Source organism: Macrobrachium nipponense, chromosome 36 (assembly GCF_015104395.2).
Source record: "Macrobrachium nipponense isolate FS-2020 chromosome 36, ASM1510439v2, whole genome shotgun sequence".
Taxonomy (NCBI): domain Eukaryota; kingdom Metazoa; phylum Arthropoda; class Malacostraca; order Decapoda; family Palaemonidae; genus Macrobrachium; species Macrobrachium nipponense.
Window position 1 is genome coordinate 51,205,030 of NC_087220.1, and position 144,179 is coordinate 51,349,208.

The 144,179-nt window shown below is 41.0% G+C and overlaps 5 protein-coding genes across 7 annotated transcripts; 2 read left to right on the forward strand and 3 right to left on the reverse strand.

Moving 5' to 3' along the window:
* Window positions 1-12,781: 12,781 nt before the first annotated feature.
* Window positions 12,782-13,627, reverse strand: LOC135203445 (protein piccolo-like). The gene has a single exon (XM_064233171.1). The coding sequence runs from the start codon at window positions 13,625-13,627 to the stop codon at window positions 12,782-12,784; it is 846 nt and encodes a 281-aa protein (XP_064089241.1).
* Window positions 13,628-19,337: 5,710 nt separating this feature from the next.
* On the forward strand, window positions 19,338-62,015 carry LOC135203645 (COP9 signalosome complex subunit 6-like). 2 transcript variants are annotated; one of them, XM_064233493.1, is made up of 8 exons: window positions 19,338-19,402; window positions 57,146-57,318; window positions 58,818-58,985; window positions 59,962-60,093; window positions 60,247-60,398; window positions 60,612-60,774; window positions 61,245-61,438; window positions 61,583-62,015. In XM_064233493.1, exons 2-8 carry the CDS (start codon window positions 57,153-57,155, stop codon window positions 61,721-61,723), a joined length of 1,116 nt encoding a protein of 371 aa, XP_064089563.1. In that variant the 5' UTR covers window positions 19,338-19,402; window positions 57,146-57,152; the 3' UTR covers window positions 61,724-62,015. The 2 variants fall into 2 exon arrangements, with proteins under 2 accessions (XP_064089563.1, XP_064089562.1); XM_064233492.1 differs by lacking the exon at window positions 19,338-19,402 and adding an exon at window positions 54,681-54,834.
* A 373-nt stretch (window positions 62,016-62,388) lies between these two features.
* On the reverse strand, window positions 62,389-76,477 carry LOC135203647 (DNA-directed RNA polymerase III subunit RPC9-like). The gene is made up of 4 exons (XM_064233495.1): window positions 76,007-76,477; window positions 66,152-66,284; window positions 65,434-65,586; window positions 62,389-64,131 (listed from the first exon to the last, which is right to left on the reverse strand). Exons 1-4 carry the CDS (start codon window positions 76,012-76,014, stop codon window positions 64,012-64,014), a joined length of 414 nt encoding a protein of 137 aa, XP_064089565.1. The 5' UTR covers window positions 76,015-76,477; the 3' UTR covers window positions 62,389-64,011.
* A 354-nt stretch (window positions 76,478-76,831) lies between these two features.
* LOC135203644 (TBC domain-containing protein kinase-like protein) lies at window positions 76,832-116,695 on the forward strand. Of its 2 annotated transcripts, none has more exons than XM_064233491.1 (19): window positions 76,832-77,115; window positions 88,870-89,108; window positions 96,025-96,131; window positions 96,256-96,413; window positions 96,638-96,793; window positions 98,017-98,122; window positions 98,411-98,605; window positions 98,866-98,978; window positions 107,814-107,954; window positions 108,504-108,653; window positions 108,970-109,078; window positions 110,439-110,600; window positions 110,772-110,949; window positions 111,226-111,432; window positions 111,609-111,770; window positions 112,464-112,615; window positions 113,534-113,679; window positions 114,412-114,577; window positions 115,169-116,695. In XM_064233491.1, exons 2-19 carry the CDS (start codon window positions 88,904-88,906, stop codon window positions 115,268-115,270), a joined length of 2,715 nt encoding a protein of 904 aa, XP_064089561.1. In that variant the 5' UTR covers window positions 76,832-77,115; window positions 88,870-88,903; the 3' UTR covers window positions 115,271-116,695. The 2 variants fall into 2 exon arrangements, with proteins under 2 accessions (XP_064089561.1, XP_064089560.1); XM_064233490.1 differs by having other exon boundaries at window positions 76,840-77,111.
* A 4,063-nt stretch (window positions 116,696-120,758) lies between these two features.
* On the reverse strand, window positions 120,759-138,154 carry LOC135203646 (vacuolar protein sorting-associated protein VTA1 homolog). The gene is made up of 8 exons (XM_064233494.1): window positions 137,996-138,154; window positions 128,930-129,033; window positions 128,475-128,593; window positions 126,566-126,738; window positions 125,855-126,093; window positions 125,236-125,305; window positions 122,405-122,573; window positions 120,759-122,067 (listed from the first exon to the last, which is right to left on the reverse strand). Exons 1-7 carry the CDS (start codon window positions 138,102-138,104, stop codon window positions 122,422-122,424), a joined length of 966 nt encoding a protein of 321 aa, XP_064089564.1. The 5' UTR covers window positions 138,105-138,154; the 3' UTR covers window positions 120,759-122,067; window positions 122,405-122,421.
* Between the last annotated feature and the right edge of the window lie 6,025 nt (window positions 138,155-144,179).

Consider the following 144,179-nt stretch of genomic DNA (forward strand, 5'->3'; position numbering starts at 1 on the left):
AGAGAGAGAGAGAGAGAGAGAGAGAGAGAGAGAGAGAAAGAGAAGGTCGCGAGCCGTTGGTTGCTTAGAGAGATTGTGTGTGCCTGACGCTCGGAGTTACACGTTTACCAAATGAATAATGAGGATTATATCCTCATTACAGGTGGTGGCAGCTTGTAAAAACCGGTATAAAAGGTTTTTTTTTATGCCTGGGAACGCCAATGAAGAGATAGGTGACCAGTTAAAAATAAAGGGGTTATGGCTTAGTGATAGTTTTCGAAGGACAAAGCCTTTGTGGGATTGTGGAAAATTGTTAAATTGTTAGTTTTCAGTTACTAAGTGAGAAAAAATGAGAAATATCCATCCGTGAGGGTGTAAGGCTGAGGAAAGAAAATGTATTAGAGTCATCAAATTTGCCCGTACCGAGATCCTCCAGGGCGTGAGAGTAACTCAGTCTGGTTTGTGAGTGAGTGTTTGTCAGGTGCCTTCTCGCCGAGCGCGTTTGCGTTGTGCCAACAAGATTCGCGTATTCTACGCAGATTCCGGGGTGGTTTTCTCTTATTTTGAACATGTAAGTGTTACTGTGTTTTTTAAATCCTGGGTTTTTTTTTTGAGAGGTTTAAGAGGTCAAAATTTTTTTTTTCTTTCTTTCCCCATTGTAGTAGCAAAGTGACGTGTTTTCTTTATTTGCGCGTGTTTATAATAGACGCATTCGTCTTTGTTTAACGTAAGGGTGTATAAAGATGTTTTTTTATGCATGCGAACTGTGCTTGGATAGCATATTTCGCTTGGAGACAAAGCGCCCACCATTTCCTACGGGCTCAGCAGATTTCTGCTAACCGGCGCAGGAAGGCATTGCATGGCGGGTACTGCATACCTAAGGGGGTACTGCAAGGAGATGGGTATTGGTGTATACCTTGGGGGGTTACTCAGACACCGTTCAAGGGAGGTGTTTTAACGGGAGGGCGAAACTTTTTTTTCTCAGTGTGGGTGAACTCCTCCTTCCTTTTTTTTTTCTTTGTCGGGCTGTTGGAAGACGAGTCTGGCCTTGACAATGAATGCTAGGATATCAGCTGATTGATTAGTTGATGAAGTGAAATGCCCGTTGTTCTTAACCCTCTAACGCCGGAGCGGTAAATAAAAAAATGACTCCCGTGTGCCGGAGGGGTTTGAGAGTGAGCGCGGAAGCGGAAAAAATATTTTTTTCAAAAAATCACAGCGCGCTTAGTTTTCAAGATTAAGAGTTCATATTTGGCTCCTTTTTTTTTTCATTGCTTGAAGTTTAGTATGCAACCATCAGAAATGAAAAAATTATCATTATCATATATAAATAATGCGATATATGATAGCGCAAAAACGAAATTTCATATATAATTGTATTCAAATCGCGCTGTGTGCAAAACGGTTAAAGGTAACAAGTTACTTTTTTTTCGTTGTGATGTGCACTAAATTTCGATCATTTTGGTATATAACACATTGTAAAACGATAAAAGCAACACAGAAAATATTATCACAAAATGATGCATGAATTCGTAGCGCGCGGACGTAAAAAAATAATTTTTTAAAAAATTCACCATAAATCGAAATATTGTTATAGAGACTTGCAATTTGTTTCAAAATGAAGGTAAATGATGGAATATTACGATACTGTAAGAGTTTTAGCTTACAAATGCAGTTTTCGACCATTTCGAACGAGTTAAAGTTGACCGAATGTCGAATTTTTGTTTAAAATTTTTTTTATATGCAAATATAAAAAAATGAGAAATGCTACAACCTTCCAATAAATTTTGAAATATTGTGCATGTTTTTGCGCACATTTTCATATATAAACTAAAAAAAGCGTAATATGAAAAGGCAAAAATATTAGGAGAATGTGACCTACGCGTTTCGGAGATTTTCGGCCGAGAATCGGCGCGCGGACGGAATAAAAATATTTTTTCAAATATTCACCATAAATCGAGATATTGTTCTAGAGACTTGCAATATGTTTTAAAGTGAAGATAAATGATTGAATATTACTAGACTGTAAGATTTTTATGTTACAAATGCGTTTTTCGACCATTTCGGTTGAGTCAAAGTTGACCGATCGTAGTTTTTTTCCTATTTATCGTACTTTATATGCAATATTTCAAAATGAGAAATGCGACAACCTTCCAATATTTTTTGTTATATTGTGCATGTTATTGCGCACATTTCCATATATAAACCTCTAAAAAAAGCGTAATATGAAAAGGCACAAATATTAGGAGAATGTGACCTACGCGTTTCGGAGATTTTCGGCCGAGAATCGGCGCGCGGAGGGAAAAAAAATATTTTTTTCAAAAATTTACCATAAATCGAGATATTGTTCTAGAGACTTGAAATTTGTTTTAAAATAAAGATAAATGATTGAATATTACTAGACTGTAAGATTTTTATGTTACAAATGCGTTTTTTGACCTTTTCGGTTGAGTCAAAGTTGACCGATCGTAGTTTTTTTCGTACTTATCGTACTTTATATGCAAATATTTCAAAAATGAGAAATGCTACAACCTTCCAATATTTTCTGTTATATTGTGCATGTTTTTGCGCACATTTCCATATATAAAACTCTAAAAAAAGCGTAATATGAAAAGGCACAAATATTAGGAGAATGTGACCTACGCGTTTCGGAGATTTTCGGCCGAGAATCGGCGCGCGTAGGGGAAAAAAATATTTTTTTCAAAAACTCACCATAAATCGAGATATTGTTATAGAGACTCGCAATATTTTTTAAGGTAAAGATAAAGGATTGAATATTACTAGATTGTAAGATTTTTATGTTACAAATGCGTTTTTTGACCATTTCGTTGAGTCAAAGTTGACCGATCGTAGTTTTTTTCGTACTTATCATAATTTATATGCAAATATTTCAAAAATGAAAAATGCTACAACCTTCCAATATTTTTTTTTTATATTTTGCATGCTTTTGCTCACATTTCCATATATAAAACTCTAAAATAAGCGTAATATGAAAAGGCACAAAAATATTAGGATAATGTGACCTACGCATTTCGGAGATTCGCTGTCGAGAATCGGCGCGCGGAGGGAATAAAAATATTTTTTCCAAATATTCACCATAAATCGAGATATTGTTCTAGAGACTTGCAATTTGTTTTAAAGTGAAGGTAAATGATTGAATATTACTAGACTGTAAGTAATTTGCTTACCCCACTATATATATATATTTATATATATATATATATATATATCTATATATATATATATATTATATTATATATATATATAATATGTATATATATAGATATAAGTATATATTATATATATATACTATAATTTTTTTTTTATACGTATAATATATATATTACATTCTTTGATTCTGGTACCAATACATAAAATAAAAGGAATGCAGGTGACACTTCTCTTTTCACATACAATGAAATGTCTTATTATTATTTTATCATGCACAGATTCGGATATATAAAAAATTGTAATAAATATAAAAATAAATATAAAATAAATGCAGAATACTCACTTCGTTCTATTCTTGTTTTCCTCCCTCCTCCATTGAAGAGTCTTGCATTTTTTTCCACTCGACATGACGAGGTACAGGTTGGAGGAGGGGAGACGCGCGGCCCTTAACTGCTGATGGACCCGGCGGGCCCCGTGGCGCCCTCCGCTGTCGGTTTAGGGGGCGCGCTCCAATACATGACCTTAGTGTGGTACTTTCGGTCACACTCCCCTATCCTGCAAAGAGCAACTTTGCAGAGACGAAAGAAGAACCGGGTCTCTCCTTCTGCCATTCATAATGGCAACCGCACGTTTCTGCCTTCGCCTTGTAAGGCCTCCAGTATGTGATCCCCTGGCTGCAGCCGACAGGGAACGCAGGGTCCACTACCCGACGAGAAGCGGTGATGGCGGGGCCGGCAGCAATAGGGGCGTCGTCAGCAAGGGGCGGCGGCAGCAGGGGCATCGTCAGCAGGGGCGGCGGCAGCAGGGGCGTCGTCAGCAGGGGCGGCGGCAGGTCAAGCGAAGTTGGCCCTCCTATCTGCCCTTTCCTCTAGGGGCAGATCTGCAGCTCGGGGCAGGGGGTCAGTTATGGAAGGCCACTCATCGGGATCGAAGTTGATGAGGGCATTCCCGGCTACCTCTAGGAACTGTATGTGGGACAACCTCAGAAGATTGTCACCGCGGTACCCACAGTACAGTATGTAGGCATTTTGGAGGGCCAACTGAAGGATGTATTTGAGGAGCTTCTGTGCCCACCTTCTGGTTCTCCTGGCGAAGGGATAATACTGGATGAGCTGATCAAAGAGATCAACTCCTCCCATGTGCCTGTTGTAGTGCCCAATGACGGTAGGCCGCTCGATACGAAACTCCTCAAACACAACTCGGCCCTGTCGACGTGTCTTCTTCTGCTGTACGATCTCTTCTTGGATGGGTTCATGACTCGTCGTAATCATGGGGACGAGTCGGACACCCTTCCAACAGATGACGAAGACAGCGCCCTTCCGCCGCCACTCTGTCTCTCCTCTTGCCAGTGTTGCGGATGACTAGCGAACCTCTTGAGGACATTCGGCGCCCCACGCACCAACCGAAGGGTACCACTGACGTGAACACCTGCTTCATACAGTTCCTGGGCCAGGGATACCGAGTTATAATAATTATCCATAAACAGGTGATATCCCTGTTTACGGAAACGTCCCACAAGATTGAATACAGTGTCATGCAGCGTGGAGAAGACCCCGGAATACACTGAAAAGTCCACAACGTATCCAGTGTTGGGCTCGGTAATAAGAAAGAATTTCACACCATATTTCTTTGGCTTCTTGGGGTTATACACTTTTATACTAAGACGTCCTTTGTAAGGCATCATCCCCTCATCCAAAGAAAGGTTCTTTCCAGGAATCACGAGATTACTACACCGCTCACGGATATAATCCAACACTGGGCGCACTAAAATGAGGCGATCACTGTTATTCCGGGGTATTATCACGGGACATAACGCCAGGCACATTAGGCATACATAAAAAATAATTTCTCCTCCAATATTGCCTGACGTCGGCAGCAGGTGTCATACCAAAATAAATGTGGAGCCCCAAAAATGCGCCATGTCAATGAGGTTTGGCGCAACCCCGCCAGTAATAAGACTAGGTCGTCCTCAGCTCATACCGGCAGTACCAAGCGTAGTCCACCGTCTCGTGTACCAGGTATTCCAGCAATTCCCGCGTCAGGAAAAGCTGGATGAACCCCAAAACAGTCAGGGGTACTGGTACGGTGATCCCAGGGGTTGCCGTGAAGGGGTGCATGTTAGGAGGGGTGGGGTCCTCCGTCCACCCCTCGTCACTCTCCGACGACCGACCTTCACCTTGGCTGGTGCGACGAGCCGACCTTCTACGTGCCCGCGCACGCGCACGGGTGCAGGCACGATATTGCACGCTACCCTCCCCCGTTGGCCCATCACCCTCACTTAGGCCTTCACTTTCTGTATCGTCCTCTGCGATAAAACTTGACCCTGTATCCTCATCCTCCCCCTCCTCAGATTCCCCCTCGTAAGCACTGAACCCACTGAATTCGAGCTCACTTTCGGGATGTGAGCCTCGAATGGACATTGGGGGCATATATTCATCCTCACTTTCATCGGGATTGATGTCCTCGTCACTCGATGACCATCCGCCATCAAAATGAGGACTTGCGACATGTTCCCGATCAAGCTCCGATAGATATTCATCTATGTCCCTTGGTTGGAGGCCTCCCAAATGCTTACGAATGCCCCTAAGGACGCCCACATGCTTCCTAGGGGTAACCAAAGGCATACGCTGTGTTCCTAAAACACTTTCAGCCACACGTGGCCGCAGAACGGCCTTGAGGCGCGGGGTCATGCTGGGTGCTTGGCCCCTCGCCAGCATCCAAGTCCAAAACTCGCCTTACACGATCCCTTCCGACGGGTAAAACGCGCCTTTCGCGGTCCACACGTCGTTGAGACATATCTAGGAATGTCCTGTAGCAACACAAATGCTGTAAGTCTCGCACAAGTCCAGAAAAACATGCTTCTGACGAAAGATCGCTCTCGGATGATGCGCTACTGATGCTGGCTGGAGCGAGAAGAAGGGATATCGCGCATGCGCACTTGGGTCACGCTTCAAAACAAAACAAGGCCTTGATCCGTGAACTCCCAGCATCTCCAAGGCGCGTGATTCAAAAGTTTTAGGCTGGTAGGCCTATAAGTATTTTTCCGCAAATTTAAAAAAAAACTTTTGTATGTCGACGTAAAATACGTCCAGTCAGCACCCGAGAGACAATTTATCTCGACGTAAAATACGTCCAGTCGGCGTTTAAGGGTTAATATATGACTAACAACATCCAAGAAGGGTTGAGAAAGGAAAGCCGGGTGGTGACGCCGCTGTTTCTAACTGTATTCTGTTTAAATTCTTACAACAAACGATGACAAGAAGTCATCGGAAAATCTTACAGGATCACAAAACAGTAACAATCACTTATCCTCAAATTTCTTACTCAACAATTACAAAGGCAAATCACTCAAATTAAAGCAATACAATACAATTAATAATAATGCAGTGTTTCAATAAACTTAGATTATTTAATAAAACTCATAATTCAAATGACAATAAAGAAAACGTTGAAACAGTAAATTAAAAGGCATACTCAACTAAATAAACAAGTAAAGCCTTTCACAAAGTTAATTCCAACATTCTCCCCACCATAGGAGTCATAACTCCTATCAAGAAAACAATAATGAACAAGGTACAGTCCAATAACATACAGTAAGTTACACTGGAATTTGTCTCAAATAGGAAGTTAAAATTTAACAGTAATTTCAATAGATTCTGTAGCAGTAACTCAAACTGATGTTTGCTAAGAGACAAAAATAAACAATAAATTAGGATAAATGTTATTCATAGCAAAATGGACTTACAAATCTTGAATAAACATGTGAATCTAGATACAAACCTATATGATCACAAATCTAGTTTCCTAGGGACCTTAGTTACCCGGCCCTATCGGGTGCGATTCTCAACAGAGTACTCAAGAGGGAATACAGACTTAGATTTCTCAAGAGGGGATTCATTTATGGTTTCTGTTATAGCTTCAGAGTCAAAACTTGAAATTTCCAGATAATGTAATCTTTGTATAGGCCTGGTAATTACCCCTTTGGAAGTTTTTACATTTACACTTCTAATCAGTTTTTCTTTTAGAAAAGAGATTTTCTTTCTCTTGGATGAAGAGAAAAGGAAATAAAAAGAGATTTTCTCTCTCGTGAATGAAGAGAAAATGGTAGTTAACATGCACGGGATGTGTTGTATGTTTTCCTTATGCCTTGGAAGACACAAATATAATGGGGATACACAGATTGTTATTATTTTTTTTATTGTGTTGGAGAAATTACTTTGAAAGTAGTGATTGGTGTTGTGTCTGTGTTGTGTGGCAATGGTGGTATATCATGGGGGTCAGCATTACTGGTGTGTGCTATTTGAATTTCACCCTTACTTGGGATCTTTGCAATAGATTTATTACTATAGAGAGTTATTATTGTTATTATTAATAATTATTATACTTGGGATGTGTCACAGGAGGGTTGCTTAAGTATGATTATCATTACTTGAGACTTCTTTTACGAGAGATTTGAGATATTTCATGGGAGATTATTTTATGATTATTACAGATAATTATTCATGGAGAATTATTACAATGAGTTATGGGAGAAATCTTGGGGTTAATTATTTGTTGAGTTTTTGTAACTTTGGAGAATATTTCGGTCATTCATGAGTGATGAGGTTTGCTGAATCTTGATGAATATGGCTGAATCTTGGTGAGTTGTGTTGAATCTTGCTGAACTTTTGCTGAATTTTGTGCTGAATTTTTTGGGTGAATGGACAAGCATTAACATTGGTGATGTTTTTTATACTGATACTAGTGATTTTGATGATAGCAATTTTTTTTTGTGATTTTGCTGATGATGATATTTCTGATACTGATTTTTTGTTCCTTTACACTAGGAAGATTGCTTAAGCGGCAGCTGGAACGGTCGTAAGCTTCGAACAAGGGGTAACGTAGTTAGCTGCTTGTCCGCCAGTGTGCGCGCCGCGCGACTGGGAGGCGAGGAATCACTTTTGCTTTCGGCCGTGTTGGGTGAAGACGTGTTCGTCGCGCTCTCTGCCCGCTGATCGTCGTTCGCTTTGAGTGTTTGTGTACCTTCTTCTGGTTTGTGTTTGAAAAAGTTTACTGTAAGTATACGGTATCTCTTTTTCATTATTTTGAAATGGATCTAGGTGATGATAATTCCCCGCGCCCTACCACTTCACGCAGAATTTGTCCTGGTGTGGATGGGCGCCGCTGTGGGGCTTTTCGATCATACTTAGAAGTGGACCCTCATGAATTATGTTCACGTTGCCAAGGGCATGATTGCTCTCGGTCCAATACTTGTGTTGTGTGTTCTGATTGGTCCGAGGCGCAGCGGGTGCTGTACGAGGGGAGGAGGAAGAGAAGGCCTGCCAGGGGGGCCAGGTCTTGGACAGAAACAAACAGCCATTTCTGCCTCCGAGCCGACAGTTGGCAGCGCTCCCACGAAGCGCCACCGATCTCCAGGAAGGGCAGGTACTGGAAAGACACAATCAGCAGTTTCTGCCTCCGAGCCAACGGTCGGCACTGCTCCCACCAAGCGCCACCAATTGCCAGGGACGCCAGGTACTAGAAAGAGACAATAAGCCGTTTCTGCCTTCCGCCATCGGTCGGCAGCGCTCCCACCAAGCGCCACCAATCGCCAGGGAGGCCAGGTGCTGGAACGATACAATCGGCCGTTTCTGCCTCCAAGCCGACGGTTGGCAGCGCTCTCACCAAGTGCCACCAATCGCCAGGGAGGCCAGGTACTGGAAAGAGACAATCGGCCATTTCAGGCCTCCGATCCGACAGTTGGCAGCGCTCCCACCAAGCGCCACTAATCGCCAGGGAGGCTAGGTACTGGAAAGAGACAATCGGACGTTTCTGCCTCCGAGCCGACGGTTGGCAGCGCTCCAACCAAGCGCCGCCCAGGTACTAGAAAGAGACAATCGGCCATTTCTGCCTTCGATCCGACAGTTGGCAGAGCTCCCACCAAGCGCCACCCATCGCCAGGGAGGCCAGGTACTGGAAAGGGACAATCTGCCGTTTCTGCCTCCGAGCCGATGGTTGGCAGTGCTCCCACCTAGCACCACCAATCGCCAGGGAGGCCAGGTACTGGAAAGAGACAATCGGCCGTTTCTGCCTCCGAGCCGATGGTCAGCAGCACTCCCACCAAGAGCCATCTATCGCCAGGGAGGCCACGTCCTGGAAGGAGACAATCGTCCGGTTTTTGCCTCCGAACCGAAGACTGATCACCAGGGAGGCCAGGTACTGGAAAGAGACAATTGGCCGTTTCTGCCTCCGAGCCGACGGTCGGCAGCGCTCCCACCAAGCGCCACCGATCGCCAAGGAGGACAGGTCCTGGAAGGAGACAATCGGCCATTTCTGCCTCCGAGCCGACGGTTCGCAGCGTTCCCACCAAGCGCTGCCAATCGCCAGGGAGGCCAGGTACTGGAAAGAGACAACCGGCTGTTTCTACCTACGAGCCGACGGTTGGCAGCTCTCCCAACAAGCGCCACCAATCGCCAGGGAGGCCAGGTACTGGAAATAGACAATCGGCTGTTTCTGCCTCTGAGTTATAGTCGACAGCACTCCTTCCAAGCGCCACCGATCGCCAGGGAGGCAACGTTTGGAAGGAGAAAATCAGCCATTTCTACCTCCGAGCCTATGGTCGGCAGCGCTCCCACCAATCGTCACCGAGCACATGTCCTGGAAGGAGACAATCAGCGGTTTCTGCCTCCAAGTCGACACTAGGCAGCGCTCCCTCCAAGAGCCACCGATTGCCAGGGAGGTCAGGTACTGGAAATAGACAATCGGCCGTTTCTGCCTCTGAGTTACAGCCGGCAACACTCCCTCCAAGTGCCACCGATCGCCAGGGAGGCCAGGTACATGAAAGAGACAATCGACTGTTTCTGCTTATGAATCGACGGTCGGCAGCGCTCCCACCAAGCGTCACCGATCGCCAGGGAGGCCACGTCCTGGAAATAGACAATCGGCCATTTCTGCCTCTGAGATTTGGTTGGCAGCGCTCCCACCAAGTGCCACTGATCGCCAGGGAGGCCAGGTACTGGAAAGAGACAAACGGCCGTTTCTGCCTCCGAGTCGATGGTTGGCAGCGCTCCCACCAAGCGCCACCGATCGCCAGGGAGGCCAGGTCCTGGATATGGACAATCGGCCATTTCTGCATCTTAGTTATGGTTGGAAGCACTCCCATCGCCAGGGAGGCCAGGTCCTGGAAAGAGATAATCGACCGTTTCTGCCTCTCAGCTGACGGTTGGCAGCACTTCCGCAAAGCGCCATCGATCGCCAGGGAGGCCAGGTCCTGGAAATAGAAAATTGGCCGTTTCTGCCTCAGAGTTACCGTCGGCAGCACTCCTTCCTAGCGCCACCGATTGCCAGGGACGCCAGGTACTGGAAAGAGACAATAGGCCGTTTCTGCCTCCGAGCCGGCGGTTGGCAGCACTCCCAAAAAGCGCCACCGATCGCCAGGGAGGCCAGGTACTGGAAAGAGACAATCTGCTCTTTCTGCCTCCGAGCCGACAGTCGCCAGTGCTCCCACCAAGCGCCACCAATCGCCAGGGAGGCCAGGTACTAGAAAGAGACAATCAGCCATGTCTGCCTTCGGGCCTTCGGATGGCAGTGCTCCCACCAAGCGCCACCAATCGCCAGGGAGGCCAGGTACTGGAAAGATACAATCGGCCATTTCTGCCTCCGAACCGACGGTTGGCAGCGCTCTCACCAAGTGCCACCAATCGCCAGGGAGGCCAGGTACTGGAAAGAGCCAATCGGACGTTTCTGCTTCCGAGCCGACGGTTGGCAGCGCTCCCACCAAGCGCCGCCAATCGCCAGGGAGGCCAGGTACTGGAAAGAGACAATCGCCCATTTCTGCCTCCGAGCCAATGGTTGGCAGCGCTCCCACCAAGCGCCACCAATCGCCAAGGAGGCCAGGTACTGGAAAGAGATAATCAGCCGTTTCTGCCTCCGATCCAATGGTAGGCAGCGCTCCCACCAAGCGCCACCAATCGCCAGGGAGGCCAGGTACTGGAAAGAGATAATCAGCCGTTTCTGCCTCCGATCCAATGGTAGGCAGCGCTCCCACCAAGTGCCACCGATCGCCAGGGAGGCCACGTCCTGGAAGGAGCCAATCGGCTGTTTCTGCCTCCGAACCGAAGACTGATCACCAGGGAGGCCAGGTACTGGAAAGAGACAATCGGCCGTTTTTGCCTCCGAGCCGACAGTCGGCAGCGCTCTCACCAAGCGCCACCAATCACCAAGGAGGCCAGGTCCTGGAAGGAGACAATCGGCCCTTTCTGCCTTTGAGCTGACGGTCGGCAGCGCTCCCACCAAGCGCCACTGATCGCCAGGGAGGCCAGGTACTGGAAAGAGACAATAGGCTGTTTCTGCCTCCGAGCCGACCGTTGGCAGCGCTCCCACCAAGTGCCACCAATCCCCAGGGAGGCCAGGTCTTGGACGGAGACAATCAGCCGTTCCTGCCTCCGAGCCGACAGTTGGCAGCGCTCCCACCAAGCGCCACCGATCGCAAGGGAGGCCAGGTACTGGAAAGATTTAATCGGCTGTTTCTGCCTCCGAGCCGACGGTCTGCATTGCCTATTATTATTATTATTATTATTATTATTATTATTATTATTATTATTATTATTATTATTATTATTATTTCAGAAGGAGACCCTCTCGCAGACATGTTTTGCTTCAGCACTATTAATCTTATAAAGAGTCTTCTCTATCTTTCTGATGACGGCTTTCTCGTTGTTGCTTAGACTGGCGAGCAACGCACCAAAGGGCATGGTAAAATTCGGTTGAGTCATTTGATTTAATTGCTTATACATTCTCTTCTGGTCCCTCTTATCTCTCCCTCTCCCTCACTCCTCTCTCTCGTCCTCCTCGCTCTCGATCGTCTCTCTCTCCTCTCTGCTCTCTCTCTAACGCGACGTTTCCTCCTGATCGACAGGACATTATCAAGTGATAACTGCTGAGGGACTGAATTCCAGTGTTGTTGTTGTTGTTGTTTAAGATTAAGCTGGCTTTATGCCAGCACGGGCTCTTGCTCACAGAGCAGCCCGTAGGTCATTTGAATTTTTTTTTTTTTTGGATGTAAAGGTGATTTTTTAAGGATATGAGGTGAGCCTTTATTTATGATTCTATGGGTTATGCATGTGAGATGGTATGATTTGAAAAAGGAAAGGAAAGGTGAACAGGCAAGGTTACAAACCCCTTTAAACCCTAAGGTACCCATTAGTAGGAGATAAAGATGATAGTAGCGAGTCCTGGCGAGTCAGAGATGGCCAGTGAGGAAATCGAAAAATTTATAGTCGTAGAAAAACGGAAAAAAAAGCACATTAATCTATGGAGTTCAAGTACCATATTTCACTTTACGATAATAGAAAAAAAAAAGCGCCGATCGTTTAGCAATAGGGAACGACGAGAGAAAAACGAAATGTTATCAGTTTTAGGAATAGCAAAACAAAATTAAACAAAAAGCTTAAGCGGTAGTTAGAGTGACAGTTGAAATATTCGGTCGTTAGACGTGAGGCGTCCGAAAAACGGAGGGGAAATGAGGATTGTTTAGTAATAGAAAAAGCAGTTAATGCTACAAACAGCACTTTTCACGAAGGAGGTCATCTGGAAGACTGATCTCTAGGTCCAACAGAACGTGGACGATCTCAGAGAACAGTTGATGATCGTTCTATTGCAGAATGGGTAATTGCCTTTGAGGAGTTCTGAATCGAAATTCAGATTGGAGGAAATCATCTGGGAGGGAGATCTCAAAGTTGGGGGCTTCCTGGAAGATCTCTGTAAACAGTCGTTCATTAAACGTGTAGTGTTTGTCGGCGAGAGCTCTATGTATGAAGGCATTAAATTCATCATAGGTCATTAGGAGCTTGTTTATTCCTTGTTCTCCTACGAATCGGAATTCACTTCCAGAGGCGACAGATTTGAGTTTTGCTTTGCAGGTCTGGATTTCCATGTCTTTCTTAGGTGTGAAATCCTCTATTTGCGTTCCAGCTTCGGCATACAAAACGGGAGCTTCAGTAGTTGTCTCGAACTGCATATCTTCAACTGGTGCTTGTTCTGTCTGAGTTCCTGCTTCGACACGAGCAGGAGTCGGCGTCGTCGGCGATGCGAAGGCTGGGGGAATAACCTGAGGGGTTGAGGAAATAAACTGAGGGGTTGAGGGAATAACCTTAGGGGTCGGGGAGGTTGGAAGGGGTTTGGGAATTGGAGGTTGGAGGGAAGGAAAGGATGAGGGGTTTGGGATATAATGACGTGGTTTTTGTTGGTTTAAAGAATGAGGTGTTTGTGGTGGAGGAGGTAGGTTGGTCCTGGGATCAATCCTTGGTTGGCTTGGAGGTCGTCTTGGAGGCGGCTGGCGGTCTTGAGGTCTTGCAGGTGGTGGAGCTATGCCCTTTATCCTCCAGATCTTCTCCAGTCTGACAGGGCATCCTCTGAACCATGCATGGTGCGACTGGTGACAGTTGGGGCATCGGGCAACAGTGTGGCCCTTTGCTTTAAATTTCAGTGGCGAGTTCATCTCCTTTTATCGTGGTGTTGCGAGCTCTTGGGTACGGTCAGAGCACCTCTCCGGCAGGACGGGTTTTCATTGGTTCCCGGGAAGGTGACTCATAAGGCGGGCGTTGACGAGTCTTGCAGACCTCAGGTGGGGGTATCACCGGGAGCCTCTTGATTGGCTTCTACCTGAGTGACGTCACCCCTGGTATTATTCTCATGTCCGGTGTTAGTTTCATGCGCGCTGGTACTTTCGTTAGGGGGGAGGGGTATGGTCCTCCTCACACACGTCGGTATCAGGAACGCTTCTTGGGTGGTATTAAGGGGAGGCTTTTCTTCGAGGATGAGCAGCGATTCTAGGAGACGCAGACGTCGTGGGTCAGGTGCTCTTCCGATGATCTTAATATTCCTGACGATGTCGTCTCTCGTGATGTTTCTGTGGTGTACTACAAGGGCGTGCTGCCTAATGGCGCCCTCCTGGGCGTGGCAGGAAATCCTCTTTGACAGGCGCATCGTCGTCATGCCGATGTAAATCCCTGGGCATCCTTAGGCGGGGCATACGTATCGGTAGACGACGTTGGACTGCTTCAGGGGGTCTCCTACCGGTTGGGAGGGGTTGTTCTTCATCAGGAGGTCTTTCGTACGCCGATTCTTGTAGTAAATAATGAGGGACACTCTCTTTCCTTTCTCCATGGGGCGGACGTGTTCCTCTATTATTTTCTTCATGGCTGCTTCTTCCTCCTTGTATTGGTGGTGCATGAAGGCTTTATAGAAAAGTTTGATATCCTCCGGGGGCGGAATGTTCCTTCTCTCTTCCTCCGTCATGTACCACTTGTCAAGGGCGGCTCGAGTTTCTCGGTTTACGAGTTTGTTCGAGTACCCATTGTTAATTAGCATCTGGGATGCTCGGTCGAGTTCGAGGTGTGTGTCCTGCCACGTCGAACAGTGCGAGAGGGCCCTCCTGACGAAGTCCCTGACGGTGGTGGTCTTGAACCGCGCAGGACACTCGCTATCACCATTCAGACAAAGTCCGAGGTTCGTAGCTTTGGTGTAAACTGTAGTCGCCAACTTCTGATTCGTCTTCGTGACAAGGACGTCGAGGAAGGAGAGCCGATCGTTGCTGCTGTACTCGACAGTGAAGTTGAGTGCGCTGTGCTGCAGGAACTGCTGCCGAAGGGCTTCTACCTCATCCTCGCAGTCGGCTTGCACGAAGATGTCATCGACGTAGCGTCCGTAAGTGCGGGGACATCTGTGTTGCGAGAAGACCCTTTCTTCCACTTCTCCCATGTAGAAGTTAGCGAAGAGGACTCCTAAGGGGGACCCCATCGCTACGCCGTCCTTTTGGCGGTACTACATGTGTCCTCGGTGGGTGGTGAAAGGGGCTCTCTTCGTACAGATATCCAGCAGGGTTCTTAAGGAGTCTTCTGGGATGTTAGAGGGTCTCATATCGGGATTCCTATATACCTCCCTCCCAGATGATTTCCTCCAATCTGAATTTCGATTCAGAACTCCTCAAAGGCAATTACCCATTCTGCAATAGAACGATCATCAACTGTTCTCTGAGCTCGTCCACGTTCTGTTGGACCTAGAGATCAGTTCCAGATGACCTCCTTCGTGAAAAGTGCTGTTTGTAGCATTAACTGCTTTTTCTTTTACTAAACAATCCTCCTTTCCCCTCCGTTTTTCGGCCGCCTCACGTCTAACGACCGAATATTTCAACTGTCACTCTAACTACCGCTTAAGCTGTTGTTTACTTTTGTTTTGCTTTCTCTAAAACTTATAATATTTCGTTTTTCTCTCGTCGAATCTCTCTTGAACTCCATAGAGTTGTGTGCTTTTTTTTCCCGTTTTTCTACGACTATAAATTTTTCGATTTCCTCACTGGCTATCTCTGACTCGCCAGGACTCGCTACTATCGATCTTTATCTCCTACTAATGGGTACCTTAGGGTTTAAAGGGGTTTGTAACCTTGCCTGTTCACCTTTCCTTTCTTTTTTCAAATCATACCATCTCACATGCATAACCCATAGAATCATAAATAAAGGCTCACCTCATATCCTTAAAAATCACCTTTACATCCAAAAAATTCAAATGACCTACGGGCTGCTCTGTGAGCAAGAGCCCGTGCTGGCATAAAGCCAGCTTAATCTTAAACAACAATCTTAAACAACACTGGAATTCATTCGCATACGGGCTGCTCTGTGAGCAAGAGCTCGTGCTGGCATAAAGCCAGCTCAATCTTCAACAACAACAACAACAACCACTGGAATTCATTCGCATACGGGCTGCTCTGTGAGCAAGAGCTCGTGCTGGCATAAAGCCAGCTCAATCTTCTCAACAACAACCACCCTGGAATTCATTCGTATACGGGCTGCTCTGTGAGCAAGAGCCCGTGCTGGCACAAGGCCAGCTTAATCTTAAACAACAACAACTGGAATTCAGTCCCTCAGCAGTTATCACTTGATAATGTCCTGTCGATCAGGAGGAAACGTCGCGTTAGAGAAAGAGAGAGAGAGAGAGAGAATTGTATAAGCAATAATAAATCAAATGACTCAACCGAATTTTACCATGCCCTTTGGTGCGTTGCTCGCCAGTCTAAGCAACAACGAGAAAGCCGTCATCAGAAAGATAGAAAAGACTCTTTAGAAGATTAATAGTGCTGAAGCAGCAGTCATTTTTAACAAAACATATTATTATTATTATTATTATTATTATTATTATTATTATTATTATTATTATTATTATTATTATTATTATTATTATTATTATTATTATTATTTGAATGAAACCCGCTTTCAAACAAGTATTATGGAAAGATATTGTTGCATCAGGTGCATTTAACTTGTAAATAGTCTTCTCTATTTTTCCAATAATTGCTTTCTCCCTGCTATTACAACTGGGGAGTTGTTATTATTATTATTATTATTATTATTATTATTATTATTATTATTATTATTATTATTATTATTATTATTATTATTATTATTATTATTATTATTATTATTATTATTATTATTATTATTATTATTATTATTATTATATTATTATTATTATTATTATTAATAGTAAAGTCAGGATACAGAGCAAAAGAAATGAGTGATTAGCCAGATAGTAACATACTACACACATTCAGAGAAAACTTGTCGTTGTTAAGCTTGCTGTAAAACACAGACAGACAGAATCAAAGTATTTTATTCTCCGTTCCACTTCCTAGGATTTTGTCCTCCTTTAATATCAGCGCCTAATAAATCTCCATCCTTTGCCCATAAAGAATCCTAAATCCCTTCCAAGGACGGCCGCAAATCCTTCCCCTTTATCCTATGATCTTTCTTCCTCGGTTGTCTCCGTTGTCTCAGCATTCATCTGAATCTCTCTCTCTCTCTCTCTCTCTCTCTCTCTCTCTCTCTCTCTCTCTCTCTCTCTCTCTCTCTCTCTCTCTGTATGTGTGTGTGTGTGTGTTGTGTGTGTGTGTACGAATAATAAACGTTGGAGAAGTAAGCATAAGTACATGCGTACTCAGGTACATATATCAATATTATTTTAAAAAGAACTCAGCCTCTCATGCATTAAGGATGAGCAGGATGGAAATGAGATCGTCCTTTGGAAATGGGGTGACTTTACGTGTGTATATTGTGGGCTTAATTCTTCAGGATATCTCTGAAGTCTGCCTATTCAGTTCTCTTGATATTGGAATCATTGCAGATTATACTGCATATTTATGTATGATGATATACATACATACATACATACATACATACATACATACATACATACATACATACATATACATACATACATACATACATGTATATGAAGGCATATTGCTCTATAAAAGAATATATCTTTTGTACTTCGAGTGAATGATTTAATACTAGAAGCTGGCGTTGCAAAAGTTTTGGTCACTGACGTCGTTATACGACATAGGCGACGGCAGCAGTTCTACGTATAAAGCAATAAGTATGTTGGGAACATTTTCAAAACATGTATATCATCCTTTTGTATCAATAAAAATATTATATATATATATATAATATATATATATATATATATATATATATAATATATATATATGATACCAAAAAGGAAATATATATATATATATATATATATATATATATATATATATATATAATTTCCACGCTTCTACGTATATGTCATAAGCCTACTGTCTTCATTGTGTAGTATTAATACTCTGATGTAAATGAATACGTTTTCATGTGTAAATGTAATTTTTTTTTTTTTTTTGCGTACTACCTCAAATAAATATCTCATGCAATATTTATACACTCAGGACTCTATACGGCCTTTAAGCATGCATGCATTTTATATTTGCATGTCTCAGAGGCATTATTATGCATCTGAAATGTATGGTGTATATACAAATATATGTATGCATGTACGTATATCCCGTTTACCAAAAAAAAGATGAGAATACATTCTCATTACTGCAGTGCTATTACCATATAGCGTGCTCTCCGCCCATAGGATATTAGTCCGAATATATTTGCACAGATTAATTCACTTATCTCGTATGCAAATGAAAAACCAGTGGCTACTCAACGAAATGTCTATGTCATCTGGTACTGCTTTTTTTTTTGCAGTATTTTGGTATCAAAATACTCAAGGATACAAATGCATGATCATCATCCACCCCTCGTCTGCAGCTTAGTCATTATCATAATCATATATCTAATTACCATTCTAGTTTGTATATAATACCTAAGAAAATACATAATTAGATTTGTGATAAGTTCCAGGAAGGGATCATTCCTTTCAACCTAAACAATTCCAAAAGGTCTGATAATCGATACCAAGCAGAGGAATAAGTAACTGGGACTTTGGAATCTAATTTGCATTTTCATTTTATATGACGAGGGTTACCACCGTTACTCTGTAGTCTACACGTTAAGATTTATGCATTGATATAGCTCGTGAAAATTCCACTTATCTTATCATGCCGTCATTTATTTTCAGTTCTCGCTCTTCTTTTCAATTGTCTCTAATGGTATCGTAGAGAGAGAGAGAGAAAGATAATAACATGCCATCATTATTCACACTTCGATGTTGATAGCAACTCCCAAACAAATTTTGATTTTTCTTTCTTGGAACTAAACAATTTCACCTTTTCCAATAACTCGTCTGTGTCTTTTTTATTCATTTCCTGGAGTTCATTTGCTTTGGATGCTCTTTCTTAGAAATGATGTAAATGTACTCCCATGATTAGAAAAGACGCCTTTCCAACCGCCCCCCCACACAACACACACACACACACGCGCGCGCACGCACGTACGCACGCACGCGCGCGCACGCACACACACACACACACACACACACACACACACACACACACATATATATATATATATATATATATATATATATATATATATATATATATATATATATATATATATATATATATTTATTAATCCTGACTGAGCAATTGGAGTGCACCGTTAAATTCCACGCTCTCCTTCCCTGACGTGTCCAGAAGTTAAAAACTTATTGGCTGGAAGAAGAAACTTCCCACGCTAAGAAAAGGTTAGGATAAATAAACTAAACCACGGGAATAGTATTTATTTTCTCCGTGCATTCTAACCGAAGTTTTGTTAGCTCTCGTCAATTAATTTCAAGTTTTATATTCAATGCATAGAGAATGGTATGTAAACGGTTTCTGGAAGGGAAAAGTTTTATATCAGTAAGTGTTAATTTTCTTTGGGGTTGCGCTCTAGTGACTCTTACATAATCTGTTTTGTTTACATATCGTTAGACTAAACTCAAACTATCAGTCGAAGCTTAGGTAATTTTACCTTTCCAGGTAGTATAATTTTTACAGATTTAGCTATAACAATTATGATAATGTAGTGATACTGCGGCAGCCCAACATTAGAATAAAGTAAGGCGACTTAAAGTTTCATAAATAGCTAAAGTTAAGGCAAGTACTACTAGGTACCTAGCTACCTACTAGGCTACTTAGTATAATGCATAGCCTACCTAGTACTAGTATACCTAGAATAGGCTATCGTGGCCATCGTTGACTACCAACTAGGTATACTACTACCTACTGTAGGATATAGGCCTAGTAGTCCAATTGACCAAGTTGTCAATTTAAGCTGACTGCAATTTTATGTAATACCTAAGTCCTACGACAGTATGGGGCATACCTAGCTATAGGGTAAAAAACCGTTGGGTACAGAGTGGACCATGTACGATCAGCGTGGACTATCCCAAAAAAAGTACATTATAACGCGTCCTGACATCAGAGATGGGCATCAGTCGCGACTTGTTGTTGGTGAGAAACGGAGCTAAAGACATCTACTCTTCTTTCGAAGTAAGTATTTTCTCCAAAGTTAGAATTTAAGGGCAAATTTTAAGATTTAAATAGAGGGTAGTGAAAACGGTGTCAAACGTAGTGCAAATCTCACCAAAACGCGTTCAACATTTTTACTTACAACTCGAAATATTTAGAAGATTGACGCCATCTCGATGTTTACGGAGTCACTTGTGTCTATAAACTAACCATTTCCTGTGATAAATCCGCACACCACTTGTACCCACAGACGCTGGGGCACTTTCATCACAACAATCGGAAAACTTTCCCTCACCGAGTAAACAACTGTTTTGTAGAAGAAGACGACGAAGAGTGCACGTCGTTAATTTTTTAAATAAATAGTTAAAGATCAATATTTTACATATTTATGATGATTAATTTGAAAATATTCGTTATTGAAAAAGTAACTTGATTCTGACTCAAATTTAAGTAATTATTTTTTGGAATTAGAACGTTCTTTTAAGTCCTGTATTATGACGTCACGACATCTTGACTTTCGTACCTATTGTAAATAATTGCTTTACTCAACTTTCTTGCAGAACAGTTTACCAGTTATTCATGCAGATTATCAACTCTTCATGTAATTGGTATACCTAATCATAATGCGCATATATATCTTTATTATTTACTTTTTGGATATATGAAGATGTTTTACTGCCGGATTATCGCCGTAGTGTGACGCAATCGTTTTCGGTCCCTGGGCCTCTGTTTTCGCACCATAAGAAAGAAATTATGGAGCCGAATTTGGGCAATGACCAGAAAGTCGTTGTTTAAAAGAGGAAAGTTAGCATTGAGGGGCAATATGTTGTTTTGGATTTGAGAAAAATACAAATTTATTCAATAGCTAACTTGTAAAAAATACTTTATTACAAAAAACTTGATTGACAACTAAGCAGCATAGCTACTATGGGTTTCAGCGACAGTGCAAGCACGTTTTTGGGCAATAACTATTTGTTCCGACACGAGATACAAACCTTTCGCTCCTTTTACAATAGGAAGGTTACTAGCGGCAGCTGGATAGGTCGTAAGCTTTCGAACAAGGGGTTCGGTAGTTAACTGCTTGTCCGACAGTGAGCGTGCTGCGCGACTGGGAGGTGAAGAATCACTTTTGCTTTCGGCCTGCTGGCGTGTAGACGTGTGTATCATCGCTCTCTGCCCGCTTCATCGTCGTTGCTTTCGCATGGTGAAAGTGGAATTGCAAGTACAGTATTCTTTTTCATTTTAATATATTAATTTTGATTGCATCATTACTCATTTTGGATCAGTTTCCGCTCTTACCCGGAAATTGACCCTTCCCCCTTTTATTTGTATGAAGTGAAATCGCAAGTGCAGTATTTTTTTTCATTTTCATATATTATTTTGATTGCATCATTTTCATCGGATCAATGTTTCCGCTCTTACCCGGGAATTGATCCTTCCCCCTTTTATCTTGTATGAAGTGAATCGCAAGCGCAGTATTCCTTTCATTTTCATATATGTTTTAATTGCATCAATTCATCGTGGATCAAGGTTTCCGCTCATAATCGGGATGGATCCTTTCCCCCTTGCGCTCGGTCCGAGGGCGCAAATGCGCTCGACCCGAGCCCTTTATTCATTGTGAAGTGAAATCGTAATGCAAGATTCTTTTTCATTTTTATATCCTTTTATTATTGATTGCATCAATATTCTTTTTGGATCAAGATTCCGCTCAGCCAGGAATTGATCCTTATGCTCTTGCACTCGGTGCCGAGGGCACGATTGCTCTCGGGCCCTGTAGTATTTTTGTTTTGGGTACATGGGTGCTGTGCAGGGGTGGGGAACAAGAATCCCCCCCCCCCCCCCCCCCTCCCCCCCCCCCCCCCCCCCCCCGCGCTCAGCTCCCACGGATGGCCCTTCCCCTTCGGGGGGAGGTTATCTGGGTCCTCCTCCTCGCCCGATCCGTCGAGCACGGGGGAGGGCGCTCGGTGCCCCAATGTACAATTGTATTCGGGGTCTTCCGCTCGTTCGGAGTGGGGCTCGCCCCCCCCCCCACTAATCACTCTACTGTTACTTCCGCAGGTGCTACTGCCACGAGGGTTGACCTTGGTAAGGTATGGGCGTCCTTTGGTCTGCAGGGCGTGCCTAGTGTCCAGGGGCTGCTGCTCTATCTGCCTTTGCCTGCTGCGGTCACCCATGGAGCGGTGACCACGACAACGATGTCGACTCCAGGTGACGCCGTCCCTTCTCACCTGGTGTACTCGCCTCACGTGGTGACAGTCTCGCCTACAGCCGCTGTGCAGGGCCGTTCGCCGTACCGAGGGGGGGCCGTGCCGCTGCCGCTCGTGGTTGCCGCGCTGCCGCGACCACACTCCCTGCCCTAGAGCTCGCCCCTGGACCTGCTGATGGTACCTGGATGTCCTGGATGTCGCTGGCTGCTGCTCCACCTCCTGTGTTACCGGTGCTGCCTGCCGTACCTGCCGATTCTGTGCTGGCTAGCACAGCAACCGTTGCTGCGCTGGCTGTCCCTGCCGATGCTGTGCTGGCTGTGCCTGCTGTTCCTGCCGTTCCTGAGATGCCCATACCTGCTGACGTCGTCCCTGTTCGTGGTGGTACTGCCCCAGACTTTGGTCTGTCTGTACAGGTGCGTCCGGGCCCTGTGGCTTCGGCTACAGCAGCCCCGGCTCCGCCCTGGATGGTAGATCTTACGTCTGTCCCGAGGAAGCTGACGAAGAAGAGGAGGAAGGTGTCGTCGTCGTCGTCTTCATCGTCGTCGGCTGCCGCCTCTTCCCCTTTGACTTCCAAGGCTTCACAGCCGAGGAAGAAGAAGGTTGCCTCCTCCCTCCTAAGAAGTCTCCCTCGGGAGCTTCTCGGGACCCGTCTCACCTCGGTGGGACAGGGGGGTTCTTCCGCTGGTCCTCCTGCTCCTTCGGGAGCGGGGCCCGTCTCTTCTTTCGCAAGGAAGAAGACTACGGGGACCAGAGGGGTACCGGCTAACACCGGTACTTCCTCGCCTGGTGTCAGGGGCTCTGCTACTACACCAGGTTCCGTCTCGGCCTCTCATCCGCGAGAGATACTGAGTGTACTGTCGCCTACCAATGACCGTGCAACCAAGAATCAGGCGCCAGAGCTCGCTCGGCGCCGGTTTCACGGCACAGAGCTGAAGGCTGGTGAGAGCCGCTCAGGCGCCTCCCACCAGGCCAGCCTCGCTCTCACGGCGACCAGCTGGCTACCCAGGCTGACGTGACGGTCTCTGACCGGCCACGTGCCGAGGCTGGGAAGAGGTCCCCCCGATCGCCGTTGCCAGCCACGGCTGGCACCAGCGGTGTGACGCGCCATGAGGACTAGCACCGGTCTCACCGTGACAGTGGTCTCTGCAGGTCGCCTGACCGTCGCTCCCACAGGGAGCGTGCGGGTACGGCAACCAGCAGCAGTTCCCCTGACATACGAGATTGGGGCCGCTGTTCTCGGTCCAGCCGTTTTCCCCGGGAGGAAACGACTCGACTAGGTCTGCAGCTCGATCCCCACCACGGGGGTTAGACGATCGCCTGCAGCCACCCTCCAAGCCCGCTGGTTCAGCCAGCGAGCGAAGGGGAGCGTCAGGTCTTCCTCTCCTGTGCCTTCAACTTCCTCGGTTTATACTGGGAAGAGCGAGGCACAGAGCGGTGATCGTGAGGGGCGCGCCCCGCACGATCCTGTCACGACGCCGTATGTACCAGGCATGATCTTCGGACCGACCAGGACATATGCGCAAGTGGCAGGAGGAGACCGGGAGGGCTGTCGCTGTTCCCCCTACTTAAGGGGGGGGTTCTCGGAAAATGCTCTTGTTCGAGGGGCTTGACGGTCCTACTCTGCAAGATGCTGTGACTTCCGAGATCCAGAGGAACTTTGTCGAGGTTATGGCGCTGATTCATCAGCATAACGACCTCGGGGAAGGATCGCCGCTCCCACCAGCAGAGCCCACGTCTCGGCTCGAGTCGTTTTGGGGCCCGAGAGGGAACCCAAACCGACGGTGGGTCTGCTGCGATCGGAGCTTGCCGATTCTGTCTTGAACCAGGTAGTCTCTCTCGTCTCCAGACAAGAAGGCTTTCTCAGATCTGGCCGGCCTCGAACAAGCTACTTCCAACCTCCTCTACTGCGACAGCGGCGTTTCTTTCTACGTGTCTTCGGACACCGTTTATTTGAATACCCCTTCAGTCCTCCTGAGAGATTTCGACCTCGACGAGGACTGGAATGAGTCGGAGGATGGTATCGGCTCTCTTCTGTCAGGTGTTGATCAGCCCCACCCAGACGACGTTCACAGTGGCGGCAGACCCTTACCTACAGTGCGAGTTCGTAGCCCTCCTCGGAAAACGTTTTCTCCTGACGATACATTTTCCCAAACTCTGAGAGGCCAGGCGATGGCTGCTCCTACTCTTCTCCAAGGGCTAGTTCCACTGGGAAGGCGAACGAGTATCCAATTCCTCCCCCATTCCCTCTCTCCTTACGGCTACGAGGGAAAGGGGAGGGATCCTACAGAGATTTCTCTGTAGGATCCCACGTTGGGGACTGCGCTACCGGGGGGACCTTCGGGTCCTACCTGACATAAGCCCCCGGTCGTTGAGGAGGGATCCTGCCCCATCCTCGATTTCTATGGGAATCGAGAGGACCACCAGCCGATATCGTTTGACGAATTCGGTGGGGGTTTCGCAGAGTGCTCAGAATTTTACGGAATTTCTAGCGCACTCAGAGTGTTCGAGTTTTTTACGATCTCCAAACACTTAGGCGAGACCACGGTTCAAAGTGAGCGAGACGAGAATCCCCGATAATTCTTACACGATGAATCGGGAACCTCGCCCTATGCTCGAACTTCCATGGAATTTCTAGCATTTGGAAGAAGACTGCTGCGGAAAGAAGAGTATCTCGACAGTAGCTACCAACTGGAATAGAGAAGAACGGACGGGAACATCCAGTTTGGCTTGAACTATCGTCTTCGGTATTCTGTTCACCATTGAAGCTTTCCTTCGGGGAAGACTTCTCTTTCACTCTCTTGACTAGAGAACGAAGGCGGTCGATCTCCAATCCTTATTCTCATTCCTCGAGGGGAAAAGAATTTAGGATGGAGGTCGTTGTACATAACACAAATACTACGTATATTACCCTCGCGACATGATTCTGTTAAGCAGTTGAATTGTCCGGGGGGGGTAGACGCATACCGTAGTTTTAACTCTATCGGATTATGACCAAGACGAATTGTTATCTTAATTGAACTGGGGGCCAACCTCTGGGCTTGCCTGCAAGCCTCCCAGCAGTTACCCAGTTTCAATTTTTCAATGATACTTGGTATCTTGTCACCGGCAACACCCAAATCACTTTTTGTATTTTACCGGGGGGGAAACTCCGTTTTTCGTTAAAATATAATTTGGATTGAGCGTATTTTTTTATGCTCGATGGTTCTAGAAGCCGAACGCATTCCTTCGTGGTAATGGGTATTACCCTGGTCAACTCAGGATGACGAGTCAAGCGAGATGCTACTGCGTATTGAACTGCCTTATAGCAGCTCAGTATCAGCTGGGTCTCCGAGATGCACGGTCCTGTTATGTCTCTCTCTCCCTGCTTTGATTGACTACCGAACCGTATCTCTGCCCAACAATCATGGACTTAGGTCTCTGATTAACGGGGATTCTCGCAAACATGAAGGACCATCTACTGCTGTGACGCTCGACTTCATCGCCTTCGACATTGCGAGAATTTTCAACAGAGATATCTCTTGGACTCTTTCATCTTTCTGTTTACTGCACGGTAACAGAAGTCTGTACTAGTCTCCCGCTGCATCGCAATGTGATAATACGAATGATTTTTTTGCAGACATCTGAGAGTGTCTTCAAATATCTCATATTTGTAGGTGTGCAATTGTTCATTGTTCACCCCGAATTAACAGATGTGTCAGAAGACATTGCCTACTGTCCAACCTGACATCTCTACTTCCAAATGTTCAGCCCATGAGAAGCAGTTCTTCAGGCAGTAATTCGCTGTGTCTTCATTACTGAAAAGCACTCCGCTTTCATTGCAACTACAACACTCACCGGACAGCAATGAAATAGCGGTTAGCGTTCTCAGTCTTTGTAAGCACAGGTTCAGAATCTTGAGAATCCTTCTCTCGATTCAGCTGTGAAGACGTAGGTTGCATTTTCCGTCCACCTTCGTCTTCAACGACACATAGTGTTGTTTCTCCTTAGCTGAGATTCAACTATACTATGAGACGTCTTGCCATCAGGGACCTCGGTCTCTAGAAGGCAATTGACTTTCGCCTGTTGGGCACATGCCTTAAGAGAATCATCACCTCGCCGTCTGCCATCGGTGACGAACAAATTAATTTGTTTAGTCTCTTGGCATAACCCTTTTAGGGCGAAGGTCACGTGACTTGCTCGGATGCTTGGACAACTTGCCTCCTACCGAACGCAGTCAGTCGGCAGCTGTCAGAGCGCCTGAGTCAGTTACGAACTTCGCTGTGGACTTAGTTCGGTTGTTCCAAATCAATCTTTTCTTTGTCCTAACGGCTTGTCCCAGTTCTCATACCATCGACACCCACCATGGAATGTCGGTGTCCTATCCACTACCGAGAAGAACTTCACTGCATGGGGATAGGAGAATGCGAGACACTTCGCTGCAGACAGATAGACCAGTATGGGTACTGGACATCACCGAAGTCGAGAAGAGGGATAGGTCATGCGACCATTCCCTTCTTTTCCTCTGAGGTAACTGCATGACTTTTCCTGCGAAGTCAAGCATCCAGGGGATGGGGATCCGTGACACTCAATTTCGTACCGAACTTCGTTGCGAAGACTCAGAACCCTTCGGTCCCTGACGATCGGTTAGAGTCCTTCACAATCCCCTCCCTAATGGACTTCACCGCCTTCGATGCGAAGGAGATGCTGCTTTGTCCTGTGAAGGCGCGACGGCGCTATCTGAAGAAACTCAACATCCCAAGCTGAGTGTTGAAGCCTCTTCGTCAGCACCAGGATGACCTAGAAGAAGTACACTCCCTCGAGTTCCGCAAGAACTTCTCCGTGGCGCAGGTACTGAAGGCAGGGGTCTGGTACAACCAGACCACTTGTACCTCCTCCTACCTTCAGGATATTGCCCACAGGTCCTTGGATCGTTTTCCTTGGGACCCGTGGTGGCTGCTCAACACGTTGTGTAGCTAACCCAGACCCTCGCAGGCTGAACAGCATCGAGTCTTGGTGTGACTGTAAGAATGGATGAGTGAATGAGAGAGTGACTGGCTCCTCTTCCCATCTTTTTCTTCCCCTCTACCTGTTGGTAGAGGAATACGGTCGTCACCTTGCTGGATAAGGACGAGATGCAGGTGAGCTACTCGACAGAGCCCCATCCTATCCCTTTCACTAAGGATGGGAGCGATTATCCATCACTTCCTCCTACAAGGGGGGGGAGAAGTGGATGCCAACAAGAGACAAACCCATAACTTTATGTTGCCTCTTGCAAACAGGAACTTGTTCTTGCTTGCTGGTACGAAGAGATACGCTTGCCTCTCTTAGTACTTGGTCCAGAGGTCTTGGCCATTGATCCTGCGGTGCACACCCCGATCAATCAGACAGAGGCTTGGATCCCTCCCTCGCTCTTACGACCAGGGAGGCATTCCAAGGTTGGGCGAACACCAGTCTGTTCACAAAAGACTCAGATTCCTCCCACCAAGAAGTGAGTCTTCCTATTGTAAAAGGACCGAAAGGTTTGTATCTCGTGTCGGAACAAATGACAATTTGTCCAAAATTGCATTTTTCCTAACTATACAAACCTGAGGTCCTTTTACACATAGCCCCACCTCATGCCACCCCTCACTCTGCAGTTTTTGCTTGGGCCTAAAGCAAAAGTGATTCTTCATCACCAGTTGCGCGGCGCTGCGCACTGTCGGACAAGCAGTTAACTACCGAACCCCTTGTTCGAAAGCTTACGACCTATCCAGCTGCCGCTAGTAACCTTCCTATTGTAAAAGGACCTCAGGTTTGTATAATTAGGAAAAATACAATTTTGGACAAATTGTCATTTCTGTAACGAACACTCGTATCAGAACGAGATTTTGCTATAGTGCATTACACCCAGTGCCTTAATTTATAAGAGTATCGTGAATCACTAATCATAAAGAATAATGACACTTGTCCTTGTACCAAGAGACAAAAACTCCATTATGCAGAAATGGATACGGACACGCGTAAAAAGCTCCACCTACCCTCTCCCCCCCTACCCCCCACCTCCACCCCTTTCCTTTGTTCCTTCGCCTTCCTTTCTCTCTCTCTCTCTCTGTTGCCATTCAGTATGTGTAGACCCTCCAAACTGGGTATAAGACTACACACAAAGCGTTGAAATTGGTGAAATTAGGCTATGTATTGGAAGTACTATATATACATAAATATTTAAGCAATTTTATCATTATTGCATTACTATGACAACTAGACTTCATGGAAACAGTTTATAATAATGAAACGGCGTATGTGTGAAGCCTTTACTAATGTGGCAACGATGATTTTGCCATTCTTAGCATGCAAACATTAAAGGTTACATTTATTTCTGGCATACGGTTATCAAAGAAATTCAAAATACTATATAGACTGGAAATCAATGAAAAGTGCTAGCAAAAAAAAAAAGCAAAAAAAAAAAAAAAAACATATTATCCATTTATCCGTAGTTGTTCCTCTATGGTTTTCGGCAGCCAGATGTACGAAAGGTTAGAAACATTGGATTGTATCTACTTTAGAAATAGCTGTAATTTTTCGGGGTAATTTGGTTGCAAAAAAGAGATTTTTATGCATGACACTTACCTGGCAGGTATATACGTATATAGCTTATCCTCTTGACGCACTGGCAGAATTTCAAAACTCGCGGCAACCGCTAGTACACTGGTAGTTCAGGTGATGGCCACCCCGCTCCCGTGGCGCTGGTACTTGGAACTATTCCCGTTTTCCTCAGATTTTCTCTGCCAGCCGAACCGGCAACATCGTTGTTGGTTCTCTGTTAGAATTTCCTGCTCGTTATCTGACTTTTGGATATTGGTATCGTATTCACGAAGTTAGAGTGGCAATCGCATTTTGTTTGGACCTTGTTTAGTATGTCTGATTCAGGAAGTATGTTTAGAGTTTGTGTGAAAGAAGGGTGTAAGGTGAGACTGCCGAAATCATCGGTAGATCCACATACTATTTGTAAGAAGTGTCGGGAGTTTGTATGTACGTGGGACAATAGGTGCAATGAATGTCAGTGTCTGAATGAGAAAGAGTGGAAGGCTTCTTATGAAGTATGTGGAGAGATTAGAAAAAGATCGGGGTTAGAAGATCTGTATCTAGAGTGAAAGATCGGGATCTTCGAGTAAACCTTTGGATGAATCTTTGCATGTGTCTTCTCCAGCTCATTCACATGTAGATGTAGCACCTTCCCCCCAGGTTTCTCCTGCTCCAGTTGCTGTATCTGTGAGGACTACTGATCCACAAATAGTGAAAGTGTTCGCTGACCCTTGCGTCCATGGGAGAACCAAATTAAACGATTAACAGACAAAGTGGAAGTGTTTGGTGACAGTGTTGTGGAGGGGGCAGCCTGATCGTCTCTCTCGTGCTCCTAGACCGAGACCTCTGTCAAGCTCCCAGACCCAAGGGAGAAGGCATGTCGACAGTCGAAGGGAGGCGAGAGGGGTTGACTTGCGATCAGTCGTCCCCCCTTCAGGCAGTCCTGTTGATAAGTCCCAGGCTGCTGCAGTACGCCATAGAAAAGGCGATACTGGGAAGTGCCGTTATTCTTCGGATAGTTCAGCCTCGGGAAGGAGTAGGCGGTTCGCGGAAGTATCGCGTCCTCTCAAGAGGTCATACTTTCCGTCCTCTTCACAGGAGGAAAGGGCTTTCGACCAAGAAGGGTGGAGTAGCCCTGAGATTTTTTCATCGGAGGATGAAGAGATGATCCCTATCAAAAGGAAGAGGATTTCACGTCAGTTGGAAGTTCGCTCGCCTCTTCGTGTTAGCCCGGTGCGTCCTCGATCTCCTCATCATCAAGAGTCTCGTAAGGAGGCGGGAACGAAGGAGGTGCTGCGGGACATGCAGCAGAAGATTGGCAGTGATTGTTCAATCATGGGAGAAGCTCCGAACAACCTTCGGTTAGACGTAAGGACTCGTCTCTCCCGGTTAAGTCCTCCAAGAGGACGCAGGACGTACAACGCGATCCAGGACGCAGTGCGTCCCTTAAGAAGGACGAAGTACAGGACGCAGGACGCAAGAGGAGGAGTGATGGACGCATGGTGGACGCATACGTTCAGGAGGACGCAGGACGCAGGCCGGCAGCAAGTCAAAACATTGTCTCGACAAGGAAGAGAGGAGTTTTATAGGGAGTCAGTGCCGCATTCCGCTTTTCTAAACAGGAGCTGCATAAGGACTCTGAATTGGAGAGTCAGCAGGATCATGGTTTTCAAGATATTTCTTCGCAGGAGGAAGAATTTGCGGAGAGTGCGGAAGAAGGACAAGAACGGAAGCCTCCTCTTCGGACTACAGGAGGCTAACAGAGTGCCCCTTTCCTTTCTTTGTTTGAAGGAGATTTTCAACCTTCAGGCCGCCATCGCCTTGTCGCAATTTTCGAAGGACGAAGACAGCCAAGAATCGTCGTTTTTGAAAATGACTTTGTCCATTTTCGGCCAAGAAAGCCCTTCAACGCGGTAAATGAGTGGTTTTTGAAGGAGAAGAAAGAGTCGGGGAAGACTTCTTTTGTATTTCCTCCGGCCAAGTTGGCTTCGAAGTCTGGTGTTTGGTATGCTACGGGGAAAGTCTTGGCCTGGGAGTGCCTGCCTCCTCCCAGGGAGACTTTTCCAACATAGTGGATAGCTCCCGTAGACATGCTTTGCATTCAGCCAAAGTGTGGTGGACTTCGTCGGTGAGTTCGACCATTTACTCAAAGGTATCTTTAGGACCTTTGAGGTGTTTAATTTTCTTGACTGGTCGTTGGGGGCCCTGGCTCGAACTTCGGAGATGGAAGAGTCGTCAGTATCCGAGTTGTCGAGAAGGTATTATGTCCTGTATGGATAAAGCCTTGAGAGATGGAGCTAATGAATTGGCTTCAATTTTTACAGCAGGCGTCTTGAAGAAAAGACATCTCTTATGCTCGTTCGCTGCTAAAGGAGTGTCGAACGCGCAAAAGTCGGAGTTGATGTTCTCTCCTCTGTCAGGACAGCTCTTCCCGCAAGAGATCATTAAGGACATATCTCTCTTTCCCTCACTCGAAGGCGACTCAAGATCTTCTTAGTCATCGGTAAGGAAGTATTTACCTTCTAAGGTCATGAATAAGACTACGAAGGATACGAAGACAGCACAGCAGCCCTTTCGGGGTAGGACTTTCGCTCCGACCAGCATTTAGAGGGAAAAGAGTTCCAACCAAAAGAGGGGCCAAAACTTCAACCAAACAATGAGTCAGAAGTCCTCCAGACTTGTGTGGGGGGCCAGACTTTTAGATTCTGGGGAAGTCTGCAAAGCAAAGGAGCGGATCCTTGTCCGTAAAGGAAAATAGCGAAGGAAGGGTACAAGATTCCCTTCTCAAGAAACCACCTCTCGCTACAGCTCCGAGAGCCTAGGGGCTCATTACATCGATTTAGAGAAGAGAGAGGCTCTTTGGCATCAGGTCGTCACCATGATAGAAAGGGGCAATAGAACCGGTTCTGGATCACGAATCCCCAGGGTTTTACAACCGTCTGTTTCTAGTACCGAAATCATCAGGAAGTTGGAGGCCGGTACTGGACGTAAGCCAGCTAAACTTGTTCGTAGAAAAGACCAAGTTTACGATGGAGACGAACGATTCAGTACTGGCAGCGGTACGACCAGGGGACATGGATGGTAACCAACCTGGACCTTCAGGATGCGTACTTCCATATTCCAATTCAATCCAAGGTCCAGGAATATTTGAGATTCGTGATCCAGGGAAGGATTTATCAATTCAAAGCCCTGTGTTCGGGCTGTGCACGGCGCCTCAAATTTTTACAAGAATGATGTCGATGTGGCGAAGTGGCTTCATTTGGCAGGAGTCAGAGTCTCTCTCTACCTCGACGATGGCTCATAAGAGCACAATCAAAAACAGCAATGTCTGGAGGACACGGACGTAACATTGGAATTAACTCAGCAACTGGGTCTGATGGTGAACCTGGAAAAGTCACGATTGATCCCCTCTCAGGAACTAGTTTATTGGGGATTCTGATATCCTCAGTGACTTTTCGGGCTTTCCGTCACCCGAAAGGCAGACCATGTGTATACGGAAAGTGCAAGAATTCCTAATGAAAGACCAATGCTCAGCGAGAGAGTGGATGAGCCTGCTGGGGACAATCTCTTCGTTAGAGCGGTTCATTTCACTAGGGAGACTTCACATGAGGCCCTTACAGTTCTTTCTGAACGAAGTCTGGCCAAGAAGATCGCAAACCAGATTCCTTCGGTTTCCAATTCCTTCGAGATAAAGGAGGAACTAAAGTGGTGGCTAGTTCCGGAGAGGTTGTCAGAGGGTACGTCACTCCAGCAGAGGAACCCAGACGGATAGTTATTTCCGACGCGTCAGACGCAGGCTGGGGAGCGACGCTGGGCCCTCGGGAGGAGTCAGGCTTTGGAGCGAAAGAAGAAGAAAAGGCATGGACATAAACAGGAAGGAACTGATGGCGATCTTCTTGGCTATGAAAGCGTTCAGACCGTGGATCAGCGGCAAAGTGGTGCAGATCAACGCGGACAATACCACAGCTCTGGCATATATACGGAGGAAACAAGGAGGAAACCCACTCGTTGTCCCTTTGCAACCTGGCGAAGGAGATTCTTCTTTGGTCGCGAGAGAGAAAACGTCACCCTGCTCACCAGGTTCATTCAGGGAGAGAAGAACGTCAGGGCGGATCTGTTGAGCAGGGACGGGACAAGTGCTTTCCACGGAGTGGATGTTGATCTTCAAGTATGCCAGAGACGTGGAAGCTCTGGGGCACTCCAGTAGTGGATCTTTTCGCTACCGCAGCGACGAAGAGGTTACCGAACTATTGTTCAATCCGGACCCTCTTGCAGTCGCAGTCGATGCCTTCCTACTAGATTGGACGGGTCTAGATGCGTACGCTTTCCCCCGTTCAAGATTTTAGGAAAGGTAATGAAAAAAATTCAGGGAAAGTCGAGGAACAAGGCTGACCCTGATAGCCCCATATGGCCGGCCCAAACGTGGTTCACAGAGGTACTGGAATGGACAGTAGATTCTCCGAGAAGTCTACCCACGAGAGTAGATCTTCTCAAACAACCCACTTCGACAGGTTCCACAAGAACACCCTCGCTCTGGGTCTGACTGCGTTCAGACTATCTGAAAGACTTGTCAGAGCGAGGGGGTTTTCTAGAGAAGGCAGCGAAGGCAAGTTGCAAGAGCACGAAGGCCATCCGACTATCAAAAGTGTACCAGTCGAAGTGGGAGAACTTCCGTAAATGGTGTAAGAATCGGAAGATTTCTTCATCCAGTACCTCTGTGACACAGATTGCAGATTTCCTGCTATACCTGAAGAAAGAACTAGGTTTGGCTAATCAGACGATTAGAGCTATAAGTGTATGTTGTCTGCAGTGTTTAGACACAGAGGTTTAAACCTGTCCAATGACGCAGATCTTAGAGATCTCCTCAGATCGTTGATACAAAGAAGGATCGACGGTGCAGAAACCCCTTCTTGGAATTTGGATGTCGTTCTCAAATTCTTGGAGACGGATAAGTTCGAACCTATGGGCAGTGCGCCTTTGCGAGAGCTAACGAAGAAAACTATCTTCTTAGTAGCCTTAGCTACAGCTAAAAGGATTAGCGAGCTGCAAGCTATTGACAAGCAAATAGGATGGAAGCACAACAAAGCAGTTTGTTCTTTTCAACAGGAGTTCTTAGCAAAGAATGAGAATCCTTCGCATCCATGGACCAAGATCATTTGAGATTGAAGGACTGGCTGATCTGGTAGGTCAAGAACAAGAAAGGGTTCTTTGCCCAGTAAGAGCCTTACGGTTTTTACGTAGAAAGAACAAGAAGCATTAGGGGAACTTCATGTTCTCTGTGGTGCTCCCGTTAAAGATCCTACTAGACCTATGTCTAAAAACGCAATGGCTTTCTTTGTAAGAGAAGTCATTAAAGATGCTCATTTGCTTTGTCAGGAGGAATGCTTCGGTATAATTAAAGTTAAAGCTCATGAGGTGAGAGCAGTAGCTACGTCCTTAGCATTCAGGAAAAATTTAGCCCTCAAGGACAATTATAGATTCAACGATTGGAGGACAAACTCTGTGTTTGCCTCTCATTACCTTAGAGACGTGAAGACAACTTTTGATAATTGTCAAACGTTAGGCCCGTATGTATCCTCAGGTACAGTACTGGGCAAAGGAGTTTCCACCCCTTAACCTAATAACATGCTAGGTTTATATTAATTAGGTTATAGTGTTTTTATGGTTGTCTGAGAAGGTTAAGACCAGCTCAGTCTGTTGGTTAGTGTTTATTATATGTGTGTGTGGTTCAGGTGACTAACTTTCCTAGCATGAATGCCCGTGGTAAATGAGGGCTAGGGTTCTCTGTCAACAAATTGGTCACGTCCAGTTGTCAGGCCCTTATTGTTAGCTTTCTCAACAAACGGTCACGTCCTAGTTGAGAGCTACTAAGGTTAGCAGGCTAAGAGGCAGGACCTACGAAGTCAGCTACCTTAGCAGGTAAGGAACATAATACATAGTTCTAAAAATTTAGTTAATTTTTGAATTATGACGATGTTGCTGTCTATGACCCACCTCCAAATGTGTCAATCAGCTATATATATACCTGCCAGGTAAGTGTCATGCATAAAAATGGTATTGTTATGATACAATAAAGTTTTATGCATACTTACCTGGCAGGTATATATAATTAAAATTCCCACCCTCCTCCCCTCAGGAGACAGGGTTCAGAGAAAATCTGAGGAAAACGGGAATAGTTCCAAGTACCAGCGCCACGGGAGCGGGGTGGCCATCACCTGAACTACCAGTGTACTAGCGGTTGCCCGCGAGTTTTGAAATTCTGCCAGTGCGTCAAGAGGATAAGCTATATATATACCTGCCAGGTAAGTATGCATAAAACTTTATTGTATCATAACAATACCATAATATACATGAATTAAATTAAAATTTTTAAATAACAAAGTAAATTTGAACTAAATACCGAGTAAAGTAAACAATTTAGGGAATAAAACTTTGCAGTTTCGTCGTCTGCTGTTCGTAACTGTGTTTGTGGTGCGCGCGCTTAGTGTGAATGAAGGCTGCAAGGTGAGAATGCCTAAAGCTTCGGTTGATCCTCACACTGTGTGTAAAGTGTGTAGAAAGTATGAATGCTCTTTCAATAACACTTGTCACGAATGCGAGAGTTTGAGTGCTGAAGGGTGGAAGTCTCTAACTTCTTATTTGAAGAAGTTAAAAAGAGACAGGGTGAGGAAGGCTTCTTCCAAAACCATGCCTAGCTCTTTTTCTAGCGATTTAGTGAGTAATTTTGTACCCTCTTCTCCTTTGATAAATGCTCCTTCTTCTAATATTTCAGTGCCTGCACCCTTTGTAGAACCTACGGATTCTACATCAGAAATTGCAAATCTCAAAGCTGCCCTTAAGAAAATGGAACTTAAAATGGCGGCTATGGAAGGTAAGCATAGTGAAATAAATAGTGCAGTGGAAAGTGACATAAGTGTCCCCAGTGTAGTGGAGGGGGCGTCTGATCGGCTCCACAACGCTCCCAGGCCTAGACCTCTTTCAAGCTCCCAAGCCCAGAGGAGAAGGAATGTCAAAAGCAGTATGGAGGTTGTGGAGGATCCCCACCAGTCAGACGTCCCTTCGGCAGGTTCTGTAACACCTCAGACTGCTAGAGATCGCTATAGGAAAAGCGTTCTACGCGAGTGTTTCTCTTCATTGGAAAATTCATCTCCCAAGAGAGGATGGAGATCTGCGGATCTTTCCCGCCCCCTGAAGAGGAGCTGGAAAGAATCTCGATTAAACTCGAGTCCTGAGCGGTTTCCGGAGGATTTGCCGTCGGTATACAAGAAGGCTAAAAGTTTGTTGCTTTCTCTTGTGGATTCGTAGGAACCTGAGAAGGAGCGTTCTCCTTCCCCTCCGATGGACACGAACAGAGAAACTACGAGAATTCTAAGAAACATGCAGGATTCTATCGCTTCTCTCATTGGAGTTCTCACCAAAGATCCTCCAAGAAGGAAGGATTCTTATCTACCCGTTAAGAAATCTAGACCTTCCTTGTATCAGGTTCGTCCGAGAGAATTATCTTCCTTGACACCGATTCGCCAATCTCGGACTTGTCAATCTTTCATGAGAACCCTATCAAGTTCCAGGCTTCTTCCAGGTGCGAGGCGCCAGTCAGACGTGAGGCTCCAGTCAGGCGCGAGGCGCCAGGCGCCAGATGAGAGCGAGATTTCTCCCAGATGAGAAGCCAGCAGGCGCGAGGCGGCAGCCAGGAGCGAGGAGCCAGCCAGGCGCGAGGCTCTAACTAAACAAGAAGCGCCAGCCAGGCGCATTCAGCCAGCAAGATGCGAAGAGCCAACCAGGCGCGAGGCTACAATCAGATGCGAGGAGGCGCCAGCCAGGCGCGAGGTACCTGCCAGGCGTGGATCGTCAGCTAGCAGTGATTCTTCGTTTGGAAATAGATCTCCTTCCGGACGTAAGACTCTTCAAGAAAGTCGGACACCAGACAAAGTGGTTGGACCTTCCAAAGTGACGGTATCCACTTCTACCTCTCGGAGCTTTGTGAAGATCTCTTTGGAAGAACAAGAGAAGAAAACTTCTAGGTCGGGCAGTCCCTCTCCGACCAGAAGTATTTCTCCCCGGGAAACAAGATCCCCGGATAAAGAGTCTTCCAAAAGAACTCATTCCCCTACTAATCTGGAACTAGAAGATGTGTCTGAGGAAGAGATTTCTACCAGTGAAGGCCTTTCCAACTATAAGGTTTTAGCTTCGCTTCTCCTCCAAGAGTTCGGAGATTCGTTAAGCCCTGCAGCTCCTCCTTCTCTTAGATCGCTCTTTTCTAGTACGAATACGCCGAAGTCCTCTTCATTTTTGAAAATGAAGCCAGCAATATCTATGAAGAAAGCTCTTCAGTCCCTTAATGCTTGGATGAGCACGAAGAAAGTCTTTAAGAACGGTGTATTGCTCTCCTCCCTCCAAACTTGCAGGTAGGAGAGGCATTTGGTACAGGACGGAAGAAGCTATGGGCCTGATGCTTCCTTCATCTGCAGAAGCGGACTTTTCAAGCCTTGTAGAGTCTTCAAGAAGACACTCTATTAACTCGGCGAAGGCGTCTTGGAGTATGTCCGAGTTAGACCAGCTCCTAAAGGGACTATTCCACGTATTGGAAGTTTTCAATTTCCTGGATTGGTCCCTTGGGGTGCTGGCTAAAAAGACCCGAGATCCAGACTTTCTAGATCCCGAGGTTTTACACAGTATCTTGTCATGCATGGATAAGGCAGTACAGGATGGTTCGGGAGAACTGGCCTCTCTCTTCGGGTCAGGAGTAGTGAAAAAGAGATCTCTTTTTGGTTCTTTTCTGACCAAAGAGGTATCTCCTTCTCAGAGGTCAGCTCTACTGTACGCTCCTCTGTCGGATCACCTGTTCCCTTCTCAGTTAGTGAAGGACATCTCACGGTCACTATCTGAGAAGGCAATGCAGGATCTATTGGTACAATCGACCAAGAAGAATAGACCGGCGCTACCAGTTGTAAAGAAAACAGCTCGTACTCCTCTTGTGCCCTTTCGGGGGGGCGCCTCATCTCGACCCCCAACGAAAAGAAAGGCTTTCGACAAACGAGGAAGGTCTTCCTTCCGATCATTTAAAAAGTCAAAGTAGCAACTACGTCCTCCAAACACCTGTAGGTGCCAGACTTCTAAGGTTTGTAGAAGCCTGGGCCATAAGGGAAGCCGACCCCTGGACGTTGTCTATTCTGGAGAAGGGGTACATCATACCCTTCCTAGACAGACCGCCATTATCTACATCTCCGAAGGAATTGTCGGCAAAGTACAAGGACCCTGTTCTGAGGGAGACCCTTCTTCAGATGGTGGTAACGATGAGGAACAAAGAAGCAATAGAAGTAATGCAGGATCCTCACTCCCCGGGATTTTACAACCGCCTTTTCTTAGTCCTGAAGGCTTCGGGGGGATGGAGACCTGTCCTAGATGTGAGCATCCTGAACCGGTACGTGGAGAAGAAGAAATTCTCCATGGAGACTTCTGCTTCGGTTCTTTCAGCCCTGCGTCCGGGAGATTGGATGGTCTCCGTGGACCTTCAGGATGCTTACTTTCATGTTCCAATTCACCCATCGTCGAGGAAGTATCTCAGATTTATGATACAAGGGAAGATCTTCCAGTTCAGGGCCTTGTGCTTCGGCCTCTCTACGGCTCCTCAGGTATTTACGTACCTGATGAGGAATGTGGCCAGATGGCTTCATCTGAAAGGGATAAACATCTCTCTGTATCTCGACTATTGGCTCATCCGAGCCAAGTCGGAGAAGCAATGTTTGGAGGACCTGCAAGCAACATTGAAACTTACACAATCTCTAGGATTACTCGTGAACCTCGAGAAATCTCAGATGATCCCCAGCCAGAACTTAGTTTATCTGGGGATTCGGATGGATTCTCGGGGTTTTCGGGCTTTTCCTTTCCAGGAAAGACTCGTTCGGGGCTTACAGAAAGTCTCGAACTTCCTAGGGAAAGAACGAAGTTCAGTAGGGAATGGTTAAGCCTTCTGGGGACTCTTTCCTCTCTAGAACAGTTCATTTCCCTAGGAAGACTCCACCTACACCCTCTTCAATTCTTCTTAAGAAGAACGTGGAACTGGAAAGAAGGGCAATTAACGGACACTTTCTCGATTCCCTTAGAGGTGAAGAATCACCTAAAGTGGTGGCTGATCCCTCTGGAAAAGAACGAGGGCATGCCTCTAGAGATTCGGAACCCAGACCAAATCTTATTTTCAGACGCATCAGAGAAGGGATGGGGGGCGACTCTAGGAGCAAGAGAAGTGTCAGGCCGATGGAAGAAGGAACAGGAAGCCTGGCATTTAAACGCCAAGGAACTGTACGCAGTTTTCCTAGCACTGAAGTTCTTCGAACCGGAGGTCAAAGATCAGGTGGTACAGACTCAGTAGGACGAACCAAGTTCTCCCCACAGAGTGGACTCTCCACGATCAAGTGTGTCAGAGCCTGTGGTCACTGTGGGGCAGGCCACAGATAGACCTGTTTGCAACTTTCCTATCCAAGAGGATAGAGAACTTCTGCTCCTTGGTGGAAGATCCGAGAGCGATAGCGGTGGATGCCCTGCTGTTGAATTGGTCAGGCCTAGATGCCTATGCCTTTCCCCCATTCAAACTGCTAGGAGTAGTACTGAAAAAGTTTGTGGCGTCAAAAGGGACGAGACTAACCCTCATCGCCACGTTTTGGCCCTCTCAAGATTGGTTCACAGAGGTAGAGGAATGGACGGTGGACTTCCCCAGATCTCTTCCAAACAGGACGGATCTTCTCAAACAACCCCACTTCGAGAGGTATCATCAAAACCTCCCCGCTCTCGCTCTGACTGCCTTTCGACTATCGAAAGACTTGTCAGAGCGAGAGGCTTTTCAAGCAAAGCTTCGAAAGCGATCGCTAGAGCCCGAAGATCTTCAACTATTCGGGTCTGTCAATCGAAGTGGGATGTGTTCAGAAGATGGTGTAGAAAGAAGAAGCTGTCCTCCTCCGATACCTCTGTGACCAACGTTGCCGATTTTCTGATATTCCTTAGAGAGGAATCCCAGTTATCGGTTTCTACTATTAAAGGCTACCGAAGTATGCTCTCTGCGGTTTTTAGAAACAGAGGCCTAAACTTAGCAGAAGACAAGGACCTTCACGACCTGATAAGATCATTTGAGACCTCAAAATCCATATCTTCTCTTACTCAGAGCTGGAATCTGGATGTGGTGCTTAAATTCCTTTCATCGGAAAAATTTGAACCTCCTCACCTTGCCTCATTTAGGGATTTAACGAGAAAATGTATTTTCCTGTTATCCTTAGCAACCGCTAAAAGAACGAGAGAAATCCACGCCCTTGATTCTCGAGTGGGATTTAAGAAAGATTCAGCTATTTGTTCTTTCCAGACTCTGTTTCTGGCCAAGAACGAAAACCCTTCAAAACCCTGGCCCAGGAGTTTTGAAGTGAAGGGTCTTTCGAACGTGGTGGGAGAGGAAATAGAAAGATCTTTATGCCCGGTAAGAGCTCTTAAGTTCTATCTCAAGAAGAAGAAAGAACTAGGAGGATGTAAACAAAGTCTATGGTGCGCTGTACGGGATCCAAAGAGACCCATGTCCAAAAATGCCTTAGCATTTTTTGTCAGGAGCATAATTACTGAAGCTCATGACAAATGCACTGATGACTCCTTAAGAACTCTTCGAGTGAAGGCTCATGAGGAAAGAGCTGTAGCCACATCTATAGCTTTTCATAAAAACATGTCTATGAAAGACATTTTAGAGGTGACTTACTGGAGGTGTAATTCAGTCTTCGCATCTCATTATCTTAAAGATATCAAAGTTACCTATGAGAAGTGCTTCTCTCTAGGTCCTTTCGTATCAGCGGATACAGTGCTGGGGCTTGGAACACATACCGATCCTTAAAATTTTATATATTTTGTTTATATACTATTTGTACGTAGACCTCCCTTTTGAGATGGGTTCTTGGTTTTCTACTGGCAGGGGTGCTTGATGTTGCACAGGCGGCCGTTGCTTTTGTCAGTAAGGAACTGGGAATGTATCTTACAAGCTAGGTTGTACAAAAAAAATATTTTTTATCTTTTTTGTACTTTTACGTTATATGTATGTTTGTGGTTTGAGTTATTGATTGTTTGCGAGGAGTTCAGGGATAACTCCTTGCAATCTTATAACTAACACGGGTTTTAGGTTTAGGTGATCGGGATTGGTGTTGTGCTCCTTGAATAAGGTTCTTGTCAAGTAAGTGGATCAGCACCCATTGACATAGTCCTTCTAGGCTCTGCCGAGTAAGCGGACAAGACCCCTTTGGCAGACCTACAAGAACTCTTAGCCATAGATCAATATCTCGCTGAGGCTCTTGAGACTAAGCAGACTCCTGGACAGTAACCATGAAGTCTTCAGTCTAATCAGGTAGGAACCAAGGTTTTAATTATTTATTACCTACAACGTATGTTGTGATTCCTGTCTAAATCAGTAATTAGCTGTCTTTTACCCTCCTCCAATGGTGTGAATCAGCTAAGTATATATCTGACAGGTAAGTTGAATGTATAAAAATGATATTGTTATGATACAATAAAATTTTATACATACTTACCTGGCAGATATATACAATTAATTGCCCACCCAACCTCCCCTCAGGAGACAGGTGGTAGAGAGAAAATCTGATAGAAAACGGGAATGGTTCCTATTCCTGCCACCCAGCGGCAGGGCGGTAGATCACCTGACCTACCTGTAGCGTGTGCGCGAAATTCGAATTTCTGTCGGGCGACGGAGTCTAATAGCTAAGTATATATCTGCCAGGTAAGTACAGTATGTATAAAACTTTATTGTATCATAACAATATCATTTTTACCATCAATATTGTGGGTTTTGTGAAAATCATGCCATGAATTTGCTCTGCATTTTTCTCACTACTTCTATTGAAACACTAGTCTTCTGGTTTTCTTCGAGATTTACTTTGATGATGATGAAGAGTAAGCCAGTCTTGTGCTTACATGGGATCTTGGTCATAGAGTAGCTTGTAATATTTATGGAATAGTAAGGGGAAAAATGGCAAATATTGGACACTTGGCTTGTGTTGGTTCTCAACAAGAACTTTGAGGCTTACAATTCAAAAGCTATTTTTTTTTTAAGTTGCTTTCTGTAACATAGAGGCTGTTATTTGACAGTGGTTCATCATGCTCATCACCTACATTATGTAGAAAACTATCATCAGTATTGTTTCACCTGGGCAAAATGTATAGTAATCAGGTTTCTCTCTGTGAGTTTGGTGTTCAAGAATTTATAAATAACCAAACATGTACCAGGTTCTGCTTAAGAATGCTTATTTCAGTTTCATCCATCATGGATCTTTTTTACTCCAGAATATGTAGGAAGATATTAGTATTCTTTGTAATGCTGGTGCTTATGTTTATCATGGTTTGGGTTTAAAATTTGTCGTTACCTTCACAAAGATAACCAGATTAACATTCCCACAGTAAATAATTTGATGAAAGCCTGTTATCCTTGAGAGTACACAGCTGAGACTTTCACATATCTATTACGCAGTTAAGCGTATTTGCATATAGTGCAAAATATTCCAAGTGGATCCGTTGTTCTAGTTTAGTGACGTAACACGGTTTCATGGTCCTATGCAATATCTATTGAGCTCCAGTTTCATGGATATCTTAATTTCTCATCCTTTGATAGTCTTCTCACTTAAAAACACATTATGTATTTGTATATCCCATAGGTCCAGACATGTGACTCAGTGGTCTCTGACTATGTCAGACATTTTGATTCTGATAACATAGATACCCAGAGAAACCGAACATGCTATCGAGCACAGGCACTCAGGGCAAATTTGTTGCTCATCCAATCAATTTATCCTTAAATGTGGTAAACGCAGACTAGACAAAGTTTGGAAAACACCAAAGAAATGAAGAGGAAAAGCATAAACCAATAGATCTCTACAGTGTCCTTGTATGCCATATCAAAGGTAGTGATTTCCACAGGATTTTTATTGTTTGGAACACTATTTCTTTACTAAGAAAATTTCTGTCACATTGGCTTGTATCATTTTATTGATATTTGAAACATGGTTATTATTTCTTTACTAAGAAAATTCCCAGTCAAATTAGCTCTATTCATTTTGAGAAAAATTAAGATTTTCATGGTACAGGTAATTGGTCCCAAAATTTAAAACATGCTCAGAACAGTAAGGCACCTTTACACTTTAATTTGTATATTATGATAATGGATGGTAAAAAATTTCAGTACTTGACCCAATTTAAAGGTCGTTTGTTTGTATGGTGCTTTTACGTTGCATGGAACCAGTGGTTATTCAGCAACGGGACCAACGGCTTTATGTGACTTCCGAACCACGTCGAGAGTGAACTTCTGTCACCAGAAATACACATCTCACTCCTCAATGGAATGGCCGAGAATCGAACCCGCGACCACCGAGGTGGGACGCCAACACCATACCAACCACGCCATTGAGGCGCTCATTTTAAGGTTGATTTAATTAGAAATTCCTGCTTCTAGCACAAAATTGTTAGCCCAATGGAGAATAAGACAGCTGTACATGAACTTCATTGTTTCCGACATTACGATATGATTGGATGTATAGTCTTAATTTGAAACCTTTGAATTTGTCAACAAAGTAAATAGTTCATGATTGAAGTTTTAGCATATTGGCCAGCAAACTGCTGAATATGTATAGACTGCACTACTGGTTACACCAACTTAATTTTCACGCCAGGTTACGGGTACAGTAGTTTAATTTTTAATGTATTACTTTTGCCAGCATGTTTTCACGTAAATTTGTGTAAATACCAAGTATTTAGCTAATGAAAAGGTGACCGAAATCAACAGAAACCAGTACTGTACCATTTCAAGACTTACAAAATGGAATAAATAATAAACCAATTTACCCCATACACATTTATTAGCAATATGTAAAACTGACATGTTTCTTGCTGAATCTCAGGGGGGAAAAAGGGGTGTCTTTCATTTTGATATAAATATATATATTATATATTCCTTATATACAAATATTCACATACATAATGAAAATCAATTGAGATAATGTGCAAACAATCCAAAATACAAAAAATTAAATAAAAAAAAAGTTCTTAAAATTACAAAAATTGGTTTGAGGAATATTTTAGTCATCGCCTTAAATTACTAAATGGAAAGCAGTCTTCATGAAATGGAAAAGTGTGCGCATTCCACAGTCATTGCCAACATCCGTGAGAGAGCAATCTTAGAGTTGATCGAGAGACGGAACCGAGTAGCGAACATTGTCGTTGAGCTTGGCGAATCAGCATTAAGCCATTCTGATGGACTGAATGATCTGGAACACAGCTGGAGAGAAAATAATAAATTAAGTGACTATAATGGTGAGGTAAATTAATAAGCTAATGAACTCAAACTGAAGAAGCATGTACTGCACCATTCTTCAACTGCAAAGTCCAGTTTATGAACTCTTAACATTCAGACAGTAGTTTTATGTACATGACTATTCCAAATACTATATCAAAAGCATACAAATCAATATAACATTACAGTATTTATTTTAAAACAATTGAGTTTATGCAAGTACTTGATAAGCCAACTTGAATTTACTTAATATGTAGCAGACATGTACAAAAAGATAATTAAATGTAAGTTATACTGAAAGAAAATCTCATACCTGATCCACACACAACAAAGATGAAGAGACCTAGGAGCCATGGACCCACTGGGTACTGGTCATCGTTGCTTTTCTGGGTAGAGAGCAAATTTTAAATTTTAGTCCATTTTAGAAGGAGCGCTAGAACTTAAACCCATATCCAAAATTTTATAAATACTGCTGTATTTTGTCTTAGAACTAAAAACTGTCACTTGACCTTAGAATTGGATTATGCCACTGTGTGCTTCACTCATGTGCTACCAATTCAAGGCAAGGACTGCTCTTATTCATCTCCCATCAAACACACAGCATCGGTACATCTCTTTTGCCTAATAATGTTGTAACTTTAGCTTCTAAATAGACACACGTAGGAGGATCGACCCCTGAGGGACATTTAATTTTTTCATTCTATGCAGGTATTTTAATGCATTACCCTGACTTCAGATGGATATGTGAATTATTGAGGCTTCCACCTTTCCCCAAACCAAAGATGCATGAGCTGTGCACAAAATTCTGGTGAAAAGGTGTTTATAACAATGTTTCTACCTTACTTAATTTCATAAATCTCATTACATTCACTAATGTATTGCATAACTTGGTAGATCTAGGTAATAACTCCTTGTCGGGTATGTCTTTGGAAATTAGTTTCCTATAGTATTTGGGTTGCTTATTAAGAATTTACCATTATTTTTTGGGGGTGGACTATACTTAACCCCCAAGGGCTAGTACTAAACACAGTAAAATATATTTATGTCCTAATCCCTAGTGGCTGTTGTATTCATGGGATCGTTCCTTGCAGTCCGTGTGGAGTTATTACCTAGACTGCAAATTTTCTCTGAGAGTATATCAAACATTATCTGCAAATTTTCTATGAGTGTGTATCAAACATTAAGTTTCATTACGGAAACTCAGTTCTATATTAATGCCTTACACTTCCATTTAATCCTAAATATACTCCCAGACAACATTTTCTACTTCATTCACCATAATACGTATTGAGTGACCTCAATACGTATCAGCTACGACCTAATGCATATTACATAGCCGCTTCAAAAAGGGTAGATAAGAATATCAGTACAAATCTTTACATAAGGTACTAAGCTATCAAAACAGTGTACAACTGATAACAAGGGACTTGACATTGAACCAAAGACAGATAAGATGTAACTAAGGATATACACGAGATAAATTTAACCATCACGAGAGATGTTATTTTTAAAATGAATGCAGGTAACAACAATCACTCAGGGATGAACATGTTTGTGGCCCCCTTCAAATATTGAGCCTCACTAGGTGTAGTGAGGCGTATCTCTATTTTATATACTGTTTACTTATAAATAATGCCTGTGAATATGTTGGGCTGAAAAACCTAGCTTTTCCAATGCAAGGTGATAATACATGACCAATCATTACTATATGCAAAACATAGCACCATTTTCCTTTTTTCCCCATTATACTATACCAAATACGTAAATGCCACAATTCATGATAAAAGCATAATATAAAAAAAAAACTAACCTCACTATAACTACCATACCGAGCTTCCTCCAAGACGATACACACAATTCAAGAACTGCAATAACTCATGTTTACTTAATTCAAGCCACAATGTAACAATATACTAATTCTAACTAGAGGGGTATGCCAATCTCCATTTTTACCCTTAGATTGGCTATACATACCACATTATTACCCAATTTAACTGTAAGTTACAGACACTGGAAAAATCTATGACTTAAAAAATAATATATATATAACATACCACAGGTCCTGAAAGTTTTTATCTCTTTAATAAATAATCTCTGGCTGCACGTAATTGTCTTATCCATCTTTGAAGGTCATCTCAACCCTCCTTTAGTCTATCAACTGAGTCTGTCAATTTAGTTTATTTCTTGCTGGTAACTTTAATGGGTAGCTGTTTCTAAACATCAGCATTTAGTTCACCGAGTTGCTTATTGAATAATGTTGTTGCTGTTCCCAAACTGAATCAGAGTATCAAGTGATATGTAAAAACATAATAAACTTGTGCTTTCACAGATATCCAGCGATGTTCAATAGTTGCCTAATGAATAAGGTTTTTTTTGTATCAACAAGCTCAACAAATCCATACTTCAAATAATTTCTTTATGGAAACTACATTAGATAGTACAATATTACCCTCCTTTCAGTATACTAGTAGTAGGTTCTAAAGATAAATGATCACCAATTGTGTACAAATGTTAGTCAGAATTCTGTATTATTTAGTAAATTCTGAACTATCGAGGTATAATTATTCCATTTGTTTCTGCCATCTTTGCATAGTAACTTTTGAGCCAAGTCAATTGTGCAAATTAGTGAGCATTTCTACTACACTTGGTTTTAACACAATGTTCCCAGCCTTCATTCAAAACTCAATTGCTTGTGTAACCATATACATTCAGGAAATAATAGTTATAGATCTACCAAAGTCAGAGCCTTAGCTGCTGTTTCTCCGCTTCTGACGTCACATCGAACAGAGGTCATCGAGCAAGGCTCGACCATGTGGATGGACCTAAAGGGCAAGCTTTGCCCGACGAACTTTGTTAAACTTGAAGTCAGCAGCGGGAAAAGTCAGCGCCTTAAATGTGGTTTTCCACTTTTGATGTCATATCGAAGAGTTCGAGCAAAGCTCGACAGTGTGGACGGCCCTTAAGAGCACATGAAGCCTATGGAACCCTGGATTCAAGTACTATTTAATCTAGGTATATGTCATTTACAAAACTAAATTCAAAAAAAACTTTTAGGTATGCTTAAAGCACAATTCCCTTTGTTGGACCAGGTCATTACAGGTTGGTAGTATGATAATCCTCATCTGGCCTAAGAGCATTCCTATGACGTAGAGGTACATAGTGATGCAACTGGGGTTATTGCAATTTGATTACAGTAGCTAGCCTATGCCCTAGGTGTACAAAAACGACCACCATTCCAAACCTACCCTAAGACCATCTTCCTGACCTAAGGTACAGGGTAAGCATACCCCCTATTTTACTGAACTGAAGACTGTGAATAGCTTACCTAAACTTTTAAACATACAATTACCATATGAATATTAATAAGTTTTATACTTCAATTACAAAAAAAGCAATGAAAACAGGTACAGACTGCCGTAACATAGGCAAGACTGTCGTCCTTCAACATAACACCCTGAGAACGAAAGTTCGCTATATAATAGAGAAAGATATAGATATTTGCATAAAATGAGTCCAATCTCAGCATCTGACCAAGAAACCGGGATAAAATAACGACAAAATAAGGACACATATGTTAACACAATGAGGGATAGCTTAGCACCGAAGAAATAAAACACATCACACCCATCACCCATGCAATGCCTTACCGAACTCTTGGGCACGTTCCCTCTCATGGTGATGTTCTTGGAGGCCTTCTCGTTGGCGATCCTCATGCGCTGCTTGTTGGCCATTGTGGTACCGAAGTCTTTTGAAACTAGAAAGAACTTAAAAAAAGAAAGGCAGACGAATTTTCCCCGGACACGTCTTCGCTTAGTAGACTCTGGCGATTGTCTAGGGCTGCCTGCTGTCAGTAGCAGCCGAACACCGATGTCATGACGTAAGACAAACTAGTCCCGAATGCTCTCTGTGTCTTTTAGCGTTAAAAAGGCGATATTCTTTCAAAATGTTATGATTCATGTGTAAAATAATATATTTTCACATATTTGCCTATATTTATGCTTATTTAGCACACTGCGGTCATTTCAACTCCGATGTATATCATTGGAGCATCATACCTAAATCTCTTTTCAGACGAATATCTTCATATTGTCATCAAAATAATACTAGATATATTATCCTTACTTAAATCAATAGCATAAACCGGTCTTTTCGCCAAACCTGAAAGGCATTTATGCGACACGTGTATCTGGCATAATGTATTAATCCGCGCCACGTCTTGTCAATTTTTTTTCGACTATCGTACAACTTCAGCACTATCGGCCAGATTTCGTGGGCGTCATCGCATTTTAGCAAATCAAAACTCGACTCAGATCGGCATAAGCATTTGGATAAATTCTGGTCAAACTGCGTCTAAAATGCTAATATGCCTGAACATATTTATCTGAGATACTTTAAACAATGATTTTGATGTACAAAACAAACGGTGAACTTACGCAATATGGCTCTCATTATTCTCATTAATCTTAAATTGTGTGTTTATATTTACATGGATGATTAATTGGTAGGCATGGTGTAATTTCCATTCTGCATAATATTCTTGGAACTAAAAGTCAATGTTTCCCTTGGCAGAAACTCTTAAAACCGCCCCGGTAATTCTCGGAAAACCCCAGAGCGGAAAATACGCAAAGAGTTGACGTCAAAGGTAATGCGAAAGTGTGACCAACTGACCAAGGTCTCTGTTCCTGATATTCTTCAGATCTTGGTATGACTCATACAGTTTGAATGGAGCGCTAAAGGTCAATTTCCTTTGAATGACCTTCCTTATAAGATTGCTTTCCGTTTTAACAAGACTTAGGGTTCTGCATTGTCAATTTTATGAATGAATTCATGTTGAGATGGTAAGGAAGTGTGTAAAAAGAGTACTTTTTACAGTTCGTATTTTGTGTGCGCGTCCCAATAGATAAATAGATAGACGGTACTTCTCTTAGGTATCATAAGTCGTTGAAGGGAATAAAAGGCCTGGTGTGGACCATATTGACGGCTGCTGTGTGGTTGCTAGCCAGACTTGACATAGTTTTATAGTTACATATGTTTGTACTCGCTTTTATTCCACGCAAGAGCCTGTGTGTGTATGTGAGCGTATGTGATAAGCGTGCATGCATGTGCGCATGCGCTGTCCCAGTCAACCTTTCACCTGTCGCCTGTCACTCGAGACACTAGTAATCCCAGACAGACGGACATAGTTCATCGATAACGGGTTTGAAGAATTACTGACGTAGACGGAATCTTTGATTTGTTTAATTCTTAATGTTTCCACTCGGACCCAACAGCTTTTCTTCATTCTCACCAACTTAAGCCGCATTATCTGCAAACATTAAATACTCCATATTTCTAATCCATATTCACCCAGAGGCTCATAGCATACCAATAACCACTCCACTGCCATAGACTCATAAAACACACCTCCCTATATCAGGACCCACTTTTACACCAAACCAGCCATTCTCCGTCTAGACTTCTCACACACAAACTTGCTTTCATTCTAAAAGAAAAGGATTTTAATGGCGCCAGATAGATTCATCTTCAAACCAGTCATGTCCAACAGCTTTCATATTGCACCTCTGCTGTCAGAACCTCTTTTGTTATCAGTTCTGTATCTGTTTTGAAACCCCAGTAAAAGATAAAATGCCTGTTTACACACCTGTTGTGTTTTTATATTACCCGGCTAATTCTATCAAATTACACCATTCATAAAAGGAAAATGACACTCATGCGCACGCGCGCGCGCACACACACACACACACACACACACACACACACACATATATATATATATATTATATATATATATATATATAATATATATATATATATATATATATATATGAATAACTTGATCACGAAGTATATAAAACGTGATTCTATGTATAAATAAAGGTTTTTGCCACGGAGGAAAAAATGAAAGGCGAGAGAGCCAAGAACTTTCGGTTTAGCACAACCCTTTGCCGCCTGAGTAAAGAGTCGTGCTAGACCGAAAGTTCTTGGCTCTCTCGCCTTTCATTTTTTCCTCCGTGGCAAAAACCTTTATATATATATGTGTGTGTGTGTATTGCTTAAGAAATCACAATAGATGCACGTGACTTCAGTATATAAACGAATATCACAGAATAATGACAGACTTCCCCGTGTTTACTCACGCATCGTCGGGTACAAAAAATAAATAAATAAACAAGTGAAAGCGCTTGATAGGTAGCACTGATCTTCTGTCTGTCATATTATATCTATAATGTGCGTATGTGCATATATGTATGTTGAGTAAGGTATATTCAAACTTTACTCTTTAGAGCATATCGGTAAGTTCACCTTCACTATATAATTTACAGTATAGTTTGCCATTACGTAAGATTACTCCCAGTTTGCGTGAAACGACGAAAAAGTCAAAATAACGAGTTAATGTAATGATTACTACCTGACCCAGCTGGACTTCACCTGTAATTAAATTTCAATGTTAATGGAAACACCTGTTATACATACTGTGTTTTCATTTGAAAACATCTGTCTGCAGTAATTTATTGACACTTGCTGTGTGATTTTGAATAGTACTATTATTAGATCCTACAAACTTGCTATGCTTTTTTTTAACCTTACCAAAACTTGAATGAATGTTATTATAATATATATATATATTATATAATTTTTAAGGTAAAATATACAAAAAAAGTTTCTATAGGCTTTAATAATTCAGAATTACGTCGCATATATTAGGAAATTACTGTGTAGACCCACAGATGTTCAAAAATGAAAATACACAACACGTGTAGCCATCAAGATTGAGATTTAATTACAGGTGATACACACACACACACACACACACACACATATATATATATATATATATATATATATATATATATATATATATATATATATATATATATATATATATATATATATAATAGGTAGGTAGGTCTAATTTTTTAGGGGTCAAACAGAAATCAAGTAATATATACCAGGAGAAAATATGTTTGTTTTCCAACACCACCTTCCGCTGCTTTGTACAATCGATCCTTAACAATCGCAAAAAATCATCTGAAAAACATTTACAATAACAAAGCAACGACTTTTCTTCAACCGATTTACAGCGTGTGGTTTTGCTTAGTCTAGTCTCTCCAACAGGCAATCAGCCAGCGTCATGGCCTTCAAATACGTCCTTACAACATGCATTTTGTCAGGAAGTGTTATCATAGCAGAGTGATTTTTACCATCATTTTCTATTGCCCACTCACGTACTCTACTCTCTCTCTCTCTCTCTCTCTCTCTCTCTCTCTCTCTCTCTCTCTCTCTCTCTCTCTCTCTCTCTCGTGAAGGTACATGGGTCATCGATGAATATGTACGAAAACCATCACGCGCGCTCTTGAATATCTGAAAATTAATGAAATTAATTTGTATTAACAGCAGGACTTCAAGCAAAGCCAATATGTGCTTGCTTTGCTTCAAGCGCTGGAGATTCGTACCTGAAAGTAACCTTGGGATTCTTGATAGTTTCAGAAAACAGTTGCTCTCTAAATTCGGTTAGTCTAGAAGATTTTGAATAATAACGTCGATGGGAATAACATTTTCCTTGTCATTTATTGTTTATTTGTTCTACAGCTCCACTATTTAGCGATGAATATTAATAATGGCCGTAAACATTAGCTTGGCTGCATTCTATTCACAGCAATGGTATGACAGACAGTTGAGCTATTTTAGTGAGTGGCTTGTCTGGTCAACTGCTTGCAAGAATATGACTTTGAATCTTCCTTTGCTTTTTTGTAATTTATTTTGCGAATAGGCTAAATAAACGCATTCTTATTTTCATTGTTATTCAGAGGACCATTTCTGCTTACTCGTGGGGTAACCCTATAAACTACTTTTTTGTTATTCTTGTTTGGGGTTAGGAAAGCTCCATGGAAGAGCCTAATAGATCTGAAAAAGGTGTTTCGGGTTGAGTTAAAGATGCAGGAATTTTAGGAGAGGATTGTGAGGAATTCCTCTCACAACGATTTTATTTTCTAATATTTTTTGTGTATTCACTTGTTTCCATGCTATTTGTCTTTTATTATAGTTATTAGTGTCTGTCTCATAAGAAATTATTGGTTGATTTTCACTGCGTATTGCCGTCTGTCAGGTAATCGACAGACAGGAACTATGTTACTGTATTTGTATTCATGTGAAAACCAAATGCATTCGCATGCCCATATATTTTGCAAAGATATGTACGTCTACATTGCATGACATAATAAGGGTGAAAGAACCACATCTATTCGAGAATGACACTCTTAACATTATTTTATCTGATTTTGCTATGTTCTAGTACGTAGTATCTGTGGTGCGGTTAGCACCGAAAAGATGGTTTTACACAAAGACGTAGTCTTTTGACATATAAACGTCAGTAGACGTTTTAGTAACGAAGTATAATTACTGTTTTAGTTATGATAATTCATTTATCTTTATATATGTGAAATTGTTCTTGGTGAATGTATTGCGCATATTACGTATGGTAAGAGTTGGTGTCATTGGGTCTTGTTTGTGCCTCTCGCCAGAGAAGCCATTAGGAGAGGTCAAAAGATCGGGAGGGGAAAAGAAGGGTAGTAGTTCGCCCCTCTGAACGGTCCTTTGCGTGCCCCTCTAGGGGTGTGTATGCGTATGTGCGTAGTACACTGTATGGGCATGATATCGCCCAAAACTGTATTGACACACACCACCAATTAATTCACCACATTTAATAAATATGTTGAAGTTGCACACTATTATATTTGGAATTTATTTTTGACAACGAAGTTGATAATTATTGTAGAGTTTTTTATGTTCATGAAAACCTTGTACGTCAGTTCTACATTCGTGGTAATTGAATAACTTGTCTCTTTTCCCCAACAAAACCCGAATGCAGGACGGAACGGACAGCTTCTTGGCTCAACTTTTGAGGTGACCTGTTATCTAGTGTTGTGTAGTGATGTGTGTGTGGATTTAGAAAGGGCGATTGCCCTGATTCTTTTAATTTTGTCGTAATTTGGTTCATTTGAGTGCCATTGATTTACAATTCCCCTTGAGTGATTAATTTCATTTGTCACTTATGTGTTGTTACTCTTTGATATGTTTAACTTTTAGTTATTAAATTAATTTTAACTTTACGTTTATCAAATGCGTTTCAATATCCTTCGATTTTATTTCATTTTTCCTATGTTTCAGTTTTGTGGATGGTGAATATGAATTGATATGATAAACCTTTATTGTGTTCATATCTTAAGGTTATGCAAATAACTTAGAAACGAGATAACACAGCGGTCCTCTAAGGTCTGAAAATCAACCTGTGAGTACTCGCAACATTTAGAGAGAGAGAGAGGCACGTACCTCTCGTCGTATCTCGTGTAGCGATTTATGATCTGAGTTCATGTCTACAAGGACTGCTCAGTAAGTGAAAGCACTTAATTGTGTTACTATTCATTAATGATATTGGTGTGTTACCCTCGTTAATAATGAATTGGGTTGAGAGATATCTCCCCGTAATTTAGAAACCGCAAAGGGAGTTTTGTGGAGTTGTTACGTAAGGCTTTTAGCGGTTTTTGACCAAGTAACAACGTTAAGCATATAATACAGTCCACTATAAGTCCATCTTTTTCGCCACAAGGATATTTATTACTTATTTATTAGAATGAAAATGTATGAAAAAATGTGCATGTTAAACAGTACAGAAAAATGATTTCTAATGAAATATAGGGTGCTTATTTTGATTTTTGTTGGCGAAAAAAGGCTCCATTTGACCATAGATTTAAGAACTTTTTAATTTACGTGAGGGAAAACTCTTGCATGTGTCCCCGAGAAAGCTGGTTGTCAGATCACGGCTTTTTTCTCATAGACGTAACTCTCGAAAGCACACGTATTCTGTGTGTGTGTGCAAAAATATGAACAACAATGAAAGTAATTATCTTCATGAATATAATACGTATGGGATGACCTTTCCCTCAAAGAGGTATTTATGAGGGGAAGGCGAGAGTGAAATAAAGTATTTTCCATCTTACTTTCCAATAGTAAAAATAAAAATAAAATCACAACCCGCAGGTTATTCGTTCAACCATTTCCTTGAGATATATTTTCGACTATTACTGAACATCAGGGAAACAATTTTTGTTTGTTTGTTTGATCTTCTTAAAATACAGAGCTTTATTTTTGTTTTCCAATGCTAAAATGAACATGCATTAGTTTTTCAAACAAGCATTACCTTGATTTATACTGGTTACTAATTAGCACAAGGAAATGGTTTTTTTTAACTTAATTTGCGTTTTTTTTACTTCCAAATTAATTTATTTGAAAATCCTGAATTATTGTTTTTTTCGATTTTGAATCACGGACAAAAAATAAATATTATTGAAATGAACACCTAACGGTTATTCACACGACCGCTTACTTTGAATTATTATAGAATTGGTTATTACTGAACTACGGGAAACATTTTTTTATATAAAATATGGCTTTTTGTATATTTTTTTCTTTTGCAAATATTTTATATTCTCGAGCCGCTCGAAACCCTGAACTGTTTCGAAGTCTTGTGTTCGTCGAAGCCCCGAACACTTCATCAGGGTTATTATATTATTGGTTATTACCGAACTATGGAAAACAATTTTTATATATAAATTATGGCGTTTTATCATTTAAAAATATATATTTTTAAATCTCGAGCCGTTCGAAGCCCTGAACTGTTTTGAAGTCTCGAGTTCGTCGAAGCCCCGAACACTTCATCATTGTTTACCATTCCGGTTTTCTATGAAGAAGAAGAAAATGTACGAAATATAACCATCATTATTTTCGTCTCTTCTCCCTCGGAGTTCGTCGTTATCGCGTCCGTCTATTTTTAGTGTTAATTTATTCAGCGTTTCTTTGTAAGTGGCTTTGAAATAATCGAGATTTAGCGGTAATTTAGTCATCTTTTTGTAGGTCCATTTCCCCCTCAATTTTGGGAACTTCTTATGGCAGGGGCTTCCATGGTTGTAGAATTAAACGTCATGATAAACATACCCCAGTAGGCGTGATTTATTTGGCCCTATTTAACTTATTTGACCATTATCAGGTTTATTTAGGCATAAGAATTGATGTGTTCTCTATAGGGTAGTTTCTAAACCTACCAGAAGGCTAAGCAAAGTAGATTAGGTACCTACCTATACCCCATGTATAGATGGTAAGGTAGCCATTGTAGAGTACCTAATGTAATGTTAATCGTATTTTAAATTTATTGTTTTGTGTATTATAGTTTTAGGAGCCATTGTAGGTGAAGGGATCACTTGGTCTTACCTAGGCACCCTTTAAAAATACGTATTTCAGAGGGAATGTGACATCCTAAACCAGACTCACCCTTAGCTATAGGTATAGCCTAGGTAGTACTTGATGTAACCTTGGACGACCTTCCTTGACGAGACCTAGCTTTGGACGAGATGCTTTTACCTAACCCAATTTTAAGCGAGATCCCTTTACCTAACCTAGCCTTGGGTGAGATGCCCTTACCTACCTTACCTAGCCTTGGGTGAGATACCCTTACCTACCTAACCTAGCTGGTGAGATGTCCTTACCTACCAAACCTAGCCCTGGGCAAGATACCCTTAATTATCCTAGCCTTGGACAAGATGCCTTTACCTAACCTAGTCTTGAGCAAGATGCTTTACCCAACCTAGCCTTGGGCGAGATGCCCTTACTTATCCTAGGCTTGGATGAGATGCTTTTACCTAACCTAACCTTGGACAAAACGCTTTTACCTAACTTTAATTTAAGCAAGGTACATTTACCTAACCTAGACTTGGACAAGATGCTTTTACCTAACCTAGACTTGGACAAGATGCTTTTACCTAACCTAGACTTGGACAAGATGCTTTTACCTAACCTAGACTTGGACAAGATGCTTTTACCTAACCTAGCCTTGGACAAGATGCTTTTACCTAACCTAGCCTTGGTTGAGATGCCCTTACCTAACCAGTTCTTACTCAAGATACTTTAATGTAACCTAACTTTGGTCAAAACGCTTTTACCCAGTTAAACCTTAGCCAAGATGCCATTGCCTGACCTAACCCTTGCTTTACATTACTTAGGGTAGCCTACAAGTCCTAATTGGCTTATTGTATCCTATGTTTCATGCTAAACTTATGGTATTAGACGATATAACTAATGGCACATACGTATTAGAATAAGGTAAACATGACATAATATTTATTGACCTACCACATAGGCCACAGTACATATGTGATATTCATTTTGAAAACTGAATGAACCCACAAAATATCTTTCCAGGAATATTCTAACATGGCCAGGTCCTATTTTATAAGATTAAATTTTATAATGATGCATAATTTTGCTAATGGTGTCTTGAAATAGAAACAAAACTAAAAGCAAGTAAGTGAATGGAATGTTAAAGTTTTTCTCCAGTCCAGCAAGAAAATTCTAATATCAGTATAAAGTATTTTTAAAATCGATGGTAACATAATTGAAAACAGCTTAAGTTTCACTGTAGGCTGCCGACAGTTATTCTTTAAGTGAAGATTGTGCCTCACTTGCAAGGACTGCTTCTGAGATGTCCCCATTAGTTCTCTCATTGTATAGTGTGATGTGTTTGTGCCAGGGAATGTGAAACAGTCAGCTTAGAGGATGCCTGCATGTTTCTGTACTTTCTGACCTCCAAAGGCCAAGAAGCAATCATGGGATTACACTTGCTTAGGAAGTCTTGACCAGTGTTCCAGGTGTTGAGATTTTACTAACCAAAAACAAATGGAACGGTTAGTATTTTAAAAAAGTTGGAGAGAATAAGTTGTGATTATAGTACATGGCACAGTCAGTATAGTACTTGGTACGCAGACCTTGAATTAAGGTCATGTACTCTAATTATAATGTGCACGGCAACCCTAAGCCCAGTGTAGGAAAAGGCTGGACTGTAACACAAATGGAATAACCTTTGACAGTTTATACTTTGTAAAGTATTCAAATCAGATCTAGCCTGTTGTATATTTCTTGTGTCAGGGTAGTTAAGTTTTGCTGTCTTGATTTTAATTTGTGTTTTAAACTTAGCCAGCTAGAATTTAACTCACCTCCAATCTTTATAGTTAGTGAGATTTAAAAAGACTGAAAATATGATTTTTTTTATTAACAATAAACAGGTGTTTACACACAAAAAAGGCTTGTTATGGTTCATTTAATACTTTTACTCAATAGGTAAGTCATGTCGAGCATGGAAGTGGACGAAGAAATGGTGGCAGAGCCCACCTCCTCCTCTGCTCAATCTAGTGGAGTAAGCACTAGTGAAAGTGCCAGCAAGGCTACAAGTGCATCAACATCTGGGGCTGCTCCCACTTCCCCTGCACCTCCACCAGCTCAACCTCAGATGTGTAAGCCATTCTAAATTTTGTATGCTTTTTTATGACAAAAATTAATGCTGTACCTTTGTAGTTAAGTATCGACACAATTTGCTTATGTTTTTTCTTTAAATCTTGAGTCGTAATATTTTTAAGGTTGAACTAACTACAGTTGGGTCTTAAGGAAATTGAAACCATTGCCTTTTATGAAGGAATGATCTCCAGTATGAGCTGGAATGAGTCAGTGAAACTTCGGTAACATGATAGTTAATTGGTGGTTGGTTTGACAACACCCTCACTCATCTTTCATCAACAAGCACATATTCTTCAGCTGCAGCTGCCAGGGAGTTTGAACATCTTACTGCAATCTTACTAGCTGCCACGTTGAAAGTTTGTTTACTGCATTCTGTATGGTATTTTTCTTTTGTTGGATTATGGATGTAACCAAGAAGAGTGAACAAGAAAGGTGTGAAAGGTATGAGGAAGTGTTTGGTCACATCATGCCCTTAAAATCTTAAATTCCCACTTTTGTTGTTTTTTCTGTCGGAGTAGGACCTACATCCTTGATTTTCCATGTGAAGAGTGTTCAAGTTTGTCCACTTCCTGGGGAAAAAGTTTGGAAATGTTGTTTTACAGTTTAGGTTTATTTTTTGTTAGGTGAATCTTTTGTGTGAATTATTAAGTGTAATTGAAAGTCTTACTAATCTAGACGTTTTAGTTGTTTTTCCTTTTAATTATACGTAGTTTATTACATGGATTAATTATTAAGCTTGTATATTGTTCAGGGTTACTTGAAAAATTGAGAAAAATTTATAGTACACTGAACTCTCTTCTTGATTAGCTGTTTGAGGAACTGATGTGTTGTCTGTCAGATCGGTTTTCTTTTGAACCTTCATGGTTTTCAAGTATGATAATAGGAAATTATATTTTTTAAAATGGGAAATTGTTTACTCCCTTGGGAAGTATTTGAACGAAAGTCACCAATATGATATACTGTGGTAACCTATCTTGGCTAAAATACCATAACTTCCAGATGTTTAGATGTCTGAGCCTGTATATATTTATTTGAAGGGAGTAAAAGGCTATTTTACTGATATTTGATAATGTATTACACTACAGATGGGATTATTAGCAAAATTACCCTTGCTTAAGACTTTGTTAGTTGTTACGTAAGATTAGATTGTCTTGAAAGGTCCTGTATTTTGTTAAGAGTGTGATAGAGACCACATACATCCATTTTTTATGAGGATGTGACAGAGACGAGCATCAGGTGCCTTCCCTATAACCAAGTGTGTTTTCATAGTTGAGGTGGTTCATTCCTGTTGATCGTTGTAGTAGATTTATTAAAGATTTTATTACTATGTAGAATATTGGGTAATTTTGCAGCATATATTATACATCCCCATCCTTTTTAGCAACAGGCAGGCAATCTTATTTTTTATAGAATTGACTTGTGGTATCTTTATTATAAAAGCATGTGTTAGCCATAAGGTTTGGATTTCTCATTGTAATCATAATGTCTATATTTTTAGCTGCTAGTAGTGGACCTTCTGGCTTTGGTGACACTAGCACCGTGGAGTCAGTGATGGCCTCTCCTGGAACAGTGGGTAGCGTATCAGTTTCCCTTCACCCTCTTGTCATACTCAACATATCCGAGCACTGGACACGTCAGAGAGCCAAAGAGGGAAAACCATCACAAGGTAAGAAGACCATTGTGAGAGGTGAGATCAGAATTATGTTAATATGGTCTTGCTTTAACACCTTGGGGGATATTCTACTAGTTGTAAGTTCATGGTTTTATGTGGTAGATAATAAGAACCCTGTTTTATACCTTTGTAGTTTTAGCTCGTTGTTAAAGTTTTACTAGGTATTCCTTAGCAAAGAAGAGTTACCCATGTTAGCATGAGAGAAAATATTAAGTTTGTATATGGAAACATAAGCCATACTGTCTCTACATCTTTTAGTTTTTATGTCGTCTCCTCAAATCAGTTTTCTAGGGTGACAGTACTGTAATATGATCGGCAGACTTATCGTGTATGCAAAGGTTATGGTTTTATGTACCTTTCTTCCTTTAAAAGGATTTAAAGGACCATGACAATTGACCTGTGGAATGAATGTTCTTACAAGCAGTTCTTACATCAGAGTAGGGCGTAACCCGAAATTTGGCAGATTTTAGTTAGTGCTGGTTATGGGCGCCAGAGGCCACTATTAATCATGTGGTGGAAGTTTTCAGGCAGAAAGTGTCTTTGTCAGTAATTCAAAGGCTTGAAATCACATATTCCAACCTGTTTCAAACTAGGTTAGGCAGTCCCTGCTTATCAGTGGACTTTGTTAATGGTGATACTGTTTTATGTCGAGAACGGAACCCCTGCTGATAACCGCGGACTGCCTGTGTAGAGTTAAATCTCGTGTGTGGACCCAGAAGGGCGTATGATTGAGGGTTACGCCCTTCTGGCACAGGACGCATTTTTGTGCAATTACATGTAAGTTATCATTACATAACTTTACACCACATTTACTCAAAACTTGTATTTCTGGGTTACGCCCTTCTGGCAGTGGATGCCTCGTAGTATATGAATGCAAAAGAAGCAAGTTCCATATGCTAATTATCTCATATGCATAAAAGTTTTGTTTGATCAGTTATTTGATAAAGCTGTGTTTTGCTTTCACTTCCAGTGCTTGGTGCTCTTATTGGAAAGCAGACAGGGAGACACATTGAGATCATGAATTCCTTTGAGCTGAGCTACGATGTGCTTGACGGCCATATAATTATTAATCGGGATTACTACACCTTGAAAGAAGAACAGTGTAAGTAATGGTTTCAGATTTTTCATTTTAAATAGGGCTGATAATTTTTTTTTATATGTTTAGTTTCTGTAGACTATTACAATTCTTAGCTAAATTTAGATTTTTATTCCATATTGAAATTTCTAAATTGAAAATTTTCTCACTTCCTTACAGATAAACAGGTATTCAGTGACTTGGATCTACTAGGATGGTATACCACTGGGGACACTCCTGGACCACCTGATCTTCTGGTCCATAAGCAAATTTGCGATCTTTTAGATAGTCCAGTCTTCTTGAAGCTCAATCCAATGGCAAGAGATACAGATGTAAGTACTGTATATTGTAGTTTCTCTTGGTATTATGCACATTACATTTGTAATGGAAGATATGGTGGTGGTATGTAGTTGTTAGCATTTTTCTTTAGATTTCCTAAGCGAATATGTAAAAGGAATCTGGATCCATTATTGTAAGTTTAACCGTTTTGTATTATGTTGTGCTGTAGCAATGTTTAACTGATACACATGATTTTTCTATTTCAGTTGCCTGTTAGTATTTATGAAAGCGTCCTCGACTTAGTGAATGGAACATCCACAATGTTATTGGTGGAATTGCAGTACACACTAGCAACTGAGGAAGCTGAACGAATAGGTGTAGATCATGTGGCAAGAATGTCTTCACATGACACTCAGGAAAGCTCTTTAGGTATGAATATTTTTTATTGCCTGAACTGAAGTAAGTAGTGTGATAGAAGGGTGTTCATAGAGTACATATTCAGGTTTTCCTTTTTAGTAACTTATTTCATTTTTAATAGGTGTTCAGAATCATCAATAGATTTCCTTATTTTACAGTTTTTAAGTTTGGAGGTAACATTTGCAAAATTGCACATGTAATACATATAAAACCTGGTCTTGAGGGACAGTAAATGTGAGATCTCATTTTTCTGTACTACATTTACTTCCCCGTTCAAATTTTGTTGTCACTTAGTTTGTCTTTCGTCTTTGTTTGCTCATTTTCTAAGACCATGGGATTCAACCAGAGGATTTTTATTCTCCAATGATTTGAAAATTAAAATTAGACAGCTAAATGGGAAAAGAAAAAAAAGGAAATGGCTGAAAAAATAAAAAGCAGAAAGCATTTGGCGAGTTTTATGTAACAAGTTTACTTTCTTTCAGTTGCTGAAAATCTTCAGGCTCAGTATAGCGCCATCAAGATGCTAGCAAGCCGTGTTAGGTTGATATCCGAGTATGTACGAGCCAGTCAACGTGGAGAAGTTGAATTCAATCATGAGATTCTTCGCCAGGTGAATGCTCTGGCACATCGGCTACCCGTTCTTAATAGTGATAAATTCAGGGGCGAGTTTTATAATGTGAGTGATAATTCTGTTCTTGCGTTCACAGTGATTAGTTATATAACAAATTTAGACTTTACTATGGTTGTAGAATAAGTTTATTTGCAATTTGACAGTTATTGATGAAAATAGTTCACTTTATATATATTTTTTATTTTCCAGCAATGCAACGATGTGGCCCTCATGTCTTACCTAGGAACCATCACCAAATGCTGCAACACAATGAACAGGTTTATAAATCGATTTAACCTTCTGCATGAAAGGTTAGCCATGGGCAGAAGAATGCGTGGCTTGTTCTTCTGAAGTGTGTAACCTTTCACTGCAGCCTGAGAGAGAGACGTTATGTTTCATGATTGTCACGTAGGTCAGGCTCCAGTACTTTTTGAGTATGCAGGCAGTGCTGTTTAGCAATATGGATACCAACTCATGAGATTGTGTTTTCACAAATCATCAGCAAGTGGTTTGCTTGTGATATGATGATTTGTTTCATCAACCTTGTATTATTTTGATTTTAAAACCTAATTTCCCAGTGGTATTGAATGTTAATAGACCTCTTGTTTTTGTTAGCTATAATAAGTTTTGCTTTATTTTGAAATATCTTGTTTCATTTCCATCCAGTATTCACAAATAAAGGAATCTTGGTGTTTGACGGATCAAGACTTGATAATTGTCATCATGGTGATATGGAAACGGTAGTACCCCATAAAACTTCTGTTTCTTCCAATTCAGAATCATTATAATTTCAGTTAAAGGTTACTTTATCATTGAAAGTTTTGAGTAAAAAGAGTATTGGGTTTTTGCACGGCCCTCTTCTTAAGAAGCAGTATATCATCTCGTTAGGGGCATATTCCCTTAATACAGCTTTTCTTAATTAACCAAGATACTTCATCATGAAAACTTGAAACTACCTACAACCTGCCTATCCAGATGAGATTTTCCTATAAACACTGGATTAAATAAGACCAATGTCATTTAATACAAAATATATTAAGTTTTTCAGCATAAACAAAAAAATGTTACATACATTGTTCAGTATCATCTTTCTGATACAATACATTTCACAATAAGCCCCACACAAAATATCACAACCTTCAATATACAGTTTAAGCCATTTAAACTCCATAAATTACTAAACAAATATTAGGTTAACAATGGTCCTACTAGTGGCCACTTTTGAAAGCTAAATCACCCCTTAGAAATACAGTCTACTTAATGTAAACATTAAGACTATTCATTCCATGTTTCATTTTTGAGCAATTGAGTATTAAAAGGAAAAATTCTTCCCAGATAATTTGGTTATTAAAAATGGAAATTATTCTCAAAAGCTGTACACTAACCTTTTGTAATTTAAAATCTCTCACCAGGGGAATACATTACTCCAAGCAAACTAAAGCATTGGGAGTTAAAAATGTATATAATCTTAGAAGCTCTACTGAGATTCTGAACTTTAATCTCTTTAAAAGGATAATGATTTTTCCACCTAAACTTGGACACCCTTTCTAACAAGTAACTACTATACATATACACCAGTTATGAAAAGTCAAGATTCATCTTTAGTCCAGTCAAATGATGAATTAAATACACATACAATAACACACCACAGAATTTTTTCCTCTATAATTTTGGTTGCATGGCTTGCAATTAATGTTATACAGAACTACTTATTAATATATTAACTATAAATGTAACTGCTGAATGACATTTACACTGAAGATTAGACGACATAATCCAAATAAAATCTTCATTCATAATTATGAAAAATATGCTAAATTGTGCTACTGTTTCCCAGCTTTACTACAATATTATTGTTAAATAGTTTACTCATGTCAATTTAATTTTAGTCATTGGTATTGCTCTTGCACTTACCTATATAACATCCTACTCATATATTTTCTAAAAAACATAAAAGTTGTTCATCGTAGTTGCTCCCTTATGAACAGCGTATTTACAGCTCACATTTTATTAACTGGATCCACATACTACAGTATATCTTGCCGTTCCAAAAGTAATCCTCACATGAAAATGAAAGGAGGTACCAAGACTTTCAACTTTTATTTCAAAGTCATCTTCAGGACTTTGGAATAAAAGTTGAAAGACTTGGTACCTCCTCTTTCATTTTCATGTGAGGATCTCTTATATACTACAGTATATGAGGACCTGACTTAATCCACAAACAATTGTTTTGTGTTACTAGGGTATAAATTGTCTGTATATTAAACATGCTAAAGATCACTTGCAAACTATTTACTTTACACTTACAATGGAAATTCTGAATCTCAAAATAAATGCATTATGACAAGTGAGCTATCATGAATACTTTTGCAACTGACCAAATGAAAAGTGGTGGCTTGTTCAGTTCAGTTACAGACCACCCTTTTTCAATTTATACATTACAACGCAATCTTAATATCCTCAACAGTAGTACAGTAGTACTGATTATTCACAGGCTAAACTTCAACAAAGCTTAACAGCAAAATTATCAATGAATTGAACTAGCAAGAGTACAAAAATCAACAGCAAACCTTAAACAATATAAAAACGTGAACTGCCGTAAAAATATAATACACACAATCATCCCATTTAAGCTATTGTTATTGATTTGGCTTTCCATTTACCATCTGCTCAGGACTGTCGGGCAGGTGGTGGTCTATTAACGTGATGAGCTGATCCACTTGCTCCTCTGTCAGACGCTCCTCACTGTCTTCAATGATCTGGAATTATGGAACAGAGGTTTGTTGATAATGGTAAAGACAAAATCAAAATAATGCTTACTAGAAGTTTTCAGGACTACTGTTCTGTAAGACTTCCATGCAACCATAGGAAGCAAACCATCTTGAATGGAGCAAAATATGTGACAACTTAGCTCGCCAGAAAAACTGTTCTGTTGTCAATACTCCAAGTCTAAATGCTGCAAAGTTGTCTCTTTCTTATGGGCACCACATTTGAACAAATTTTGCCCAGTTTTCAGATCTCAACTATACTTTTCTGACATCTACAAATCTTTATTGAATGATATTTCTTAGTTTTATTTTTACAGGTATAGAGGATATTGAAAAATAAATATACATCATTAATATGAAGGGCATGAAATCACCTAGCAGGCTAATATAGTCACTGCCGAGCAAAAAACCAGCCATTCAAGAATTAAAACTCGTGTGCTTGTAAAATTCAGGTTGATAAACAAGGCTTATAATGAAAAATTGTTTAGTTACAAAAGCATATGAAACACGCAATTTTCTGGTCTTAAATATGGGCTTCTTGTGCAACTTTAGTCTAAGCACACTGTATCATGTAAGCAAGGTTAGCATGTTAGCCTGCAATTGCAAAATCAACCATTCAAAATACACAAAGAGCTAACAGTACTCAACAAACAGTTTTTAAACAGACCAAATTATGTTGACATTTTAAATATTCTGGAAATGTTAAAAACGGGAAAAACCTGTCAACAGTACTGAACTATAAGGGCTTTCATATTTGATGTTTATGTTGGTGGGTTGACTCTATATATAGAGTACCACAGTCTTCTGGTGGAATATGGCTACTGGACTATATTCAATGCCATTGTTGAATTAGTTCCACGTTAGACGAGTCAGTTATGCACTTGACTACCAATCTCAGGGTTGGGGTTTGATTCCCAGCTCTGCCAACACAAAATCGGAGGAATTTATTTCTGGTGATAAAAATTAATTTCTCGATGTGGTTGGAATCCCACTATAAACTGTAGGTCCCGTTGCTAAGTAATCAATTGGTTCCTTAGCAACAAAAAATTTGTAATCCTTCAGGCCAGTCCTATGAGAGCTGTTAATCAGCTCAGTGGTCTGGTACAACTAAGATGTAGTACTTACTTGCTGTCAAATTATTGTCAACATTATTAAAAAGTTCAATCAGACCAATGAATTACACGCAATAAAGGAAGGGTAAAAACCCTTGCTAAGGATAGAATACTGAAAACTTAAAAAACTGTAGGTTGCAAAGGAAGAAAGAAAAAAAAAACTGATAGAACAAAGTCTTACCAACTGCATCTCAACAGGAGTTGTCGGTCGTAAGTTTATCAGCTGGAGTTTTTCAGCTTTGGTCAGTTTGAAATCCTTAATTGACTCGAGGAAGCTGTGAATTACCTCTGGACTTTGGGTGCGACATGGTGTTTTCTCAAGGTACTTCAGAGTCTGAAAATGAAGAAATTCATAAATGAAAGTTTCCAGTGTGTACTTCTAAATTTAGTTCTTAACAGCACAAGCAACATTTCATGTATAAAAGAAGTGCAGTATTGAAAACAGTATGAAATTATTAATGGACTGATACCCTCAAAACTGGCAATTAATTTTAGATCATATTCATGTGGTTAACTGCAGCAACAGTTCATCAAATTAGTCAGTCTCTATTGATTTTAAAAGTTTAGTAACAAAATGAGGACAATAAAAAGTCAACAGCTGATTACCTCTATGCTTATCCTTTTTAAACACAGGAATAAGTCTTCATGAATATTCACTACCTATCACTTCAATGTTCAAAATCTAGACGACCCTATTTTTGCAAAGACATATGTAACATGAACTTTGCCACCAAAATTAATTTCTAAATGAAAGTGGCATACTCCGACAATCGCAAAATCTACTGGAATAAAAAAAGAAGAGTTAAAACCATAAACATGGCAGCTAAGCTGCATATTCTTTATCAACAATTTCTGCTTCTTAGCATATGGAGAAACAAGGAACCATTATCGTTACAAACATCAAAAGCTATCTTAGCGAAATGCGTCTGCGTCTTGGCCAAGCTTCGTCTTCCTTTTCCATCCTGAGAACATAGATCTTGAAGCAGTGCATAAACTTCCCAGTTACTCAGAATTGGCCCTTTGCTGTTTACACTGAAAAAGAACAAAATCAATATTACCATACATCAACAACAATACATAATCCAAATCATGCAGTGTAGTAGATGTGATTATTTCTACAAGTACAGAAGTAATTTTATTTTTTTTTTAAATGTAGGTATACGAATTCCCTTCATAAATAAATGAAAACAAGTAGAAAAAAATGCGCTGACGTTTTCTGTACAGCATATAATGCTGTGAGCCGCAGTGGCCTGTCCTATAGCATTATCAGACTCACAATCATGGCTAGCTTTAACCTTAAATCAAATAAAAAATGATATTGTTATTTTACAATAAAGTTTTGTACATACTTACCTGGCAGATATATACTTAGCTTACGTCTCTGACGTCACGACAGAATTCAAAACTCGCGGCAAATGCGACAGGTAGGTCAGGTGATCTACCCCACCCGCCGCTGGGTGGCAGGTGTATGAACCAATCCCCCTTTCCAGTCATAATTTTTCTTCCACCTGTCTCCTGAGGGGAGGCTGGGAGGGCCATCAATCGTATATATCTGCCAGGTAAGTATGTACAAAACTTTATTGTAAAATAACTATCATTTTTGTACATGAACTTTCCTGCCAGATATATACTTAGCTGATTGACACCCTTGGTGGAGGGAAAAAGACAGAGGTAACAAGGAAAAAGGGGAAACATCTGTTGTAGGATACTAACAAACCTTGGTTCTTACCTGATAAGGCTGAAGACTTCATAGTTACTGTCTATTAGTCTGCAAAGCCTGAAGAGCTACAGCGAGGGCGTGACCTACAGCTGAAAAGACTCTTTGGGTCTACCGAAGGGATTTGATATCCACTTACTCAGTAGAATTCAAGTCGGATCATGTCAATGGGGATTCGCCCTCTTAAATGACAGAGCCTGACCACTACCAATGCAGGGAGCTCTAGCACAAACAGATCACCTAACCATTCTAAATGTTAGCATACGAATAGAAAGAGATGCCTACCCGCATCCTCTTTCAAACAACCCTAAAAACACAACACAAACAATAGGGGAAAAAATTTACAAAGGATATGCTTCAGCTCCCTGCCCCAGCACCGAATCCGCCGATACATACGGGCCTAACGCGAAGCACTTCTCGTAAGTAATCTTGACGTCTCTAAGATAGTGGTTCGCGAATACTGAATTGCATCTCCAGAATGTTGCTTTCATCAGATTCTGGAGTGACATATTCTTGTTGAAAGCCAAGGACGTCGCAATGGCTCTTACCTCGTGAGCCTTGACTTTCAAAAGCTTGAAGTGATCCTCACCGCAAGCCAAATGTGCTTCCTTCACGAGGCTTCTAATAAAGAAGGACAAAGCCTTTTTAGACAATGGTCTACTGGGATCCTTAACAGAGCACCAAAGTCTGTCCTTAATGCCCTTAAGAGACTTCTTCCGCTGGAGGTAGTATCTTAAAGTCCTCACAGGGCAAAGAGTTCTTTCTGGCTCTCTTCCCCTACCAGGGAGCTAAGCCTGGAACCTCAAAACTCCTTGGCCAAGGATTTGAGGGGTTCTCGTTCTTAGCTAGAAAAGAAGGAAGGAAGGAACAAATCACGGAATCTCCTTTGAAACCTACCCTTCCTTCTAGAGCATGAAGCTCACTAACTCTTTTGGCAGATGCTAAAGCCAAAAGAAACAGAGCCTTCTTCGTAAGATCCTTGAAAGAAGATGACTGGGGAGGTTCGAACTTCGAGGACCTCAGGAAACGAAGAACCACATCCAGGTTCCAGCTCGGAATTTGAGACGAGGGTTTCTTGCAAGTTTCAAAAGATCTTAGCAGATCATGTAGATCTTTGTTGTTGGAGATATCTAAATTCCTGTGCCTAAACACAGCTGCTAACATGCTCCGATATCCTTTGATGGTCGAAACTGCAAGCCCGCATTTTTCCCTGAGAAAAACCAGGAAATCTGCGATTTGGGTCACAGAGGTACTGGAAGAGGAAAGCTTCTGGTTTCTGCACCAACGGCGAAAGACGTCCCACTTCGACTGGTAGACACTAAGGGTAGAGGGCCTTCTAGCTGATGCGATAGCCTTCGCTGCCTTAGCTGAAAACCCCTTCGCTCTGACAAGACTTTTGACAGTCGAAAGCCAGTCAGATTGAGAGCGGGGAGGTTTCTGTGATACCTGTCGAAGTGGGGTTGTCTGAGCACATCTACTCTTTGTGGAAGAGCTCTTGGAAAGTCCACTAGCCATTCCAGTACCTCTGTGAACCAATCTTGGGCCGGCCAGAATGGAGCTACCAGCGTCATCCTTGTCGCTTCCGAGGCCGCAAACTTTCTGAGTGTTTGACTCAGAATCTTGAATGGAGGAAAAGCATAGACGTCCAGACCTCTCCAGTCTAGAAGGAAAGCATCGACTGACACTGCTCCTGGGTCCGAGATCGGGGAGCAGTAGAGGTCTATTCTCTTGTTCTTTGCTGTCGCAAAAAGGTCGATATGAGGTCTGCCCCATAACCTCCACAGGTCCTGGCAAACTTCTGAGTGCAGAGTCCACTCCGAGGGGAGCACTTGATTCCTCCTGTCAGGAGATCGGCTCTGACATTCCTTTATTTCTCCCTGTACGAACCTGGTGAGGAGAACGATCTTCCTTGCCTGAGACCACAACAGCAAGTCCTTCGCTGTTTCGTACAGGGAGAAAGAGTGTGTCCCCCCCTGCTTTCTTATGTAAGCCAAGGCTGTGGTGTTGTCCGAGTTGACCTGAACTATAGCATTTCGGACGTGGGGCTCGAAGGCTTTTAACGCCAACCACACTGCCATCAACTCTTTGTTGTTGATGTGCCAGGACACCTGTTCCCCCTCCCAGGTGCCTGACACTTCTCTTGACCCTAGGGTCGCACCACAACCCGTCTCCGACGCGTCGGAAAACAATACTTGGTTCGGGTTTGGCATGTACAGAGACAGACCTTCTGCAAATCGGAGAGGATCTGTCCACCACAGAAGGTCCTTCTTGATTCCTTTTGATATCCTGAAGGAGAATTCCAGGTCTAGAGAGAGACACCTCCAGTTCCGGTAAAGGAAGAATTGGAGAGGTCTGAGATGCAACCTTCCTAGAGAAACGAATTGTTCCAGCGAGAAGTGTCCCCAACAGACTCATCCACTCCCTCGCTGTGCATGCATCTTTCTCTAGGAAGGTCGTTAGTTTCTCTTGGCAACGAGAATCCTCTCTGGGTTGACGGATATGCCCGAAAATCCGGAGAAACTATCCGAATCCCCAGATATCAGCTCTTGACTGGGGATTAATTGTGACTTCTGGAAGTTCACCAGAAGCCCCAACGAACTTGCTAAAGTCAGTGTCTTTTGTAGGTCCTCCAGACATCTTTCTTGTGAGCTTGCTCTGATCAGCCAATCGTCTAGATAGAGAGACAGCCTCACTCCCTCCAAATGTAGCCACTGCGCTACATTCTTCATTAAACCCGTGAAAACTTGAGGGGCTGTCGAAAGGCCGAAGCACAAGGCCCTGAATTGGAAGATCTTCCCTCCCATCATGAATCTTAGAAACTTCCGTGAAGAAGGATGGATAGGCACATGGAAGTAAGCGTCCTGAAGATCTAGGGACACCATCCAGTCCCCTGGACGAAGAGCCGCCAACACTGAAGAAGTTGTCTCCATGGCGAACTTCCTTTTTTCTACGAAGACATTCAGGGCGCTTACATCCAGAACCGGTCTCCATCCTCCTGAGCTCTTGGGAACTAGGAACAGTCCTGTTGTAAAAACCCGCAGAATGAGGATCTTTCACTAGTTCTATCGCCTCCTTCTCCAGCATAAGATCTACTGCTAGAGAGGGCTTGATTCATGATGGGGTCCTTGTACTTGGCTACCAACTCCCTCGGAGTCGTCGTCAACGGAGGTCTTGATAAGAAGGGAATGAGGTAGCCTTTGCGGACAATCGAGAGTGACCAGTTGTCCGCCCCTTTCTGGGCCCAGACGTCGGCAAACTTCAGAAGTCTGGCACCCACTGATGTCTGGAGGACTTGAATCCTACTTCTTCCCTCTGATGGATCTAGAGAAGGTCTTCCCTCGTTTAGTGGGTCTAGATCCTCTAGAGCAGTGTTTCCCAACCTTTTCCAACTCTAGCACCCCCTGTCGTCATGTCTTAGCATTCCAGCACCCCCTAATGATCTTAATTATTAATATCTTATTACTAGGTAACTAGAAGGATAAAGGAATGTGAAGTGTACTGCTTGATCAATTTTATTTTGTTCATTCCTTAAAACTAACACAAAATACCAATATTGTTTATAAAAATTTAAAAAAAATGAGAAAAAATGAAATTGCATGGATTTAAATATGTACAACTGGGTAATCAATCATACTGTACATACATCAATGTGATTTTTGCTGTTACTTATATGCAACTAGTTTCTCAATTCGAGGCTTTGTGTTGGCCACAGCCACCCTCATATCATGAAGCAACCCAATTTGAAGTCGGTTCGGGCAGTTGTTTTGATTTGGAGCATGGTGGAGAAAGCCTTTTCACAGAGGTAGGTAGTTGGAAATGGGATGATCATTTCCAGTGCTCCCTTTGCTAATCCAGGGTCTGCTACCAACTGATCACACCAGAAACCTGACAGCGTTAGTGTGCGAAATTTTGTTTGACAACCCTGGTTCACCTGCAGATCAGTAAGCTCCTCCTTTAGGTTATCATCATCATCCATATCTGCCAAGAAGGGCTGCTGTATCCATTCTGGAAATGAATGATCCATGGGAAAGTATTGTGCCATAGTGGTCTCTAGGAGTGAGAGGTGAGCAACAATATTTTCTACAAGCATTGGCTGGATTGTCTTGTCTCCATGTTTTTCATCAAGGATAGGAAAGCTTCCCACATTTCCTCCCTGGATTCGACGCTTATTGGCCTAAACTAGTGAAAGGAGATCTGATTACAGGCGGTCCCCGGGTTACGACGGTTCCGGCTTACGACGTTCCGAGGTTACGACGCTTTTTCTTAAATATTCAATGGAAAAATCCGTCCTGGGTTACGACGCTTGTTCCGAGGTTACGACGCTGACGCTTCCGACGCTCCGAGTTAACGACGCTTTTAAAAAACGCATACTATGATAAAAATCCTTTATAGTTTAGCACAGTATATTAATAAAAATAAGTTTCTGGTTAGATTACAACAAAAATTTTGAGATTATGATGATTTTCGACACTTTTTATGTTGTATTTTTCTATGTTTTTTAGTGACGCCTCATATGCGGAACTAGTTTCCGAGCAAATGAATACATACTAGTTTACATATAACAGTCCAAAAGCGCAAATAATGAAAAAATCATTGCTTGTTTCCAGTAATAATAACAAAACGAAGTTTCTGGTTAGATTACAACGCAAATTCCAAGTATCCAAAGAGAGACATTATCCAGTAATTTGATCAGAGAGAGAGAGAGAGAGAGAGAGAGAGAGAGGCGTCTTCCGACGCTCCGAGTTAAGGACAGAGAAGTGTTCGTTTCGTTAAACGGCCTCTGACTCATGCCAGTAAATGTTTTGTTGATACTAATAATATAAGCCTATTTAAAGATACGTTTACTTTAATTAGTCTATATGATACGTAAATAGTAATCAACTGTTCTTGTAGCCCTCAATATTTGGCAAAATCGAAGTATCCAAAGAGAGACATTATCCAGTACGTAATTTGATCAGAGAGAGAGAGTTTTATAGCTTCCTTCTGCTTGATGATCGTGGATATTGTAGAAGGATTTCGACCATACTCGTTTGCCAAATCGACGATACGAACGCCACGTTCATGCTTTGCTATAATTTCATGTTTTGCTTCCATCGAAATCATTTTCTTGGGTTTTTTCTTATCACCTGCTTTGTCTTTAGCTTTGAGACCCATGGTTAATAATAAAATAGACAAAATAACACGAAAAATAGGCGCAAATACAACGAACTAAACAACGACGTGTTAACATGCAGCACCAACAAACAAACAGACTAAACGCCATTTATCGGTCGCCTATACAACTAACACTCATCGCAAAATCGTATCTCAAATATTTCGTTGTATATCAAAGCTTGTATTTTCGCAAATTTTCTGTTATATCTCAAAACATTCGTATATTAGGGCAATCGTATGTCAAGTTTCCATTGTAATTTGATCAGAGAGAGAGAGAGAGAGAGAGAGAGAGAGAGCGAGAGAGAGAGAAGAGAGAGAGAAGAGAGCAGAGATGAGAGAGAGAGAGAAGAGAGAGAGACGCTTTGGCAACAATGGTCTCGGGGATTGACGTAACGTTTATTTTCTGAACAGATAGGACAGAGAAGTGTTCGTTTCATTAAACGGCCTCTGACTCATGGCAGGAAATGTTTTGTTGATACTAATATATAAGCCTATTTAAAGATACATTTACTTTAATTAGTCTATATGATACGTAAATAGTAATCAGCTGTTCTTGTAGCCCTCAAGATTTTGCAAAATCACTCCAGGTTGTACATAAAACTTCAAGAATGTAGTGTCACCAGAGGATTACAATAGTTTTTACCTTCAAGAACCAGCATTCTTTTATGAAAATAACTCCAGGTTGTACATAAAACATAGGAAAAAACAACATGTAGTGTAACCAAAGGATTACAGTAAGGTTTTTATAACTTTTTATTAGTTTAAGACATATTTCCAAGCGTCGTTCCGGCTTACGACGATTTTCGGCTTACGACGCGTCTCAAGAACGGAACCCCCGTCGTAACCCGGGGACTGCCTGTACTCTATTTTAAGGTATTTTTACCTAAAGTTGAAACCCTGCATGTGGTGTGTATGTTCCAAATGTGTGTATACATTGAAAACTTGTAAAGAGTAAACGTGTGTGTGTGTGTACCCTACATACTGATGGCTAACTTCGTTTTATTATTATTATTATTATTATTCAATTCTTGCACACTTATACTTCTTACTTTTGACCAGAAACTATCACGAAAAAGGTCGACATATTCATTTCAGATAAAGAATCAACATAAAACAACCAGTTAATTGTAATATATCTAATTCAGGAAAAATAATAAGCGAAATGACAACACGCACACTGATTCAAAACATAGCCTACCCACATGCTACGAAGCCACTCGCCTCTGATACCAGGGTTCCAAGATTGTCTTTCAATACTTTAGTATTGAAAAACGTCATCACTTCTTTTACAGATAATAATATGAAGCGACACATTGGGGAGAGAGAGAGAGAGAGAGAGAGAGAGAGAGAGAGAGAGAGAGAGAGAGAGAGAGAGAGAGAGAGAGAGAGAGAGAGAGAGAATACTTTCCAATGGACTTACCAGTATTACTGGAAATCAAAGATAGTCTTAGATATGCCGACAAAACTCAAATATGTAGGAGCTGTACTACTCTGTCGCACTGCTACTGAACAACTACAATGCTACTGTCTGGCTGCCACTGGTCCCACAGTCTCGCCACTCTCATGTCAGAGACAAACAAGTAACGAACGTGTACTGCAGAACTGGGCACGCCTTGGTAGGAAGTGATATTTTACCGTCATGTGTGTATCGCTTCCCAGCACCCCCAATAATTGATTTCAGCACCCCCAGGGGGTGCTAGCACCCCAGGTTGGGAAACGCTGCTCTAGAGGAAGAAGCTCTGGCAGGAGGGACTCCTCGAAAGGGCTCCTGCCTAACTGGAGTCTCTCTCTTGGTTTTAGCTTGGAAAGAAGAGTGAGGCTTCCTGGTAGACTGGGCTAGCATGTCCTGTGTAGCCTTAGCTGAAAGGGCACAAGAAACATCCTGAACGATCTTCTTAGGGAAGAGTTGAGGAGAGAGCTGAGAATACAGGAGAGAGGCTCTCTGAGCATGCGATACTGATTTCGTCAGGAACGAACAGTACACAGATCTCTTCTTGATCACTCCCGCTCCGAAAAGTGAAGCTACTTCACTCGATCCATCCCTCACTGCCTTGTCCATACACGTGAGAACACTGATAAGATCCTCAGGAGAAATGGAATCCGGGGTCTGCGTCTTCTTGGCCAAAACGCCCAAAGACCAGTCTAGGAAGTTAAACACCTCCAGGACTCGGAACATTCCCTTCAACAGGTGGTCAAGCTCATTCATCCCCCATGTCGTCTTAGCAGACATGAGGGCAGAGCGTCGAGAGGAATCCACCAGTGAAGAGAAGTCCGAGTCTGCCGAGGATGGAAGAACGAGGCCCAAGGGTTCTCCCGATTCATACCAGAATCCTAGTTTCCCAGTAAGCTGGGGGATTGGTTCATACACCTGCCACCCAGCGGCGGGTGGGGTAGATCACCTGACCTACCTGTCGCATTTGCCGCGAGTTTTGAATTCTGTCGTGACGTCAGAGACGTAAGCTAAGTATATATCTGGCAGGAAAGTTCATGTACAAAACTGCAGAGGCTAGAGGGCTGCACTTTGGTATGTTTGATGATTGGAGGGTGAATGATCGACATAAGAATTTGCAGCACTCTAGCCTCAGTCGTTTTTAAGACCTGAGGGCAGACAGAAAAAGTGTGGACATACAGGCAAAGCAATCTCAATAGTTTCCTTTTACAGAAAACTAAAACTGAAGTTGCCACTCTCATGCTGCTTTCTTATGCATAAAGATTTTATGCCAACCCATAAGTAAAAACAATCACATTTTACTGTAGGAACAAGTTTTTCATTTTGAAATGTAAGGCTCCAATTCCCAATATAAATGAAATGGATATCTAAATATTTTCTCTCAGCATTTCTTCAGTTAAATTTTTTTTAAGCACCGAATAAAAGCTTTGTTAACGGTAGCCTATCAGAATTCCACAACAGTACTAGTAAGTTACTACTGTACACAAGCCTTTCCCAACTTTTAAAAAATAGATATGCAGAAAGAAAAATGGGGTGTTTAATATATGATGTATCATTTTGGGGGCATTAATTACATTGTGAAGTACATGGAACACTGGAGATATACTAGGCTAGTAGCTATAATAAGAGTACTAGGTATATAGCTGTCCACCCTCCTAAACTTTATCTTACTACAATTATCAAATTTCATTTGCAAACATATCCTTCGGATGTGTCCCGAATCCAAAAACAGGACCTAATGATATACGTAGTATAAAAACACTTCAGAAAAAAATACATAGGCTATATGGCACATGGTGCTTTGGGCCTATCGTTAAGAATGAACAAATGGGATACCTATTTATCAATGTTATAAATACAAAAAAATTTGCTTGAAACAAGTTTCCAAGGCAGCAAAGACCACCAGCTAAGACGTGGTACCCTGAGTTAGGTTAAGTGTACTGGAAACTCAGAATTTATAAGAGTCGAGTTCATTACAGTTCTTAGGAACTACCTAACATAAAATTAATTCCAAACACACGAATATACATCAGGAACGAACTCATTATACCTAAGTCACCTATCATGATGCAACAGTAAACTAATAAGTAGGTAGGTATTGGCAAGCTAACCTTGTTAGCCTTACCTAGTTGACTACCTAGGTATGCAAAAATTGGTATGATTAAAATAAATTAAATGAATTCTGGAATGCCTATAACTATCGGGAAATGGTATCCATATGCCCACATCGCGAAATATACCTAAGCTTTAGGTATCTAGCCTGGGTACTATAACGTGATGGCCCAGCCTACCATAGAGGTAGCTGCAGATGGGTACCCAACAAGCATGGGGAGTAGGTAATGTATGAAATTTCACTTTTAACTGAATTAAATTTTACTCTAATAAAACTTCTAAGACTATGAATCTAATTGGGATTGTAAAACTAGTACTCACATTTCCATTATTCCCCCGGAGAAATGTCACAATCTGTCGTCAGCAAACTGGGTCCTTCAGTGATGGCGTCTTCTGTCAACGATAATTCCTGATGTTTATAATCTGTTGGGGTTATTTATGAAGTCGCTTAAGGTCTTTATGTTATTTTTCATTAAAACTCCCTCCACTACGCTTAAAGAACTGCTTTGAAAATGACAGGGCCTCGTGGTTGCCTTGGTGGACGAGAGTGAAATTGCTTTACGCTACTCGCGTTCAATGACCAATGGTAATTCATGTGGAAACACGTTGCCGCTAACCATCCCTATTTTTACTTCAATTTCTCGCCGGTTACCCTAAACTTAGAGAAATGTAACGACTATACTTATATTACAACATATTTGTTTGTTTAAAGCACAAAGTACGGTTATATTAGAAGATCCACACAGCCTATTTAAATTATAAATGAAAACTGTTGAATCTCACGATATTCTGAACGATCCCTTCCTGGAGTAACCACAACAAAACTATGGGGGAAAAGCTATTGTACGTAAATTAATACCACAGCAAGACCATTTTTAGTTATTCTGTCAGTTCAATTCTGTTACTTATTCTATGGAAAACTATGTTATTAGTTATGGTCTAGAACATGATTACGCAGTGAAAAATAGAAGATAACTTATGCAGACGTTTCGATCATACGTTTGGCAAGAGTCATTATAAACTCTAGAGTGCGTGATACAAAATGTGGCTAAATTGTCCATATTCAATACCTCCATCAAAGCCTCACATACTTATTTGGAAATAAATAATAGAGATTTTTAGTTACTGTACATATTTCAAAGAAGTTATAAATGGCAATCAAATTATTAGACGCCAAAAACATCTAGATTAAATTGACCGGCAAGGTAAGAACCTGAGTTTACAATCTATATATTATCCGAGATCTTTTCCTGTGACAGGTGGAAACCACAACAACAAATGGGGCGTTCGGTTCTCTAAGAGCTTTGGTGTCCTGCAGTGAATTTATCGATAGTGTCACCCTGCTTATGGCGATAGGACTTAATAATGCATCATTAGGATCTTGGATTGCTGTATCTGACTTCCGTTTTCTTCTGTCTGGGAAATTGTAGGTTTGTTAACCTTTTTAATTCCTTCCTTCCCTAGTAGGTAGTAGGTCCTATAGTTTGTAGGGCAGTTGGATTTATCATGTCATCTACTGGCAACTATCTACATTATAGCAAGAATAATTTGTTAATTAGGCCCTTCAATTATACAGGGTATGGCAAACTGAGGGGTCGCCTCGGTAGCATGCCAACTTTATGCTCCTCTTCATATTCTTTACATCATAGTCTAACCTAACCTAACCTAGCCCAACAAGGGGAAACAACCGACTGGACTAGCTGAGTCACTTTCCACTGCGTGTGAAATCACCCTCCGAAAAAGTACTTTAACACGTCCTGACACTGGAGATGGTCATCAGTCACGAGTTATTGGTGGTGAGAGAAGTAGCTCGAGACCTCTAAGACCTCTACTCTCCTTTCGAAGTAAGTATTTTCTCCTAAGTTAGAAATTAAGGTCATATTTTAAGATTAAACAGAAGATAATGAAAAGTCTACGCAGTGCACTCTACCTCCCTCCATAACGCTTTCAAAATTTTTACTTACAACTCAGAATATTTAGAAGATTGACGCCATCTCAATGTTTGTGGAGTCGCTTTTGTCAATAAACTTCCCATTCCATGTGGTAAATCCGCACACCACTTGTACCCATAGACGCTGGGGTACTTTCTTCACAAAAATCGTAAACAATGATTTCCAACCACTACTTTTCCAAGGGAACTATGATTTTTGGTAGAAGAAGAAGAAGAACCATGCACTAGATAATTATTTAAATAAATAGTTAAACGGCAGTATAAGGTCATGAATTGCATACATTTTTTTACATATTCATAATTTCTCACCTTTCTCACCTTTCTCACCAGACGCCAGGTAGGCCTCCAGGCCTGTCAGTCGTCCTGCTTCAGGAACAGTCTCCATTCTTGGCGATCATCATAGAGCCTCATCTCATCAACTTCCCGCAAACTAGAGCCTCTCCTCTCTACTCCTCTCTCTATGTTTTGTAGCCATCTCATTTTTGGTCTTCCTACCGGTCTCCTTCCTTCCGGTGTCCATTCCAAAAACCTTATAGGATATCGCTCCTCCTCCTCCATTCTTTTGGTGTGTCCAAACCATCTAAGCTGTCCTCTCTCCACAAAATCTAGTATCCCCTCCACTCCCAGTTCTCTTCTAATGTCTTCATTTCGTAGCCTATCTAGTCTTGTTACACCTTTTATGAGTCTTAGGGCTTTCATTTCAGCTGCTTGAAGTTGGCTTCTAGTTCTTGATGTTAATGTCCATGATTCATGGCCATAAGTCAATATTGGTCTTAAAATAGAGAGGTACATTATGGTTTTCACTTTGCGAGGTATATTTCTGTCTTTCATTAGTGGGTAGAGCAGATACAGATTGTTACTGAATTTCTGTATTCGGGTAGTTATTTCCAGTTTTGAATCGTTTTGGTCACTAAACTCTACTCCTAAGTATTTGAAATTTCTACACTGTTTCAATGTCTGACCTTCTAATTCTACATCTACATTACTTGGTGTTCGTGATAGGTGCATGATCTCTGTCTTATTCTTGTTGATCTGCATTCCATTAGCTGTTAAGATCGCGTTCCAGTTGTTGACGTTTTCTTGGAGAGATTCTGCGCTGAGGGCTATCATTGCATGGTCATCTGCATACATAAGGTTGATGGTCATATCTGCAGCTTCATCCTCACCTCGTTCCCTCATACATTTATCTAAGAACAATATAAAAAGAAGTGGCGAAAGGACGCTGCCCTGTCTTACTCCTGATTTTATTTCAAACCAGTCTTCATTCTCTTGATTTGTTTTTACTCTGGATCTGATGTTTTGATAGGTGTTTTAATTGCTCTTATAAGTTTCTCAGGGATTCCATAGTAAGGGTCTTTTAGGGCATCCCATATTTTCATTCTTGGTACTCTATCAAAAGCCTTTTCTAGATCTATAAAAGCAATATATCTATCCCTGTCCCATTCCCAGCTCTTCTCAAATATCATCTTGAGGGAGAAAATCATATCAGTTGTCCCTCTTCCTGGTCGAAAACCGTTTTGCCATTCACCCAGCTTTGGTTCAACATATCCTCTCAATCTAGTTTCAAGTATTCTTTCATATACTTTAAAAGCATGTGACATTAGGGATATTCCTCTATAATTGCTGCAATTTGTCTTGTCACCTTTCTTATAGATTGGGCATATTAGATCTCTTCTCCAGTCTTCAGGTGGCATTTGCCCATTCCAGAGTATGTCGATTAGCTCTAGTAGCCAGATGACTCCATCCTCCCCCATGTTTTTAAGGAGCTTTGCAGGTATTGTATCCACTCCAGGGGCCTTACCATTTCTCATCCTCTTGAGAGCATTTTTTAACTCCAGTGTTGTTATGTCAGGTTCTGCATCCCCAACCACATCAGATTCTACATGCTCTTCAAGGTCATTGTTTCCGTTATTTAGTAGTGTTTCAAAGTGATGTTTCCATCCTAATTCAATTTCTCGGGGTTCGGTTAAAATTGTCCCATCCATAGGGTCTTTGATTACATAAGTGGGTGGTTGGCTTCCCTTTCTATAGTTTTTGGCAGTGCTATATATGAGTTTTCTGGTACCTTGGAGATCATTTCCCAGATCTTCTCCTATTCTTTCCCATGTTTCTCTTTTTGTTTGAGCTTTTATTCTTTCCGTTTCTCTCGACGCTTCTTTATAGTTATTGTGATCTTCCAAATTCAAAGTTTTCATCCATTTTCTGAAGAGTTTCATTTTGTTTGCAACAGCGGCCTTTAGTGTGGGGGTCCACCAAGCAGTTTGTTTTTTCCTCCTACCTCGAACTCTTTTCTTTTGCACTGTATTATTAGCAGCACCCACTACAGCCATTCTAAAGTGTCTCCATTTTTCATTTGGGTCATTGCTCTCCTGTTGCATTTGTTTAGCTCTACTTATTTCGTTTTGATATCTAACTAAGCACTCCTCTTCTCTCATATTCTATAAAATAAATCTTTCTCTCACTTGGCTTTTAATTGGTTTTGGGTTTTGTCATCTTTAATTTAATTAAGAGAAGCCTGTGATCTGAATCGAATGATATAGAGGGGATGCTTTTTACATCTCTGACCATATTTTTGTTATTTGTTATTGCCATATCAATCATTGATTTTTCAGTATATGCTCCTAAAGCCGAGTTCCATCGGTACCACGTCCACTTGTGGCTGTCTCTATGATTATAGAAAGAGTTCATAATGGACATCTGGTTTAGTATGCAAAAATCAATTATGTTTTCTCCTTCTCTATTTCTGTCTCCAATGCTAAATGCTCCTAATATGCTCTCTATGCCTGTCCTGTCTTGCCAATATGTCCATTCATATCTCCATTATTAATGTATTCTCTACATATGGGACAGAATCTTTACTTCTTGTAGATGTCTGTAGAATTCTTCCTTTTCTTCTTGAGGGCGGCCCTGCTGTGGTGCATACACCTGAATTATGCTGGCTTGAAATGTTCCTAACTTTAAGGAAATGCTAATAATCCTATCACATTTGAATTCTAGATGACTAATTTTTTCCAGCTAGCTCTTCACTCACAATAAAACCTACTCCGTGTCGTGCGGTTCTTCCACCTTTGTAAAATAATTGGTAATTGTTATGCAATAATTTTGTTCCTTCTCCTGGTAAACGGGTTTCACACAACCCCAAAATGTCTATTTTTATTATAGTGTCTTACCGAACAATTATAGAGCCGTGATTTCCACGAGCGGCAGGATACTAAATTCAAATTTAGCGCGTCGGCGTCGCCAACACTGGTGGTGATGACGTCATCTCCCTCCACTCGCGGGAAGAGAACCAGGTACAACTGCCCAGGTGAATCCAATTCTTTTCCTGCCGGCGTCCGGTGAACATCGTGGTCGGTGCGGTTGGATGACTTTCCTTCGCTTTTTTTCTTGTGGATTTGATCTTCGGAATTGGTGAAGTACTCTTTTTTGGCGTTGTTGTTATTTTGCTTTTTATTTAGGCGTTGCCATGTCGGATTCTAGTCCGTCGGGAGTTAGGTTTGCATCTCAGGATGTAAAACTAGATTATCCAAGTTAGAGTATGATTCTCACACTAAATGTGTTAAGTGTAGGGGACAGGTTTGTTCAGCAGATCGAACATGTAACGAGTGTAGTGATTGGACTGATTCTCAATGGAAGTTTTTTAGTTCATACGGAGAAATTAGCTAAAGACAGAATTAGAAAAGCAAAAGAGCGCTTAGGGAAAGTAGACTTAGCTCTGCTTCGTCTTGCGATGCATCTGTTCCTTCTGTTTCTCCTCAAATTGTTATGTCTCCTTTAACTACACCTCCTATTCCTCCTACTAATCCCACTTCTCCGGCTTCCCGTGTAGTTTCTTCCGACACCATTGCCAGTCTGGAATCGAGGTTAGATCAGAAATTTTCGGTACTAGCGAATACGGTTTTGCAACTTGGTAATTCAGTTAAGACGTTTTTGGAGAAAGCGGCTTCAGGTAAGAGTGTAGTTGAGGGTGCGTCTGTCTGTCCTGACACGTCTCCTAGACAAAGGTCACTGTCCAGCTCCCCCGCACCGGGGAGAAGACATACCGGAAGTCCAAGGGAGTCGATCGGGATTTGCCCACAGACAGGCGCCTCTCTTGTTGAGCCTGTTGCGCCTCAACAGGGCTCGGTTAAGCGTTGGAAAGGTCAGACGCCTTTCGAATGATTCAAGCGATTCGTCTCCGGTCGCGCGGCGCTCTTGGCGAGATTCGCCGTTTCGCATCCCTTAAAGAGGCGTTCAGGCGCCGATTCTTCGCCTCCTCCAGTCAAGCGGTATAAGGAGCCTGAGAGTAGGGTTGCGCCGCGGCCGTTAGCGGCTCATTCGTCGCCTCAATCTGTGCCTTTTTCGGCTCCATCTACTAGTAGAGATTGTGGTTTTAGCGCTGTAGCTAGCAGTTCTAAGGGTGTTTCTTTAGGCGCTTTTTCGTCTGTTACGCCTGATGCGCCTGTTTCGCCTCGAATTTCGGCGGCTCCGAGCGAGGCGCAAGTAGTTTTCCGCCTCCTGCTGAACATTTAGGCTCTTCCAAGCCTACGTTAACTGTTTTTGATTCGTCTCTGGCGCCTTTGCGCAAGCAGTTAGAGATGTTAACCAACTGGATGAATGAGTCCAAGGGTGGTTCGAAACCTTCAGATCCGGTTGTAGTTCCGTCTACTTCTTCGGCGGTATCGGAGAATGAAGAAGAAGTAGAGGAGGAGGATTCACACCACCTCTCGTGTTATTCACGTCTCCTTAGTTTTCTTCTGGTATCTTATCCAGATTATTTTGAGAAAGCGCTGCCGCGCTCCCCAACTTCGACTTTTTTGATGAGGAGGAAAACTTCAGACCCTCTCCTCCCAAAACTTGTTCTATCTAAAGCGGTTAGACATTCGTTGAAAGAGACTGAGAAATGGATGTCTATGAAAAGAGACTTAGGGAAGGCTCTTTTGCGTACCCTCCCTCTAAGTTGCTTCGTAAGAGGTATAGGTTTTATGTAACTGGGGAAGCTCCTTCTCTGGGAGTTTCTGCCTCCTCCCAGGGAGACTTCTCCAGTTTAATCGACTCCTCTAGAAGATCTGCTTTCGCCGCAGCGAAAGTTTTCTTTACAGCGCCGGAGTTGGACCACGTTGTAAAGAATCAATTTAAACTTTTGGAAGTCTTTAGCTTCCTTGATTGGACTATTGGCGCTTTAGCGGCCAAGATCGAAGACTGTCCTTCTCTTCTCAGGAGTTAGCGGAGGATTGGATTGGTGTTCTGTCCTGTGCGGACAAATCCATTAGGGATGGATGTGATGAGTTAGCTTCGCTCATCGCCTTTGGTACCCTTAAGAAAAGGCAACTTTGGTGCTCCTTTGCTTCTAAAAGGGTTACTTCCCAACAGAAGTCTGCTCTCTTGTTTGCTCCTTTTGTGAAAGATAACCTCTTTCCAGACGATGTAGTGTTGTCAATTTCGTCTGCGCTAGATAAGAAATCTACTTCGGATTTACTGGCACAGTCTACTAAGAGACCTAAAGCTCCTGTGGAGACTGTTCCTTCGGTTTCTCCTCTGGCCCAAGAAGTGCCTTTTCGAGGGAGAAAACCAAGCGCTTCTTTCGGCCGAAGTCGAATTTGCGACCTCAGTCTAAGGCCTCGGCCAAGGTTAACAAACCTTCCAAATGAAAGCTCGGTTCTTCATGCACCAGTGGGAGCCAGGCTGGCTCTGTTTTGGGAGGAATGGGAAAACAGAGGAGCAGAAGCCTGGGTAGTGCAAGTACTCAAGTTCGGCTATCGTATTCCTCTCGTTTCACCTCCCTCGCTCTCACCTGTGCCAATTCCATTCCAGGCATACTCTCCGGGCTCAGACAAATTTCTGGCGCTAGCCGCAGAAGTGGAAGCGCTTGTTCTCAAAGAAGCGATAGAACAGATAGAAGGGGATTTTCCTCCAGGCTTTTACAATCGCCTTTTTGTAGTTCCCAAGTCATCAGGGGGCTGGAGGCCGGTTTTGGATGTGAGCGCCCAAGAACTTGCATGTCCAGAAAACAAAATTTCATATGGAGACCACTCGGTCGGTTCTGGAGTCCATCAGACAGAGGGATTGGATGGTCTCTCTGGACATGCAAGACGCTTATTTTCACATTCCGATACATCGTCGAATCTCGGAAGTACCTGAGGTTCATGTTCGAAGGCAAGGTGTTTCAGTTTCGGGCGCTTTGCTTCGGACTAGCGACCGCTCCTCAAGTTTTCACCAGGGTTCTATCCCCGATAGGAAGCTGGCTGCACATATTAGGAGTAAGAATCTCCCTCTATCTGGACGATTGGCTTCTCCGGTCGGAATCAGAGAGTCGGTGCATGAAGGACCTTGGAACAACTCTGGATCTTGCCAGAAAGTTAGGAATTCTGGTCAACAAACAGAAGTCCCAGTTGGTTCCATCTCAGAGCATCCTTTATTTGGGGATGATTCTGAATGCTCAAAGTTTTTTCGGGCTTTTCTGTCCCGAAGAGGGTTCAAGGCTGTCTGGAGACAGTTCAGGAGTTCTTGGACAAAAAGGTAAGTTCTGCCAATCAGTGGATGAGGCTCCTGGGCAAATTGACGTCAGTGGAGAAATTTGTGACGTTGGGAAGACTGCACATGAGACCTCTGCAGTTTTTCCTGAGAGCCTCTTGGTGCAGGAAGACACAACCAGAACTCGATTACCTTTCCTGTCACAGATCAAATAAAAGAGGACCTAAGGTGGTGGCTCTCTCGAGCAAGGTTGGAAGAAGGGTTAGATTTACGACCCATCCTCCCGAACCTACAGTTCTTTTCCGATGCATCGGACACAGGTTGGGGAGCCCTACTGGGAAATCAACGGACTTCAGGAGCTTGGTCGGAGAAGGAGAAGAAGTTCCACATAAATGTAAAGGAACTGTTAGCAATTTTCTTGGGGCTCAGACAGTTTCGGAGCTTAGTAGAAGGTCGAGTAGTGGCAGTGCATTCCGACAACTCCACGGCTCTCTCGTACGTGCGGAAACGGGGGGACTCAGTCTTTCTCTCTGTACGAAGTAGCCAAGGATCTCCTCCTGTGGTCAAACGAAGCGAAGGTTCAGCTAGTCCCGAGATTTGTTCCGGGAAAGATGAACGTCCTGGCGGACGAGTTAAGTCGTCAACAGCAAGTGTTACCTCTGGAGTGGACTTTGGACAACAAGATTTGTCAGAAACTTTGGCGCCTTTGGGGACGACCGTCAATAGACCTGTTCGCGACATCAAGGAACAACCGTCTTCCTCTCTTTTGTTCTCCAGTCCCAGATCCTCTAGCTTGGTCGGTGGACGCAATGCTGTTGGATTGGTCGGGTCTGGAAGCTTATGCATTCCCTCCGTTCGGTCTAATAAGAGAGGTGCTGAACAAGCTCATGTCGCACAGCAATGTAACACTAACGTTAATCGCTCCCTTTTGGCCCAGGAAAGAGTGGTTCCCGGACCTTCTCCAGTTGTTAGTAGACTTCCCCAGACTTCTTCCTCCAGAGAAGTGGCTTCTCAAACAACCTCACTTCAAGAGGTTCCACCAAAACTTGTCCGCTCTAGCTCTGACAGGGTTCAGACTGTCCGGAATCTTGTCAGAGCGAAAGGATTTTCAAGAAGAGCTGCAGAAGCTATCGCTCGTTGTAGGAGAGAGTCTTCTAACAAACTCTATCAAGGGAACTCTAAGAAACTGGCTCCTTCGACGATCAGAGGATATAGAGCCATGCTCTCTTCGGTTTTTCGACATCGAGGTTTGGATATTTCCTCCAATTCAGATCTGTCGGACCTCATTAGGTCTTTCGAAACCACTAAGCTCCCGCAAGATACAGTGGCTTGGAACTTAGATGTGGTGCTTAAGTTCCTCATGGGGCCACCGTTGAGCCTTTGAAGTCGGCTTCACTCAGGAACTTGACTAAGAAGGCACTCTATTTCTTATTGCACTAGCTTCTGCTAAGCGTGTCAGCGAATTGCACGCTATAGACAAAAGAGTCGGTTTCTCTCAAGGCAATGCTGTATTTTCGGTATCTTTGACCTTTCTAGCCAAAAATGAGAATCCTTCTAATCCTTGGCCGAGGAGTTTTGTGGTAAGGAACTTATCTGATTTGGTTGGACATGAGGAGGAAGAAAGGCTCTTATGTCCAGTCAGGGCTATTAAGCAGTATCTGTTTGCCACTAAGGGTATTAGAGGACAATCTTCTAAGCTCTGGACCTCGGTTCAAAATCCCTCTCGTCCTCTTTCTAAGAATGCTATATCGTTCTTTATTAGAGAGCTTATCAGGGAAGCTCACTCGCAGTCCGAGAACGACAATCTTTCCGTTCTGAGAGTTAAAGCTCACGTGGTTAGAGCAGTGGCAACTTCTTTAGCATTCAGAAAGAATTTATCTTTAGCTTCGATTCTTCAGAGCACGGTCTGGAGATCGAATTCGGTTTTTGCGAGTCATTATCTCAAAGAGATAGAAACGGTTTTCGAGAATTGTAAAACGTTAGGTCCGGTGGCGGTTTCTGGCATGGTGTTGGGAGAAACGGCACAGGGGTCGTCACCTCTATGCTAACTTTTCACCTTGAATAGGTTGTCGAGTTCAAGGGAAGCTGGGGGTACTGAGTACCTGGGATACTCACCAGTCTGTTAGGTCAGATTTTACAATGGTTGGGTATATATGTTTTTAAATCTGGTGTTGGTGACAAATGTTTTGTATAATTGAATTTCTGGTCTTAGCCCAGGGCAAGGGCAATCTTTGTTGTTACTATCCTCCGTCAGTCAGCCTTGACTCGCTTGAACTACGGAAGGATTCCACTCCTGTAGAGGCTAACTTTGGTCAAATTCCAATTCCTCTACAATAGTAAGAAGAGCACCGACCAGAGGCAGTATCAGTCTGCTGTAGCTCTCTTACAAGGTAAGGTACAACAGACACCTTGAGTGTTTACTGGTATTGCAATAAATGTAACCATTTAAAAATACTAGTGGTCCACTGAATCCCACCTTCCCATAAATGTGTAATCAGCTCTATAATTGTTCGGTAAGACACTACAATAAAAATGAAATTTTCATTATTAAAATGAAGTTTTATTGTATACTTACCGAACAATTATGATTATACCCACCCTCCTCCCCTTAGGTGGACGGACGGGCAGAAAGAATTGGATTCACCTGGGCAGTTGTACCTGGTTCTCCCGCGAGTGGAGGGAGATGACGTCATCACCACCAGTGTTGGCGACGCCGACGCGCTAAATTTGAATTTAGTATCCTGCCGCTCGTGGAAATCACGGCTCTATAATTGTTCGGTAAGTATACAATAAAACTTCATTTTAATAATGAAAATTTCATTTTTCTTTCCTCCATCATCATGATTACCTCCTCCTCCTTACCTCTCAAAGTATACTTAGATTAATTGTTCCTAATCTCAAAGACTTATTTCCCTGTCCATGTCCAATAACATTCCGAGTCAGGATGTGCCCGGGCATCCTTTGATCAATGGGTCTGTCCTGAAGTAAGTTGTGCGGTTCATGAGCAATTTATAGCAGCTCACCGGCTTGCTAGGCCTGTCGTGAGCCCTCAGAGCTGTTAATTTGTACCATCCATAAGCCTATTGCTTCCTAAAAGGTCACAGAGGTTCCAACATAACCCCCAAGCAGTCTTATGGTAGGTTTAAGCCACTGCACCTCTACAAGGTTACACAGCTCCTTATCCCAATGTATGCTGGCCTTGGGACAGCAGCGGATATATATTTATGATTATTAATTTGAAAATATTCGTTGTAGATTCCTGACTCAAATATCAACAGTTTTGCTTGTGAACGGTACCTACGCTGTTCTTCGTGCTCTTCAGTTGTTTATTAGCGTTGCCAATTGGTATGTGTTTACCCTCCAAACTGGGTATAAGACATACACAAAACCAAGGAAATAAGTGAAATTAGCATATCTGTTTGTAGTATATATGCATATTAGAGCAATTTTATCATTATTGCATTACTATGAAAACTAGAATTCATGGAAACAGTTTGTAAATGCATCAGCGTATGTGTGAAGCTCCACTAGATTGGCAACGATGAGTCATTTTCCCGTTGTCTGCTCGTATGTACTTCAGAAATATCTGTAATCTTTCGGGGTTAATTTGGTTGCTAAAAAGGGATAATAGACATGAATTAAGTAAACATTTTGAAGTAACAAAGTAAGGTTAAACTACGTAAATAATTAGTAAAGTAAACAATTAAGGGAATAAAGTTTTTTACCTCATAAACTGTGTATTTGTGTGCTGCCCGTAACTGTGTTTCTGGAGTGAGCGCTTAGGAACCAGGAACAGCAACGTAGTTCAAGTGCAATTTGGAGTGAATTAAGACCAAAACATGTATAATCACAATCAAATAAGCACTGTGGAGTTTCAGTTGTGATGGCAGTAAGGATGAAATCGATTACAAGGTAAAAATGAATTTCAATTCAAACCATGACCCTGGGAATAAGAAGTTTCATACTTTCACTAATATAGGCAACAAAATGTTGTTTTATTGTGCTGATTACAACTGCAATCTTGAGTAAGATCAATAAACGTTACATATATACGTTAACATTGTTCAAATGATTGCTGGAAAGGCTGGGAAAGATGGTGGCTTGGCTGTGCTTACGAATGACACCTCAGGTGGTTGCTGCCATATTGGATTTCAAAACTGCCTTGAAAACATTTTACGAAGAGCTCACATGCTTATTTTAGTTCTTATGGCGCTTTTATATGTCACATTATGTTGACAAAACTTCAATCTTTAGAATGGTATGCTTAAAGATGTAATTGTATTCTTGTTTCACCAATTAAATATTGAGTGAATAAAGCTGAGCCACATGATGACGATGGATCCACTGCGGTGTTTCCCCCTAGTAGGTATTCGTAGACTGCAACTCTTCTGATATTTTAGAGTTGAATGTTTTAGATTATTTTGGGGTTCTTTTCCAAAGGTGTTTGTTGGAATGATTAACACAAAACAGTATTAGTATAAATCAAGTTCCTTCCTTCCATCCCCACTGATAGTAGTCCATGACTGGTGTATAAAGTGTTCTAATGCATGGTTCCACTGATTCATTTATAAGTAACTGTTGGCTAGTTGTCGTTAGTAACTTGATATAATGGTAGGTGTCTTAGTGAATGAGAAATTTAAAACAAATGTAGTTAGTTGTTTCATTGTCATCTTGAGTAGGCCGCTAATTTTATTGAGTAGAGTGTGTTGTATTTTGTGCAAGAATATGAAAGTTTTTATTTTCTAGAATTGTTTTATTTTGTCTTCTTGTCTCTTCACAGGTACTGTTAGTTATTTCAGCAACCCCCAAGAAAAATGTACCCCAGTTGCCCAAGACTTGGGAAAGCTCACCTTGGGGCATCTACTTTCTTTGCGTCAGCCCATCCAAGTGAATCATGTGGAAGTAATGGTTTGCCTTTAACCCCAAATTCGATCAGAATATATGGACGAGCAAGGTCTCTGCATCTCATCAATCATCCTCACTTGTGTACATATGTTGACATCTATCGTGGCAAGCATGGTATGCACTTTATAGATTTGCATTAGGATTGGATGTAGGTTAGCCCTTGTGATATATATCTCATATATGTGAAGACTCCTCCCAAGGCTACATGTTATCATAAAAATTGAGTTTCATCCAGCTTCATCCAGCTCCAAGAGTTATCAAGTTGCTGTAATTTTGCATATCATCACTAGATAGCTTACTGATGTTTAAAAAATGTCACAGTCCCGAAGGGGGTAAGGTTTTGAAAAATAAAGATTTTGTTCATGAAACTTACCTGTCAGATATTTATATAGCTGTATTCTCCAACGTCCGACAGAATTTCAAAACTCCCGTGCCAGGTGGTTAGTACCCATTCCCGCCGCTGGGAGGCGGATATCAGGAATCATTCCCATTTTCTATTCAGATTTTTCTCTGTCGCCGGTCGGTAAACAACTGTTTACAGACCTCCGCCTAGGATTTTGAAACTTCTTGTGCTAACTTGAGTATTCTGATTGACTTTTGGTTTTGATTTGGCTTGTTGGCTTGGCATACGTGATAGTGGATTTGATTTGGATTTGGCTTTGACTTTTCTTTGATACGATGTCTGGATCTAGCTCTGCTAGCTTCAGGGTGTGTAAGGTACAGGAATGTAAGGTGAGGTTGCCGAAAGCTTCGGTAGACCCTCATTCGGTGTGCTCGAAATGTCGTAGTCATGTATGTATGTTGAATGATAGATGCATCGAGTGTGAGCAATTGACTGAAATTGAATGGAAGGCATATGATTCTTACGTGAGAAAGCTTGAGCGTGATAGAATCAGGAGGTCTTCCTCTAGGAGTGCTCCTGTGAATAGAAGTCAAGGTAGAATTGTATCTCCATTAAATCCTCCTGTAGATGTAATTCAACCTAATCCTGTTGTATTGCCTCTGAACAATCAGGAAGTGTCTGCAGAAGGATCATGGAGTCGATTCGCGCCTTGGAATCTAAAGTGATTGCTGTACAATCAAATATGAATTGCAATAAAAGTGTTAGTGCATCTAGTGTTGTGGAGGGGGCGTCAGATCGGTCCCATAATGCCTCTAGGCCTAGGCCCCTGCCGGACTCCCAGGCCTTAGGGAGAGGGCAAGCCGAAAGCCGAAGGAGGGTTACGGGATCTAATGAACGGTCTGACGTCCCTTTGGCAGAAACTGAGGACGAATCTCAGGCTGCCGGTGTTCGTGCACGGGCACGGATACTTAAAGAGTGCTTCTCTTCTTCCGAGACTTCCTCTCCTCGCCGAGGTTGGGACGCTCGGAAGACCTCTCATGGGGAGAGCGGCAGGGGCGCAAGGTGTCGCACAGGCGGCCGTCGCCCTTGTCGCCCTCTTAAGAGAGGTTTCAGAGAAGAGGACGCTTCACGTCCTTCTGATCAGTACGTAGATTCATCACCTGAAGATTTTGAAGCTTTTCCGCCACAGAAAAGGAACAAGACTTCATCAGGGGAGGACTCTTTCGAGCGTCCAAGTCGCTCTAAGCATGTTCCTGAGTGGAAGGAAAGGGCATCCCCTCGCCCATCTTCCTCGCACAGGATGAGTCCTTCTCCTGATCGAGAACTTTCCCCATCAAGGAAAATGCTTTGGGAAATGCAGAAACATTTAGCTTCCTATTTTGAGAGAAAGGAGGCAGAAACTAGTCATCGGAGGAAGGATAGGTGGCTGCCTGTTAAGAGGACTAGGCAGTCCCCGGCTCCTTCTCCGTGTTTTTCGGCCTTTGAGTCTCCTCCTAGTAGCCGACGCATTAGAGAACGTGATTACGTTCCTCATGAAAGGGCGTCTAGGAGAGATGAATTTGACAGAGACGTGAGTTGTCGCACAGGCGGCCGGCGTCTTTGTCAAAAGGCCGAAAACGCTCAAGGATCCATAACGGAAGTTCAAGCTTTGCATGATGATAATCACGCTTGGCGTCTTAAGCAACGAAGTGCTTACCAGGACGCTCGAGAAGACGCTTTTCAAGACGCGCGGGGCGCTCGCCAAGACGCTCGAGCTGACGCTGTTCAGGACGCACGGCGTCCTACACATCAGGACGCTCAGCAAGACGCTCGAGCTGATGCTGTTCAGGACGCACGGCGTCCTACACATCAGGACGCTCAGCAGGACGCTTCTCAGAATGCGCGGCGCCTTACATGTCAGGACGCTTGCCAGGACGATCAACAGTTGAGTCCGAAGCGTCAGGATATTTCACATGTTAAAGTGTTGAAGTCATCGCGATCTTTGAAGGGCGCTGATGACAGAGAGAAGGATTCTTCTAGTGATCTCTGCCCTACGGATGATGTCGAACCAAATGCGTCAGTGTCTTCAGACTATAAGACTTTGACGGATTTACTTAAGAAATTGTTCCCAGACAATTTTCAAGCGCCCGTTCCTTGCTCTCCACCTTCACAATTTGCCTCATCGAAGGCCAGGAAGGCTCCTGGCTTCGTTAAGATGGCCACTTCGCTCTCTGCGAAGAGAGCGTTTAAGAGAGTCCAGGATTGGATGGATTCAAGGAAGGTTAAAGGGAAGACTTCGTTTGCACTTCCTCCATCTAGACTGAAAGGGAGAGCGGGGATCTGGTACGAAACAGGAGAAGAGGCAGGATTGAAAGCACCGTCTTCTTCTCAAGGAGATTTCGCCAATTTGGTGGACGCTCCAAGGAGGTCTTATTTGTCATCGACTAAGGTTTCCTGGACAATGACGGAGACAGATCATCACCTCAAGGGGTTATTTAAGACGCTAGAAGTGTTTAACTTTTTAGATTGGTGCCTCGGGGCTTTGGATGTACAATCGAGGAGTCAAGACTCGATTTCGCTGGAAGAGCTTTCGAGTGTATTAGCTTGTATGGATAGAGCAGTAAGGGATGGCTCTGATGAGTTAGCATCTCATTTTGCTACAGGTCTGCTAAAGAAGAGAGCTCTCTATTGTAGCTTTGCGGCGAAAGCAGTTTCTCCCACTCAGAAAGCGGAGTTATTATTCGCCCCCTTCTCTACGCACCTATTACCGCAGTCCATGATTAAGGATCTGTCGGTAAACTTGCAAGAGAAAGCAACTCCTCAGGCTTCTACTTCAACAGCTCCAGCACCCAAGAAGAAATTTAAGCCCTTTCGTGGAGCACCTTCCTCTAGAGGTTCTTCGAGAGGAAGGGGGTCCTTAAGAGGTAAGATCTCTTCTATCAAGAAGGGAAAAAATTGACGTTTCTGCCCTTCAGGCACCTGTAGGTGCGAGACTCACCTTATTTGCTCAGGCATGGAGGACGATAGGGGCGGACACCTGGACCCTAGATGTGATCGAGAGAGGATACAAGATCCCTTTCCTCTCTGCGCCTCCTTTGAGCACGAAGCTGATAGACCTGTCGCCCGCATACCAGTCAGAGAAGCAACAGATCTTCCTCAACCTTCTAGATCAAATGTTGGAAAAGAAGGCCGTAGAAGAAGTCCTAATGCTGGATTCCCCAGGCTTCTACAATAGGTTATTCCTGGTTCCGAAGCAGTCTGGGGGATGGAGACCTGTCCTAGACGTCAGCAGACTGAACATTTTTGTAAAGAAAGAAAAATTCAGGATGGAAACTTCTCAGTCTGTGCTAGGGGCCTTGAGACCAGGGGATTGGATGGTGTCATTGGACCTACAAGACGCTTATTTCCACGTCCCGATCCATCCTCAATCAAGGAAGTTCCTGAGGTTCGTCTTAAAAGGGCAGGTCTTCCAGTTCAGGGCTCTGTGCTTCGGTCTGAGTACGGCGCCGATGGTTTTTACTTTCCTCATGCGGAATGTAGCGAAATGGCTTCACCTATCGAAGATAAGAGTCTCGCTTTACCTGGACGACTGGCTAATCAAGTCGTCTTCGAAGTCAAGGTGCCTGGAGGACCTTCAGACGACATTGCAGCTGACGAAGGCCCTGGGCCTTATAGTGAATTACGAGAAGTCCCATCTGATCCCCACGCAGTCCATCGTGTATCTGGGGATTCAGATGGATTCAGCGGCTTTTCAAGCTTTTCCATCAAAGGAACGTCAGCAGAGATGCTTAGAGAAAGTGTCAGCCTTCTTAGGGAAAGAAACATGCTCGGCAAAGGAATGGATGAGTCTACTGGGAACCATTTCTTCACTGGAGAAGTTTGTTTCCCTAGGGAGGTTGCACCTCAGGCCACTCCAGTTTTTTATGGCAGAAAACTGGAAAGACAAAAAGAATCTAGACTCGACTTTGACTATCTCAAAAGCGGTCAAGGATCAACTGAAGTGGTGGCAAGATCCGATCAAACTCTCGGAAGGAATGTCCCTCAACCTTTTGAGCCCCGACCTAGTGTTGTTCTCAGACGCCTCCATGGTGGGCTGGGGAGCAACACTAGGAAAGGAGGAAGTGTCAGGCCTCTGGAGAGGGGAACAGAGGTCCTGGCACATAAACTTAAAAGAGTTGGAGGCTATTCGGTTGGCTCTTCAGTTCTTCGAAGAACGATTGGTGGGCCGAGTTGTCCAGATCAACTCGGACAACACTACGGCTCTCGCTTACATCAAAAAGCAGGGGGGGACACACACTCAATCACTGTTCATGATAGCGAGAGACATCCTTCTATGGGCGAAAGCTCGAAACATAGTGATCCTAACAAGGTTCATTTCAGGAATACAAAATGTTCGAGCGGATCTTTTAAGCCGTCAACATCAGATGCTTCCCACAGAATGGACCCTACATCTAGAAGTTTGTCAAGAGCTATGGAAGTTGTGGGGACGGCCGCTAGTCGACCTCTTCGCAACCTCGAAAACGAAGAGGCTTCCGATTTATTGCTCTCCAGTTCTCGACCAGGAAGCAATAGCGGTAGATGCCATCCTATGGGACTGGACGGGGATGGATGTTTACGCCTTTCCCCCGTTCAAACTCTTAGGAGAGGTAACAAGGAAGTTTGCGGCGTCGCCAGGAGCGAGAATGACTCTGATCGCCCCCTTTTGGCCCTCAAGCGATTGGTTCACGGAGGTCATGTCTCTTCTGGTAGACTTCCCGAGAACCCTGCCAGAGAGAGCCGATCTTCTCAAACAGCCCCACTTTGAGAGGTACCATGGAAACCTCTCCGCTCTGAGTCTGACTGCGTTCAGACTATCAAGAAGTTGGCCAGAGCGAGAGGTTTTTCAAGATCAGTGGCAGAGGCTATTGCCAATGCGAGAAGAGCTTCCTCTCGAGCAGTTTATCAGTCGAAGTGGGCTGTCTTCAGGAGATGGTGTAGGAAGAAAGGTATTTCCTCCTCCACGACCTCTGTGAACCAAATCGCTGAGTTTCTCCTGCATTTGAGAAATGTAGACAAACTAGCAGTGCCCACAATAAAAGGATACAAGAGTATGCTGTCAGCTGTCTTCCGTCACAGAGGATTAGACCTGACAAATGATAAAGACCTTCACGATCTTTTGAGATCGTTTGAGACAACCAAAGTACTACAACCGAAGGTTCCATCATGGAACCTTGATGTAGTTCTAAGGTTCTTGATGTCGGCTCCCTTTGAACCTCTGCATGCTGCCTCATTGAGAGACACTACTAGAAAGGCGATTTTCCTAACTGCTCTTGCCACGGCAAAAAGGGTTAGTGAAATTCAAGCAATTAGTAAATATGTGGGTTTCAGAGGACACAGTGCAGTGTGTTCCTTGGATACTAATTTCTTAGCTAAGAATGAGAACCCATCTAACCCCTGGCCAAAAACCTTTGAAATCAAGGGGTTAGCAGAGTTCATCGGACAAGAGCCAGAGAGAGTCCTGTGCCCTGTCAGGGCTCTCAAATTTTATATGCAAAAGACCAAAGATTGTCGGGGTCCTTCTGAAAATCTATGGTGTTCTGTCAAGAGACCCGACTTTCCTATGTCGAAGAATGCACTGGCATTCTTTTTACGAAGCACCATCAGGGAGGCCCATGCGTCCTGCTCGGATGGTGATCTGAAGCTTTTGAAAATAAAAGCCCATGAAGTGAGAGCTGTTGCAACTTCAATGGCATTTCGAAAGAATATGGCACTTAATGATATCATTAGCGCTACTTTTTGGCAAAGCAACTCTGTGTTTGCTTCACATTACCTGCGGGATGTGAAGACGGCATATGAGAACTGCGAGTCGCTAGGACCATACATATCCGCAGAAATGGTGTTGTGGGCAGGGAGCAGCACAAATACTATCCTATAGAAAAGGGGTAGGTGTGCTTTTTAATTTTGGTGTTGGTTTATGGTTGAAGGGTTAGTTGCTTGAGGCGCTTTCCCTTTCTTTAGCCTAGAAGTTATGGGACTAACTTCGATAGGTTAGGTCAGGTGGTGGTTTTTAGCTTCGTTGCCCTCACAGTATGGTCAATATGGTCTAGTCACATTGTGGTCACGCTCCCGTTGACAGATCATCTAGAGCGCACCAACTACACAGGTCACTACCTTGTTGGCAACTCTAGTAAAGCAAAAGCAGACTTCGGTGACAGTAATCAAGAAGTCAGCTATGCTAACAGGTAAGGAATCAAGATGTCAATCATCTGTACTTGAGGTGTTTCCTAAATCCTTCTGTTCTGTCCCTTCCCACCTCCAATGGTGGGATTCAGCTATATATATATCTGACAGGTAAGTTTCATGAACAAAATGTTATTGTTATGATACAATAAAGTTTGTTGATACTTACCTGGCAGATATATATAATTAAAGTACCCACCCACCTCCCCTCAGGGGACAGTGGTATGAAAAATTTGAATAGAAAATGGGAATGATTCCTGATATCCGCCTCCCAGCAGCGGGAATGGGTACTAACCACCTGGCCACCCACTGCGTGTGCCGGGAGTTTTGAAATTCTGTCGGACGTCGGAGAATACAGCTATATATATATCTGCCAGGTAAGTATGAACAAACTTTATTGTATCATAACAATAACATATTTATATTTGTTGCTTTTATTCATATTATATATAATAGTTTTAAAAATAAATTCCCTCATGTTTCATGCAGAGAGAATGATGGTTGTGCAAGAATATTATTTGCTCAATTTGAGGAATGCTGTCCAGAAGTATGAGAAGCTAAGGAGCCAGAGTGGCTTAGCACAAGTGGCACATCAGGTAATCAATTTCTCACTCTGTTTTAATATATAAAAAATGTCATATAAGTAGTGCTATTAAGCAGAAAACTTTATGATTTTTTTTTTCTATTTAGTGTTTTAAGTCTACCTGTATATGTACACAGGTACTTCAAGGACTTGTTTACCTCAATAATTTTGGGACAGTCAGCTGTAATCTCAGTCCAGAAAACATCCTGATTGATCCATGGGGTCAGGCCAAGTTATATAATTATGGCCTTTATTTCATGACAGAAGCAGGATCAGCAGTTTCTTTTCCTTTAGGGTGAGTGGATGCATCATTTTTATTGATATATTTCTTACAGTCAATTCGAATGCTTAGAATTACCCATTATGCAGGTGTATTAGTTTTCTAACTGTACTAATTAGTCAGTTGTTTTATTAACAGTACTGTTATTGCTATAGTTATTTGTGGATGGTTTGGTGAACAGTTGGATACCATGAGCGTCTGGAGCCTTTCACAAGAACTAATAAGATGAACTATTTCAGGAGTGTTTGTTATACTGCTCCTGAGATATTGGCGCAAGGTGCTCTGCAGGAAGGGAATCAGAGTGGCACAACTGTCTCGGGGAATCCAGCCTGGGATGTTTGGTCTGTTGGGATGATTCTAACTGAAATGTTAATGGGCTGCAACTTATTTAGTAGGTAAGTTACTTAATGACTTACAGTACAGATTTTTATTTAAGAAAAGAAATGAAACCTTGTGGTTCATTTGTTCTGATAATTTTACAATTAACAGGTACCTTCATTGAGGAAAAGGAAATTTTATATTAAATTTAGTACATACGCATAGATGATTATTTCTGTAAGCTGTACATAAAGCTGTAAGTGTCTTGCAGAAAGTGAGACAGCCATGGCTGTTAATTGTTCTTATATTGATACATTTGGCCTAGCATGCACTTTTGACTGCATATCAATATTATTATACATATTTGGAAAAAGGCCTCCTCTCAAACTTATTTAATTGAATAATGTTACAGCTTGGCATGCATTAATTTTGTTTGTTTTATCATATTAATTGTTTTTCCTCCACTTGAAGAGCATATAATAAACTTCCAAATAAGGGGATGAGGGATACATTACATACAATGATACATTCTCTAAAACTGAATGGTGACAAGTTGTTTAAGCATTACAAAGTGAGGCTTAATTCACTGCCTATTTAACCATTATCATTGTCAGGTAAACACTTTCCATATCACCTTGTCAAGTAATCACTTTCCATATCACCTTGTCAGGTAACCACTTTCCATATCACTTACTACTGTTTATAAAGTACTGTTTATACCTGAGTTTGATGATGTCATTTATAGCTTGATCCAGGTAAGGGTCCAACTAATGTAGAAGTAATATAATACGTAACTACATTTCATGTGTTCAGAACTTTGTAGGTTTGAATTCCAGGTCCAGACTGTAACTGCATATTATTGGTTTTTATTTGTAATCTGAGTTGCAGTTGTGATTAAGATGCAGTTACGATAATAAGAGGTCATGTTACATTTGTAGAACGGTATTTTGTCCTTATTCACTCTCTCCTTAATGCAGAATGAAGTGGCTGCTAACCTTTGTAAGGTATTAAGACTGACACCTCGTTCTTGCACTTGGTCCTTCTTAACCCCTGACCACACACATTTCTGACTTGAAAAGCATACCCTGGGCTTCATTTGAACACACCATTAGCATAGGTGACTGAAGTGAAGGCAAGGCCACCATCCTTCTTTCTAAAGCCAAGAATCTTGAAAATATTGCCTTTTCTTCCTCCCTCAGACACAGCTTATCCCGTGTGATACTTGAAGTTGGTTCTTTTTATTAAAATTTTTACATTCTGTGCATGTTCAAAGTTTTTATAAGTGATATGATTTTTACAGCAAAGAGAGTATAGAGGACCAAGTAGCTGCAGTGCTTGAATTGAGCTTGACAGATAATCCACTTTTAAAGTTAGCAGAAGATCATGATGCAGTAGACAAAATCAAAGTAAGTAAAAGTCAAACGATTTTTTCTGTACAATATCTTTCTGTGCACACACACTAAAATTTTTTATCAGATCTTTTTATTATTATATTAAAGTCATAAGTAAAATGTCATTGAGTTTGTAGTGATGTGAATGAAAAACTGGAAAGAACTGTGAATATTATTAATTTTATTTTAGAATTTCCTTAAAAATATACATAATTGAAAGATACTAGATTTCTGCTTTCAATTTTGTGATTTATGTTTCTTGCAAATTTAAGCCATTAGAACTGTTTTTCTGGATTTTTGCAGTCCCTCAGTGAGGACTTGAAAGACTTCTTGCAAAAGTGCTTGACTGTGGATCCTGAAGAGCGCCCACTACCTCGCAGTCTCCTCTCTCATCACCTCTTCCACCCATTCATTATCTCGGCTTCGCTTGTTCCAATTCCTCCTCACTTTCCTGTGGTAGATCCATCCCTCTGTTTAGTAGACTTCACTCAATATAAGGTTTGTGATGTGTATCTGATTTGATTTAAAAAGATTTTTTTTTAAAGTGTGAGGACAAATCATCATTACAGTTGCTATTTACAAAACCAGTCTTCTGTATTCTCAGAAGAACTTACAGAAACTTTATTAACTAATGTACATATACTGTTCCACTGCAGTAGGGTTTTAAACCCTACTGCATTGGAACAGAAATGTTTCATATAGAGTAGTATTTAGTGTTGCAAAAATATTGCATTTACTGTTGTGTGTTTCTTTTGCAGGCAAAGCTTGGTTTACCTCCAGGGAATGGTAAAGATATGCTTCCTGATTACCCTCTAATGCCAACTGATCAAGATTCCTCCCCTGTTTTAGAAGAGATCAAGCCCAGAAAAAGGTTGGAAGGGTTTTTTTCTGGTTTGGAAAATGTACAAAGTATTTGGTGTAAATTTCAATAAAAACAAAAGTTTTTAGAGGTACCATGCTGCATTTAAGTCCATATTTCATATGATTTAGTCCAGTCAAATCTGGGAAGGTTTTTATTGCTTAGCTTCACTCATAAGTCTTCACATATGTTCTGCGAAGTATTATTTATTTTTATTCCTTAATCTTCACTTACTGGTCCTTCCCTATTATAGTGGCCCTCAAAATTGATTCTAAACATCATTGTCACTTCATTATCTTTTAGTGTCTATAGGTAACCTATCATGAGGACTACAGTAATTATATCGGCTGTCATTCCTATATTGCTGCTATAAATGTAACTGCATTTTTGGTTCATTGTTTGATTTAAATTTTTTAGTCACAGAATTTGTTGGTAGTATTGTTTTTGTCTGAAACGTTTTTAGCCAAAACCTCATCGAGATTGACAGTGGTCCCCCCTATTTGCCGGGATGTGTACCAGATCACACACAAGTAGTTAGAATCCATGAATAGTTGGAACCACTATAAAAACGCTGAAAACGGCCTATTTTGTTAGTTAAAACTCAAGAAAAACCCACTAAAACTTTTAATACTTGGTTTTTTAATAGTTTTATCACAAAAAGTGCATTTTATGATGAAATTGATAAAAAAACCAGGAATTTGTGGATATTTCTCATTGCAAAATACCATGAATTGGCAAATTTCCTGTGAATAATGGGTAGATATGGTCCAGAGAGAAATCTGCGAATCCTTGAGTCCATGAATCCGGAGAATGTGAATATGGGAGCCCATTGTTGTGTTATGGTACAATAGATCTAAAAAAACAAGAGCACAGGGCAATCAGCTTGACACTCCAGTCTTTTAGTTTCCAGAGGCACTCTGAGAATGCTGTTATATTCACTGCTGAGTTACTCATTATAATATTGCATTACTTTTAGTTTGGATCTTTGTCTACTGTTGCAGGTCACTTTGTTGTCCATTAGTGTACTATCATTATTATTGTTATTATTAATAGAAGTAAAAGATGCATTAAATGATATTTTCCCCTTTTACCAACTGGAACACTATTGTTCATAAATTTATTATTACTATTAGGTACTATTATTATTATTTTTGTACATGAACTTCCCTGCCAGATATATACTTAGCTATAGTCTCCGACGTTCCGACAGAATTTCAAATCTCGCGGCACACGCGACAGGTAGGTCAGGTGGTCTACCTTACCCGCCGCTGGGTGGCGGGCGTATGAACCAATCTATCTCTCCAGCCAGATTTTTTTCTGTCGCTGAAGCGATAACAACTGTTGTCGTTTCTTCCGATATATTCTTCATTTCTCGCTTGCCTGGAGATTGATTTGGACATTTTGGTGACGTATTCGCTCTATGTTGGCTTGGCATACGCTGATTGTGGACCGTTATTGACTTTGCGCTGGATTTTCCTGTAGAATGTCTGATTTTGATTCTGTTTCCAAAACTCCGGTTTTGTTTAGAGTATGTGTGACCGATGGATGTAAGGTGAGGTTACCGAAAGCTGCGGTGGACCCTCACACTTTCTGTGTTAAATGTAGGGGGAATGAATGTTCGTTTAGTAACCCGTGTCAAGAATGTGAGGTTTTGAACGAAGATGAATATAAGGCTCTTTCTTCTTATATTAGGAAACTTGAAAGGGATAGGGTACGTAAAGCTTCTTCAAGGAGCTCGAGCAGGTCGAGAATGAGTGAGAATGAAACTAACATTAATGTAGTTTTAGAACCTTCCTCCCAGGTCTCAGCTCCTGCTCCCCGCACCGAAGCCGGTAGATTCGTCTTCGGAGGCGGCGGCCTCAAAAGCTTCCTTGTGTTCTAAGGAAGACAAGAATCTTCGTACTGAGCAAGGTAAGAGTGTCAGTGATGATAAGTGCAGTGTACCCAGTGATGTGGAGGGTGCGTCTGACCGGCTCCTTAGTGCCTCCAGGCCTAGACCTCTTCCAGACTCCCAGTTCCAGTGGAGGAGGAAAGTCGAAAGCCGCAGGAGGGCTAGGGAGAGCCCCCACCGGTCAGGCGTCCCCTCGGCAGATCCTGAAGTTCGCTCCCAGGCTGCCTTGGATCGTAAGAAGAAGAATATTCTTCGCCAGTGTTTTTCGTCATCCTCTTCTCCTTCGCCGAAGCGTGGGTGGAGCTCTAAGGAGGCGTCACGCCCGTTGAAGAGGGCTGCGGAGGCTCCCTTCAGTACGTTAGCGTCCAGCCCAGAAGACTTTTCTGATGTAGCTTCCTTGCAAGCAAAGAAGCCTAGGAGATCCGGGGATCGCCCTCCTTCTCCCGCGCCTCGCGCTGAGCTTGCTTCGGAAGAAGATCCTGGGGACTCTCCTTCTCGAGTACTAGCGGGCCTACAAGCTCAGATCACAGCCTTGGCGGACTCCTTGGCATCGAGATCGCGTAGAAGGAAGGATTTGTCTCTCCCGATCAAGAGATCGAGGCGCGTTTCGTCGGAAGAGCGCTCTCCTTGTAATCGGCGTTCTCCTTCTTTTGAGGATTCTTCTTCTCATCGTAACATTTCACGAGAGGAACACCACTCCCGCTCGGAGGTGTCGAGACGCCATTCGACGGATAGGCGCTCCTTGGACTATGAAGATATTTCCTCAAATCGGATTCCTGCCTCGGGTAGACGCTCAGCCCCTTCTGTTTCTCCTTCTTCTAGAGTTCGTGCAAGAAGAGAGAGTCGCTCAGGTCATAGAAGACTTGGTTCGTCGTCTCCGTCTCTTCTTTCTTCTCCTCGTCTTCTCAGAGAACCTAGGGAATGCCCTTCTGAAAGTAGGCGCACTTCTCCTTCCGACTACTGTAGTCGGGCTTCGGATAACGTGACTGGTAGGCGCTCTTCGCACGGAGTTCGCTCCTCCCCTGTAAGACATCAAGAGTCTAGTAGGAGCCCTGCTCCTGGTAAGCGTCATTCGTTTAGTAGCTGTTCTCCTGGAGAAAGACACCTTGATCCTCGTTTGCTTCGTTCTCCTAGTAGGCGCTCTTCGTTCTCGAGACTCCCTACTCCTGATCGGTCTCCTCTTGCTAGAAGTCAAGAACGCCTCAAGCGCCCTGATTCTGTTAGGCGCTCGGAGCCTTACAGACGTTCTCCCCTTGGTAAGGACCAAGATCTCGCAGAACGCCCTGTTTCGTTTAAGCGCTCAGAGCGTAGCAGCCGCTCTCCGCTTCGTAGGCATCAAGAGCCTCTCAAGCGCCCTGCTCCTGAAAGGCGCCCTATTTTTAGCAACGTTTCGCCGCTTGGTAGGCGCCAGGATTCCACTAAGCGCCCTGTGACAGATAGGCGCTCGGCGCCTAGTAGCCGCTCTCCTCACGATCGGCGACAGGATCTTAGCAGGCGCTCTCCCTCTCGTAGTTTCCCTAGGGATAGACGTGGTCTTTCTAGAGAATGCGAGTTTAGACAAGAATTTTCAGATAAGCGTCCTTCTTTTACAACTCGTCGTTCTCCTGTACGCCTTTCTACTTTGGAATCTTCTCCTCATTCAAGACGTTTGTCTCCTTCATCGCACTGTACCCCAGCTAGGAAATCATCTAAGGATTCTCATAAGGATCCTCATCCCCGTTCTCCTCCTCAAGAAGACCAGGAAGCCTCTGAGGAAGAAACTAATACATCGGCAACAGTTTCTTCGTACAAGAAGCTCACAGAACTTCTCCTTCAGGAGTTCGGAGAGTCTTTGAGCCCTACTGCTCCTCCTTCTCCACACTCGTTGTTCTCCACAGCGAAAGCAACGAAAGGATCTTCGTGTGTGAGAATGAAGCCGACTCTTTCTATGAAGAAAGCGCTCAAGAGTTTCGGTTCATGGATGCGTACTAAAGAGGAAGCGGGGAAAACAATGTTTGCCTTCCCTCCGTCGAAGCTTTCAGGACGGACAGGATTTTGGTATGAGACAGGAGAACCCTTGGGACTGGGCCTTCCGTCTTCAGCTGACGCAGATTTTTCGGCACTAGTAGACGCCACTAGAAGATCAGCTTTGAATTCGGCCAGAACTACGTGGGCAATGAATGAAATGGATCACATTCTAAAAGGCATTTTTAGAGTCTTGGAAGTTTTCAACTTTCTCGATTGGTCCCTCGGAGTCCTAGCCAAGAAAACTCAAGGACCGGACACGTTTTCTCCGGAGGATTTGAATTGTGTCTTATCCTGTATGGATAAATCGGTGAGAGATGGGGCCAGCGAAATAGCTTCACTGTTTGGAGCAGGGGTCTTGAAGAAAAGATCAGTATTTTGCTCATTTTTGACAAAGTCGGTCTCACATGCTCAGAGATCGTCTTTGCTTTTTGCCCCTCTCTCTACACAGCTGTTTCCTAAACACCTGGTTCAAGACATTTCGAAGGCCCTCTCTGCCAAAGCTACGCAGGACCTTCTAGCACAGTCTGCAAGGAAGCCGCGCCCTACCTTCCAGACTAAGACAAAGAAAGCTAAACCGACCTCTCAGGAACCCTTTCGAGGGGCATCTACCTCTAGATCCTCTTCGTTCAGAGGTCGGAAACCAAATAGAAGAGGGAGGACTTTTACGAAGTCAATCAAACCTCCCAAGTAAGACTCAAGTCCTTCAGACAACTGTAGGCGCCAGGCTTTTACAGTTTGCAGAAGTCTGGGCCCGAGAAAGACGCAGATGCCTGGACCCTGTCAATTTTGAGGAAGGGCTATCTAATCCCGTTCTCTTCGAGGCCTCCATTGACGAATACCCCGAGGGAGTTGACGGCCAGATACAGGGACCCCATCATGAATCAAGCCCTCCGACTAGCGGTAGATCAGATGCTGGAAAAGGAGGCGATCGAACTAGTGGCAGATCATCTTTCGGCAGGCTTTTACAACCGCCTGTTCCTAGTTCCGAAATCCTCAGGGGGATGGAGACCGGTGTTGGATGTAAGCGCCCTGAACTTCTTCGTCGAAAAGAAGAAGTTCACGATGGAGACCACTGCCTCGGTGTTAGCAGCACTCCGTCCAGGGGACTGGATGGTGTCCTTGGACTTACAGGACGCTTACTTCCACGTACCAATCCATCCTTCCTCGAGGAAGTTTCTAAGATTCATGATGGGGGGAAGAATCTTCCAATTCAGGGCCCTGTGTTTTGGCCTCTCCACGGCCCCCCAAGTCTTTACGGCCATCATGAGGAATGTGGCACAATGGCTTCACCTGGAAGGGGTGAGGATTTCGCTCTATCTCGACGATTGGCTTATAAGGGCCAATTCCAGAGATCGTTGTCTGAAGGACTTGAAGAAAACCCTGGATTTGACTTATTCCTTAGGACTTCTGGTCAATCTGCAGAAGTCAAGTCTGATTCCCGCTCAAGAGTGCGTTTATCTGGGGATCCAGATGAACTCTCTGAGTTTTCGGGCTTTTCCGTCACAGGAGAGGATAGCCCGGGGACTCGAAAAAGTAACAACCTTCTTAGGGAGAGAAGTATGCACAGTGAGGGAGTGGATGAGTCTGCTGGGGACGCTCTCCTCACTGGAGCAATTTGTTTCCCTAGGAAGGTTGCACCTGAGACCGCTCCAATTCTTTCTTCATCGGAATTGGAGTCGTCCTTCTCAGGATTTGAAGTTCTCCCTGTCAATTACTCTTCAAATCAAGAAGGAGTTAGCATGGTGGGCGGATCCCGACAAGTTCTCGCAGGGACTGCCTCTTCAATCCCAGAAACCCAGCCTGGTGTTGTTCTCCGATGCGTCGGAAACAGGTTGGGGGGCGACTCTGGGAACCAAGGAGGTGTCAGGAACCTGGATGGGGGACCAGTCTTCCTGGCACATCAACAGGAAAGAACTAATAGCCGTGTGGCTTGCTCTGAAGGAGTTCGAGTCAGATGTGACAGGAGCAGTTGTGCAAATAAACTCGGACAACACCACGGCTCTGGCATACATCAGGAAACAGGGGGGGACGATGGGGGGACGCATTCCTTCTCTCTGTACGAAACAGCAAGAGATCTTCTTCTGTGGACAGAAGAAAGGGGGATAAAACTTCTCACCAGATTCGTACAGGGAGAAAGGAATGTAAGGGCAGATCTCCTCAGCAGGAAAGATCAGGTCCTTCCCACAGAGTGGACTCTGCACCAAGATGTTTGCCGGAGCCTTTGGAAGTTGTGGGGCAGGCCTCTCTTAGACCTGTTTGCAACTTCAAAGAACAAAAGACTGGATCTGTATTGCTCTCCCATCTCGGATCCAGGAGCAATAGGGATAGACGCTCTCCTACTCGATTGGAAAGGACTCGATGTATACGCGTTTCCCCCCTTCAAGATTCTGGGGTTGACTTTAAAAAAGTTCGCAGAGTCAGATTCCGCGAGGATGACTTTGATAGCTCCCTTTTGGCCAGCACAAGATTGGTTCACAGAGGTGCTGGAATGGCTAGTGGATTTTCCAAGATCGCTTCCTCTAAGGAGCGATCTACTCAGACAGCCCCACTTCGACAGGTACCACAAAAACCTCCCCGCTCTCAGTCTGACTGGCTTCAGACTGTCCAGAAACTGGTCAGAGCGAAAGGCTTTTCGTCAGCAGCTGCTAAGGCAATCGCTAGAGCGAGGAGGTCTTCCACATTACGAGTGTACCAATCGAAGTGGGATGTCTTCAGAAGATGGTGCAAGAGGAATAACGTTTCCTCTTCCAGTACCTCTGTGAATCAAATTGCAGACTTCTTTTTATTCTTAAGACAAGAATGTGGCTTAGTCGTTTCGACGATTAAAGGCTATCGTAGTATGTTGGCGAATGTCTTCAGGCACAGGGGCCTCAACTTATCGGAAGATAAGGACCTACAGGACCTTATTAGGTCGTTTAATACAACGAAAATGCAGTATCCTAAGACACCTAGCTGGAATTTGGATGTAGTCCTTCAATTCCTTGGGTCCTCTAGGTTTGAACCCCCTAATTCAGCCTCATTCAGAGACCTTACCAGGAAGACTCTGTTTTTGATGGCTCTAGCTTCCGCCAGAAGAGTGAGTGAGCTTCAGGCGATTGATGGTAATGTGGGTTTTAAGGAGGACTCTCTCATTTGCTCTTTCCTTCCTGGTTTTCTTGCAAAGAATGAGAACCCATCAAGTCCATGGCCCAAGAACTTCGAGATTCGTGGGTTATCTTCTTTGGTAGGAGAAGAACCCGAGAGAACTCTTTGCCCAGTGAGAATGGTGAAATACTACCTTAGAAGAAAAGAGCAACTGAAAGCCAACCGAGAGGTCCTGTGGTGTTCAGTAAAAGAGCCTACTCGTCCATTGTCGAAGAACGCATTGTCCTTCTTCTTGAGAAGCCTCATCAAAGAAGCACACGGATCCTGCAGAGAAGAACATCTTAGGCTTCTTAAAGTGAAAGCACACGAAGTAAGAGCCATAGCAACTTCTCTTGCTTTCAACAAGAATATGTCCGTGCGAAATCTGATGGAGACAACATTCTGGAGATGTCAGTCAGTGTTCGCGAACCACTACTTACGTGATGTGAGAATCACTTACGAAAAATGCTTCGCCTTGGGCCCGTACGTATCTGCGGATTCAGTGCTGGGGCAGGGAGCTGGAACTCATCCTGTTTAGTAGTATAAATTTTTCCCCCTTGTATTTGTTGTTGTTGGTTGCCTTAAAGAGGATGCATGAAGGCATCTCTTTAGGTCGTAATACTAATCTTTAGTAGTTTGGTTAGGTGGTCTGATGAGTGTGGCTCCTTGCAGTAGTAGTGGTTAGGACCTGTTAAGATAGGGACGAACTCCCTTTAACAGGATCCGACTTGGATTCTACCACACAAAGGGATCACATATCCCAGTGGTAGATCCGAGAGTCTTTCAGCATCAGGTCACGTCCTAGCTGTAGCTCTCCAGGCAACGCAGACTCAGAGATAATATCAATGAAGTCTTCTGCCTGAACAGGTAAGAACCAAGGTTATTTATATCCTACAACATCAGTTGTTTCTTATCTCTCCTTATTACTTTAGCTGTCTCTTACCCTCCACCAAGGGTGCCAATCAGCTAAGTATATATCTGGCAGGGAAGTTCATGTACAAAAATGATATTGTTAAACTACAATAAAGTTTTGTACATACTTACCTGGCAGATATATACGTCTAATGGCCCACCCAGCCTCCCCTCAGGAGACAGGTGAAAGAGAAAAAATCTGGCTGGAGAGATAGATTGGTTCATACGCCCGCCACCCAGCGGCGGGTAAGGTAGACCACCTGACCTACCTGTCGCGTGTGCCGCGAGATTTGAAATTCTGTCGGAACGTCGGAGACTATAGCTAAGTATATATCTGCCAGGTAAGTATGTACAAAACTTTATTGTAGTTTAACAATATCATTTTTATTTAGCTTCTTAATAATATTATTATTATTATTAACTAGCTTATTTAGACCACTAAATAATTTCCAAACCTCTTAAGGAGGTTGTTTTCCATTAGTAAACTTGATACAAAGTGTTTTATGCTTGGAAATTGTAAATATTTGATATCCATTTACAGGCAGGCCTGCGTATTGGCAGCATCAGTTAATGGTGTTTCAGTTTTGTGACACTTGACAAGTGACATCGTTAATCAGATTTTTTGTGGCAGTCGGCAGTGTACATATTGGTATCTATAAGCAGTTTATTGGCGTCGGTAGGCTGTTTATCAGCGTCAGTAAGCAAATTTCGACGCCAGTAAGTGGTTTATCGGTGCTTGTGGTGTCATAAATGCCATTTATTACCAAAATTATTATGATGTTTGGGTTAACAATGATTTTTGGTTATCGATGCTCGGCCGGGAACGGAACCCCCAATGTTAACCCAGGGACTGCCTGTAGTAATTGTGGAATATTTAAATGTAAATGATCTTGATATTTTTATTATTTTTCTAGGTTAGGTGGCAGAGAACAGTTGTGTGAAAGAAGCATGAGAGAAATTTACCATTTGTGGCAATTAGTAGGTGGTAATGTGGAACAGGAACTAAAGAAACAAAAGCTTATTCGTACGAAGCCTGCTATCCTGTCCTTACCAAGGTAAAAGGATTTTTTACATTTACAGTACATATAAAGGTTTTACTAAAATAAAAAGTTGGTCAATTTCTTTTTTACTTTGTATTATTGTACTTACATAAATGTATTATCCAGTTTCATGTTTTTTAGCAAAAAATTATTGTCCTGCATTTAAGTTTTGCCATTCTTTCTGTAAGATTTGTTTTGGAAGGTATTTAGATATACAGTTATAAAAGCATCAGTTCAGTAATAAGTTTATAGAAAAAATGCATTTGTTGTTCTGTTATACATATCGGCCTAATGGGCAGATTTCTCTGTTTTAATTCATAGTTTGTACTGGTGTTCATGCATGATTATCATTGTTACTCCATAGCATCTTGAAATGATCAGTAGTCGTAACAGAATGCTGTCATCATTATAGTAACTAACACTGGGAAGTTGGGACGTGTGGAAATTTACTATGTGAGAGAACATACTTTCACTTGTATTCTTTTTCAATTCTAGACAAAATTATAGTCTATTTGCAGTCTTGAGCGCAGAAGTGTTGAATACATTTTTAATTGGGAATTTCAGTGTGATGGTAATGGAAGGAGAGGTGTTTGGCAGTGGTATAAACCGGCACTGTTTGTTAGAAGCAACAACCATCATTTTACCTCTCGGTACTTTACTCAATAGATTGTCTCATATTCCTCCAGAAAAGTACTATCCTCTCATAACCCAAGGGTGAGTGATTAATGTTTGCTGAATATTAAGTGATTATTCATAATAGGTACTGATAAATGGTTTTCTATCTTCTTTTCCATTTCTATTGTCAGTTATATGTTGTTGGAATATTGTTGGAATTTTATTTAACCTTTGCTAAAAGAATGGAGTTAAGAAGATCTAATCAAGTCTAGGTTATCTAAGAAAAGAATTATGGCATTACTTTTTGTTTTTAGGCAATTTAAGGGACAATTTTTCAAAAGTTTCTGTATATGTATATGCTGGAAAGTACTAAATGAAAGGCAGAATTATTTTTAACTCTGAAATTTTATTTTAGGGAATCGGGTACAGATGATATGGAGATGAGTCAGCTTCCATTGGTAATTAGAGAACGTGACGTAGAGTACCAGTTTCATCGTCTCCTTATCTTTGAAAGGCTTTTGCAAGTAAGTATGACCAGCGAATTGTCATTTAAGGCTAAGTAACATGTAGTATAATTGTCATATATGCATTAAGTACCTGTTAGGTGATAATTGAAAAAATTTTTATATGGGGTACGTACATGCCTTTGTTTCACAGTAGTAATGCATGTCTTTTTTACTTGGTTAAGGCAAACAGAATATTATTGAATATGAATTATTCTGGCTTTTGCAGGCAATTAAACATTCCATATTTCAATTACAGTTAACTGTCTGATGCAAATCTTGAATTGCTCTGTCTTCATATCTTACCACAGATCGTGTGAACTTAACATAATTGGGTTTCTGTAATGCAGCTTTTACTTACTTCTCTATCACTTCTACTATCTAATTTTTTTATAATTTTTGATGAAAAAGTGATTGGACATGTCACTGTCATCACTTCTTATAGGGGTTCAGGTTAGAGTAGGTCAGACTTGTCGTGATAAGATTATATAGGTTAGGTATTCTAAGATGATATTTGTATTGTTTAGAGTGTAGTTGTTGCTATTTCTATTTTTTATATCCCAGCTATTAAATCTTAGTGCTGGTCTTATATACTATGTATCTTCCTTTGTGTTTTGCTCTTATGCCTGATGTACATGTACCTACTTATTTATTTGATCTTCTTGATAGGACTGGCTCCCTTGCAGATTATTTGATCAGGGGTTATAACCTTACATCTCTCACTCTCTCTTTCCCCCAGTTTCCATGTCTCTCTGCCATAGGTGTTATATTAGTCATTGTTTCACTGAGATTAAAAGAGATCCTTCTCCTGTTATATGACCTCAGAACACCTCTCGTGGTGCCTTTCCTTAAATTTTACCTTGCAGAATTCAGTTATCATTTGAATGCTGAGTCTTTCAGTCCATGTAATGCCAAGCTTCTTGTTCCTATTTTATCAACTCAAAAATGTTTCCCAGAAGAAGCAAACCTTTTTATTTGTGTGGTTGATCCCCATCTTTTTCATTCCCTGATTACAGAAAATAAATGGTGTTATAAAATGAAGTTGAAAATCTGTTAATTATAATTTGTTATTAACTCACTCTCATAATCAGAGTAATTAGGTATCTTGAGAATTTAAATTAAATATGAAACAGTTTTTAATTTCTCTAACTTTTAGAATTGATAACTGTCTCCAGTGCAATTATCAGTGATTAAAATTCCATAGAAATGATTTTGTTGGTTTTAGGGTGGTAGGAGGAAAATTTAGTAACAGAGTTAATAAGAAATATTAAGTACGTATAAGGGGTTTAAATGTTTGAATTATTTATTATTAATATCATAGCTGTCTCAAGAGATCATCAAATACACAGTCATGTCAATGGAATGTGCATTTTATTTCCAGGCTTATCCCTTTAAAGTTGAGAGCATTAAGAGAGAGGCTCATAAAGATACCCCACCATATTATCGAGCTCTGGTGTGGTCAGCACTGTTGCATGTTGATGGTGCAGTAGCAGAAGCATATCAGCAAATAGATAAAGAAACTCCTACTACCACAGATAGACAAGTAAGTAGTAAATGATCTACATTATATTTAAGGCACTCATATCTAGTATCAGGTATTGTCAACTAATCTGGAACTGTTGCAGAAGGGTTATCAAGCTCTGTATGGAAGAGGAATGATCATTGGTTTTTTTGCTTTATATTCATCAGTTTCTGTGATGATTTGCAATTTCAGATAGAAGTAGATATCCCTCGATGCCACCAGTATGATGAGCTTTTGTCTTCACCTCAAGGCCATGAAAAATTTACCAGAGTTTTGAAAGCATGGGTTGTGTCCCATTCTCATTTGGTATATTGGCAAGGCCTTGATTCCCTGTGCGCTCCATTTTTGTATCTTAACTTTAACAATGAAGGTTAGTATTATGTATTATTTATTTTTTTTATTGTAAGAATTCTACTGATGCAGATACGAATGAATATGTACAGTACAGTAGTACTTATTTTGCAAGAATAACTCTGGGTTTAATATTATGTATTAGAAAGTTTAAGTATGACTTACTTTACTGTATATATATGTATACGTATATTGTTTACTAATCTTCAGTGGGAATATATGAAAAAATAATGATTCACATTTGACTTTTTTTTGTACATGGGAAAAATAATTTTATTTTTTACTTGATCTGCAGCTTTAGCATTTGCTTGTCTGTCAAGATTCATTGACAAGTATCTACACAAGTTCTTCCTGCGAGATAACAGTGCAGTCATTCAAGAGTATCTTGCCAAATTTTCACATATGATTGCATTCCACGATCCACAGCTTTTCAACCACCTGGATGACATTTGTTTTATTCCAGAATTGTATGCCATTCCTTGGTTTTTGACCATGTACACGCGTAAGTAGAACTATGGTACATTATTATTATTTTTATAAATGCAATTCATAATTATGTATTCCTTTTCATATATGTTACATAATTTTGATTTGTGTAAAAGGTACTACTCTAATTTCATGTTTTTTTTTTAGTAAGTATTGACTGATACTTATTTTTTCTTTTTTTATTTGAAACAGATGTATTTCCACTTCACAAAATATTTCTCTTGTGGGATACCCTTCTGCTAGGTGAGGCCTCCCTACCACTGTGCATAGGAGTTGCTATTTTAAGGCAGTTAAAAGACAGGTTGCTGAAATTTGGCTTCAATGAGTGTATTTTGTTATTCTCAGATATGCCAGGTAACTACTTGACTTTTATTGTATTATTATCATGCAGTTTCTGATTGAGGTATTTTTAGGAAGCTTTTATTATGTGTACTACATATTTCCTTTTCCTTATTACTATATTATTTATGTGTTTTGGAGAGAGAGAGCATAATACTTCATGAATTGAAACATAAAAGTGATTTTCCCAAACATATTTAAATTCTACTAAATAAATAAATGGCAATTGAATATAGAAATGCAAAGAAAAAGAAAGAAAGCTAGTTCAGTTGGGAGAAAAATCATGAGCTATACACACCCCAAACATTCATGCTTAATGCAAAACTGCATCAACACAATGACAGCCACACCCTCACCCTCAAGATCTGAGCCACACACCCACCTGTCTTAAGAAAGTAGTACATACGTATATCCACTGTAAGTCCTGACCACTACAAAATGGTATGCATATAGCAAACTACAAAAAGAAAATCACTTGAAAATGTAAACACACGCACACTTAGGTACAATAACAGTTCTAGCAGACTTGAATTTTTTTACATGTCTAGTATTCAAATGGAATGAATATCTTACTGTACTATAATCATAAATTAAATACTTGAATACTTGTACTATATGTATGCTGGAACTGCCATAAATAATATTTTACACTAAAAATTATTTGAAATTCATATCTAATAATATCCTCAAAATTAATTTTCATCATAGACATAGACATGGAACGTGTGGTGAAGGAATCTGTACAGGTCTTTTGCTCAACTCCGCAGTCAGTCACATATCGCCAGCATGAACGGCCTCCTCCAGATCCAACAAAGCAGTTGTCACCATCACCACACACAACACAGGCTAGTCAAGATCTGGTAAGTTTTTATATTGCCTTTTTTAAAAACTAGACTTGGAACCATATCCCCCCCCCCCTTTTTTTTTAGCAATGATTTCACTACGTATTTGCATTGGGTGTGTCATTGTCTGCTTATGGCATGCAAATGCCCACTCTGATTTTTTGCTTACTTTGTGGAAATACACTTTCTCTCTCTATCATATGATTTGTGTAAAACAGATTTACACTACAGTAAACCCCTGGATTTGCGAGCTTGCAATTCATGGACTTCTTGATCCACAGATTTATCTATGCAACATATATACTCATTATTCGATGAAAATTTGCCTATTTGCAGTATTTATCACTAAGAGATATTCACTAATTACAGTATTTTCATATAATTTTCATGACTAAATGAACTTTTTGTGATAAAACTATTAAGATACTTAGGTAAAAGCATTTTTAGAGGGATTTTCAGTACACATTCATGGATTTTAGCTATTCGTTGGGGTCTGGTATGCATCCATTATGAATACGGGGTCCACTGTATTGTGGTAGGTTTTTATTTACAATTTTTGCTGTTTCATCCTGGTCTTGTATTTTCTTATAAATTATGCTTTTTGGGCATATCACACCATTATTTACTGTACTTATTTTGCTTATGATGGATGAGAAAGCAAGAACTGTTTCTGTATGTTTGCCCATTTTCAGGAAATTTATATTGCATAGGAGAAAAAATTATAAATTAAATGTACATAGATATTTTCATTATAAATAAAAGCCAGTGTGATTGGGTTGTTTGTTTAGTAAACATCTCATTATACAAAGCAGGTTTAAAAAAACTTGAACAGTGAAATAAAATATTCTGCTCTTATCTTCGTTTATCCTTTGTTAACATTTTAATGTGTTCATTGTTGTCATACAGTTCATATGGTTTTTTTCTTTTTTTTAATAGCTTATGGAACCTGTAAACCTCAGTGATCTGAAGAAAGAGAGGTGTCCTCGTATATGTGGTGCTGACGTGTTAGAACTTCTAGCTCACAAGAGGAGTCGCAGTGGTCGTGCCAAAGTTTTAGTTGTAGATGTACGTTCTGCTGAGGAGTATCCTTTGCCATGCATGACTGGGAACAATGATCACATCTTTGTTACAGGGATTGTGGATATAAAACTTTGCAAGTTAGAGCAATTACCTGAAGGTTGCCTTGTCATTAGCTAGGCAGCATTTATTATAGTATTTGGTTACCATTTTACAGGTATGAAATGGTCAGATGTTGGATTGCTACCCTCACCAATTGACACTGAGATATTGCACCATTATTGGGTTTGGTAACTGAAGAGCCATACAAATTTGGTTATAACAGTTTCCTTCTTGTGACTGTAATGTTTACTATGACTTGAAACTTTTGTTAGTAGTTTTAATGTAAATACCTTCCTAAAATTTTAAATAGTTTACACCTTTGCAGGTGGTTTTAGGGTATTATGTCTTTGCTTAAATGTTTATTTTCCAATATGAAATCCCAGAATGTTGGTAAGTAGGCACTGTAATAGATTATAATAGATTATATTTTATTTCAATATTTTTAATTTAGGCATATGGATAGAAGAAGTGTAATAGTACGTAGGTATAATAGCACAGATTGATTGATGTTAATCAGTATGCTAAGAGTACATGAACATTTATAGACTGTGCTATAAGGCATACAAATATTATTTTATTTCTATGTTGTATGATAGATAAATTATCTCCAGTTTTGTGAAAGGTCATAAGGGAAATTTGTAGTCAGTCTTCAGTATCATTACTGTATAAACTGGAATCCTTAACTTACTGCTTAGTTATTACCGTGGCACATTGGCAGATGCAATTAACTTACCAGCTGATACATCCATAACTCCCGAGGGATTGCTGGTTCCAGGACCAATGACAGATGAATTGAAGTCCTATCGTGGGAAAATCATCACAGTGATGGGATCGCGTAATAATTGGGGTCAGGTTGTCAAGGTCAGTGATATGAGATTTTATAATCTTCAGAGGTCTTTGCATCACACAGTATATCTTTTATGTAGACTTCTCTATTACTCAGTAGACTGTTTATCATTCAGAATTTACAAATTATTATACAATTTAAAAAATTATCACTTTTATCAGTAATACAGGCAGTCCCCGGTTCACAACAGAGGTTCCGTTCTTGAGACACATCGTAAGCCGAAAATCGTTGTAAGTCAGAACATAGTCGAAAATCGTCAAAAATACTACAAAAACCTTACCTTAATGGTTTGGGTGTATTAAGAACCATGTAAACTGCATTTTTATTACACTGTTCATCAAAAAACCTTCAAATATTAATTATTTTGTCTTTTTGGAGTCATATTTCTTCCGTTAGATTGGCACCGTAATCTTAGAACATGCGTTGTAAACCTGGAAATAATTTTTGATGAATACAATTGAAAAGCGTCGTATCCTGGAACATCGTAAGCCGGGGACTGCCTGTACTCATAAATGCATTCTTGGGCAAAGTTTCCTTATTCTGTATTAAATCATTGGAGGATTTTTTTGTGACCTTAATTTAAATTTGCAATGTCTCATATGCAGTTTGCTGAATTTCTTCTGAGTCAAGAGTTTCAACGCGTGTGTACGCTTCACAAAGGCGTGGAAGTGTTTCGTGCATCAGGAGCTTTGGTTGTGCCATCTTGATTGCAAGATCCACCTCTTCGAAATCTGAGATGCCTTCATCAGCAACAAAGCTTTGAATGGTAAATATTGAGTTGTGATGAATTCAGAATCTGCATAGACTGCAGTTCTTTATTATTACTTTGAGGTTGTCACACATAAGTTAACTTTACTTGCAACTACCAAGTTTTGCAGAGCAAAACCTGAGCATACGTCTTGATGATGTAATGAATCATAATTGCCCATACTGTTTGTAACAGTCTTAATGTTATGGAAATACTGAAGACAATTTATTTAAATAATTGTGTTGATCTTGTTTGAGCAATTTAGATACAGTATAAAATTTAGTTAAGAGCAACTGTAGGTTTTTTTTTTTTTTTTCCAAAGAAAGATGTAATAGACCCTGTCAAGTTAGGTTTCATTAATCCTTAACCAGTTCTTTCAGACTGAGCTAATTCTTTTAGATTGAATGTGGCTGATTAACTCTTTAATTTGTTAACAAATTTTTATGTACATTTTTTGTCTTTTCTATGATGGTAATGTTCTCCCTCATATTAAGTTTTTGCAAAATTAAATTTTCTCCAAAGAAAAGAAGAAAATTCATGGTGCACCTTACAAGGGGAAGGTCATGTGTTCAAGTTTAGCCTATGGGTAGTGAACATCTGGTTTTGGTAGTGAGTAATCAATTCCAGCCTCAAATGTAAACAAAATTCTGCGGCCCCCCCATACAGCAAGTTAGACTGCAGGTATAAGAGCCATGTAATGAAATATATTACCTTCAATTTGGCGCATTCTCTTCCCTATTACAAAGATAATATACTGTTAAAGAAAAAAATAATATTAAAGATCAAATAAAATAGAACAAGTTTTGTCTTAGCAGGAAAACACTTTATCAGTTGTTATTAGTGACTACTGCCTTTTTCAATTTGTCTGCAACTGTATTGTCATACAAATATCTAATCATGATGGTTTTATAGACTGCCTTATTGAGCTACCAGTTTCAACAGTTGTCATCCTTAGTCGTTATGCATGCCATTATGTTATCTGTTATTAAAAAATATCTTGGTTAATATGTACTATTCATCTTTTCAAATGTCGTAAATGGTTTTATGTATTACATATGAATTAAGAAGACTGTCATAGTTTGTTAGTTATTATGTTTTCACTCTAAGTTCACTGAATGTGGGGTATAGTGGGAAGATCATACAATATCACTAATAAGGAGCTGGTGGAAGAAAAGATTGAGATCTCAAAGATGGAGATGAACAGGCATGAGGAACAGTTGGTAAGAAAAGGTGTAGATATGGGAGTAACAGGAGCAAAATTTGGTCAGGGAAGCTATAGATATGGAAGTAACAAGACAAAGACTTATAGGAATATCCAGGAAATCATAAAGAAAGAGGATGAATGGAGAGACTGACTTGATAGGAGTTCAGGCAAAAATACCTTGCAACAAAGCCACCAGAAAGGGAAAAGCTGATGTAAAAGTGTTTATTAGTGACAAAAGTTGCTCTGTTTGCTTTAGTCAGATTCCAACCAGCCCGAGAAGAGTCTACTTGAGACTCAGAGGTCTGGAAAAACTAAGCTCTATTAATAATAATAATAGTCAGATTCCTCTTTTCCCTCTGCCATTCTCCAACAAAGTTGAACATTGATAGTCTGCATTAAAGTGGATGTACCCTACACTACAATATTATTTAAGAGGAGAGACTGAAGGCTAGCACAAATATGGTGTGTTATAATTGAAATTAGCTGAAAATCTTTTGGACAGTGTAACAATAGCCAGTTAGTCATAAAGTTTTGGATACTTGATATATAAAAAATAATACTGTTACACACATTTGTACGACTGCATGAGTTTAAGTAACTAGGATGGATTTTGATGCAATTATGATAAATTCTTCAGCATACCAGATCTTATAAATAACATTTCTTAGACATACAAAAAAATACAAGATGGTAGATTAAGCTTATGCTAGTCACTGAGTTAGGAAAGGGTCATTACAATAAATCAGAAAAATGTATATTTCTAGAAGATTAGAACCCTTGAGTTGTAATAAATCTATTTTATCATTTCCTTCAGTATTATTGAAAGTGTCAAATTAATATACGTACATATAGTGATTGGGATAGCTGTGGATTTTTTTTCCTGAATGGGCTCCCCAAAATTGGGGTGTGTCTTACATCCTGGAAAAAGTAGTAGCTTGTGATGGCAAAATTTTTTCTTCATGATAAATGAGTAGAGAGGTTGAGAAATGCTAAGTAATGTGGAAAATCTATAAGAAATATGATTTTATATTATTGAAGAATTTGTTTAACTGAAGAATGTACCTAATTCGTATTTTAGTTATTTATATAAAAGGTGTAAATAGTTGTGAGACATTTCCATTTTTTCTTCTTTAGAGCAAATTAAAGGCCAAAAATACACCGTTTAGTTATTAGTAATGTTGTCAATTGTAAGGTAGAACTATTTTAAAGAACAATCATTTTCATAACACCTGACATTTCCCTTTTTAAGACAAATTGAAAGCCAAAAAATACAAAATTTACTTGAGTGATATTGTAAATTGAAAGGTAGAACTATATTTTGAAGAACAATAATTTACTTGGCATTTGGCATAAACTTCCATTTGACATTTCATATTTATTTTTTTTTTTACTGTTACTGTTTAAATTTTTTGTTTAATAAGAGACTACTTGCTTAAGCCATACTGATCTTATTAACCAAATACACAATTTACATCAGTAGATTATTGACATTTTAAAATTCAGTGTATTTCATAAATGCTTACAAGGCATGATTATATAGAAATTTTGATAGTGTGTACTTGACCTAAATTATTAATAACTTAAAAATATTTGAAATGTAATAAAATAGAATAGTTGATATAGTAATATGAATCTGTGAATTGTGTACTCAAATTTCCATTTTAGTTTATATGATATGAATCTGTGAATTCTGTACTCACTTTTAATCTTAAGACATTTTGTAGTTTTATAATAATGATGATGAGATTATGGTTTGATATTAAACATAATTTAAGTAGTAGTATTTTGTAAATAATGTATATTTTTATTTTCTTTGTGTAATATGCAACTTATGTCAGATCATACCAAAGATTTGTAACAATATATTCCTATAGTTTTTAATTTTTTGTATGCTCTCCTATTGTCAGACTTCATGTCTTTTTGCAGAGATTTTACAGCAGGTTTAGTTTATTTTTTATTAGTGAAATCGTCTTTATAAATTACATAAAAACCCACTAGTTATAAATTGCCTTACTTCAGTAGCACCAATTTTCCCTGGTCACTAATGAGAAAAGTTGCCTTGTACATTCGCAGACTATCTGGAAGACACCATCAGGTATTCTTTTCAGGTGTAACTCAGCCATGCTGAAGTGTTTTCTATCTCACTTTCCCTTGATATAATTGGACTGTGTGCCATTAAAATTCTTGAGATTGGCAGACCTTACATGGAGGAGGCCCATGGTAACTGTTGTCATTTCTAGCTATCCTGTATTTCACGCTGTGGAATTGGAATGGAATTCTGGTTAGAATCCATAGCTGTACAGCTACATAGGAGGGAAGTTAAATCATTGTGCATAACCTGTTGTAAACCAATATCTTTTGATATCACAAACCATTTATCCAGTATTTGTGTAATGCCAATGACTTATTTTTTAGGAAATGATTATGTTTTGATCATGTTTTAAAAGAAATGCAACAATGGTTGGGCTCTTCAGCTGGGCTTGTGCAGCACAGGAACAAGGACAAGGTGTCAATAATATTATCAAAACAATCTGCAATCGCTAAGAAAAATGAGTAATCTTACATTGGGTCAAAATGTCGCATTTTTTGCCACCAAGAGAATTGTCAAACTGAAGGACCCAGTCATGAAGGATATGGAGATGCGCTGTTCATTTGGGACCAAGTTATCTCTCCAAATGTCAACAAAAAGATTGTAACAAGATCTTATCTTTCTTTGGGAATCTCACACTGTACAATGCAAGCCAGTGTTTGCTATTTAATGGTAGACAAAGTCACAAAAGCTACCAAGGATGTTCCATGAAGCCATGGATTTACAAATGTGCATTAAAGCATCAAGCCAAATCTTAAAACATGGTTGAAACAATTCTCTTTTGGAAAGTGTCTTATCAAGATGTTCATCACCTTGGGAGATGATTCTCCTTTGATTCATCAGAGGAGAACCTAAGGTCAATGCAGGGATTTGTCAAGCAGGTGCTGTAGGAGTTCAAATATAATGTGTGGATGAAAACAACCATGAACAACAGAAATTATGTCAGATGGAATTACATTTTGCACAAGTTCCTCCTTCTCTTAGATAATTCCCCCAAGTCATCCCCAGGTTATGGATGACTTATGCTATAATATTAAAGATTTTTCCTCACCACCTCCTCACCTCTAGTCTATAGACAAAGGAATCACCTTAACATTCAAGACCTACCATTGATAGCATATGATAGAACATTGTCCCTACCATTAGTGGCTCATGGAGAACTTGGTCCAAGTTCCTTAACACAGACATAATGTCTTAAAACACTGAAGTTACTTCAATGCTAAGAATGCCATTGACGTACGGTAATTATTGAATTGTCAGTGCTTGGGATTAGGTTCAACCTCATGTGGAACACTGTTGAGAGGAAGATATGGCCTGAATGAGTACATAACTTGAAGGGCTTCCTTGTTGAGAGGATGTAAGGACATCATGAGGTCATTGAAAGTGGTCAGATTCAATTTAGCAGACAAGAGGATTCTGCCAAACTGCTGGAGAGTCAGCCAGCAGCTGACCAACAGGCAGTTGGTGCCAGTTGAGCAGTAGCATGCCACAACGTGTGAGGCTTCCTTGGAAGAAGAGGTCTCACAAGCTCCTGCATCCTGCATTGTTACAGTTTGAAGATGCCACTGACTTCATGAAGAACAATGGCACCCTGTGCTATTTGCACCCTAATAGGACCAGCAGCTATATAGGATGCTGGAGGAAAACCAATAGGCTTTCTTTATCCACTGCCAAACCCATCTTGCAGATTTCAACTATTCTCATTCTTCAACACAGACCCAAGGAGACTCCTCATCTGTTCTTTCAGAGTCTTTTGCCAAACTGACACACTTCTCCCTTGCTCTCTGTCTGGTCTAAGTCATCCAGAAACCTTGAAGTTCCTTCCCCTCTTCTCTCATTATCACCAGAGCTGAGAACTCTTAATAAAGGAGGTGAATAATCTCTGTACTGCAAGGGAAAGTTAAGAATTATTGATAAGTATGCCTGGATTGTACAGATTATGGTAAGCATTCTTTGAGTTTCATTTGATGTTCTGTATGAAAGAGATACATTTAATTGTATTTATGCAGACAAGCTGGATAGGTTACAGCCATTTAGAATGCAAACTTATTATTTACCTCAAATATAAAGTTTGGTATATGATCTTTCTCTTGACGGTTGGTTGGATGCAACCTAATCCTATACACAATTTAAAAGGCATGATAAAAACCTCAATTTCCTTATGATTATTTTAGAGTTGTGTTTTACAAAAATCAGTTTGTAGTCATATTACCGTGTTTATTAAAGCAACATGCTAATACTCTAAACTCAAAGCTTTACATAGTATGACAATTATGCACAAAATGCAGCTAATCTTCACAACAAAATTTAAGATGCTTGTGTTTCAAATGACTCATGAACATAAGTCCTTTGACAAAATAATACCATTGGTATTTATAGGAAACAACACTTGACACAATATGTATTCATATAATAATGTAAATCCTGTATTCTTAATAACAGATATATAGGAAAGTTGAAAAAAGGAAATGGAAGACTGAAAGAAAAAAATCACGGGTAAACCAATTAGTGTACTTATACTGTACTGAACAATGTAAATATTCTGCAATAATGTAGACACTGTGTCAAATTATTTATTGCAGACACTATGTCAAATTATATGTGAAAATTATTCGTACCACCATTAAGAGACTATAACAAATTACATGTGAAAATTATTCTTATCACCCGAGACTATACAAATTACATGTGAAAATTATTCTTATCACCCTGCAAGTAATCATTACCAGCACAAACTGTAAGGCTTTCCTTCTGTCACAAAGCATGGCATGCATACCTCTTTCAAATACCTTCAGTGATTACAAATCATATAGTAAAGAACTAATGCTTGAATGCTTATATTCACCGTGGCAACTCAGCATGGACGGTTAGAAACATTTTGCATTTATAACCTGTATTTCTTAGGTGTTACTTACTTTACTAATTTCACAACGCTTTAAATTATGACTTAATATAAAGAGCCAAATTTCCTGTCAACATTGTACACACTAATTATCTGAATGTTTTTGAATGAGCATGTGTACTGGGGATGGATTTCATTAAAGTCAGACAGCTGGAAAGAACATTATGTCAGAGCAATTATGACTTTACCTCCATGAGAAGAATAAGAACATAAAAATTTTTCGGGGTTCAAATTTACCTTCTAAAAAGAACCTTACACCATCAGCAGAGATGCTAATAGAAAAAATTTAAGCATATACAGTATTTTATAGTGAACAATTATAATCTCGCAACAATATTTCATGAAATTCACATGGCACCAATAACGAAAGCACAAAAACAATTATTAGGACCTTCCTCCAATAAGCATCTTTAAACATCCGATGTCACTTACATAGACATTTAAAGATCTGCTTTTGGGTAAAATGGAATTACAGTAGTACTGTATTTGGGTTTTCAAGCAGACCAGCAAGGGTTTGCCCAGGTAGTGTAACTGAAGCTTCTAAGAAGTGAGCAAAGACACCTGAAATGTGGTAGATTACACTATATTTCCAGTAACTGGTATTCTACATTCCAATAGAACTACTATTAAATAAAAAATTTAAATGCTTTTACAAAGCAAAAGCTTTGTAAGAACTTGGAATTACAATTATGTGCACTATAACAAAAGAGCATTTAAAACTGACAGTGTTATCTATAATTATATATGGTATAAAAAGGTACTCTTTATGAACTTAAACTACATGCTTTCAACATACTGCGCTCCACTGTAATCCTCATCACGAGGATGATAATTTACAGACTAAATATCACTCATGAACAGTAGAGAATGTTTGGGAACTGAGGCCAGCAAAACTAACTTTCTAGTTGAAGAAACTCAGCTGTCTTGTCCCGTTGAGAGTAGATTGACAGCCTTCTGGAGATTTGACATGGCCGTTTTGGAATCTTCATAGTCTAAGGCAGATACCGCCCATCGGCAATACTTCTGTGCTTTTGTTATCATGTCTGGGCTAAGTTTTGGTAGATTACCTGCGGACAAAAATATCCATACTAAATACTATCTTATAGAAACTGGATTTTAAGGATGAAACCTAAGGATTAAAAGTTATTACAAGAAAACTGAATAAGTGAAGGAACTTTTTACAAACCAACAAACTGCTTTGTTAGGAACCAAAAGATAATACAGGTAGTGCTCGAGTTACGATAATTCGTTTTACGATAATCCGATGTTACGATGGGGTTAGCAATTAATACTAAAAAAAAAAAAAAAAAGTTGAAAATGCGTATTTTTAAATTTCGCGCACAGCGAGCGCTGGCAGCAGCGTACTACGCTGTACGATATGTTGGCCCGAGAGCGAGAGGCTGGCGTAGGTACAGCGGCAATGAGTTCGACCTCACTTGCGCTCGTTTTGAACCAAGAAACATTAGGTCGGTGTTCGTTTGTGATTTGAGAGTTTTTTTAAGTACCGAAAATTAAAACAAAAAAACTATGTCTGCCAAACAACCAAATAGGTGTCCTGCTGGTAGTGCAAAAAAGAAGAGGCAATCCATCACTTTGGAGCAGAAACTGAAAATAATAAACCAGCGTGAAGCGGGAAAGGCAGTCATGGTTATCGCACGTGACGAACGTTTATCGCAATCGACGGTATCCACCATCCTCAAGGACAAGAAACGCGTAATGGATGCTGTAAAGGCATCTGCTTCAGTTCATTCAACGGTTATATCAAAGAAGAGGATAGGGCCTTTGGAAGAAATGGAGCAATTACTGGTCACGTGGATGGAGGATCAATACAAAAGCGTATTGCCGCTCACCCTCTTAACCATTCAGACAAAGGCGCGCATGCTTTTTGAAGAGCTGAAGAAGAATTATGATGATAACCACAACAAAAGTTTTGCAGCAAGTGCTGGATGGTTTCGTCGTTTCAAGAACCGCCATAATTTTCACAGTGTGAAAATTAGCGGTGAAGCAGCAAGCGCTGATGCCGACGGGGCCGCTAAATTTAAGGATGTTTTAAACGAGATCGTCGTTAATGAAGGCTACTTGCCAGAGCAAATCTTTAATGTTGACGAAACCGGACTTTATTGGAAACGTATGCCACAACGGTCCTACATCCACAAAGAAGCAACGGTGATGCCCGGTTTTAAGGCATACAAGGATCGATTGACTCTTCTGCTTGGGGGAAATGTGGCTGGGTATAAACTTAAGCCCTTTATGATTTATCACTCAGAAAATCCAAGGGCTTTAAAAAACATCGACAAGCAGACACTTCCTGTGCATTACCGTCATAATAAAAAAGCTTGGATGACTGCAATATTGTTCGAGGACTGGTTCGTTCATTGCTTCATTCCGGAAGTGAAAGATTATTGTAGAAAAAATAACATCCCCTTCAAAATTCTTCTGATTCTCGACAATGCTCCTGGCCACCCTCAGCACATCGGAGTATTAACGAGAATGTAAAAGTTGTGTTTCTGCCACCAAACACAACTTCTCTCATACAACCCATGGATCAGGGTGCTGTGGCTACGTTCAAGGCGTATTATCTTCGGAACACGTTTGCGCAGGCTGTTCAGGCTACGGATAACGAGGAGAAAGATCTCAGAACTTTCTGGAAAGAATTTAGTGTTCTTAACTTTATGAACATTGGAAGGGCGTGGAAGGAGGTAAAGAAAGAGTGTATGAATGGGGTCTGGAAAAATCTGCTGAAAGTGTATGTGAACTCGTTTAAAGGTTTCGATCAGAATGAAGAAGAAGTGGAAATCAATAAAAAGATCTTGATACTTGGGAAAAGTTTAGATTTAGAAATTGACGAGGAAGATATCCAAGAACTTATAGATGTGCAAGATGTAGAGCTAACGGCAGAGGATTTAATTGCACTTGCAGAAGAGAAAAAAAAAGCAGAAGAGGAAGAAGAAATAAAAGAGCCGGAGCGAACGTTTACGACTAAAAAACTGGCAGAGGCGTTTGCTTTATTTGATCAAGGACTGAAACTTTTAAGTGAAATAGATGGGGACGAGGAACGGTTTGCCAAAGTTCAGAGGGCTCATCAAGACAGTGTTGCATGTTACCGATTAATTTATGAAGAACGAAAAAAACGCACTGTGCAACCTACAATGGATTTTTTCTTCAAGAGAACGACTCCAGTGCATTCCGCTTCCCCCAGCCCTACCCCCTCACTTGAGACTCGATCCTGTACGTCTCGGAACAGTTGTTTCCTCGAGACACCTGAACTTACAGAAGAAGAAATTTTATCTGAGGAAGAGCGAATTGATGATCCTGCTGCTTTATCATCATCCTCCTCTTCCGATCTTTAGTTATAGTAGCCATGAACAGCCTGACACCGATCACGTATGCCGACAACGGACCGAATCTTGGTGAGTACCCTTTACGCTACAGTCTGATCCTTGTTCTTATTATTAAGTTTCTTTTTATACTTAATTATCATAAGTCAATCTGCATTGAAACACCCGAACTAGCTGATATTAATAATTACTATACCTTATATGTATAGGTATACTGTGTAGTGTAGGCTAATCTTCCATATATGTGTATATAGCCTAGCCTATATGGTACTGATTAACTTAGTGTAGGCTAGGCTATATCCGAGATACGATTTTCTCAACTTACGATGGGTTTTTCGGAACCTAACCCCATCGTAAGTAGGAGAATACCTGTACAGTAAAAGGATCCTACCTTCAGTACTGGGTACAACACCTGGGGCAATAACAGGAGCTGCAGCTGGAGTGGGGAATGAGTGAGGCACCTATAAAGACAAAGTAGTTGACAAATAACGTTATAAAATCAGTGACATAAAAATATATCATTTGTGATAATTATAAAGCACGCTGACTTGACTCAAGATATCTAAATACAGTACTTATTATCATTAAGCAGTTTAATATGCCAAGTGAGGAGAGAGCAAAAGGAATTGGTGAAAAATGAATTATTCAAGTAGCAAAGGAATGCTTGAACCTTTCATACTCCTTTCTGGTTGTTGAAGAGAGTAAGAACTCATACAGAGCAGTGAATTAAATATTAATTTGATTAAATTATGTCAATAAAAGAAATGTGCATTCAAAAATGATAAATTAACAGAACAAATAAAATCTAACACATCCAATCATAAAACACATAAATGGTTGCAATAATGAACAGAAACATTGTGCAATGGCCCTTTGGGAGTTAGATTAAAAGTAATTTGCATCTAATTCCACTGATATTTACTGCATTTCCTGAAAGCCTCTGTAATCTGTAAGAAAGACACTTCTGCAGATGAAGGACTGCATAAGTAAAAGAATGAAATGATACTTACTGGGGGATGAGGAAATGCTGCAGCGGCAGGGGTATTCTGGGGTTGAGAGCGAGAATCTGATCCACTTGGAGCCAATGGAATACCATGAGTAGGTGATGAGGAGGACACAGAAGGCAGACCAGCTGGATCACTGTTTGGAACAGATGGCAAGCCTGGGTGTGGCTGTGGGGGTTGTGACCAGCCCAGTCCAACTGCACCTTCACCTTCTTTGTCCAAGTCTTCTCCTAGGCCTTCATCCTCTGAAAGCATCATCATTTGAATTACTTATGGCCTTGCTAAACAACAATGGTTTAATTCGATAAAACAATGCAATTAGGATTTATATATGGAGGTCATAATATATTTATCATATATTTTGTAAATATGCATACTAGAAAACAAAGCAAAGTACAGTACTTCCAAAAACATTTGTATTCAAGGAACATAAATTTTTTTGAGCAAATTGTATTTTTTCTAGGCATGCACACCAGAGCTTTTTAAGTAGAAGTGTTTCTATTTAAAATGCGATGGCTTTTATTTCATAGGAACAAATCAACATTACTTCTCTACATATTGTTGGTGTCCATACCATTGGCAAAGCTTTTATTTTACTCCAGCTGAATCATTACAAAGATGTAAGGCAAATTTGTAACTTCTGATGGCCTCTGAGAGGTTTGACTGACAAAAATAGAACAATTTAATAAAAAAAAAAAAAAAAATGTCAACACCCACCTCCACCCATTGGCCCTGGAATTGGAGTTTCACCGTTCTTCAGGCAGTTATGAATGTATGTGGCTTTCCACTTGGCATACTTCCTCTGAGCTGCCACTTCCTCTGTCAGTTCTCCAAAAACTTCACACACATCAAATATCAGACCAGCTGTATAAAATACTTTAACCACATTTCTGCAAATGTATTTAAGTGTTAGTAAACATGGATAAATTAATGACATGTTTTAGCTTAAGTATAATGGAATATCCATTACAAAAAGTATATTAGGAAAAAGATAACATTATTACTAGGAAAAGACATGAAACCATTTTTTATTGGAATCGGACAACTTTTACCAGCATGAATGAAATACGTAAAAATTTGTAAAAGCATATTTTGCAAAGCTGTACTATACAAAGAAACCTATCATGCCAGGCTTACATTTTTTTTTAAATTGGATTTTTCCAATCCTTAAAAAATATCTAACTCATGCATTAACTGCAGGAATTGAGAACCCTAAGACCAATAAGTAAATAGAATTTTGTGCTGAAACACTGAAAGACATGCATGGATATACAGTATCAATAATGAAAGACATGCATGGATATACAGTATCAATAATGAAAGACATGCATGGATATTTTACATAGTTCAATAATGAAAAAGAACATGCATTGGATAATACAGTATCAATAATGAAAGACATGCATGGATATACAGTATCAATAATGAAAGACATGCATGGATATACAAGTATCAATTAAAATTGAAAAGGACATGCTATGGATATACAATACTCAATAATGAAAGACATGCATGGATGATTTACAAATGGGGATCAATAATGAAAGACATGCATGGATATACAGTATCAATAATGAAAGACATGCATGGATATATAGTATCAATAATGAAAGACATGCATGGATATACAGTATCAATAATGAAAGACATGCATGGATATACAGTATCAATAATGAAAGACATGCATGGATATACAATATCAATAATGAAAGACATGCATGGATATACAATATCAATAATGAAAGACATGCATGGATATACAATATCAATAATGAAAGACATGCATGGATATACAGTATCAATAATGAAAGACATGCATGGATATACAATATCATAGATATTATGTGAAGGTGTCTTTATGAAGTGGAAGCATCTTCTGTGAGAGTTTTCTAATCTTTGCTTGAACTCAGAATTCTATTTACTGAACTGAAGGCATTCCTGTTAGTTATTTTTCATCCATTTCCTTCCCTCTCTTCTCAATTATCTAACTAGTAACTTGACTTCACCCTCTGCCATTTTCAATCTTTGGGCAAGGCCTAAGATTACTATTAATATATTGAAATGCAATCTAACAAGACCACCGAGAGTTTAGCCATGAGACTAAGTGGCATTATTTATCCACTGTATAATAATACTGCAATGGTAATAAACCATCTGAAAACTTGGCAGACTATAAATAACATCAAAAATAAAATCCTGGTCTCTCACTATATTCTCATTGACACAAACTGAGTTCAACAGATAAGCTGGATATGAATACATTAAGCATAACAGACAGACAAAAGGTACAATATTGTTAATAGCTAAAGAAATCTAAAAATGGATGTACAAAGTTTCAAAGCAAGAATGTTTTGTTCTATAAACTTAAAGCAAAGCTCAAGACAATCTGCAAGGTAAAACAATTCCCAAAATATTGCTACCATAAATGAGAGGTATTATGTGTATACAATAAATAGTAACCGAACCATATATTAATATTCTCATAATTACAAATGTAATTTCTAAAGAGTTGTAAAATTTAAATTGTTGTTACCTTCATAAATCTGAATACCAAAAGATGACCTAATATAACATAATAACAATTTAAATTGAATCATAAGAAAAATAACAAAAATTTATGCCTTACTTGTTAAACCTTGCAGCCCTATCCTCTCCATCTGCCCAAATGAAGAGCTTATGCGCTACATTTTCAACTAGGGCTTGACCAGCAACATCACTAGTCACCGATTCATTATCAGAATGCTCCTGAAAAGGAAGAAGATGACCATTTGAAAAGGAAGAAGATGACCATTATGTTACCTTTTGTAAATCTAGCATTCCTGCAGTACGTTCCTACATCTTCTCTATCCCTAATTTTTGATGGGTGCTTTTAGCAATTGGGAAAATTTTGAAAAACAATCTTAAATATATGTCCATTTTTACTAGCTATTTTGTGACTGGTTAAAATAAAACGGTCATACCTGTATGGCCCAAAATATTCCTACTTGATGTACAAAAGGATCTAAATGTTAAATGATGAAAATGCACAATGAGTAATGTATATAAAAAATTCAATACTACTCTCTGTAAACACTAGATTACCCTTTTAAAGCTTTCCAAGTAATCCATAAGGCTGGTCAAAAGTGCTCTGGCTTCTGGCGACTTTCGGTCAATCTTGAGGGCTGTCTGAAGGCCATACAGACGGGCTGTAAAAACACAAAACAAAAATGAAACCTGAATATTTAAATGGGGATGACAAGCAAAATGCAATACCTGAAATACATTACATACATATGTCAAATAAATAAAAAAAATATTACATACATATGTCAAATAAATAAAAAATAATAATGAATAAATTATATGAAAAATAAAGAAAAATGTTATTGTTATAATACAATTAAGTTTGTTCATACTTACCTGGCAGATATATATATAGCTGTATTCTCTGAAGTCCCGACAGAATTTCAAAATTCGCGGCACACGCAGTGGGCGGCCAGGTGGTAGTACCCATTCCCGCCGCTGGGAGGCGGATATCAGGAACCATTCCCATTTTCTATTCATATTTTATCAGTGCCACTGTCTCCTGAGGGGAGGTGGGTGGGCACTTTAATTATATATATCTGCCAGGTAAGTATGAACAAACTTAATTGTATTATAACAATAACATTTTGTTCATGAAACTTACCTGACAGATATATATATAACTGAATCCCACCTTCGGATGGTGGGAAGAGACAGAATAGGATTTTTAGGAAACTAAATTAAGTAGATGATATACATCTTGGTTCCTCACCTGTTAGCATAGCCGACTTCGTGATTACTGTCACCAAAGTCTGCTTCTGCTTTACTAGAGTTGCCAGCGAGGTAGAGACCTGTAATGCTGGTGCGCTCTAGATGATCTGTCAACGGGGGCGTGACCACAATGTGACTAGACCATATGACCATACTTCTGAGGGCAACGAAGCTAAAACCACCACCTGACCTAACCTATCAAAGTTAGTTCCATAACTTCTAGGCTAAAGAAAAGGAACGCGCCTCAAGCGACCAACCCTTCAAAGTTAAAAGCACACCTATCCCTTTTCTATAAGATAGGATTCGTGTTGCTTCCTGCCCCCAATAATATATCTACGGATATGTATGGTCCTAGCGACTTACAGATCTCAAATGTCGTCTTCACATCCCGTCGGGAGTGTGAAGCGAACACAGAGTTGCTTCACTAAAGCGTGGCACTCAGGATGTTACTGAGTGTCATGCTCTGCTGAAATGCTTTTGAGGCCGCGCCCTCACCTCTTGAGCATTCATATTAAGAAAAAATCTCAAATCTTTATGCAAACATAATGAATGAGACTTTTTAAAAGAACTCCTTGACTATAATGCCAGGGTGTTCTTGGACATGAACCAGTCTGGTCTTTTTACGGAACACCGCAGATTGTCCGTTGACCTCGACTTTCTATAGTTTTATCAAGATAAAACTTGAGAGACCCGACAGGACACAGGACTCTCTAATGCCCTTGCCCAATAATTTGTGCCATACCCTTGGTCTCCAAGCCTTCGGGTCAAGGGTTAGACAGGTTTTCGTTCTTACCAAGAACGGAAGGCTTAGAGGACAGACCGCATTATGTCCTTTAAAGCCAAAACCTCTGATGATGGCTAAAACCTCACTAACCTCTTTGCCGTGGCTAGAGCGGTTAGAATGTTAGCCTTTCTGGTCACGTGTATTAAGTTCGCAGAAAGGATAGGTTCGAAATGCTTTTGGCATCAGAAACTCAGACTACGTCTAAGTTCCATGCCGGAACCTTCGATCCAGAGAATTTCAAGATCTCCACAGACCTCAAAGATCGTGAAGCTTTGTTGTTTGACAGAACCGAATCTCTGAGCCTAGAGGCCGTCAACAACATATTTGCATATTCTACAATAGTTAGGACTTCTAGCTTATCTTATACTTCAGACGGAAAGATAGAACCATAAAGAAATTCACAGAGGTCGAGGTGGAGGAACAGTCATTTTCCCTTCACTATCTCCAGAAACGGCCCCCTCCGATTGAACACTGAAAATAGGCAGCACTGCTTTGCCTTGGCCAAGAGACTGCCATTAATCTTGAAGATCTTATCGCTTCTCGATAGTCTGAACGCCTTCAGACTCAGAGAGGAGAGATATTAGATACTTCACTAAGTGACGATGTTAGATTACACCGATTCTCTCGGGAAGGGTCTTTGGACAATTCTCTCTGAATTACATGACCTCTGTGAATCCAACCTCTTAAAGGCCAACATGGTGGCGACTAATGCTAATCCTCTAGGATCATGAATAAGGGAACAACTTAAGAGGAAGCTCCTTCGTCTTCAATATTACGAAAAACTTAACGAAAGGACACCCTCAGTCTCTCCTCAACTTTCGACATACTTCTAAGTGAGGATTACTCAGACGTCAGTAGTTGCTGCCTTCGATCAAGAAGACCCGCACGGACGTGCACTAGTTTAACGAACCTCTTGAGGATCGTTACGTTCCGTGCCCAAGCCCATAACCAACTCTCTCTTCTTGAGCTATGAGAGAGCTGAGAAATTATTCAAGATGATTTGGACCACTCGATCAAAACTCACTCTTCGAGGAACTGGAGAGCCGACCAAATTGGCTTCCAATTCTTTCAGACAATGTGCCAGGACATCTGTTCCTCTGTTCGGATGTCTGGCACCCTCTCGCTATCATCTGAGGTGATCCTCAAGCCGTTGAGAGAAAATTAGAATTATTACTAGATCTTTGATGTTATTCCAATTTCTCCGTGAGGAAAAACTGTAGAGGTCTGAATTGCTGTTTATTCAGGGAAAACAAGCTTCTCCAGCGAGGAAATGGTCCCCAGCAAACTCATCCATTCCCTCACTCAGCCTGCTTCCTTCCCTAAATAAGGCTGCGATTTGCATAAGCAGGAGAGCATTATTATAGTGCTATGCCGCGGTAGACTCATACAGAATTCTGTTACAGTGCGGTAAAACCGCACCGAACAGGTATAAGAGATATCTTGTTGAAATTTTCTAAGTAAACGGAAGGCATGTTCATTCATGATTACTAGAAATTTCCTCAACCCGAGGCTAAAATCCATGATTGTAGGGCAGAGAGACGGCTAGTCAGCCATTCCCGCAGGGAGAGAGACCGTAACCAACCGCGCATGTCACAGAGCTAGCCGGTACTGCGTAGATCACAGTAACAGCAGCCTTGTTCATTCATCGTCTCGCACTATCTGCCTGAGTTGCCAGCTACTCCCTTTATGAAGGAATAGGTATATTATCGAGCAAAAGGAAACTCTCAAGCAGGCATATTTAAACAAAACAGAATTCGCTAAATACAGAAGCTGAGTTGGTGTTGTCGTAACAATACCTTAAGAGTTGTTCTTACTCCGAAAACTCTTGGAAGGTTGAAGGGAGTGTCAATTAAATACATTAGAACAACAGTTCTTTCGGCTTCTATCCGTAGAGGTAAATACGATATGCGTATATGACTTGACCCATGCTTTAGCAAAATGACGCAAAGATAAACTACGTAAGTATTGTAGTAATTTGAACATCGAATTCTCTACTACATCTTTCCTCGACGAGGAAAAGAGAAAGAAAGGAAAATGACTGTCCACGTTCTAATGAATGAGACTTTTTAAAAGAACTCCTTGACTCTTTGCCAAGAGAAGGGAGTAATATTCGAATAGAGATCATCAAGTGAGAACCGAGGATCGAAAAGGACCGTTCAATGTTCTTATGATATTGGACATAAGACTTCCTGGATCTAGTCTACAAGTCTTTTTCTTACTCCCCGGATGAGCCTCTGAAAATGAATGAGAGCTCTTCCGAAATTTGTTAATGAGAGTTTATCCGCTTAAACGATAAAAACGTTAAAATCTATGTCAATGAGAACTACCCCATTTATGAGGGGTCCCCCACTTAAATGACAAAACGTTAAGTATCTTGACAATGGGGAAAACGTCCTTACTTGACAAAACAATTAGCACTTTGCTAATAGGGGAAAACCCTTTAACATGACTGAAAGTCACCCAGGAATCCGAGTATATAATCTTCCCGATTCTCAGAGAAATCGATGAAGAGGCAAGAGGGATCGAAGAAAAAATTCGGGTATGTCTCTCCGCTAACTCCGAATCCTTTTTTAAAAATTTCTGTAAAGGAATGTCCTGTGGAGAGTCCTGAAAAACCTCCTCTTGACGAGCGTTTAGAAAGCGTCAAGCGTCCTAAGAAACGTCCTGAACAGCAATAAGACGCCGTCTACAAGTCTTTTTCTCTCGCAAAGCGTCCTGCCAAGCTTCCACCGAAGCGTCCTGGCGAATGTCCACAAAAGCGTCCTCATAAGCGTTCTGCCAAGCGTCCTGCTGAGCGTCCTCATAAGCGTTCTGCCAAGCGTCCTGCTGAGCGTCCTCAAAAGCGTCCTGCTTAGCGTCCTGGAAAGCGTCCTGCTGAGCGTCCTCAAAAAACGTCCTGCTTAGCTGCGAGCGTGTCTGTGCAGAGAACACCAAGTGTTCTGAACGACATTTCAGAGAGGATCTCGTTGAGCACCCTGATGCATGCAAGGCCCGCCAAGAGGCGTCCTGGTGAGCGACCTTGCCAACATCTCAATGTTATGACGTACCGCATTTTGCGTAGGACGTTGAATATTTTCAAGGGACGTCCTCATGCGAGTCTCCTTGGAGAGCCGCACGCTGCTCCTGAAGTGTGTGAACACTAAGGAAGACGTACGGCTTTCGTCTTCAAGATGGGCCTTAAAGACCTTCATACCTTCTTACAAAGACAGTGGCCGCCTGTGCGACAACTTGCGTCTTAGTAATGCAAAAGAACATCTTCAGAAACGCACTCAGCAAAGGAACGCCGAGCGTCCGAAAGACACCCTCGCAAGGTGCTTGCCGAGCGTCATGGAGAACGTCTCTACTTGTAGGACGTCGAGCACCTCCAAAAGCTTCCTCATGTCTAAATTGCCCTTCTTATGCCGAACCAGAGACATAAGTTGTTTGACTGTGCAAAGCAGCTTGCCGGACGTCAAACTTATCAGCTTGAACAACATCCTTTTTTGAAGTAAAGCGAACGTTACATAACGTATACGGAGCGCCATGGGAAGGAGACGAATACTGAGTTGCTCCTCCAAAAGGTGGAATCAAGAATGTCCTTGATTACCATATTCTTTTGGAATGCTAGCGAGGTTGAAACAGCTCTAACTTCATGAGCGTTCACTCGCAGGAGGCTCAAACCACTCTTCTGGTAAGATGAATGAGCCTCCTTAATAATGTCCCTTAGGAAAAGAGCCAGTGCATTCTTCGAAAAGGGTAAATGTGGTCTCTTCCTGAGCACCATAAATTACCCGAAGGACCTCTTACTTCCTTCGTTTATGTAAATAAAATTTGAGAGCCCTGACAGGGCACAGGACTCTTTCATCCTCTCGTGACGAGAGAGAGGACGTGAAACGTCCTCTTCTCTAAAGCTTCTTAAGAGGGCGCGAGTCCTTCCGAGAGCTCCAACCCCTGTGTGGGGAGGACGCCTCGGAGGACGAGAAGCAATCCTTCAAGATTCGTGCACGTGCTCGATCTTCGGCAGCCTGGGAAGCGACAACCGGACCTGCCGAAAGGAAGCCAGATCAGCGTGAAAAACCCGTAACCCTCCTTCGGCTTTTGACATGCCCTCTCCCTGGTTTCCTGGGAGTCCGACAGAGGTCTAGGCCTAGAGGCGTTATGGGGCCGATCTGACGTTCCCTCCTGACGAGAGAGAGGACGTGAAGCGTCCTCTTCTCTAAAGCTTCTTAGAGGGCGCGAGTCCTTCCGAGAGCTCCAACCCTTGCGCGGGGAGGACGCCTCGGAGGACGAGAAGCAATCCTTCAAGATTCGTGCACGTGCACGATCTTTAGCAGCCTGGGAAGCGTCAACAGGTCCTGCCGAAGGGACGCCAGATCGGTGGGGAGCCCCCGTAACCCTCTTGCGGCTTTCGACATGCCCTCTCCCTGAGTCCTGGGAGTCCGACAGAGGTCCAGGCCTAGAGGCATTATGGGGCCGATCTGACGCCCCCTCCACAACACAAGGGGCACTACTCTTCACAACACTGATTGGAGAGCGAGCACTTTAGTCTAAGATTACTTGATGTAATCCTCTAGCAGACACTTCTTCTAGGCCCGTAAACCATACCACAGGATTAGGCAAAATAAATCCTACAGGAGGTTAGAAGGTTCATTATTTCTAACTTCTGTTTACTGTGGAGGAAAACTCCTGATTCTAACACGCTCTAAAATGCGTACATGAATCCTACTTCTTCCGTAATCAGTCACACATTACACTAATTACATTGATCTTTATGCAAAGAAAACATGTAAACGTCATATATACTAAGCGAGTGTCTACCGAAAGTTCCGGTAGCCTCACCTTACCCCATGCAGACAACAAAGTCTGAAACTAGGCTAACTAGCTTCAGACATCATATGCAATGAAAAAATTTAACTTATGATAGCGTATGCCTAGCCACAAATCCAAGTCAATAATCGAAAGAATAATTAGGATACTTAAGCGGCTAATGAAGTTTCAAAATCCTAGGCGGAGGTCTGTAAACAGTTGTTTACCGACCGGCGACAGAAAAAATATGAATAGAAAATGGGAATGGTTCCTGATATCTGCCTCCCAGTGGCGGGAATGGGTACTCACCACCTGGCCGCCCACTGCGTGTGCCGCGAATTTTGAAATTCTGTCGGGACTTCAGAGAATACAGCTATATATATATTTGTCAGGTAAGTTTCATGAACAAAATAACTATGATCAAGAAGCTGACAAGAGATTGATGTGAGCCTCAAAAAAGAAAAACCTTGCACCCAGCCTAATTATTCAAATAAAAATAAGATAATATCATAATCTGGTCACAGCTGGCATACAACTACCAGAGAACTATGTGGTAATGAACTTAACAAGAGAAAGATAAGACTGAGAATTATATTTAATAGAGTACTATGTACGTACTTATGGTATAATCTTGGAAGATCCAAATACAAAGGATACTCAGAATTATGAAAAATCTTATAAGGAATACACATTAAGCTAACCAAATGCCAGTGCCAGGGATCATTGTTAAAAACTGGTTACAGGAGTTAAGGAGGAACAGGGCAGTAAAACAGATGAGCTACCACTGTATGCATAACTTTTGAAGTATACCAGTTTTCTATTACGTGCAATAAGAACCCCTTCTAGCAGCACTCAAAGAAGCACAGTATAAAATCCTTTCAGCTAGACTGCTATAGGCACCAGAAGAATTGGAAGACCCAATCTGGATATGAACGATGAGAGACAAGGTTGGGTATGAATGGATATTTGTGGAAATAAAAGCTAAGACATAAGCGGTGGAATTTCACAAATACCCTTTGCATCACAGTATAGGAGGCGATGGTTACACTGGGGTTGGTCAACTTTCAATTTATGAATTTTTGATAAAATTTCATCTCTTTACATTGTGACTAATTGTGGTGACACAATACACCTTATTTTTCCACTGCTTCTCTGTGCTATAGATATAACTAATTACTACACTGCTGTTTGCAACTCTGCACTATACTACCATAATTTTTCTTCCCCTTCATTCCCTCCCTCATCAAGGTAAGGACCTGGTAGCCAATGTTTGGTTCGGTTAGGTGCGGTTGAGTTAGGCAGCAACCCAAAAAGGCAAGTTCCTGGCACCCTTGGTTAAGTGTAGTAGTTGGCTTTGGTTACAAACCTATTAATGATTTTAATTTAATGTGCACTGGGGTATGTTACATAAGGAGGGTGAAGCTCCCAAGGTTAGGTAAGGACCTGGTGCTGTAATGTAGGTTAGGTTTTCCCTGACCCAAAAACCCTGGTTTCCAAATAAGAGCCCCCAATAATAATTGGATAAATGGGGTCCAATATTTTTAAAATCTGAAATGTTAAAAAAAAAAAAAAGAAGTTAAGTATATCTTAGTTTAACCAGACCACTGAGCTGATGAACAGCTCTCCTAGGGTTGGGCCGAAGGAGTAGATATTTTGACGTGGCTAGAAACCAACTGGTTACCTAACAACGGGACCTACAGCCTATTGTGGGGTACGAACCACATCATATCGAGAAATTAATTTCTAATCACCAGAAACAAATTCCTCTGATTCCGCGTTGGCAGGGTGGGGAATTGAACTTTGGACTATCGAAATGGTAAGCTGAAATGTTCAAAACACTCTCTAAAACATATGAAACCCATACTTTCAACTCCAGAATTATGGATTAGAGGGAAAACTCATCGTGGTGACTCATCTGTTCACTAGTTTGAACAATACAATTAATTCTTAAACTCCTGAAGTTGCCTAAAAATGCCTAAAAACTGAGAAACAATGCATTTCGGATCACACTGGTAATTCTAGGGAATAACTCCGCACGGACTGCGAGGAACCTTCTCGCATATACAACAGCCACTAAGGATTAGTGTTTCAAATGTATTTCGCCGTGTTTAGTACTAGCCCCTGGGGGTTAATTACAGTCGACCCCCAAAAATAACGGTAAATTCTTAATAAGCAACCCAAATAGTATTACAGGAAACTGTAACTTCCAAATAAATGCACGGCACAGAGTTATTACCTAGATTTACTTCGCATTCAATGGGGAAATAAAAATTATGATTTCCTACCACTGTTGTATAGAGTTAGCCTATCCAACCAAGCCTTTCCAAAGGAATTTTACCTTGACAAAACTCGTCTGAGCTACGTCACGATTGATTGAATGATTGGTTTATGGATTAGCGACACAACAAATTAATGCTACTGCAAATATTTAGTGTGTAGACAAGGGACGTAATCTCAGGACTACGCCTACTTCTAGGCTAGGTAGTGGTAATTAGGTATAGTAGCTAGCCCTATAGCTACAGGCTACGTACTAGCTAGGTAGCTACTAGGCTAGGTAGTAGGTAGGTAGGCTAGTATGCAAAAATATACTTAAATGCTTCCCTTCCTGAATATTTATGTATATTATTAAAGCGTGGTGTATAACCTTTAATTAACTCTTAAAAGCAGTAAAAAGGAGTAAAATTCATTACCTAACTAAAACCGAACCACGGTCAAGGCCATGAAACTCGCCCTGGCCAAGACTACGAGATAATACAAGGAAATGCTAATTTAAATACGAAAATGCCTTCTCTACATTTGCTTACCCCAATAAGACACCACTGGCTCTCTCTTGTCATAATCACTGGCGAGTTTTAAGTAATGCTGGACTTGTTTCAGCTGAGGAGGGCACGGGGGAAGGTTAACAGCCGACATGTTTGTTATTGTTTTCGCCTTCCTTCTCTTTGACAGATGGAGAGGTGGGCACAACAGCTGTTGACTTCCTACAGTAGAGATATATCAAATAGATATCCCTTTCTCCCCAGCCCTTCAAATTGTTATTTTTATCGTTTTAAACTTACAAAAATCGTAATAACGTTTCTACCAAATTTTCGAGTCAATTTATTGCATCATATATTGAAATATACTTCATTGAAATATACATCGTGTCTTGAAATATACTGTTTATGCTTTTGTCATAAATCTTGGTTTATTCTCGTTCACGGTTCTATACGTGCATTTCTGCTTTCAGTGGCATATTTCAAGAGAAGTTATGAACATAAAGACTTTGATTTTCTGTTCAATTATTCCTTTGTCAATAAAGCTCAATGCGAAAGACATTGCACTATCCAGTGGGTATTTATTAATTATTGATTTAGCTGTTGACTGAACCCTGCGGTTTCGTCAATAAGTTACCCAAGAGACACTTTGCAGTAGTCTTTCTCTTGCAAATTCATATATCAAAACTTGCAAGCGTTTGATAAGGCTGGTGCCATGCTGTCGTTACATTTACATTTAATATTTGATCTGCCTTGTTCAAATTTTTATCCATTGGAACTCCCAAGTTTCTCAATGATTTTAGTACTTGCAACTCTTTATACCTCTTTCCTTTATATAGTGAATCACAAGTGGTTCAAGCAATTTAGGTGCCCAGTTCGATCGTATCTCTCGAATTCATTTTTAACCTGCCCTATCTTTCCCATTTATTCATGGGTCTTGCGTGTCATACACACACACACACACACACACACACACACACACACACACACACACACACATATATATATTATATATATATATATATATATAGATATAATATATATATAATATATATATATAATATATATATATGTGTGTGACGGTACTTACTTTCTTTGCACAGATCTAAGGTAACGTGCGCCGTGGAGGCTGTACTTTGGGGAATTAGGCTTATATAAATTTTCTTACCTTGCTGAATTAGCTAAAAGGGTTATCGTTTTGGATGAGAAATGAAGATTGATATTTTCTTAACATAGGTTTATTCTTCGCTGGGGTACTTATAAAGTTTTTCCACCTTCTGAGTTACTGGGCTTTTGGACTGATAAAACTTAATTGGCACTTGTTGCAATTACGAGTCTATAGGCACGAGGGAAATTTACTGAGTATTGATTGTCACTTTCACTGTCTTTGATTGCTTCGCACACCACACTTTTGCACCTGTTCTTCTTCTGGGGATTCTTCTGTCTTTCTCTCTCTTCTCTGCCTGTTGCTGCGCCACTGGTTCTCCTCGTTCCCCTCTTTGTCGTTATCTTCTCTCGACTTCTCTGTTCCCCTTTTTTCTCTGCTCTCCTTTTTTTCTCTGCTCTCCTTTCTGCCTGCTCTCTCTCTGTCTCTCGCCTTTTTGTTCAGTTGAAATCTCCTTAGCCCCGCCTTTGGATTTTTGGATTCTGAACTGGTGTGGCATTTTCTGAAAGACTTTTTGTGTTCTTAGTGGCTACTAACTTCATACGAGACCGCCTTCCTGTCAGGTCTTCTACAGTAATTCGTAGGCTTTGAATTTGTATACGCCTCCTTCTTCATGTCCTGGCTTCTTAGGGGCGTATCCCTTGGTAACCTCACAGGTCATTCGTTGATACCCCTTTTGGGCTGTCTTATGACCAACACTCATGGCTTTTGATTCGTCGATGCTAGAGGCCTACCTTTGGGAGGGTGGAGCTTTTAAGAATTTGGTACTTCCCTCTTTCTAACAACGGGTCATAGAATTCCTTTTTAACGTATGCCAGATGGCTCTCTCTGACCTGTTCACGAAAGGAACGCCGATTAGTCATAGGCGCTAATGAGAGTAGTTTCCAATTTCTCGAATATGCCTGGTAGATATCCTTCGTCGACTATAATCTCTTGTTGGTCACTAATCGCTGGTACGGACAGAGGCTTTTTGGGGGAGATGAAAACCAGATGTCTAATGGCTAAAAGCCTAATGTTTGGAGTAACAAAATCCCTTCGCTAAGAAAAATCATTATCGTATTCCCTTTCCCTTTTCTTCCTTATTATCCGTTTCGTGCCTTTTTCTTAAGTATTATTAAGTTATTGTCTTTTGGAATAACGACACTGTGCCACACTATTACATATATATAGTTTATATTTTGTAACCAGTTATAATAATTATGATGAAAATATTCTTCCTACACACGTTACTGCGCAGTTTTCACGTAAAAAATAAATGCAAAACTTGCGTACTTTTGAACATCAATTCTCTCTCTCTCTCTCTCTCTCTCTCTCTCTCTCTCTCTCTCTCTCTCTCTCTCTCTCTCTCTCTGGAAATGGTAACCATTTCATTGATATTAAATTATTTACGTAATTGTCCTCGAAGAGCGGACGGATTTATTATTATTATTATTATTATTATTATTATTATTATTATTATTATTATTATTATTATTATTATTATCATCATTATTATTATTATTATTATTATTATTATTCTCGAACTTTGAAAAGGCGGGCGAATTCCATCCATCACAGCAAACTTCACAAGGTTATTAACAACTGGCCAGCCAATCAGAATAGCCTACAGGAAAAGAGCCACCCAATGAAAACGCACATTATTTGCTGCTTATAATCGCCCAGAAAAACGCTCTCCTTTCTGCCGCGTGTGCTTCAGGTCATTTAACGAAGGCCACCGATTTGACCTGAATGGAAAATAACCTGGAGTCCTGGACGGTGATCAGTGATCACTGAATTGATCAGTGGTATGAAGCTGAGTGTGGCTCTTACAGTGCTACGGATGTGGATATCTCTATGGGAAGTTCAACGAATCTTGGATCATATATGTGAAGACTTGGTAAGTAATTCCTTTTTGCTCTTGTAGAAATTAAGACATCAATTAAGTTTCCAGGGCATGACTTATTTTAATAGCGCCTAGCCTGTAATAAGGATGATTTTGTCTGTTAATATTTTTAGTAGGCCGTATCCCCTTCCTGTTTTCTTGTCATTTTATTCATATGCGCTTTCTACTTTATCCTTTGTTTATCTGTAAATAGGATAATAATACCCCAAACCCAATACATGGCGATTTGCTATTTACTGGTCATCGATAAAGTAATTCAACTGTTAATTATGTTAATATGAACTACAATGTGTTGGTTTTGGTTGTCCAGTTCTGTGAAACACGTGTTCACGTGTTCATTATATATATATATATATATATATATATATATATATATATATTATATATATATATATAATATATATATATATATATATATATATATATATATATATATATATATATATATATATATATATATAATATATATATATATATATATATATATATATATATATATATATATATATATATATATATATATATATATATATATACGTAGTAAGTGTGCGTGTTTATATATTTTATTTGTGCGAACATGGCTCTCGTGTACGTATATAGGTTGTTTGCTGAAGAGATAGCTTGAGAACAAGGATATGGAGTTCAAGGTCGCAGGCCTATTGTCAAGGAACCATAGGCGGATGCCCGTGAGATGTCCCAAAGGTGGGAAAAAAATTGGTCTCGACTGATGGCGCATGGTTAGGCTCGTTTTCTTTGTTTTTGTCGGTTACCTTCTAAAAAATAAACGGCAATAGCATTTTTTACTGTAACCAATCTCGAGATAGCTTTTTATGATATCGGTTTTATAATTTATAAGGTGGATTCTTTTTTTATCGCGATAAAACTTTAACGAAAACAGACAATGGCTGAGGCGGCGGAGAAAGAAAACGATTAACATGAAGGGACGAGGGAGAAAGCTGGTTGGATTAGCCGGAGATTAGCGCCAGAGGAATAACCGACCTGGTTGTAAACTGTCAATCCCCTACTACTCTTTCTCTTCTAAACAACAATGGCACCGGGGTGTTTTTGTTTTGTCTGTGAAAGAATAAAATGAGGAAGTGAGCATGGTTTTCAAACAGTATTTCACCTAGTTAGCCTATTTATATCAAATATGCAAGTGTTCCTCACTTTTTTCTGTTTCTGAGAATATGGTAATTATCTTTTCCACTGGGAAGTTTTAATGTTGAATAATGAGCACAAGGCAAAATCTATTATTCGCCTTCATGCAACCGGCAATTTTAGTCTAAATAACGTTTGGTGGCGCCGTGTTAACAGTGTCTTTGCCCTACCGTTCTATTTTCGAAACCAGGTAATATCACAGGAAAAAAAAAGTTAAAAAAAAATGTCACAGGGCCTAAAGTCACAGTAATCTACGGAGGCCGGTAATATAAAAAATATTGGCAGGCTGGTCAACATTAAGTAAGTTTCCTTTAAGAGTCCTATTCTCTCACTCTCTCTCTCTCTGGGAAAGATTCTGCTAATTTGACACCAATTTAACCAATTGGTATTAACACACATACACACTGTTTGTGTGTGTGCTTTCAAATGTTAAAAAAAAGTGCAGTACAGGTAATACAACTTTGGAAGGAAAAAAACAAACATTAATTTTATTGTCGTCAGTCGCGTGGAGTATCAAGGGTGTGACCCGCAGATTATAGAAAAGTGGTACCTACTACCATATGTCTTAATATCGTAGGTAAAGAATAAATTGGTAACCAAGGAAATATGAAACAATGCACAACAGAGAAAATAAATATCGTATACAGACAGGTCTCCCTTTCTCTCTGACAAAATAATAGACTGGAAACAATGACTGAATATTGCTCGAGTACGATATGGCAACAAAGTTTTGGCCTGACTGAAGTGTACAGTGACTGACACCGACTTACAAGAAATATATATCCTATTTCTACAGCACTAATTAAATACTTCTAAGTATCTAATTATGTAATAATGATAAATGTACATATATACAAGTAGGGACAAAATAGTTAAGATGGACATAATGTTAAACATATGTATGTATGTATGTATGTATGTATGTATGTATATTGTGATGGCTTGGTATCCACCACAATAATCACTAATCCCACTTACCAAATCACCAAAAATAATACTTAGTCCTCAAAAGGTGGAAAAATATTCATAAAAAGGTGTACAAACTCAATTCAAGGGGTCAAAGTAAATACTCTAATAAAACCCTTCATTTTAATACACAAATTACCAAAAAATGACACCTGAACCTTATAAATACAAAAAATAATTAACAACACTCACACTTAATACCTAACACGGAAAACAACTACACACTTAAATGGACAGGTCATCTACACATATATACCAAAGATAGATGGTCCTGAGAGTAGGAGACCAACGAAAAGAAAGAATACCCTGCCAAATTACACACTAAACGCCGACGACTCTTCAAAAATAATTTATGTAAAACGTTCTCTACGTCTGGAGAATCAATATCTTCCAGTTACAGCAACTGCAGTGAGTACCTTCTCAAATAAGGCTCAGAGAACGACTCCCCTATAACTCCTCACGGAGTCTCACACAACCCTTAGTATAACGAGGGCTTCTCCACAAACAAGCATCATGAAAAATAAGAACAGTCGTCAGTCAAACCACCAACAAAAGCAAGTAAACCACCGGTGTGAGGAGCAAACAAACTAAATATAATATAAATTTCACTGACGCTAAAAAGATAATAAGAAATAAAGAACAATAAGGTTACAAAAATATATATTATATATTATATATAGATATATATATAATATAATATATATATATAGGAAATAAGAACTTGATCACGAAGTATATAAAACGTGATGCTATGTATAAATAAAGGTTTTTTTGCCACGAAGGAAAAAAATGAAAAAGCGAGATAGCCAAGTACTTTCGGTCCTGTCCGAACAGGACCAAAGTACTTGGCTATCTTGCTTTTTCATTTTTTTTCTTCGTGGCAAAAAAACAAAACCTATATATATATATATATATATATATATATATATATATTATATATATATATATTGTAACCGTTATTGTCTTTATTTCTTATTATCTTTATATTTAGTTTGTTTGCTCCTCAAACGTGGTTTACTTGTTTTTGTTGGTGGTTTGACTGACGACTGTTCTTATTTTTC

Coding starts and splice junctions, on each gene's coding strand:
- LOC135203445 (XM_064233171.1), bottom strand. CDS start 13,627: ATGAACTCGCCACTGAAATTTAAAGCAAAGGGCCACACTGTTGCCCGA.
- LOC135203645 (XM_064233493.1), top strand. CDS start 57,153: ATGTCGAGCATGGAAGTGGACGAAGAAATGGTGGCAGAGCCCACCTCC. Junction 57,319..58,817: donor ACCAGCTCAACCTCAGATGT/GTAAGCCATTCT, acceptor CTATATTTTTAG/CTGCTAGTAGTGGACCTTCT. Junction 61,439..61,582: donor TCAGGGGCGAGTTTTATAAT/GTGAGTGATAAT, acceptor TTTATTTTCCAG/CAATGCAACGATGTGGCCCT.
- LOC135203647 (XM_064233495.1), bottom strand. Junction 65,587..66,151: donor TCGCTAAGATAGCTTTTGAT/GTTTGTAACGAT, acceptor CTTCATTTTCAG/ACTCTGAAGTACCTTGAGAA. Junction 64,132..65,433: donor CTCCTGTTGAGATGCAGTTG/GTAAGACTTTGT, acceptor CCATAATTCCAG/ATCATTGAAGACAGTGAGGA.
- LOC135203644 (XM_064233491.1), top strand. CDS start 88,904: ATGTACCCCAGTTGCCCAAGACTTGGGAAAGCTCACCTTGGGGCATCT. Junction 96,794..98,016: donor GGCTGCAACTTATTTAGTAG/GTAAGTTACTTA, acceptor TGATTTTTACAG/CAAAGAGAGTATAGAGGACC. Junction 113,680..114,411: donor GATGTACGTTCTGCTGAGGA/GTATCCTTTGCC, acceptor CTTACTGCTTAG/TTATTACCGTGGCACATTGG.
- LOC135203646 (XM_064233494.1), bottom strand. CDS start 138,104: ATGTCGGCTGTTAACCTTCCCCCGTGCCCTCCTCAGCTGAAACAAGTC. Junction 129,034..137,995: donor GCCAGTGGTGTCTTATTGGG/GTAAGCAAATGT, acceptor GTGTTTTTACAG/CCCGTCTGTATGGCCTTCAG. Junction 128,594..128,929: donor ACTTGGAAAGCTTTAAAAGG/GTAATCTAGTGT, acceptor CTTCCTTTTCAG/GAGCATTCTGATAATGAATC.